The following is a 144,179-nucleotide window of genomic DNA, read 5'->3' as shown; positions in this document are numbered from 1 at the left end:
AAAGAGGAGGAAGGCGCACATCCGCATACCTCAAGTAAATCTCCAACGGAAGGTTATCAGGGCCGGGAGACTTACCCTTAGTCATGTTAGAGATAGCCTCCTGTATTTCCAATAGCGTGATTGGGGCATCTAAAAATTCACGGTCCTCCACCGACAGAGTGGGGAAGGAGACGGCATCCAAGTAGGACTGCAGCTGAGCATCATCGTACCGAACCTGGGAGGAATATAGATGTGCATAGAAAAAGAAGAAAAACGGAGAGCCAAATCTTCATTACCTATGAGAAGGGACCCATCTGAGGCCCAAAGCTTAAATGGGCACTGTCATGAAATCAAAAAATTGATATGTTGTAGTACTTAAGTACTACAACATATCTCTAATATACTTTAATTTAAAAAAGTGATTTTAAAACAGTTTAAAATCACTTTTAAATGCGGCCACTAGGGGTTGCCCTCCTAGTGGCCGGATGCATTCGGCAGTGACGTCACTAATGAATTTCGACTCGTTGAAGCCTGGCAACGAGTCGGAATTAATCCACTCAATCAGACAGGCGGGAGCGAGCGCTTTGAAGGAAGAGGACGCGCAGGCTCCCTGGCCTCGCACGCCGGCCCCGGCTCCCGGCGACAGGTAAAATTCTCAATGTGACTATTTTCAATGCTTATGCTTTTGCGGGAGGAGGGAAGGGGGTAGTGGGTTGAGCGGCGCAGCGGGGACAGGGGGGTTGCGGGCTATACAGTATGCCTCCAGTTGTTTCCCCACTACAACTCCCAGCATGCCCTGACAGTAGCAGCCCTGTAGTGGGGAAACCGCTGGAGGGACACTGAATAGGTGAACTAAGGGGGGGGGAGGGTGCGTAGGGAGTTAAGCGGCGCGACGGGGCCGGGGGGGGGGGGTTTGCTTTCTGTGCGGTGGGTAGCGGTATGTGCGGTGTTCATCTATACAGTATGCCTTCAGTTGTTTCCCCACTACAACTCCCAGCATGCCCTGACAGCCAATAGATGTCAGGGCAAGCTGGGAGTTGCATTGGGGAAACAGCTGGAGGCTCCCTGTATAGGTGAACTACGGGCAGAAGTGTCGGCCCCAGCAGGCATCAGTGACGTGGTGCCTGCTGGGGAAGTCTGCCTGGTAGTGAGCACGCTACCAGGCAGAAAAAAAGGCATTTTTAATATGTAAAAAAAATAAATAAATTAAGGCAGGGAGGGGGTGAGGGATAGATGGGTGATGGTGGGAGATACCCTTTAAGGATTGGTGAGGTCGACAAGTTCTGGTGCACTATGTGGGCCAACAGTTTACCAATTTATACATTTTTATTATAAAATTGCTATGGCTAGCCAGTGTTTTTCAATTCTTTTTCTTTCCTTTTATCCGTGCATCAGTTAGTGATTTGCGGCACAAACTTAGCACAACAAATAGTGTATTTTTTTTCAGCAAATTTAGCGTGCAATATTTCAGAAGCCAAAGCAGCACAGACGTTTATTTTTGTGGCACAAACCAGCACAAATGAATGGTGTATTTGTTTTGAAAATTTAACATGGGGTGGAAAATGGGCGGGGTTTCAGCAAATTTAGTGCGCGCACTCTCTCAGAAACCAAAGCAGCACAAACATAACCTCTTAAGGACTCAGGGCGTACCTTTACACCCTGAGCCCAGTCCCGGTGTTTAAAACGGGGACGGCATCGTTGTGCTGCGCGCTATTAACCCTTCAGACGCGGCAGTCAAAGTTGACCACCGCGTCTGAAAGTGAAAGTAAGCGCTTCCCGGCAGCTCAGTCGGGCTGATCGGGACATCGCGATGTTCTGATCAGCTGGGACTCAGGCGGAGGTCTCCTTACCTGTCTCCTCGGCGTCCGATTGGGGTTTGATTGCTCCAAGCCTGAGCTACAGGCTTGAGCAGTCGAGCCCCTATCTCACTGATCCGTGCAAAGCTATGGAGATCAGTGTGTGCAGTGTTATAGGTCCCTATGGGAGCTATAGCACTGCAAAAAAAAAAAAAAAGTGAAAAAAAAAAAGTTAACAAAAGGTCATTTAACCCCTTCCCTAATAAAAGTTTGAATCACCCCCCTTTTCCCATAAAAAAAAAAGTGTAAATAAAAATAAACATATGTTGTATCGCCACATGCGGAAATGTCCGAACTATAAAAATATATCGTTAATTAAATCGCACAGTCAATGGTGTATGCAAAAAATTCCAAAGTCCAAAATAGCGTATTTTTGGCCACTTTTTAGATCATGAAAAAATGAATAAAAAGCGATCAAAAAGTCTGATCAATACAAAAATTGTACCGATAAAAACTTCAGAACACAGCGCAAAAAATTAGCTCTCATACTGGCTTGTATGCGGAAAAATAAAAAAGTTATAGGGGTTAGAATATGAGAATTTTTAACATAGAAATTTTCCTGCATGTATTTATGATTTTTTTCCGAAGTACGACAATATCCATCCTATATAAGTAGGGTATCATTTTAACAGTATGGATCTACAGAATAAAGATAAGGTGTTATTTTCACCGAAAAATGCACTGCGTGGAAACGGAAGCCCCCAAAAGTTACAAAATTACATTTTTTCTTCAATTTTGTCGCACAATGATTTTTTTTTCCGTTTTGCCGTGGATTTTTGGGTAAAATGACTAATGTCACTGTAAAGTAGAATTGGTGGCGCAAAAAATAAGCCATAATATGGTATTTTATGCGCTAAAGTCCTTAAGGGGTAAAATTTTTGTAGCACAAACGAACGGTGTATTTGTTTTTAAAATGTAAGTAGATGGGGTGGAAAGTGGGCGGTGCTTCATAAAAAAATCTAACACGCAATATTTCAGGAACCAAACCAGCTCAAATGCTCATTTTTGCAGCACAACGCATGGTGTATTTATATTCATCTTTTGCGAACATGGGGAGCCAACTTCACACAGGTCATGGTTTGGGGAATGTTTTCTGCAGCAGGAGTTGGACCTCTCATGCAGCTTCATGGCAAGTGTGTATCAGAACCTTCAACAACACATGGTTCCTTCCTTGAGTTCTTCACTCATTCAGCCAGCAATTTTCATGCAGGACAATGCCCTCAGTCACACAGCAAAACAGGTAAAGCAGTTAAAACTGAAAACATTGAAACAATGAAATGGCCGCCCAGAGTCCTGTTCTAAACCCTCTGGATAATCCTTGGTGACAAAGTTATGGCCAAAAAACCCACAACAGTCACAGAACTGTGGAAGAGACTGGAAGAAGAGTGGAGCAAAATCCCACCAGAGCAGTGTGAGAGACTAGTGATGTCCTGTGGGGGGGCGCGGATATGCTGAATTCGTTAAAAGCAAAGGCCTGTACACTTCCTACTAACTGGTGACTGTTAGAACTAGAGATGAGCAAACTTACAGTAAATTCGATTCGTCACGAACTTCTCGGCTCGGCAGTTGATGACTTATCCTGCATAAATTAGTTCAGCTTTCAGGTGCTCCCGTGGGCTGGAAAAGGTGGATACAGTCCTACGAGACTCTTTCCTAGGAGTGTATCCACCTTTTCCAGCCCACCGGAGCACCCGAAGGCTGAACTAATTTACGCAGGATAAGTCATCAACTGCCGAGCCGAGAAGTTCGTGACGAATCGAATTTACTGTAAGTTCGCTCATCTCTAGTTAGAACCTTCAGAAAATGTACTTACAATCTTTCTCTGTGCTACAGTCATTGCTGTTCTCTATTTTTCAAAAAGAAGTGATGATAATTAAAGTCTTACGTTGATATACTTTGGTTATTTTGTAAAACACCATTCTAATGGCATGGTGTACCCCTTACAAAAAATAATTCTTGAAATGATGATCAATGTAGATATTATTTATGAAAATATCAAGTGTTCATAAACTGTTCTGATCTCCAGTGTACATTTGCCTTTCCTATTCAGTGTAAGGAGGGTGTGAAAGGTATTGATCTGGTCTAACATATGGGGGGAGATTTATCAAAGTTGTCTAGGTCCCGCGTCAATATAGACCAAACTACAGAGCGTTAGGCCGGTCTATTATGCGCCTAATTTATCAAAAGTCACACGGCTCTTGCTAAACTCTGCGCACAGACTTCGGGATCTATGGTTTAGACTGTATTTAAACCTGCTCCAACGTGGTCTGACATTTCAGCGTACTTTCAGCCGATGCGACTTGTCACTGAAAAATAGCTTTTGATAAATTCAGCACCAATGCATTTTTCTGTCTAAAATAAACTAGAATGTATCATGTTCTAAAAGTCCTCTAGAGCAAAAGTCGCAGAAATGTCGCACATATTTAGACTGCGACTTTCTGTGCGACAAATATAGACAGGAAAAACCAGTCTAAATCCTTTGATAAATATCCCCCACGGTGTGTCATCCCATGACAGCTATGGAGGCTAGCATTGTGTACTATTAGATACATATACAGTAAAGGGGAAGTCTGATTTAACAAGAATATTTTTTTATTGAATACACTGCTCAAAAAAATAAAGGGACCACTTACACAACACAATGTAACTCCAAGTCAATCACACTTCTGTGAAATCACACTGTCCACTCAGGAAGCAACACTGATTGACAATCAATTTCACATGCTGTTGTGCAAATGAAACAGACAACAAGTGGAAATTATAGGCAATTAGCAAGACACCCCAATAAAGGAGTGGTTCTGCAGGCGGTGACCACAGACCACTTCTCAGTTCTTATGCTTCCTGGCTGATGTTTTGGTCACTTTTGAATGCTGGCAGTACTTTCACTCTAGTGGCAGCATGAGACAGTCTACAACCCACACAAGTGGCTCAGGTAGTGCAGCTCATCCAGGATGACACATCAATGCAAGCTGTGTCATGAAGGCTTGCTGTGTTTGTCAGAGTAGTGTCCAGAGCATGGAGGCGCTACCAGGAGACAGGCCAGTACATCAGGAGACGTGGAGGAGGCCAACAACCCAGCAGCAGGACCGCTACCTCTGCCTTTGTGCAAGGAGCCCCAGACCCCTTGTGAGACCATATGCTGGTGCGTTTGGCCCCGGGTTCCTCCTAATGCCAGACCTCATGTGGCTGGAGTGTGTCTGCTGTTTCTGCAAGAGGAAGGTATTGATGCTATGGACTGGCCCGCCCGTTCCCCAGACCTGAATCAGACCACCACAGACTGTCCAGGAGTTGGCGGATGCTTTAGTCCAGATCTGGGAGGACATTCCTCAGGAGACCATCAACCACCTCAACCGGAAAAAACCCTAGGCATTGTAGGGAGGTCATACAGGCATGTGGAAGGCACACTACTAAGCCTCATTTTGACTTGTTTTAAGGACATTACATCAAAGTTGGATCAGCCTGTAGTGTGGTTTTCCACTTTGATTTTGAGTGTGACTCCATATCCAGACCTCCATGGGTTGATACATTTGATTTCCATTGATAATTTTTGTGTGATTTTGTTGTCAGCACATTCAACTATGTAAAGATGAAAGTATTTCATACAATTAGTTTATCCAATCAGATCTAGGATGTGTTATCTTAGTGTTCCCTTTATTTTTTGAGCAGTGTATAAAATAACACTTCCTTCTGATAGTCTAAAAAAGAATGCCAAGTTTCCTATGGGATGTGTCATTCTAGTGCAGTGTTTACCAACCAGGCTGCCTCAAGCTGTTGCAAAACTACAGTTCCCAGCATATACTAATGAGTATGGTCAAAATAGCAGCTGTATTGTATACTCCAGAGCCTTAAAAGTGTATTCCAGAAAAAAAAAAACTATTTTTTATATCAACTGGCTCCAGAATGTTAAAACAGATTTGTTAATTACTTCTATAAAAAAAAAAAAAAAAAATCTTAATCCTTCCAATAATCATCAACTGCTGGAGTTATTTTCTGTCTGGCAACAATGCTCTCTGCTGACATCTCTGCTTGTCTCGGGAACTGCACATAGTAAGGCTAGGTTCACACTACGTTTTTCAACTACGGTTCCCGCATAAGTTTTCTATCAAACCGTATGGGGAAAAAAACGGATGGAACAGTATGGGGAAAAAGTAAACCGTATGCGTTTTTAAACAGTATACTGTTTTTAAAAGTGCATACAGTTCCGTCAGTTTTTATAGAAAAAAAAACCCCATACATTTTTGAAAATTTTGTCCATTTTTATTGGGAGGGGTCTTGGGTGGGGACTTTAGGATTCAAATGCGCATGTGCAAAGTAAAAACATACGTTTTTCCCATATGAAACCGTATACATGTGCGTTTCCCATTGACGTCCATGTTAAAAAAAAAAAATGTATGCGGTTGCAGTACGGTTTTTAAACCGGAGTCAAAACCGTGGTTGACCACGATTTTATCTCCGGTTTAAAAACAGTACTGCAACTGCATTCGTTTTTTAACATGGACATCAATGGGAAACGCACATGTATACGGTTCCATACGGGAAAAACATATGTTTTTACTTTGCACATGCGCATTTGAATCCTAAAGTCCCCACCCAAGACCCCTCCCATTAAAAATGGACAAAATTTTCAAAAACGTATGGTTTTTTTTTTCTATAAAAACGGATGGAACACTTAAAAACAGTATACTGTTTAAAAACGCATACGGTTTACTTTTTCCCATACTGTTCCATCCGTCTTTTTCCCATACGGTTTTTGATAGAAAACTTATGCGGGAACCGTAGTTGAAAAACGTAGTGTGAACCCAGCCTAAAAGATTTGCTTCTTCTCTGGACAGTTCGAGACAGGTGTCAGAGCACTTAGACAGAAAAGAACAACTCAAATTCAGAAGCTCATAAGTACTGAAAGGATTAAGATTTTTTTTTAATCGAAGTAATTTACAAATCTGTTTAACTTTCTGAAACTAGTTGATATATAAAAAAGTTTTTTTTCCTGGATAACTCCTTTAAATACCCAAGCAGACAATTTCTACAGGCACAAGTAGGTCCAATTCAAGGGGTTTGCGAATAACAGTGTAGCTCTGTTTTATTTGCTTTAGTGTTGGATTTTCACAAAGGACAATCAATAGGTCAAGTATTTAATAAAACAATCTTTGGTATAGTTATATGTGGTAAGTGCAGGCCATTCACATCCTCTTCAGTGTGGAAGCTCATAGGGAACAAGCTTGTAGTGAGAGCCACATTGTGGGCAGCGGTTCACCTGCCCATCATGAACCCAGAACCAAATAACTTGAGAATTGTCTTCTTCACCTATAAAAAAAAATAAAAAATAAAATGTTGAGAGATTAGGCCTGAAACAAACAAAAAAAAAAAACACATCTGAACAGATCCTTAGGGCCTATTCACACTGCACAATGGGGGGTATTTATCAATTTTGCCTGCTGACAGTTTCTTTTTACCCTTTTTTCACTTTGGTTTTCATGGACATGCACCAAATTTATCATTTGGTGCAAGTTGTTAGTAATTTTGGCTCAAATGTTGAAATCAGCTGTTCACAGCGCCTTTTACACAGAACTTACCACCACAGAGGACGCGTATTTTACCCTGTAGAGCAGCCATTTCGGAGTCCCTCCTGCAGTATATCAGCAAGCGACATGAGTTATTTTCTTTTACAGCCACCATGTGAAATGGATTTTATTTTCAACTTGGGTAGTTTTTGTTTTGTTACTTTAGTGCAGTGGTCTTCAACCTGCGGACCTCTAGATGTTGCAAAACTACAATTCCCAGCATGCTGGGAGTTGTAGTTTTGCAACATCTGGAGGTCCGCAGGTGGGAGACCACTGCTTTAGTGCTTACCTTTCCTGAACCTGTGTGGCCATGTCCAATGCTGGCTCAACGGAGGGTGAAGGTTCCTCAGAGACAACTATGTCGCAGGATAGTATTGCGCGGCCCTGGAGGAGTCGCTGCTTTCACAAAAAAAAAAAAATGTTTCAATGTATTTTGATGCCTTTACATTTTCTGACATTGCTATGTGTGTTTTCCATGTGCAAAATTTCTTGGCGGGAATTTGCGCCAAAAAAAAACGGGATTTGCACCAAAATTGCGCCAAAGATTGATTGGCGCAAATGATGAATTACTGACTAAAGTTAAGAACACACAGAACTGTGTGATTTTGAGAAAGTTGTAAAAATGACAGTGGAGAAGATGTGCCAAACTTTGGCGCAAAAAGACACTGCGCCAAAGTATTGCACCAAAGTTACATAAAAAAAAAAACACAAATCCTTTGATAAATACCCCCCCAATGTCCAGTCTTTCCATGGGGAATAGGCACTGAAATTCTTTTATGTTTTTCTAAGCAGATTCCATAGAAAGAATAAGGGAAATTCTGCAGTGTGAATGGTGCAGCAGAATCCCATTTAAAACAATCTGAGGCTGCAGTGGAATTTCAGAGCATCGCACTGGATGTTCTAGTTTCAAGTAAAATTATTGGGCCAGTAACATGGCCCACAGAGAAGTGTAGGAGCAATGCGTTCCATTCAAATCAAAGGGGACTGCATGGGACCCCATTGTTATGATCAATGGATAGTGAATAAATGCCTTATGTGGGAATACCCCTTTAAGTTGCATCTGACAACTTCTCTTTATAGGATAATTCATGTCGCTAACAGTCTCTGCTGGAAGGAAAAGATGGACTTTGGCTCATAATAAACATTATGGCATTTAATTAGGAACTGTAGACTTTTATAGGCTATAAGCTACTCTAGTGGCAGGTGCAGACATTAACCCCTTAAGGACAAAGCCAAGTTTTATTTTGGCGTTTGTTTTTTTCCTCCTCTCCTATTAAGAGACCACTCATTTTTCCCCATCCACAGACCTGCATTGGGCTTGTTTTGAGCAGGTCAAGTTGTACTTTGCCGTACATTTTATTGTAAAATGAAAGATCTCATTGCAAAGCAAAACTTTTATTTTAACCTGTTAAAGGACACAGGACGTAAATTTAGACCCTTGACGTCCGGGACTTCATGTACCAGGGCGTAAATGTGTTCCATGCCACTTTAAGTGACTTTGAAGAGAGCATTTTTACGTAGTGCACTTTATGATACAACTGACATGTGATTTTTATTCTGTAGGTCAATATGATTAAAAAGACACCCATGTTTTCATAGATTATTGTTCAACTTTTAACCTGTTCAGAACGCAGGGCGCCCTGCATCCTGAGTCCTTAAGGACGTATGGATACGCCCATGGGAATTCCGGTCCCTGCCGCTAGCCGGGATGCCTCATTCAGTAGGCATCCCGGCATATCACCGAGGGGGGATCCTGAGACCCTCCCCATGTCAGCGATCGCAGGAAATCGCATGTCAATTCAGACATGCAATTTTCTGCTATTCCGGCTGATCAGGTCTCTGGTGACCTGATTGCCCGAAAAATAGGGATGATCGGAGCTGTCAGTGACCGCCTGGATCATCCTAAGGGATAGGAGCGAGGTTTCAGTGGTGCCACCCCCTCCTATCCCCTGCCATTAGTCAGCAATGAGTACTGACCAATGGCAGTTGAAGACAGGGGGGTTGCCATGGAAACCCCCTCCCCCCGCTCTGCCCACCCCTGGATGTTGGGCAGAACGGGGGGAGAAGATGGTGGCCGGTACCTGTGAAGAAGATGCGGTGGTGACCGGCAATCATCGGTGGCATCAGCGGCGCAGGTAGGGAGGCGACGGAGTGGAGCATCAGGGAAGGTGGCAGTAAAGCGATCGTAACTGCTGCCTTCCTAGTGGTTGCCAAACTGCAACTCCCAGCATGCCCAGCCAAAGGCTGTCTGGGCATGCTGGGAGTTGTAGTTTTGCAACATCTGGAGGGTCATAGTTTGGAGACCACTATTACAGTGGTGCCCAAACAGTAGCCCTCCAGATGTTGCCAAACTACAACCCTCAGCATGCCTAGACTGCCCAGGCATGCTGGGAGTTGTAGTTCTGTAACATCTGTCCCTTCAGATTTAGCAATTTTCATGAAAATTTTGAAAATTGCTGCTCTACTTTGAAGCCCTCTAATGGTTTCAAAAAGTAAAAATATGTCCATTTTATGATGCCAACATAAAGTAAAATATCGGCAAGTCCCCAGCTACTGATAGCAGCCAGAGCAAACCTGCTATGTAGCAAGGACAGCATAGCTACACCGTAAACGTATGGCTGTATGCAAAGTACTCGCTGCATCCGTGCAGATAAGTTTTGTATGCTAAATTGAAAACAAGTAAGAGTTTGAAGCATTTTCTGAACCCTTTGAATTGTCTGCCTTCTAAGAATTTAAAGGTAGACATCAGCTAAGAGAATGTAATACTGGGCAAGTGCAGCACTAGAAGAAATGCCTTATTGTTTCTCACTTAATTCCTTACTATAGTACGTGCTGATATGTAAATTGACATCTCAGAAACTGATGAAAGTTGTGTTACTAGCTACAAAGATCTGTATGGTTTCAGCAACAGCGTTTGTTCTAGACAACCAGACAGTCATCTAATATGTTGGACAGCGTCTAAAGGGGTGTTTGACATGATAAATATTTTTCCTGCATGTTAAAAAGAAAAAAGTATAATTCCTTAGTTACTAACCCAGGTCAAATAAATGATATCCAACCCCACCCCTCTCTGCAAACTAATCAAATCTAGTCTATATCTTGGCATTGCTGTCTTGTCAATCATCAACAAAGGCAACTAGTAAACCGTCTATACAACTAAGTAAGCTATAATATAGTTTAAACTTTTTTAGGCTAGGGCTACGCACAGCCTTTATGCGGCAGGACAAACTTCGTTTTACGTCTACAGTGAAAGAAATACAGACTGAGGGATAAAAAAGTTACTGCAAGTTGCAGAAAAGTATGTGGGGATGATTAAACATGTACACCTGCTTTTTAGCTGTAAAAAATATATATCTGCTCAGCACGGGGTTGGTGTAAGTGTCACTGTACTGGCAAAGCAACACCTGTTAAATTATTAAAAGGCCGTAGCCTCTTCGTAAAATCCCAGTGGAAATGGCATTCGGCCGATACATTAAAGGAAAACTCTCAGCAAGTTCACCCACACTAAACCCAATACAGTGTTGTGTAGGTTTCTTTGTGGGTATTAATTCCCTACATTTTCTACAGTATTTACTAAGGTTTCCCTACATTTAGCTTTTTTTTACACATGCTCTGATCTGTAGGGTTTTCCTCAGCTGAAATCCACTACATTTTCTGTGGAAACCTTAGTAAATATGTTGGGTTTTTGTGAAAATGTCGGGAACACTCCCTTTTTGTTGACCACACCCCCTTTTCAGGTTTTCTTAGTAAAATGTTTAGTCAGGTTTTTTCAAAGTCTGGCGCAAATTCTGGCACCACTGGATTATAGTGTGGGTGAACAGGAGTCTAACGGGTTTTGTTTTTGCCGAGTTAGCGTCCTCTAAAGTGTCTGACAACCTCCTGTGTTGTGCTCTTGCAGGTGGGTCCCCGGCAGTCTTACTTTGGATTCCCCTTGTTTCATATTCATCTTGTGCTAATCGTCGCCCTAGTGACGTGGAGTCAAACGCCCCCTGAGCGCAGCGCTCTGTCTTCAGGGCGCATGCGCTGAATTGTTTACCCAGCTCCCGCATCATCAGGACGTCATGTCCTGATGACGTGGGAGCTGGGTAAAAACTTCACCTCCTATATCTCTAGCTCTAAATGGTCTTCCTTATGAGATGTGTTAACTTCTCCTGTGAATAGGTGATAAATGTAAGATCCCTGGTGTCCCCTTGGCTTAGGACCAGCCAATATCTATTGAACAGATGGAAATCACCAATATGCGGAAGCAACACAGTATCTGAACCTCCATTTTTGTGTTCCCAGCAAATATTGTTCACTTATGTAATTAAGCTTAATAAAAAGGAGTGTGTAGAACAGAAACTTACATATGCAGCCCACAATTCTCTGTTTGTTGACTGATGGTACAATGTGTGGATTATCTTTGGTTCCAGCATAGGACTTTGGCTTGCGAATGTTGTAAGGATCCTAAAATGACAAAGCACAGATTAAGTGGGAGTCATAGCTTAAAAGGGGAATACATTAATAATGTAAAAAAAAAATATATATATATCTCAACGTGTGTATGTATATGTGTATGTTCCACAAAAACTTTCAAACGGCTAAAGATTAACATGAAACTTGGCACACATGTTACTTATATGTCAACAACAAACATATTTGCCAGGGGTGGGGTTTATGTTTAAAGTCCCATACAAGTCTATGGGAAATATATGTTACTGCATAACTTCCCAATGGCTTGAGATATTTCGATAATACTTTGTCACATGTTACTTATATGTCCACTTAAAAATCAAGGATAGTTAATTTAACCCTTAACTACCCCCATTTGTGAGGGTCAGGGTTTTTGTTTAAAGTTCCAAGCAAATCAATGAGAAATGTATGTTCTCACATAACTTCCGTATGGCTGGAGATATTTCAATACCTGGTACGCCCGGGACAGGGCGCTAATATATGAGCTTGTGATAAAATAGAAAAAAAAAGGGTGCCTCGTGTATTACCCAGTGGAAACAAAGGTAGGTATGAGTTATAGCAGCTGGGGCAATATAAAGCTCCCTTCCGATGGCCACTCACCTTGATATAAAAGAAAAAAGGCGTATCACCCAACACACAGAATGGGAGATCAGCTGCTGTGCTGCAGGTCGCTGGAGATGCGAGGATTAGGAGAAAAAGACCATTAAACCGGCGCTGCTGACTCACCACATCAGAGACTGGGATAGGGGTTCAGGAACCACTTGAGATCCACTTTTATTGAGATTACGCGTTTTGAGGGGAGCCCCCTCTTCCCCTGATCTGAAGAAGAGGGGCTGCCCTCGAAACACGTAATCTCAATAAAAGTGGATCCCAAGTGGTTCCTGAACCCCTATCCCTGTCTCTGATGTAGTGAATCTTTTTCTTCTAATCCTCGCAATAATATGAGGACAGGTTATGAAGTCAAAAGCTTCCTCCTTTGTTTATTTTCCTACCCAACATGGATTAGGAAGGAAAAACCGGGCAACGCCGGGTACTCCGCTAGTATTATACAAAAGTAAAATTTAGTCAGCTTATTGTGCAAGTTCTCCCACTTAAGATGAGAGGCCTATAATTTTCATCATACCTAAACAGAGATGAGAAAAAAATTCTATAAAATCACATGGTCTTATTTTTAAAGAATTTATTAGCAAATTATGATGGAAAATAAGTATTTGGTCACCTACAAACAAGCAAGATTTCTGACCTTTGTAATACCGGGTCGGTCCCGGCGTCCATCAACAGGCGGGACCCGCGGCTAATAAAGGACATCACCGATCGCGGTGATGCCCTGTATTAACCAGACACAGCGTTCAATGTTGACCGATGCGTCTGACGTAAAACTGAAAGTATCCTTGGCAGCTTAGTCGGGCTGTTCAAGACCGCTGTGATGAAATCACCGTGTCCCAAACAGCTTACAGGACACTAAGAGGATCCCTACCTGCCTCCTCTTTGTCCGATCGGCGAATGACTGCTCAGTGCCTGAGATCCAGGCAGGAGCAGTCAAGTGCTGATAACCCTGATCAATGGCGTGTTAATACATGCCAGTGATCAGTGTAAGATCAGTGTGTGCAGTGTTATAGCCCCCGATGGGAGCTATAACATTGCATAAAAAAAAAAAAAAAAGTGAAAAAAATAAAATAAAGTGTTAATAAATGTGATTTAACCCCTTCCCTAATAAAAGTTTGAACCCCCCCCCTTTTCCCATAAAAAAAAAAAAAGTTAACAAAAACGTGGTATCGCCACATGTGTAAAATGTCTGAACTATAAAAATATATTGTTAATTAAACCGCATGGTCAATGGCGTACAAGTAAAAATATTCCAAAGTCCAAAATTCTGTATTTTTGGTCACTTTTTATACCATTAAAAAAAATGAATAAAAACCAATCAAAAAGTCAGATCAAAACAAAAATGGTACCGATAAAAACTTCAGATCACGGCGCAAAAATGAGCCCTGAAACTGCCCTGTAAGTGGAAAAATAGAAAAGTTATAGGGGTCAGAAGAGGACATTTTTAAACTTATAAATTTTCCTGCATGTAGTTATGATTTTTTCCAGAAGTGCGACATAATCAAACCTATATAAGTAGGGTATTATTTTAACAGTATGGACCTACAGAATAATTATAAGGTGTCCTTTTTATCAAAAAATGCACTGCATAGAATCGTAAGCCCGATTTTTTTTCCCATTTCGCCGTGGATTTTTTGGTAAAATGACTAATGTCACTGCAAAGTAAAATTGGTGCGCAAAAAATAAGCGATTATATGGATTTTTGGTAGAAAACTGAAAGGGTTATGATTCTTGAACGGCAAGGAAGAAAAAACGAAAACGCAAAAGCTGAAAAACGCTGTCCACTCGTAATCCATACGGTTAAAATTGCACCCCCCTACTTATATAGGTTGGATATTGTCGTACTTCGGAAAAAAAATCATAACTACATGCAGAAAAATGTATATATGTTAAAAATTATCTTCTAACCCCTATAACTTATTTTTCTGCGTACGGGCCGGTTTTTATCGGTACCATTTTTGTACTGATCTGACTTTTTGATCGCTTTCTATTCATTTTTTCATGATATAAAAAGTGACCAAAAATATGCTATTTTGGACTTTGGAATTTTTTTGCGCGTACGCCATTGACAGTGCGATTTAACGATATATTTTTATAGTTCGGACATTTCCGCACGCGGCGATACCACATGTTTATTTACACAGTTTTTTTTATGGGAAAAGGGGGGTGATTCAAATTTTTATTAGGGAAGGGGTTAAATGATCTTTGTTAACTTTTTTTTCACTTTTTTTGCAGTACTATAGCTCCCATAGGGACCTATAACACTGCACACACTTATGCCGATCCCTGCAAAGCCATAGCTTTGCATGGATCAGCGAGATAGGGGCTCGATTGCTCAAGCCTGTAGCTCAGGCTTGGAGCAATCAAACCCCGATCGGATGTGGCGGAGACAGGTAAGGGGGTCTCCACTCACGTCATAGCTGATCGCGACATCACAATGTCCTGATCAGCCCGACTGAGCTGCCGGGAAGCGTTTACTTTCACTTTCAGACACGGCGGTCAACTGGGTCCCTGGGTCTGAAGGGTTAATAGCGCGCGGCACAACGATCTGTGCTGCGTGCTGTTAGCCAAGGGTCCCGGTTATGAATAGCAGCCGGGACCGACCTGGTGTGACCCCGTTTTAAACACCAGGACCGGGCATAGGGGGTACAGGTACGCCCTACGCCCTTAAGAGGTTAAAGGGGTACTCCCGTGGAAAACTGTTTTTAAATGACTGGTGCCAGAAAGTTAAACAGATTTGTAAATTACTTCTATTTAAAAATCTTAAATTGGCACTGTCATGAAATAAAAAAATTGATATGTTGTAGTAGGGATCGACCGATATCGTTTTTTTTAGGGCCGATACCGATAATCGGTGGAGGTTAGGGCCGATAGCCGATAACATACCGATATTCCGCGGTGCGGCGGGTCGGGGGGCGGTCGCGGTGCGGTGGGGGCATTATCGGCTTATCGGCAAGGTAATTGCCGATACCGATAATGCCCAAAATCGTGATTATCGGCCGATAATATCGGCCATACCGATAATCGGTCGATCCCTATGTTGCAGTACTTAAGTAACATACTTTAATAAAAAAAAAAGTGATTTTAAATTCGGCAACTAGGGGTCGCCCTCCTAGTGGCCGAATGCATACGGCAGTGACGTCACTAGTAAATTTCGACTCATTGAAGCCTGGTAATGAGTCGGAATTCACTCACTGCAGTGCTCGCTCCCGCCTGTCAATCAAACAGGCGGGAGCAAGCGCTGAGAACAGAAGCAGTGCACATTGGCTCCCCTGCTCCCTGGCCTTGCACGCCGGCCCCACCCCCCGGCATCCCGTCGCTGCTGTCCTGGTATGTCTGGGGGGTGGGGGGGATTAGCGGGGTTCAGGGGAGGGGTAGCGGGGTACGGGTTGCGCCGCGGCCATGTATTGTTTTTAACACAGGGTGCCTCCAGTTTTTCCCCACTACAACTCCGAGCATGCCCTGACAGCCAATAGATGTCAGTGCAAGCTGGGAGTTGTAGTGGTGAAACAGCTGGAGGCACCCTGTGCAGATGAACTAAGGGCGGAAGTCCCCCCCAGCAGGCATCAGTGACGTGGTGCCTACTGGGGAAGTCTGCCTGGTAGAGAGCACGCTACCAGGCAGACAAAACTGCATTTTTTATATAGTAAAAAAAAAAAAAATTAGGCAGGGAGGAGGTTAGGGATAGATGGGAAATAGGCAGGGACAGAGGGAAAAAAAGGGATGGTGGGAGCTACCCTTTAATCCTTGTTTAGCTGCTGTTTGCTCCACAGGAAGTTGTGTAGTTCTTTCTAGTCTAGCCACAGTGCTCTCTGCTGACACCTCTGTCCAGGTCAGGAACTGTCCAGAGTACAAGCAAATCCCCATAGCAAACATCTCCTGCTCTGGACAGTTCCTCATACAGACAGAGGTGTCAGCAGAGAGCACTGTGGTCAGACTGAAAAGAACTCCAGAAAGAAATACAACTTCCAGTGGAGCATACAGCAGCTGATAAGTACTGGAAGGATTAAGATTTTTAAATATAAGTAATTTACAAATCTGTTTAACTTTCTGGCACCAGTTGATTTAAAAAAAAAAAAAATGTTTTTTCCACTAGAGTACCCCTTTAAAAAGTGTACCTGTCAATTTTTTCTTTATAATGTAGATAATATATGTATATTTATAATATACATTAAAAAATAAGTATACTTTTGGATGAAAAAAGGATGTTCCTGCAGCTATTGCCTGTGTGCCTCTGTGGAGACCAAATACAGAAGGTGAGGGCGGGACAAGCAGGGCTCTGTACAGGTTTCCAAATTGTCAGTCATCCTGCTGTGTGAGCCAGGGGCGTTTCATAGAGCCTTACTGCAGGGACAAAACTATACGCATTTTTTATCCAATATATATTACAAACATACATATAATGGTATTATCTACATTATATAAAAAGTTTGTTAATGACAGGTACACTAACAGAAAGACCCATCCATATCACACAGGCGTGAAAGCGATCCGATGCAGACAACAGCATGGCACTAGCATACCTCTCCCTTCTTTAAGGCACTCAGGATTTTTTTTTCCAGGCCCGTAGCTTGTTCCTCATCTGAGGGGATACCTGAAAACAAAAACAGTAGACATTTCAGCAAGAGAAATGCAACAGAAAAAAGATTGCAGTTTGCCTTTCCTACCCCTATTAGGGGGGTAACAGTGATCATGGAAAGTGCATCATTATGTATTACACTAGCATTTCTATAGACCAGTGTTTCCCAACCAGGTGCCTCCAGCTGTTGCAAATCTACAACTCCCAGCATGTGCTTTTACAACCACAATTGACCACAATTTTAAGTCCGGGGAAAAAGCGCATACGGCGCACAAATGAGCCGACCGGACCGAATGTTTCACTACAGCCAGCTCATTGAAATTAATTCCATAGAAAGGCATACGGGAGATCGAGGTTTCAGCTACCCCCTGCCGTATGCGCTCCCGTATGGGAGAAAACGTGATGTGAACCAGGTTTTGAGGAATCCGTTTTTATCAAAAACCTGATACCAGAACTGTATTGCAAAAACGTGGTGTGAACCACATGAATGGGATTTTTTTATGCCTGTTTTCAGGACTTTTTGCCGGGAGTAATAACAGAGGTTTTTACAGGATGAGGCTGGGTTCACATCACGTTTTTACCATACTGTTTTCAATCCGTTTTTCTAAAGAAAACCGTATGGCAAAAAAACGGATGGAACAGTATGGGAAAAAGTAAACCGTATGCGTTTTTAACTCCTTGGGAACGGAGGGCGTATCCATACGCCCTCTGCATTTCCGATCACCGCCGCTTGCTGGGCGGTGATCGAACCGGGATGACTGCTGATCTCCATCAGCAGGCATCCCGTGGCAATGCCTAGGTGGGTCCTGAGACCCCATTTCAGCGATCGCGGCAAATCATTTGTCAATTCAAACCAGCGATTGGCCCGCGATCTGGGCTAATCGGGTCACCCGGAAAATAAGAATGATCAGAGCTGTCAGACAGCTTCGATCATCCTAAAGGATAGGAGCAAGGTGGCAGTGTTGCCACCCCCTCCTAACCCCTGCCATTGGTCGGTCAGGCTGACCACCAATGGCAGGAGGGGGGTTAGAGTTCATTTCCCCCGCTCTGCCCACCGATCGGAAGTCTGGGCAGAGCGGCGAGGGGGGAGCATGGCCAGACTTACCCGGATCGGCGGAGTCGGCATCCCGGAGCATCGGCAGCCGGAAAGTGCGGCGGCGAAGGCTGCAATGAAGATCGCGGTAAGTGATCTTCTCTGTGGCCTTCTAAAAGCTGCAAAACTACAACTCCCAGCATGCCCACAAAGGCTGTCTGGGCATGCTGGGAGTTGTAGTTTTGCAAAATCTGGAGGGTCGCAGTTTGGAGACCACTGTGTAGTGGTCTCTAAACTATGGTCCTCCCGATGTTGCAAAAATACAACTTTCAGCATGCACTGACTGTCTGGGCATGCTGGAAGTTGTAGTTTTTCAACATCTGAAGTGGCACAGTTTGGAGACCACTATATGGTGGTCTCTAAACTGTAGCCCTCCAGATGTTGCAAAACTACAATTCCCAGCATGCCCAGAAAGTCAGGGATGCTGGGCATGTAGTATCAATATCTGGGCATGTAGTAGCAATATCTGGCCCTTCATATGTTGCAGAACTACAACTCCCAGCATGCCTGGACAGTCTGGGCATGCTTGGAGTTGTAGTTTTGCAACATCTGGAGGGCTACAGTTTGGAGACCACTACTTAGTGGTCTCCAAACTGTTCTTCCCCAGTTGTTGCATAACTACAACTCCTAGCATGCCCAGACTGTCCAGGCATGCTGGGAGTTGTAGTTCTGCAACATCTGAAGGGCCAGATATAGCAGAACTACACACCCAGCATCCCTGACTGTTTGGCCATGCTGGGAATTGTAGCTTTGCAACAGCTGTAGGCACACTGGTTGGGAAACACTGAGCTAGAGTCTGTTTCCTAACTCAGTGATTCCAACCCGTGTGCCTCCAGCTGTGGCACTACAACTCCGAGAATGCACTGACAGACCGTACATGCTGGGAGTGGTTTTGCAACAGCTGGAGACACATTGGTTGGAATCACTGAGCTAGAGTGTTTTCTAACTCAGTGGTTCCCCACCAGTGTGCCTACAGCTGTTGTAAAACTACAACTCCCAGCATGTATGGTCTGTCAGTGCATTCTGGGAGTTGTCATTTTGCCACAGCTGAAGGTTTGGGGCACCCCCCCATGTGAATGTACAGGGTACATTCACACGGGCGGGTTTACAGTGGGTTTCCTTCTACAAGTTGCAAAACCACAACTCCCAGTATTGCCGGACAGCCATAGACTGTTCTGGCAGGCTGGGAGTCTCTCAACAGTTGGAGGCACCCTGTTTGAGAAACACTGCTGTAGGGTTTAACTGTAGGTAAACGGGTCCGCCCCTATTACAAATTCCTTATTTAGGCCTCATATGCACATGGTGCTCTCACTTCAGAGCCCTGTCGTATTTCAAGGCAACAGTTTAGGGCCCCATATGGGGTATTTCCGTACTCTGTAGAAATTGCACTACAAATTTTAGGGCAATTTTTCTCCTTTTACCCCTAATGAAAAGGTAAAGTTGGGGGCTACACCAGCATGTTAGTGTAAAAAAAATAAAAAATGTTTACACTAACATGGTGGTGTTGCCCTGCACTTTTCAATTTCAGAAGAGGTAAAAGAAGAAAATGACCCCCAAAATTTTTAACAATTTCTCCTGAGTACGGAAATAGTCCATATGTGTACGTAAAATGCTCTGCGGATGAACTACATGGAGAGTAGTGAGAGAAGCGCCATGTACATTTGAGGCCTAAATTGGTGATTTGCACAGGGGTGGCTGATCGGTTACAGCGGTTCTGACATGAACGAAAAAAAAACAAAAAAAAACACACCCAAATGTGACCCCATTTTGGAAACGTATAGTGAGTGAGGGGTATAGTGAGCCTTAACACCCTTCAGGTCTTTGACAAATTTTCATTAAAGTTAGACATGAAAATTTAAAATTTGTATTCTTTCTCTGAAATGCTGGAGTTACCCCAAATTTCTCATTTTCACAAGGGGTAATAGGAAAAAAGCCCCCCAAAATTTGTAACCCCATTTCTTCTGAGTATATAAATACCCCATATGTGGAAGTAAAGTGCTCTGCGGGTGAACTACAATGCTCAGAAGAGAAGTAGCGCCATTGGGCTTTTTGAGAGAGAATTAGACTGGAATTGAAGGCTATGTGTGTTTACAAAGCCCCCATGGTGCCAGAACAGTGGACCCCCTCCACATGTGACCCCATTTTGGAAACTAAGGGGTACAGTGTAATTTTTCATTTGCACAGCCCACTGTTCCAAAGATCTGTCAAATGCCAGTGGGGTATAAATGCTCACTGCACCCCTTAATAAATTCTGTGAGGGGTGTAGTTTCCAAAATAGTATGCCATGTGTTTGTTTTTTACTGTTTTACTAATGTTTTACTGGCATCATGGGGGCTTCCTAAATGCAACACGCCCCCAAAAACCATTTCAGCAAAATTCACTCTCCAAAAGCCCAATGTTGCTCCTTACCGTCTGAGCCCTCTAGTGCACCCACAGAGCACTTTACATACACATATGGGGTATTTCCTTACTCGAGAGAAATGGGGTTACAAATTTTGTGGGACATTTTCTCCTATTACTCCTTGTGAAAATGAAAAGTTTTGGGTAACACCAGCATTTCAGTGTTAAAAATCTAATTTTTCGTTTTCACGTCCCACTTTAACGAAAGTTCGTCAATCACCTGTGTGGTGTTAAGGCTCACTGGACCCCTTGTTACGTGCCTTGAGGGGTGTAGTTTCCAAAATAGTATGCCATGTGATTTATTTTTTGCTGTTCAGGCACCATAGAGGCTTCCTAAATGTGACATGTCCCCCAAAAACCATTTCAGAAAAACTCACTCTCCAAAATCCCATTGTCGCTCCTTCGCTTCTGAGCACTCTATTGCGCCCACCGAACACTTTACATACGCATATGAGGTATTTCCTTCCTCAAGAAAAATTGGGTTACAAATTTTGGGAGGCTTTTTCTCCCATTACCCCTTGTAAAAATTCGAAAACTGGGTCTACAAGAACATGCCAGTGTAAAAAATGAAGATTTTGAATTTTCTCCTTCACTTTGCTGCTATTCCTGTGAAACACCTAAAGGGTTAACACACTTACTGAATGTCATTTTGAATACTTTGAGGGGTGCAGTTTTTATAATGGGGTCATTTATCGGGTATTTCTAATATGAAGACCCTTCAAATCCACTTCAAAACTGAACTGGTTCCTGAAAAATTCTGATTTAGAAAATTTTGTGACAAATTGGAAAATTGCTGTTGAACTTTGAAGCCCTCTGATGTCTTCCAAAAGTAAAAACATGTCAACTGTATGATGCAAACAAAGTAGACATATTGTATATGTGAATCAATATATCATTTATTTGGAATGTCTAATTTCCTTACAAGCAGAGAGCTTCAAAGTTAGAAAAATGCTAAATTTAAAATTTTTTCATCAAATTTTGGAAATTTTCACCAAGAAATGATGCAAGTATCGACAAAAATTTACCACTACCATAAAGTAGAATATGTCACGAAAAAAACAATCTCGGAATCAGAATGAAAAGTAAAAGCATCCCAGAGTTATTAATGCTTAACCCCTTAACGACGCAGGACGTATATTTACGTCCTGCGCCGGCTCCCGCGATATGAAGCGGGATCGCGCCGCGATCCCGCATCATATCGCGTCGGTCCCGGCGCTAATCAACGGCCGGGACCCGCGGCTAATACCACACATCGCCGATCGCGGCGATGTGCGGTATTAACCCTTTAGAAGCGGCGGTCAAAGCTGACCGCCGCTTCTAAAGTGAAAGTGAAAGTGACCCGGCTGCTCAGTCGGGCTGTTCGGGACCGCCGCGGTGAAATCGCGGCGTCCCGAACAGCTGATCGGACACCGGGAGGGCTCTTACCTGCCTCCCCGGTGTCCGATCGACGAATGACTGCTCCGTGCCTGAGATCCAGGCAGGAGCAGTCAAGCGCCGATAATGCTGATCACAGGCGTGTTAATGCACGCCAGTGATCAGCATTAGAGATCAGTGTGTGCAGTGTTATAGGTCCCTATGGGACCTATAACACTGCAAAAAAAATGTAAAAAAAAAGTGTTAATAAAGGTCATTTAACCCCTTCCCTAATAAAAGTTTGAATCACCCCCCTTTTCCCATAAAAAAAATAAAACAGTGTAAAAAAAATAAAAAATAAACATATGTGGTATCGCCGCGTGCGTAAATGTCCGAACTATAAAAATATATCATTAATTAAGCCGTACGGTCAATGGCGTACGCGCAAAAAAATTCCAAAGTCCAAAAAAGCGTATTTTGGTCACTTTTTATATCATTAAAAAATGAATAAAAAGTGATCAAAAAGTCCGATCAAAACAAAAATCATACCGATAAAAACTTCAGATCACGGCGCAAAAAATGAGTCCTCATACCGCCCCGTACGTGGAAAAATAAAAAAGTTATAGGGGTCGGAAGATGACATTTTTAAACGTATAAATTTTCCTGCATGTAGTTATGATTTTTTCCAGAAGTGCGACAAAATCAAACCTATATAAGTAGGGTATCATTTTAACCGTATGGACCTACAGAATAAAGATAAGGTGTAATTTTTACCGAAATATGCACTGCGTAGAAACGAAAGCCCCCAAAAGTTACAAAATGGCGTTTTTTTTTCGATTTTGTCACACAATGATTTTTTTTTCCGTTTCGCCGTGCATTTTTGGGTAAAATGACTAATGTCACTGCAAAGTAGAATTGGCGACGCAAAAAATAAGCCATAATATGGATTTTTAGGTGGAAAATTGAAAGGGTTATGATTTTTAAAAGGTAAGGAGGAAAAAACGAAAGTGCAAAAACGGAAAAACCCTGAGTCCTTAAGGGGTTAAAGTGACAGTGGTCAGAATTGCAAAAAATGCTCCCGTCCCTAGGGTTATAATGGGCTCCCTCCTCAAGGAGTTAAACTGTATCCTGTTTTTAAAAGTGCATACAGTTCTGTCCGTTTTTATAAAAAAAAAAAAAAAAAAATCATACGTTTTTGATAATTTTGTCCATTTTTAATGGGAGGGGTGTTGGGTGGGGACTTTAGGATTCAAATGCGCATGTGCAAAGTAAAAACCGTAAACAGTTTCCAGTAAGGAACTGTATACATGTGCGTTTAAAACCGTACTGAAACCACATACTTTATTTAACATGGACGTCAATGGGAAACGCACATGTATACAGTTCAAAACAGGAAACCGTATACGTTTTTACTTTGCACATCTGCATCCTAAAGTCCCCACCCAAGACCCCTCCCATTAAAAAATGGACAAAATAAAAAAAAGTGTTTTATTTTTATACTAACGGATGGAAATGTATGCACTTTTAAAAACAGAATACAGTTTAAAAACGTGTACTGCTTACTTTTTCCCATAAGGTTCCATCCGTTTTTTTTGCCATACGTTTTTCTTTAGAAAACATGATGTGAACCCCGCTTGATACTGTAGTGTGAAAGGAGCCTAACATTGAACAAACTGTATATAACCATATACCTAGAGTCAGCAAACACAAACCCCAGTGATATCATGGGAAGAACTGTTCCCCCCCGGTATAACACGAGCGCGGATGCCAACCACTTGTGCACAAGGTCACTAGTCCTATAAGGCGCTGGGTGTCACCTGCTCAGAGCCGCACGGATTGGAGAGAGAAGACAGAGTACGTGCTGAGGGGAGGGGCGATCCTCCAGAGTCCAGCACAGAACTCCACTGCTACAAAGTCATGTCCACTACGCCGACAGGTGTCCTTCACCACACAGCGGCCACCACCGCACCTATATACTGGAAGAAAAGTTACCATACTCACGACCCAACAGTGTCAGCGTCCACTACTCCCGTCATACCCACCCCCAGCGCTCATTGCTCTAACGCATGGTCTGCTCAGGTACACGGTCCTGGGATAAGCCGCAGCCAGGGGAACAGAGCGACGGAAAAGCTGGAGAAACCTCCAAGAAGCCATTACTGCTGCGCGAGCTCCTCAAGCCTGACAGCTACCGCGTCCAGGGGGTGGGGCTGACTGTGGGCACGCTTATTTATAGATGGAGACCGTACCAAGCGCTCAGCGGAGGGGAGGACCGTTAGACGGAGCACCTGCACACGCTGAGTTCGGGAATGTAGTGTGATCATGGAGAATGCTGTGTTCACACGTTGCGGCTAACTAGCGGTATATTACCTAATTACCGCAAGCGTTTGTGCAGTGAATCACCGAAAACTATGCGTTTTACGATTATGCAAATTATACGTGCGGAAATTGGTGATGGTGCTGCTAATTAACTGTAACATGTGAACATTGCCTAGTCTAGGTCCACACTACATATCTGTTCCCGGTTATGTGTTCACACATAATTCCGTGTGCAGAACTTTAAGGATATGTTCACACTACGGACTGTGAACGGAATCTCCGCTTGCAGAATTCCACGAGCGAAGATTCCATTCTGGCGGCCGCTGCTGAGGACCGCATGGCGGCTATGCAGTGTTTGTGGACTTCCGCACAAAGAATAAACATGTTCTTTCTTTGCGCCGAACAATTTCAGCGGCTGAATTGTCCGTCGCTGAAATTCCGCAGTGTGAACGGGTCTCGCGGAAACCCATTCACACTGATGTCTATGTTCTCAGTGTGTAATTCTGTTTGCGGAATTCCGCGGGAATTACGTAGTGTGAACATACCCTTAGCCCCTTAAGGACGCAGAGTGTATCCATACGCCCCCGTTTCCGAGTCCTTAAGGACTCAGGGCGTATGGGGACGCCCTGCGTTCTTCCGGCCCCTGCCGCTTGCCGGGTAGGAACCAGACCGGGATGCCTGCTGATATCATTCAGCAGGCATTCCGGCATATCGCCCGGGGGGTCCTGAGGTCTCCCCATATTGGCAATTGCTGGTCAATTCAGACCGGCGATTTGTGGCTATTCCAGGTCAATCGAGTCTCTGGTGACCCGGAAAAAAAGGGTGAATGGGACTCACCCTTAGCCCAGCAGGAGTGAGGTGGCACGGGTGCTGCCTCACGATCACGTGATTGATCGGTCGGAACGACCGACCAATCATGACCCTGGCTGGGCGGCGATTGGGACGGTGATGATGGCGGCGAATGGTGCTGGCGGGGGTCTCCTACCTTGCCCTGGTCCGACGGGGGTCCCCTCAGGATCAGTTGCGGCGGCGGTCCCGGCGGCAGGATACAGCAGGAGGTAAGGCCTGTTCACCTCCTGCTCTTGCTTGGCAACAACTCGCAGCATGCACAGCCAAAGGGCATGCTGGGAGTTGTAGTTTTGCAACAGCTGGAGTTCCAACTACAACTCCCAGCATGCCCTTTGGTAGTGTGTGCATGCTGGAGGCACATCTTTTCTATGAAAAACTGTGCATCCAGCTGTTGCATAACTACAACTCCCAGCATTCACAGACTACCAAAAGGCATGCTGGGAGTTGAAGCAGTGTGCCTCCAGCTGTTGCATAACTACAACTCTCAGCATGTCCTTCGACTGTCAGTGCATGCGGATTGTTGCAGTTTTGCAACAGCTGGAGACACATTAGTTGTGAAACCGAGTTTGTTACCTAACTCAGTGTTTTGCAACCAGTGTGCCTCCAGCTGTTTCAAAAATACAACTCCCAGCATGCACTGAGAGACTGTACATGCTGAGAGTTGTAGCTTTGCAACAGCTGGAGGCACACTGGTTGCAAAACACTGAGTTAAGTAACAAACCAATAGCAACCAATGTGCCTCCAGCTGTTGCATAACTACAACTCCCAGCATGTATGGTCTGTCAGTGCATGCTGGGAGTTGTGGTTTTGCAACAGCTGGAGGTTCACCCCCCCCCCATGTGAATGTACAGGGTACATTCACACGGGCTGTTTAACCGAGTTCTGCTGCAAGTTTGAGATGCGGCAAATTTTCCGCCACAGCTCAAACTCCAAGTGAGAAACTCACTGTAAACCTCCGCCCGTGTGACTGTACCCTAAAAACACTATACTACAAAAAAAAAGTAAAACACTACATACCCCTACACAGTCCCCCCCCCCCCCACCCGATTAAAAAAAAAACATCTTGTACGGCACTGTTTCCAAAACGGAGCCTCCAGCTGTTGAAAAACAACAACAACTCACAGTATTGCCGGACAGCCACTAACTGTGAAGGCATGCTGGGAGTTTTGCAACAGCTGGAGACACCCTGTTTGGGAAACACTGCCGTAGGGTATTTTTGCGGCGGATTCAAATCCCTAATTTAGGCCTCAAATGCGCATGGTGCTCTTTTGCTTCGGAACCCTGTCATAGTCCAAGGAAACAGTTTAGGGCAACATATGGGGTATTTCCGTACTCGGGAGAAATTGCGTTACAGATTTTGGGGGGCTTTTTCTCCTTTTACCCCTTATGAAAAGGTAAAGTTGGGGTCTACACCAGCATGCTAGTGTAAAAAAAAAAATGCTTACACTAACATGCTGGTGTTGCCCCATACATTTAATTTTCACAAGCGGTAAAAGGAAAAAACAGACCCCCAAAATTTGTAACGCAATTTACTGAGTACAGAACTACCCCATATGTGGGCGTAAAGTGTTCTGCGGGCGCACAACATGGCTCAGAAGTGAGTGCGTGCCATGTACATTTGAGGTCTAAATTGGTGATTTGCACAGGGGTGGCTGATTTACAGCGGTTCTGACATAAACGCAAAATAATAAATACCCACATGTGACCCCATTTTGGAAACTAAACCCCTCACGGAATGTAACAAGGGGTATAGTGAGCCTTAACACTGCACAAGTGTTTGACAAATTTTCGTTAAAGTTGGATGTGAAAATGAAAAAAAAAATTTTTCACTAAAATGCTGGTGTTAGTCTACATTTTTCATTTTCACTAGGGAGAATAGGAAAAAAGCCCCCCAAAATTTGTAACCCCATTTTTTCTGAGTAAGAACATACCATATATGTGGATGTAAAGTGCTCTGCGGGTGAACTACAATGCTCAGATGAGAGGGAGCGCTTATTATATCGCGGGAGCCGGCCACGGACGTAAATATATGTCCGTGGTCGTTAATGTATGTACAGTTGCGTAGGCTTACGCTGCAGGCCGCGTGATGACGTGATTTCATCACATGGCTTGCCAGAGAAGTCCTGCACTGCTCCAGAGGATTCTGAGAACCCTGTCTCAGCACAGGATCGGCAGAAAGGTAAGTGGGGGCACTACCTACGTGGGGGCACTATCCACTGGGGAACTACCTACCTGGAGGCATTACCTACCTGGAGGCACTACTGGGGGCAGGACATACCTCCGGGAACTATCTACTGGGAGTATTACCAATATAGAGCACCAACTACTGGAGGCACTACCTACTGACTACCTACTGAGGGTGCTACCTACTAGGGGCTTTACCTACCTGGGGGGCACTATCAACTGGGGGCATTACCTACTATCTAGTGGTGGCATTAGCTACCTTGGGGCACTACTTACTGGGGGCATTGCCTACTACAGTAGAATATCCCAATAGCGGACACTCCGTTATTGTCCGCTATTGAGAGATGTCCCCTATTGAGAAAAAAGGCTCAAAAATCTTACTAAATGACTGAATACTGAAATGACCTAAAAAAAACACTATAAGAAGCAATATTAGAGTAGAATCTCTCAGTGCAGTTTAATCATCCCTTATCAACCCCCTGTACCATTTAATCCCCTCTTTATACCCTGTGCCACTTTATTCCCCCAGGCCTTGAGCTGTGTGAGGGGCCCCTAAAAATTCTCATGGCAGCCCTATTTTTTCTATGGGGCTGGTTAGTAAGCATAATCTGTGACTGATGCAGAGATCATTCCATAGAGAGGAGTAGTGTTATGTTATGCGCTCCGGCCGCACACATTCGCCGTGAGTGCTTGGTCCCGTTACCTGCTGCTGGCGGGGCTGAGATTCGCATTGCAAATCCCAGTCCGTCATTCACCGGGTATTTCTCCTGCCCCCCGCCTCTGCCTCTCTGCTCCGGCGTGCGTTTCTTCTCTGTCCCTGCACCGAAGCTTTAAGATTTAAAGGACCAGTGCACCCATTAGTGTAGTACACCTGTGGCTAATTGATACATTACTCCTCCTCCCACATGTAGTGTGTAGTGAGTAGTGACCTGGGTGCCGCTTGTCGCAGCAAGTCCATCCCGCTTTGCGGCGGGCTCTGGTGAAAACCAGCAGCACCTTAGACTCCGCTCCCTGCTAAGGTCCGAGTCATCTGCCACACAGGTCCAGCGGATCCACATCCACTGGTGTTCCTGTCTTCTGAAACGTGAGTGTTACAGTAAGATCCGGCCATGGATCCCGCTGAGGTACCCCTGCCTGAAGTTGCGGATCTTCCCTCCATTGTAGTACGTCAGTCAGCATTTGGTGTGACAGGCGCAGCAACTTACCCAACTGTCTGCTATGTTACAACAGCTATTGGCCTTGCAGCAACAACAGCAGCAAGTACCACAACCTGGCCCACTCCCACCACCAGTTCCTGCAGTGTCTTCTGGCTCCCAGCTACGTCTGCATTTACCTTCTAAGTATGATGGGGATACCAAGTCATGCAGAGGCTTCATTACACAGTGCTCCATGCACTTGGAGCTCATGTCAGAACAGTTTCCGGCAGAATGTGCAAAAGTGGCCTTTGTCATTAGTCTACTGTCCGGAAAACCCTGGTTTGGGCTACACCCCTTTGGGATCAAGGTGATTCGGTATCCTCCAATTTGTCGGCTTTTTTGGCAGAATTTCGCAGTGTCTTTGAGGAACCCGCACGTGCCTCTTCTGCCGAGACGGCTTTGCTGAACCTCTGTCAAGGGAATTCTTCCGTTGGTGACTAAGCAGTTAAATTCCGCACTCTTGCCTCTGAACTTGCATGGAATGATGAGGCCTTTTGTGCCACATTTAAAAAAGGACTGTCAAGCAGGATTAAAGATGCTCTCACAGCACGTGATCCTCCATCTTCTTTGACTGAACTTATCCACGCATTGATGTGCGTTTTGCTGAAAGACAGGCGGAACTGCGCTTAGAGAGGGAATCTGACTGAACACGGGGATATCCTCGTCTGGCACCCATGTTTCAACATCCACCTCTTCAGTTTAATGCGCCTCTTGCCAAAGAGGCTATGCAAGTGGATCGTTCTCCTCTTACGCAACAGGAGAGGTCACAACAATGCAGTGAGAATTTGTGCTTGTATTGTGCTAGCCCAGAGCACTTCCTCAAGGACTGTACAGCTTGCCTACAGCGTCTGGGAAAACGCTCACACCTAGGGCTTGTGGGAGAGGCATCCCTGGGTGTGAATACTACCTCTCCACGCTTCTGGATCAGCAGGTGACTTTATTGATGCTTCTTTGGTCCACAAGTATCATCTTCCTCTTACTCGGCTTGCCAAGCCCTTGTTCATCTCCTCTGTTAATGGACAAAATCTAGACTGTATGGTTCACTTCCGTACAGAATCTCTCGTCATGCAAGTGTGAGTTTTGCATAAAGAAATGATTGAATTCTATGTTCTGCCACACTGTACTTCAGAGATTCTTCTTGGCCTTCCATGGCTGCAACGCCATTCTCCGCAACTGGATTGGAGAACTGGAGAAATTATTTGCTAGGGACAATCCTGTCAAAATCTTTGCCCCCAACCAGTTCAGTTTAAAGTTGTTTCTCGTCCTCCTCCTTTACCTGGCCTGCCGCTACCTTACCAAGATTTCTCTGATGTATTCTGCAAGAAACCGGCAAGGCAAGTCTCTGCCTCCACATCGCCCTTATGACTTCCCTAGAGATCTTCTGCCTGGTACCACTCCTCCTCGTGGAAGGATATACCCTCTATCAGTTCCTGAGACCAAAGCCATGGCTGAGTATATCCAGGAGAATCTCCAAAATGGATTTATCCATAAGTCCTCTTCTCCTGCTGGAGATGGTTTCTTCTTTGTAGGGAAGAAGGATGGCTCACTCCGTCCTTGCATTGACTACAGGGGACTTAACAAAATCACGGTCAAAAACCGTAACCCTCTTCCTCTTATCTCAGAACTTTTTGACTGTCTACGTGGTGCCAAGGTTTTCTCCAAGTCAGACTTACGCGGTGCGTATAACCTCATTCGTATCAGCAGGGGAGATGAATGGAAAACGGCCTTCAATACACGTGGCGGACATTTTGAGTATCTTGTAATGCCTTTTGTTCTCTGCAATGCTCCAGCCGTTTTTCAAGAGTTTGTCAATTATATCTTCCGTGATCTTCTCTACACCTGTGTTGTCGTATACCTAGATGACATCTTCTCTTCTAACTTAGAGGAGCACCGTACTCATGTTCGTCTGGTTCTTCAGCGACTACGGAAGAATCATCTCTACGCCAAACTGGAGAAATGTCTGTTCGAGAAGTCTAGTCTTCTGTTTCTTGGCTACATTGTCTCTTATCAGGGCCTGCAGATGGATCCAGATAAAGTGTCTGCAGTGTTGGATTGGCCTCATCCTTTGGGCCTACATGCTATTCAACGCTTTCTGGGATTCGCTAACTATTATCGTCAATTTATCCCACATTTTTCGTCTTTGGTTGCTCCTATTGTGGCTCTCACTAAGAAGGCTTCTAAACCTAAGTCTTGGCCTCAAGAGACTTTTCCCGTTTAAAGTCTGCATTTGCCTCTGCTCCCGTGCTTACAAGACCTGATCCAGAGAGGCCCTTTGCTTTGGAGGTTGATGCCTCATCTATTGGAGCGGGTGCCGTTCTTACTCAGAAAAATGCCAAGGGCAAGACTGTAACTTGTGGGTTCTTCTCCATGACCTTCTCTCCTGCTGAGAGGAATTACTCATGAACTCCTCGTTATCAAGTTAACATTGGAGGAATGGCAACATTTATTGGAAGGTTCTTCTCATCCGGTCAGCATCTACTCCGACCATAAGAATCTTCTATACCTTCAGTCTGCTCAGCATTTGAACCCCCGCCAGGCAAGGTGGTCACTGTTCTTTTCTAGGTTCAACTTCTTCATCCACTTCCGTCCAGCAGACAAGAACATCAGAGCAGATGCTCTCTCCATGTCCTCTGATGTCATTGGTTTGGACTCCACGCCTAGGCATATTATTCCTCTTGACCGTTTGATTCCTGCCGCTTCTGACGTAATTCAGCAAGTTCCTCACGGAAAATCCTTTGTGCCCGCCAGATTGAGATGCAATGTACTAAAATGGGGTCATCTTCCTTGACAGCAGGACATCCTGGAATATGCAAGACTCTACTTCTAATCTCCTGGCACTACTGGTGGCCCCATCTTGAACATAATGTTTCTGATTTTGTTCGTTCCTGTGAAACTTGTGCCCGTGACAAAACTCCTCGACAGAGACCTGCAGGACTCTTACAGCCTTTACCCATTCCGGAGACTCCCTGGTCCCATATCGCCATGGATTTCATCATCGATTTTCCACCATCTCATAATAACACTGTCATTTGGGTCGTTGTAGATCGGTTTTCCAAGATGGCTCATTTCATTCCTCTACCAGGTCTTCTTTCTGCTCCACAGCTAGCGAAGTACTTCTTGATGCATGTCTTTCGTTTACATGGTTTTCCTCAGCATATCGTTTTGGATCATGGTGTGTAGTTTGTCTCTAAGTTCTTGCGAGCCCTTTGTAACCGACTGGACATCAATCTGGACTTCTCCTCAGCCTACCACCCTCAGTCCAATGGTCAGGTGGAGAGGGTTAATTAAATCCTTGAGACTTTTCTTCAGCATTTTATTTCAGCTCGCCAAGATGACCTTCTCCCTTGGGCTGAATTCTCATATAAACATAAGGATTCCGAATCCACAAGGTCGTCTCCCTTTTTTGTTGTCTACGGACTCCCTCTCCGTTCTCCTCTTCCTCTCCCAGTTTCCTCCAGTGTGCCTGCTGTTTATGAGCTGGTCTGTGACTTCTCCACCATCTGGCAACAGACCCGACAGTCGTTATCCCAGGCTTCTTCACGCATGAAGGCGCAAGCTAATAAAAGTTGAAGACCTCCTCCGTCCTTCTCTCCTGGTGACATGGGTTGGCTTTCATCCAAGTACATCCACTTTAAGATACCCTGTTACAAGCTCGGTCCTTGCTACCTTGGTCCCTTCCAGATTCTACAAAAAAATTAATCCTGTCTCCTACAAACTCTGTCTACCTGCTACGTTGCGTATTCCCAATTCCTTCCACGTCTCTCTCCTCTTGTCATAAACCGGTTTTCTCAAAAGAATCTTGTCCCCGCACCTGTCTCCAGCTCTTCTGATGTCTACAACATTAAAGAGATTCTTGCCACTAAAACTGTGAAAGGTAAACAATTTTTTCTGGTCTGGGAGGGTTACGGTCTTGAGGAGAGATCTTGGGAGCCTAAGGAGAATATCCTGGACCGTGACCTTCTCAGGAGTTTTCTGAGTCGTAAAAGGAGGGCGAGAGCAAAGGAGAGGGAGCGCATGGTCCTGTTACCAGCTGCTGCTGGCGGGGCTGAGATTTGCATTGCGGGATGCGCCTGCATGTGAATCCCAGTCTGTCATTCACTGGGTGCTTCTCCTGCCCCCCCGCCTCTTCCTCTCTGCTCTGGCATGCGTTTCCCTGTCCCCTAGGGCGCGTGCGGCAGAGCTTTAAGATTTAAAGGGCCAGTGTGCCCATTAGTGTAGTACAGCTGAGGCTCATTGATAAATTCCTCCTCCTTCCACACTTCCCTGCCGGATTTTTGTTGCCTTGAACCTGAGAGAAAGCATTTCTGAGAGTTGCCTTGCCGTGTATCTGATCCTTTGCTCCCTGACCTGACCTTGCTCCGCTGCCGCCTGCCTACTGATGTCCTGCTACATCCTGACTACGCTACTGTGCCGCCTGCCTTGACTGTCTGCTATCCTGACTACAAGCTGCCTTATCCATACTGTGCCTTGCATCTCCTCAGCCGCCTGTGTGGTTGAGCCGTGCCATCCGGCTGTGCGGTGGGCTCAGGTGAAAACCAGCGGCACCTTAGACTCCGCTCCCTGGTACAGTCCGAGTCATCTGCCACACAGGTCCAGCGGATCCACATTCACCGATGTTCCGGTCTTCTGAAACGTGAGTGTTACAGGTAGACTGAACCCTAATTGTCTTCTCTATTCACTGGGGTCCCATTTTACTATAATTGTGTACAGATGACTTTCCAGCAGCCTATATAGCATCACAGAAAGAACCATACACCACAGATAGAAGTCTCAACTTAGGCCTCGTTCATATAATTTGTGCCACAGTGTGCTCTGCTGACACCTCTGTCCATTTTAGGAACTGTCCAGAGCAGAATAGGTTTGCTATGGGGATTTGCTCCTACTCTGGACAGTTCCTAAAATGGGCAGAGGTGTCAGCAGAGAGCACTGTGGTCAGACAGAAAGAAAATTTAAAAAAGAAAAGAACTTCCTGTGGAGCATACAGCAGCTGATAAGTACTGGAAGAATAACATTTTTTAAATAGAAGTAATTTACAAATCTGTTTAACTTTCTGACACCAGTTGATGTTAAAATGTTTTCCATTGGAGTACCCCTTTAATAGGGTGAGCAGGAGGAATGATGAGAGAGAAAATGGATCAGGTGGCAGAGGAGGACGGTACATCAGGGAGCAGTGAATGGTGCCAGAAACAAGCCTGGGGGACTATGTTGTGGAGTACTTCCTTTTTTTTTCTTCAGGTCCCCGGATAATCCCTTTAATATCATGTGTCCTACCATGCCTGAATGTCTACTGGTACATCTAAAAATGTGGGGAAAACAGCTTTTAGAAATGTCACACGCAGTATGTAAATAAGGCTCATGTAGTCAGTTGGGCATGCAGCTGCTGAAGTAGTCACAGCTCCCTTGGCTGTAATCACTCCTATTTAGGTTTAAATACCGCCTATCTAGGTATGATTGAGCAGCTCAGTCAAGGTCTGATGTCATTGCCCACAGCTGGGCTGTCATTCATGTCTGGATAGGCGTGATTACAGCCCAGGGAGTCGTGACTACTTCAGCAAGCTGCAAGCTTGGTGACTACTTAAAGGGGTACTCCGGTGGGAAAAAAAAGTTTTTAAATCAACTGGTGCCAGAAAGATAAACAGATTTGTCATTACTTCTATTTAACCTCTTAAGGACGCAGAGCGTACCTGTACGCCCTGTGCCCGGTCCAGGGTGTTTAAAACGGGGTCACGCCGTGACCCCACATCACAGCCGGGACCATGGGTTAACAGCACGCGGCAATCAAAGTTGATCGCCACGCTGAAAATGAAAGTAAATGCTTCCCGGCAGCTCAGTCGGGACGATCGCGATAAAATCGCAATGTCCCGATCAGTTAGGACGCGAGCGGAGACCCCCTTACCTTGCTTCGTTGCGTCCGATCGGTGTTTGATTGCTCCAAGCCTGAGCTACAGGCTTGAGCAATCGAGCCCCTATCTCGCTGATCCATGCAAAGCTATGGCTTTCTAGGGATCAGGGTAAAAGATCACAGTGTGTGCAGTGTTATAGCCCCCTATGGGAGCTATAGCACGACAAAAAAAAAGTGAAAAAAAAAAAGTTAACAAAGGTCATTAAACCCCTTCCCTAATAAAAGTTTGAATCACCCCCCTTTTCCTATATAAAAAAAAAAATCGCCGTGTGCGGAAATGTCCGAAATATAAAAATATATTGTTAATTAAACTGCATGGTCAATGGCGTACGCGCAAGAAAAAATTCCAAAGTCCAAAATTGCGTATTTTTGGTCACTTTTTATATCATAACATTTTTTTATAAAAAGCGATCAAAGTCAGATCAATGGTACTGATAAAAACTTCAGAACATGGCGCAAAAAATGAGCCCTCATACCGCCCCAATAGCGGAAAAATAAAAAAGTTATAGGCTTCGGAAGATGACAATTTTAAACGTATACATTTTCCTTCATGTAGTTATGATTTTTTTCAGAAGTACGACTAAATCAAACCTATATAAGTAGGGTATCATTTTAATTGTATGGACCTACAGAATAAAGATCAGGTGTAATTTTTACCAAAAAATGTACTGCGTAGAAACGGAAGCCCCCAAAAGTTACAAAATTATATTTTTTCTTCAATTTTGTCGCACAATGAATTTTTTTCTGTTTCGCCGTGGATTTTTAGATAAAATGACTAATGTCACTGCAAAGTAGAATTGGTGGCGCAAAAAATAAGCCATCATATGGAATTTTATGTGCAAAATTTAAAGCGTTATGATTTTTAGAAGGTGATGAGGAAAAAATGAAAATGCAAAAACGGAAAAACGCTGAGTCCTTAAGGGGTTAAAAATATTAACCCTTCCAGTACTTATCAGCTGCTGTATACTACAGAGGAATTTATTTTCTGTCTGACCACAGTGCTCTCTGCTGACACCTCTGTCCGTGTAAGTTCTTAAAATGTGTCAGCAGAGAGCACTGTGGTCAGACAGAAAAGAAATTAAAAAACAAAAGAACTTCCTCTGTAGTTTACAGCAGCTAAGTACTGGAAGGGTTAATTTACAAATCTGTTTAACTTTCTGGCACCAGATGATTTACATTTTTTTCCCCCAGTGGAGTACCCCTTTAAGCCTCATTTACTTACTGCATGTGACATTATTATACTTATAAAAGTTGTGCCAGCAGACATCCAGGCATGGTAGGACACATGATATTAAAAAGGAAGCCCAGTGTCAAAAAACTGTATCCTTTATCCGCAGGGTATGGTCATCAGTGTTAGATCTTGGGGGGTCCGACCAGGGGGGATCCCCGCCATCTCCCGCCCAGCACCCTCTCTGCATGAATGCGGTGTGATAACCACGGCACAAATTTGTGTCTGACATGCCCCCTCCATGCATCTCCCCACCCCTTCAATTGAGGAACACTCAGACATGCATACTGCCTCTTATTTTAACTTCATGAGCCTGACAGAAATGGTCAAGCAGGAGTAAAGCTACTTATTTTCACATCAGATCCTGTCTAGTTTGAAACATTTCCAGGCTCTGGCAAGCCACGAAGGAATATACTCACAATAGTCTAACTGCAGGTTCCAATTAAATGTCCCAGTAAGTATTTTTCGTCCTATAGGACGCACCCAATTTTTAGGGGCAAAATCTAAAAAAATAAAGATTTTGAACCCAATAGTGGTCTTCAACCTGCGGACCTCCAGATGTTGCAAAACTACAACTCCCAGCATGCCCGGACAGCCGTTGGCTGTCCGGGCATGCTGGGAGATGTAGTTTTGCAACATCTGGAGGTCCGCAGATTGAAGACCACTGCAGGAGGAGGTAATACTCACGTGTCCCCGCCGCTCCGGACCCGTCACCGCTGCCCTGGATGTCGCTCCATCGCTGTCGCCGTGTCCCCGTCGCTCTGGAATGTTTCTGCTGCCGGCCGGGTATCCTCGCTCTCCGTCGCCATCATCACGTCGTTACGCACGTACGCGACGACGTGATGACGAGGAAGGAAAGCGCCGGCATACAGGGGATCCCTGAACGGAGAAGACACCGAGGAGGCAGATAAGGTCCCCCCCGGTGCCCTGTAAGCACTAACCCGGCTATTCAGTCGGGCTGTTCGGGACCGCCACGGTGAAATCGCGGCGGTCCCGAACAGCCGGGTTAGTGTCACTTTCCCTTCAGACGCGGCGGTCAGCTTTGATCGCCGCGTCTGAAGGGTTAATACAGGGCATCACCGCGATCGGTGATGTCCTGTATTAGCCGCGGGTCCCGGCCGTTGATGGCCGCAGGGACCACCGTGATAGGGGTGTATTCGCCGTATAAGACGCACCGACTTTTCCCCCCCCGTTTTGGGGAAGAAAAAGTGCGTCTTATACGGCGAAAAATACGGTATATATATCCATGTGTCCGAAAAAGCAGCACATCCATAGTTCTAAGAGAGAAAAAGTGGGTAGGTGCCTGCAGCTATGGAGGCCTCGGTTCCGGACTCCCAACTTCAATATAAAAAAGGAAAAGGCCGCAGCACACAGGTACCAGAGCAGAAATTAAGTTAGTTTATTCCATGCTCAGCAGGACACTAAGGTCCGTAGCCTTTTTCTTCCCCCTGCGTGTTTTTTCATCCTCTACTCCGCCTGTACATGCTGATTCACTTTATGTTTGAATAAAGATGATACATGCTGCTGTAATTTGTAATGACATCAATAATTTCATTACAAAATCTACGGCCAAAAAAATATATATATATTTGTGAGGTGAAATAAAAAAAAAAACACCATTCTTTACATTTTGGGGGCTCCCTTTTCTATGCAGTGCACTTTTCAGTAAACATGAGACCTTATCTTTAGTCTGTAGGCCCATATGATTACAACAATATCCAATTTATATAGATTTTATTTTACTAGTTTAAAAAAATTATAACTACATGCAACAAAATTAGTATCCTTAAAATTGTCATCTTCTGTTCCATATAAGTTTATTGTTCACCATTCGGGGATGTATGGGGCAAATTTTTTCGCCATGTAGTAGTTTTTATCAGTACCATTTTTGTTGTGATGGGAATTTTTGATCACTTTTCATTCATTTTTTAATGGTTTACGAAGTGACCCAATATGCACAATTTTGGACTTTGGTATTACGCCATCAATTGCATGCAATGTGTACGCAATGCAATTTAATTGACATCATATTTTAATAGTCTGGACATTTACGCACACAACAGTACCACGTTTACTTTTGTTTACATTATTTTATTTACAGAATGGGAAAAGGGGGTGATATAAACTTTAACCCGATAACGACCATGGACGTCTATACTCGTCCAATGGCCGTTACCGGGGTATGACGCGGGCTCCCGACTCGAGCCCGCGTCATACCGGCCAGCCCCCAGCTGATTCCTGTAGCTGGGGGCCGGTGTTAACAGCCGACATGCGGCGATCGCCGCGGCCGGCTATTAACCCTTTAGATCGCCGCTGTCAAAGTTGACAGCGGCGTCTAAAGGTGCCTGTATTAAGTCCCTGGTGGTCCAGTGGGGTGTATCCCCCCCCCCCCCCTGCAGCGCAATCGCAGGGGAGCGATCCACTGCTGAGGTAGCCTGATGGCTTACCTCTCCTGCTGCGGCGGCGGCGGTGGCTCCGGCTCTCTGAATGATAAAGCCTGGCAGGGCCAGGCTTTATCAATCGAGCGCAGAGCACGAAGATCATTGTGGTTTTCTGAAACCACAATGATCTGTATGAGGAATCTAATGATTCCTCCTAAAAGTCCCCTAAGGGGACTAAAAGTGTAAAAAAAAAAAAAAAAAAAAAGTTAAAAAACACACATTAACCCCTTCCTTATTAAAAGTTTAAATCACCCCCCTTTTCCCAAATTCCATATTAAAAATATGTAACCATAATAAAAATAAACATATGTGGTATCGCCGCGTGCGTAAATGTCTGAACTATATAAATATATCTCATTAATTAAACCGCACGGTCAATGGCATACACACAAAAAAATTCCAAAGTCCAAAATAGCGTATTTTTGGTCACTTTTCATACCATAAAAAAAAGGAATAAAAAGCGATCAAGAAGTCCAATCAAAATAAAAATGGTACCGATTAAAACTTCAGATCACGGCGCAAAAAATTAGCCCTCAAACCACCCTGTACGTGGAAAAATAAAAAAGTTATAGGGGTCAGAAAAGGACAATTTTAAATGTATACATTTTCCTGCATGTAGTTATGATTTTTCTAGAAGTACGACGAAATCAAACCTATATAAATAGGGTATCATTTTAATCGTATGGACCTACAGAATAAAGATAAAGTGTCATTTTTACCGAAAAATGAACTGCCTAGAAACAGAAGCCCCCAAAATTTACAAAATGGTGTTTTTTCTTCAATTTTGTCGCACAATGATTTTTTTTTTCCGTTTCACCATAAATGTTTGTGTAAAATGACTGATGTCATTCCAAAGTAGAATTGGTGGCGCAAAAAATAAGCCCTCATATGGATTTTTAGGTGCAAAATTGAAAGGGTTATGATTTTTAAAAGGTAAGGAGGAAAAAACGAAAGTATAAAAACAGAAAAATGCTTGGTCCTTAACCCCTTAAGGACTCAGCCCATTTTGGCCTTAAGGACTCAGACAATTTAATTTTTACGTTTTCATTTTTTCCTCCTCGCCTTCTAAAAATCATAACTCTTTTATATTTTCATCCACAGACTAGTATGAGGGCTTGTTTTTTGCGCGACCAGTTGTCCTTTGTAATGACATCACTCATTATATCATAAAATGTATGGCGCAACCAAAAAACACTATTTTTGTGGGGAAATTAAAACGAAAAACGCAATTTTGCTAATTTTGGAAGGTTTTGTTTTCACGCCGTACAATTTCTGGTAAAAATGACATGTGTTCTTTATTCTGAGGGTCAATACGATTAAAATGATACCCATTATTACATACTTTTATATTATTGTTGCGCTTAAAAAAAATCACAAACATTTTAACCAAATTAGTACGTTTATAATCCCTTTATTTTGATGACCTATAACTTTTTTATTTTTCCGTATAAGCGGCGGTATGGGGGCTCATTTTTTGCGCCATGATCTGTACTTTTTTTTGATACCACATTTGTATATAAAAAACTTTTAATACATTTTTTATAATTTTTTTTTTAATAAAATGTATTAAAAAAGTAGGAATTTTGGACTTTTTAAATTTTTTTTCGTTCACGCCGTTCACCGTACGGGATCATTAACATTTTATTTTAATAGTTCGGACATTTACGCACGCGGCGATACCAAATATGTCTATAAAAAATGTTTTTTACGCTTTTTGGGGGTAAAATAGGAAAAAACGGACGTTTTACTTTTTTATTGGGGGAGGGGATTTTTCACTTTTTTTTTACTTTTACTTTTACATTTTTTTACATTTTTTTTTACACTTGAATAGTCCCCATAGGGGACTATTCATAGCAATACCATGATTGCTAATACTGATCTGTTCTATGTATAGGACATAGAACAGATCAGTGTTATCGGTCATCTCCTGCTCTGGTCTGCTCGATCACAGACCAGAGCAGGAGACGCCGGGAGCCGCACGGAGGAAGGAGAGGGGACCTCCGTGCGGCGTTATGAATGATCGGATCCCCGCAGCAGCGCTGCGGGCGATCCGATCGTTCATTTTAATCGCGAACTGCCGCAGATGCCGGGATCTGTATTGATCCCGGCACCTGAGGGGTTAATTGCCGGCGGGTCCCTGGCTGCGATCAGCAGCCGGGATCAGCCGCGCATGACACGGGCATCGCTCCGATGCCCGCGGTTATGCTTAGGACGTAAATGTACGTCCTGGTGCGTTAAGTACCACCTCACCAGGACGTACATTTACGTCCTGCGTCCTTAAGGGGTTAATTAGGGAAGGGGTATTCACTTTTTTTTAGTCTTTTTTGTCCCCATAGGGGGCAGTAACATGCAATCTTGCGATTGCATACACTGTTCAATACTGAGCTTTGGCGCAGCATTCATCAGTGTTATCGCTCTGCTGCTCTAGCCTGCTGAGGCTTCTTGGAGCATCAGAGGACCAATTGGACGGCGGGAAGGCAAGGGCCCTCCTGCCATCCACACAGCTGATCAGGATTTTGCCACGGATGTCCCGATCAAAACGGCAACGTCAAATCCTGACAATCCAACTTTGATTGCGGCATCTAAAAAGGTTAATGCCAGGCATTGGCCCGATCGGCGATGTCCGGCATTAATCGTGGATCCTGGCTGCCGATAGCAACCGGGACCCAACGGGTATGAAGCGTGCTCAGCTTGTGTGCACGCTTTAAACTGCAGGAGCGGGACAAGGGTGTACAGGTATGCCCTTGGTCCTTAACCACTTAAGGACCCAGGGCGTACAGGTACACCTTGACGCCCTGGTACCTAAGGACCAAGGGCGTACCTGTACGCCCGTGGGAATTCCGGTCCCCACTGCCCACCGGGCAGGGACCGGACTGGGATGCCTGACGAAATAGTTCAGCGCGATTAGCGACAATTTCGGGTCTCTGGGGACCTGAGAAAAAAAAAAGGGTCTTTACCAGCAGGAGTGAGGTAGCACGGGTGCCACCTCACGATTGTGTGAATTATCGATCCAGACAATCGATCAATCACTGAGCCTGCTGGGAAGTGATCGGGCAAGTAGGGGGGTCCCTTACCTGTCCATCGGGGCAGGCGGGGGTCCCTGACATCGACATGGAGGGTCCCTTGAGTCAGTTGCATAGGAGGAGGTCCCCCGGGCGGCGGCAGTGTCGTCCTCAGTGGCGGCGGCAGGATAGAGCAAGTGGCGAGTTGTACACTAAGCAACAACTCCAAGCATGCACAGCCAAAGGGCATGCTGGGAGTTGTAGTTTTGCAACAGCTGGTGGCAAAACTACAACTCCCAGCATGATCTTTGGCTGTTTGTGCATGATGGGGCTTGTAGTTATGCAAAAGCTGGAAGCATTTATATATATATTTTTTTTTAAGTGTGCTTCCAGCTTTTGCATAACTACAGCTCCCAGCATGTCCTTCGGCTGTCAATGCATGCTGAGAGTTGTAGTTTTGCAACAGCTGAAGGCACACTGGTTACGAAACACAGTTTGTTACCTTACTCAGTGTTTCGCAACCAGTGTGCCTCAGGCTGTTGCTAACTACAACTCCCAGCATGCAATGACAAACCGTACATGATGGGAGTTGTAGTTTTGCAACAGCTATAGGCACACTGGTTGCGAAACACTGAGTTAAAAAAATATATAGTTTTTGACTAAAATGCTGGTGTTACCCTACATTTTTCATTTTCACATGGGAAAAAAAGCCCCTCAAAATTTGAAGTCCCATTTTTTCTGAGTATGGAAATACCCCATATGGGGATGTAAAATGCTCTGCGGGCAAATTCCAATGCTTAGAAGAGAAGGTGCTCAATTGGGCTTTTGGAGGGAGAGAATGTGTCGAAATTGAAGGCCATGTGTGTTTACAAAGCCCCCATAGTGCCAGAACAATGGACCCCCCCCCACATGTGACCCCATTTTAATAAGGGGTGCAGTGAGCATTTACACCCCACTGGTGTCTGCCAGATCTTTGGAACAAAGCTTTTTTGTTGTCTTTTTTGCCCCCACCCCTGCAACATACTTCATTTTACATGTTACCCTGATCAGCAGATGCAGTCACTCTTAGTTCAGCTATCAAGATCAATAATAGCACTGTCACTCAGCTTCGGCCTCGTAAGAGCAATCTGTGAAAATGTCCACTAATTTATTCACCATGCAGGGGTATAAAAACCTGGGACAATGACCCAGTGTTGGGACAATGACCCAGCTTCCATGGATGATTTTCTAGATACAACCTCATTTAGTTGCCCTAAGCTGCAGCACTATAAGGCAATAGGGAGAGGGAACATATATATTGTAAGTACTGTAGATACATACTGTATTTATCGGGGTATACCACGCACCGGCCTATAACACACACCCTCATTTTACCAAAGATATTTGGGTAAAAAAAGTTTTTTACCCAAATATCCTTGATAAAATGAGGGTGCGTGTGTGTGCATGTGTATACCCCGATACACTGTTTCTGACCCCGGAGAAGCTCCCAGGAAAGACAGGGGGAGAGAGGCAGTCGCTGCCCGCTTCTCTCCCCCTGCCTTTCCTGGGGTCCAGAGCCCTGCTGCCGCCGCTTCTCTCCCCCTGGCTATCGGCACCGCTGCCCCATTGCCTCCCCCATCCCCAGTTTTATAATTACCTGTTGCCGGGGTCGGGTCCACGCTGCTTCTGGCTCCGGTGTGGCGTCTCCTGCGTTGTTGCTATGCGCTGGGTTGCAGACGTCACTCATCATTGCGTAGCGCAGCGCATAGCAACAACGCAGGAGACGCCACACCGGAGCCAGAAGCAGCGTGGACCCGACCCAGGCAACAAGTAATTATAAAACTGGGGATGGGGAGGCAATGGGGCAGCGGTGCCGATAGCCAGGGGGAGAGAAGCGGCGGCAGCAGGGCTCTGGACCCCAGGAAAGGGGAGAGAAGCAGGCAGCGACGGCCTCTCTCCCCCTGCCTTTCCTGGGGGCTTCTGTGGGGTCAGAAAAACCGGGGATGGGGGAGGCAATGAGGCAGCGGTGTCGGCAGTCTCTGGACCCCAGGATAGGCAGGGGCAGAGAATCGGGCAGCGACGGCAGGTCTCTGGACCTGCAAAAGCCGCTGCAGTTCATTGATTTAAAGCGCAGATAGACTTTAAGCTAATAATTTTAGCCTAAAAAATGCGTGTTATACGCCGATAAATACGGTAGATACATGACCTCAAGAGTTATTTAAGAGTGAAGGGTGACCACAGCAAATACCATGTAAATTAAGTACAAGTAACACACACTTTAATATGGAAGGAGAAACATACTTTCACTTGTCAAGAAGGGATCACGTGATTCAAATGCATAAAAAGTTACATTTTCTTCAAAAAACTGTACAGATACATTCCAAAGTATAAATATCGAAATATCAATATGTATCAAGATCACATACTACAGGAAAATTGCATAATAAGATGATAGACTTTTTATTGAAAGAACTCTGATACAAACTCTACCAGAGGGAAAAAGCTCTCCCCATACAGACAACAAAAACTTGGGGAAAATAAATTAGGCACAGTTTCGACACAAAACAGGGGAAAATAAATTCTGATATTTTTCAGTGAACAGAAAAAGCTGCAGAACATGAATATCGCGGGAACAGTTGCATTTACTCAGAGAGCCAAGCATCCATTTGTATAGCGTTATGGAGAACTGTACTTACACATTCATATAGATTTTTAAAAAAAGTTAAGAAAAGAAAATGTTCTCATTTACATTGGCTCATTGTTAACCCAAATAAGTCAATAAGTCCAAATTACAAAAACTAAAATGCTGAAAAATAACTAATTTAGTTAAGGAATAATAATAATAATAATAATAGACTAGAAAACATGAAGTTGTCAGATAAAAAAAGTACAGAAAAAAGTAAAAGTGATGTGTTTTCTTTTGTTAGCATTGGTCAATGTACTGCTACTCAAAAAAGTAATGACAAAACCTTGTCTTTGGCCTATTTTAGCTGCTCCTTTAACTTAAACCTTACATTTAAATATCTTCAATAGTAGTTTTGTCATAAAAGAAAAACAAAAAACAAAAAACCTTGTATCTAAAAGGATACATCAATTTTTAACCACAATACTGCATAAGAAGTTCCACCACTACGCAGACAGGAAAAAGTCAGTTACAAAAATAATTACAGAATGGTTTAGAGTGAATATAAAGTTATTTAAAAATTCTTACGACCATTTATTTGTGTTTTACTATACTTTTTGACATTTGTGTTTTGCATGCTCTCGAGTCCACGTATTCCCATGCTTTTTAATGTCCAGTTTCAATCCTTAATGCTGGTGTTCAGAAGATGTAAGGCAATGTCTATACTATAATTTTGTTGATGTATCGTCATTTGCTAAAACCTCATTATTTTCACGTATTACAATTACTTCAGACTCTTCCTCAAGCCCAACTCTGTGTTCTATGTCAGAGTCATTGTCAAATTTGACACGGTAGAAATCTTCATTCTCGCTGTCCTCATCAACTGGTTCTTGTAAACTTGGGCTTTGTAGTGATTCACTGTCACTGTTTGTTCCACATGAGCTGGATGACAGGTCATCTTCAGAATCCGAAAACACCTCTGCGCCATGAAAGATATAGCGATTTGGGGCCAAAAATAGATACTGTGTACCTAAAAAGACAGAAGGGGGGAAAAAAAAGTAAGCCACTCCATTCCAACAAGAAAAGCTTTTAGCGTAATGTTTTTAAAAGGGAACCTGTCATCACTTTCATGCTACCTGAACCAAAAGTTACCAGATGGCTTCAGCTTGCCATGCCGGCCATAGAAAGATAGATCTCTTCCTGTTAGGAAAAGATCAATCAAAGCTTGTAGGACAGGAAAAAGCAGCTGGGGACCCACTAATAACTCGTGGTTCAGGCAGCATAAATTATATATTCCCATTGATTCTGAAATTAAAGGGACCACAGTGCTAGCTTTGGGCATTTAGATTTTTTTTTTTAAAAAGCTTCTTTACATGCATGGTACTGTAGATTGCTGTAGACTTTGCATCTGAGGCAAAGCTATCCCATGTTTACCTTTACACAAGAAAAAATGCATTGACTAAGAGGGTCATGGTAAATGAAGAGAAGACAAAAACTCAGAACATGTGCTCATTTTTTCAGGTGCAGCAATATTAACCCCTTAAGGACCAGGCCATTTTACACCTTAAGGACCAGAGCGTTTTTTGCAATTCTGACCACTGTCACTTTAAACATTAATAACTCTGGAATGCTTTTAGTTATCATTCTGATTCTGAGATTGTTTTTTCGTGACATATTCTACTTTAACTTAGTGGTAAAATTTTATGGTAACTTGCATCCTTTCTTGGTGAAAAATCCCAAAATTTGATGAAAAAAAATGAAAATTTTGCATTTTTCTAACTTTGAAGCTCTCTGCTTGTAAGGAAAATGGATATTCAAAATAAAACATTTTTGGGTTCACATATACAATATGTCTACTTTATGTTTGCATCATAAAATTTATGAGTTTTTACTTTTGGAAGACACCAGAGGGCTTCAAAGTTCAGCAGCAATTTGGAAATTTTTCACAAAATTTTCAAACTCGCTATTTTTCATGGACCAGTTCAGGTTTGAAGTGGATTTGAAGGGTCTTCATATTAGAAATACCCCATAAATGACCCCATTATAAAAACTACACCCCCCAAAGTATTCAAAATGACATTCAATAAGTGTATTAACCCTTTACGTGTTTCACAGGAATAGCAGAAAAGTGAAGGAGAAAATTCACAATCTTCATTTTTTACACTCGCATATTCTTGTAGACCCAATTTTTGAATTTTTGCAAGGGGTAAAAAGGAGAAAATTTTTACTTGTATTTGAAACCCAATTTCTCTCGAGTAAGGACGTACCTCATATGTCTATGTTAATTGTTCGGCGGGCGCAGTAGAGGGCACAGAAGGGAAGGAGCGTCAAATGGTTTTTGGGGGGCATGTCACCTTTAGGAAGCCCCTATGGTGCCAGGACAGCAAAAAAAAAAAAAAACACATGGCATACCATTTTGGAAACTAGACCCCTCAGGGAATGTAACAAAGGGTAAAGTGAACCTTAATACCTCACAGGTGATTCACGACTTTTGCAAATGTAAAAAAAAAAAAAAAAAAAAAAAAAAAAAAAAATGTTTTACCTAAAATGCTTGGTTTCCCAAAAATGTTACATTTTTAAAAAGGATAATAGCAGAAAATACCCCCCAAAATTTGAAGCCCAATTTCTCCCGATTCAGAAAACACCCCATATGGGGGTGAAAAGTGCTCTGCTGGCGCACTACAGGTCTCAGAAGAGAAGGAGTCACATTTGGCTTTTTGAAAGCAAATTTTGCTCTGGGGGCATGTCGCATTTAGGAAGCCCCTATGGTGCCAGGACAGCAAAAAAAAAAAAACACATGGCATACTATTTTGGAAACTAGACCCCTCAGGGAACGTAACAAGGGGTAATGTGAACCCCAATACCCCACAGGTGATTCACAACTTTTGCATATGTAAAAAAAAAAATAATAATTTTTTACCTAAAATGTTGGTTTCCCAAAAATTTTAGCTTTTTAAAAAGGGTAATAGCAGAAAATACCCCCCATAATTTGTAACACAATTTCTCCCGAGTACGGTGATACCCCATATGTGACCCTAAACTGTTGCCTTGAAATACGACAGGGCTCCAAAGTGAGAGCGCTATGCGCATTTGAGGCCTGAATTAGGGACTTGCATAGGGGTGGACATAGGGGTATTCTACGCCAGTGATTCCCAAATAGGGTGCCTCCAGCTGTTGTAAAAGTCCCAGCATGCCTGGACAGTCAGTGGCTGTCTGGTAATACTGGGAGTAGTTGTTTTGCAACAGCTGGAGGCTCCGTTTTGGAAACAGTGGCGTACCAGACGTTTTTCATTTTTATTGGGGAGGGGAGGGGGGCTGTGTAGGGGTATGTGCATATGTAGTGTTTTTTACTTTTTATTTTATTTTGTGTTAGTGTAGTGTAGTGTTTTTAGGGTACAGTCGCACGGGCGGGGGATTCACAGTAGTTTCTCGCTGGCAGTTTGAGCAGCGGCAGAAAATTTGCCGCAGCTCAAACTTGCAGCCGGATACTTACTGTAATCCTCCGCCCATGTGAGTGTACCCTGTACGTTCACATTGTGGAACATCCAGCTGTTGCAAAACTACAACTCCCAGCATGTAGAGTCTATAAGTGCATGCTGGGAGTTGAAGTTTTGCAACAGCTGGAGGCTCCGTTTTGGAAACTGTGGCGTACCAGACGTTTTTCATTTTTATTGGGGAGGGGGGCTGTGTAGGGGTATGTGTATATGTAGTGTTTTTTTACTTTTTATTTTATTTTGTGTTAGTGTAGTGTTTTTAGGGTACAGTCACACGGGCGGGGGGTTCACAGTAGTTTCTCGCTGGCAGCTTGAGCTGCAGCAGAAAATTTGCTGCAGCTCAAACTTGCAGCCGGATACTTGCTGTAATCCTCCGCCCATGTGAGTGTACCCTGTACATTCACATTGTGGGGGGGGGGGGCACCCAGTTTGTAATCAGTCCCCGAAGCGTGTTCGCTCCGGGACCGATTACCGGCGACTACAGGGCGGGCGGCGTGTGACGTCACGCCTGCGCCGGTGTGTGACGTCACGCTCCGCCCCACAATGCAAGCCTACGGGAGGGGGTGTGATAGCTATCACGCCCCCTCCCGTAGGCTTGCATTGAAGGCCGGAGCGTTAAGTCACACGCGGGCGCGACGTCACACGCCGCCCGCCCTGTAGTCGCCCGTAATCAGACCCGGAGCGAACACGCTCCGGGGACTAATAACAAACGGGGTGCCGCGTGCATGATCCCGGGGGGTCCCCAGCGGCGGGACTCCCGCGATCAGGCATCTTATCCCCTATCCTTTGGATAGGGGATAAGATGTTTAAGCACCGGAGAACCCCTTTAAGCTGGAAGCTCCTCCGGGCTGGAGGGGTCACAGAAGTGTGTGTTGGGTAGGGAAATATCAAAGCAGGCGGGTAAGACTCTTTTTTGGTTTCATGCCAACCTAAGCCAATTCACATTTTTTTTTTCCTCTGGAACTGGAGAAGCTATTAAAAAAAGGCCAATTTGGTCACTAATGGGTTAAAATGACAATTTTTGGCTGTTTTACTCAAATTGAACATGAACAAGGTGTGTAAGTCACTGTACAAAATATGAACCACAAGTCTATTTCAACACTATACAAAACAGGGTAGCAGGTAATATCACATTAATAAGGATATGAAGTCTGTTGATTCAGCCAGTCAGTCGTGAGAGACACAAGATATGCGCACTTACCGTCCAGACGTTTGCTGATCTGTTCCTTTGTAGCTTTACTTGTCAGACTCGTCCTGGATGGATCAATACTGCTCTCTGTAACAATCTTTTCAGAATCCTCATCATTGCTGACTGGAGCCTCACTTACAGACTCTGGCAACTCCAGCTGCGTTATACTGGCTCTTCCATCAGCAGATCCTAGACCCAATTTTCCTGTTTCACTCTGAGGTGGTTCAGATTCACTTTCTGAAGACTGACATTCTTCAAGGGGTGGAGTGAGTGGTAGTTCTGGGTGAGCTAACCCATCTTGTGAAAATATATTTTGACCAGTACCAAATGGCCTGGGTAGTACTGTATCTGGCACAACTAGATTTACTTTGCTTGGTCGGGGAGGCTTTTCTACGATTTGTGAAAGTTTCATACAACTGGTACATAGTTCTGTATACTTTCCACGTAGCATCTGACACAATTCATTTATAATAACATCGCAGTCACCAAGTAGTTCAATATCAAAATGCAGATGAGGCAATGGTTCTCTGTTGATCAATATCTGAGGCACTTCATGAGGGATTGAACCTTAAAAAGAAAGAAAGAAAGAAAGAAAGAAAGAAAAAAAAAAAAAAAAAAAGGTATTATCCAATTAAATGGCCACTTTCTGAATAGCCAGTTATTTGGTGTGGAATTTGTCCGTACATCTGCATTAAAGGGGAACTATATTGCTTTTCTTATCTCCTATCCACAGCTGTACTCGTGTACCCCCTATAGGCAGTGCATGGAGGAGATGTGTCCATCACCGCCGCTCCATGCATGAGGATAGCCAGTGTTCTGAACACAAATCTTTAGAACACAGGAGCACCAGGCAGTAGATTGCGGGGGTCCCAGCGGTTGGACTCCCTGAAATCGGAGACCTTTCTTTCCACAGGATACAAAATGTGTCTGAGTTCCTCTTTAAAGGGGTACTCTAGTATACTGATCGCAAGGGGTCAAACCTCTGGAACCCCCACGATCTTCAGAAAAGTGGACCGATTCTCCCAGCTGTATGGAGAGCATTCTCTATCGGAACAACAGATACACCCAAGTACAGATCTGTCTAGTTGGCATCTTTGATACTCCCCTAGAGAATGCATGGAGCAAGTGCCAACCCACACTCCATGCAGCAGGTTTAGGACTCTATTCTGGAGATCCCAGGGGGTTTCAATAGCCAGACTCAAACTCATCCAACCTTTCCCCTGAGACGCAATTAGAAACTTAAAAATTGTAGGGAAGGCACAGTGGTTGGCACAAGGATACACACAGTTCCTTTAGAAACCGCCGGTGAGATACTGTTAAAACGGGTGCTGAACCAACCAGAGTGTACAGTCAATACAAAATTCCATAGAAGAAAAGAGGTGGCAGCACTCACCAATACAGTACAAAAATTATTCTTTAATTCAACGTGCAGAAGTAAACATTCAGTGCGGCCGGACACGGACGCCAAACATTGATCAGCAGAATGGATGACAGCTGTTGCACGTGTGCAAAGCACTCTTCATTAGACCCTGCCTCCTTCATGCATGACGCGCACCTATAAACTCCTCAGGTGTGATGTCAGCAAAGGTAAGCTTAAAGATTAAAAAGAAAGTGTAGTGAAACATTAAAAACAATGGGGGGAGATTTATCATTGCTTTTAATCCCTTAAGGACCGGGGGTTTTTCCGTTTTTGCATTTTCGTTTTTTGCTCCTTGCCTTTAAAAAATCATAACTCTTTCAATTTTGCACCTAAAAATCCATATGATTGCTTATTTTTTGCGCCACCAATTCTACTTTGTAATGACATCAGTCATTTTGCCCAAAAATCTACTGTGAAACGGAAAAAAAAATAATTGTGCGACAAAATTAAAGAAAAAAAACGCAGTTTTGTAACTTTTGGGGGCTTCCGTTTCTACGCAGTGCATATGACACCTTATTATTCTGTAGATCCATACGGTTAAAATGATATCCTACTTATATAGGTTTGATTTTGTCGGACTTCTGGAAAAAATCATAACTACATGCAGGAAAATTAATACGTTTAAAATTGTCATCTTCTGACCCCTATAACTTTTTTATTTTTCCGTGTATGGGGCGGTATGAGGGCTCATTTTTTGCGCCGTGATCTGCAGTTTTTAACTGTACCATTTTTGCATTGATAGGACTTATTGATCGCTTTTTATTCATTTTTAAATGATATAAAAAGTGACCAAAAATGCACCATTTTGGACTTTGGAATTTTTTTGCGCATACGCCATTGACCGAGCGGTTTAATTAACGATATATTTTTATAATTCGGACATTTCCGCACGCGGTGATACCATATATGTTTATTTTTATTTACACTTTTTTTTTTATGGGAAAAGGGGGGTGATTCAAACTTTTAATAGGGGAGGGGTTAAATGATATTCATTCACTTTTTTTTGCAGTGTTCTAGCTCCCATAGGGACCTATAACACTGCATACACTGATCTTTATCATTGATCACTGGTTTCTCATAGGAAACCAGTGATCGATGATTCTGCCGCTTGACTGCTCATGCCTGGATCTCAGGCACTGAGCAGTCACATGGCGATCGGACAGCGAGGAGGCAGGTAGGGGCCCTCCCGCTGTCCTATAAGCTGTTCAGGATGCCGCAATTTCGCCGCGACTATCCCGAACAGCCCACTGAGTTAACCGGCACTTTTTACTTTCGCTTTTAGCTCTGAGCGCGGTTAAAGGGTTAATAGCGCGCAGTGCCGCGATCGGCGCTGCGTACTATTAGCGGCGGGTCCCGGCTTCACTATGACGCCGGGCCCGCCGTGATATGATGCGGGGTTACTGTGTAACCCCGCGTTATATCACGGGAGCAGAACCAAGGACGTACCGGTACGTCCTTGGTCCTTAAGGGGTTAAAGCAATTTTTTTGTCTATGTTTAGGCGCAGTTCAGACCCAAGCAGCATATTTTGAGACTTATGCGCCTTTTGATTTAGACAGTAACTCTTTTTGTCTACCTGTAGAACTTTTTCTTTTTGACCATGCAGTGCTCACGTATTTATCATTTGCTATTTTGTGCGCAATGGTACTTTTTTTTTTTTTTTTTTTTTAGGCGCAAAGCTACACCACCTACCAGTAGGCGTGAGAATAATTTCTACCTTCCAGAATTCAACCTTCAACCCCTTGTGGACGACAGTGTCCCACTCCTCTTCTATGATATGTGCTCAGAAGCTGAGAGCGGGTCACAGCTGGTTGGTCCTGGTGGCATAAAAATGTCCAGGCAGCTCTGTGAAAGTAAGTAAAAACACCTATCCTGCCAAATTCAGTATGCAGGAAAGTGTCTACTTCCCTCCCTCACAAGTGTCTAGAAAGAGTATGTGGTAGAGCTTTTTCCACCCACAGCAGAGCTGTGCAAAATTCATCATCCTGCTGCACCTTCTTGATAAATAAGATGCACGCTAGTCAAACCACCACTCAAATAAATGTCGGAAAATAGCTCTACCGTAGACATTCTTTGATAAATCTGGGCCAATAATCTGCAGAAATAGATACTTCACAGGAATACACTATAGTCTAGTCTATCATTAAGACCTAAATTTCCTTGCGCATTTTTGGATTGGCTCCACAGGCCCCTTCTGCAGGAGATACAATCGCTGGTAAAAGACACCAATCAATTCTTGGTGTTTAGAAGACTTATATTTGCCAGAAAAGGGAATCCTAGCATCGATAGATATCGAATCTTTATATACCAGTATTCCGCAAGAACTTGTAGTAGATATGGTCAGAGACATACTTATATAGACAGGCCGCAGTGAAAACCTCATTGATTTTATTTGCAATGAATTATTGCTGGTACTGCCAAACGCCGCTTTCCAATTTGACAATGAATGGTTCAAACAAATCAGGGGTGTGGCCATGGGCACCCTCGTGGCATGTACTTTTGCCAATCTCTACGTGGAAGCTTTTGAAAAATGTTTTGTTTTTAGTGACAGCAATCCATTTTTGAGGTCAATGAGGAGCTCTCTCAGGTTTGTGTACAATGTGTTCATAGCCTGGGATGGCACCTAATAGTCCTTTTCTGATTTTGTTTTTCATCTTAATACATCCAACAACATGAATCTAAAGTTTACGTCCAATACAGATGAAGAAAAATTTGAATTCTTGGACGTGCTGGTGCAAAAGAAGAATAGGCAGCTCGTGACATCACGTCAGGGTTTAGAAAGCCCACAGCTTGCAATTTTCTCCTTCATTTCGCCAGCTACCATCCAGAAAACGTAAAGCGAGCAGTACCTTATGGTCAATTTTTGCGTCTGCGTCGCATAAACAATTCTATAGATGGTTTTAGGAAACAAGCTGGCGATTTGAAGGTGAGCTTGCCAGTTAGAAATTACCCAGAACAGATTTTGGATAAAGCATGGACAAGAGCATTGAATCAAGATAGAAGTACCCTACTCCATCATAATAATAAGAAGCCTAAAACAAGTATAACAGTCAACAATAAAGAGAAAGAGAATATATTTTTATTTTCGTTCAAATTTAGTCCCCTTGCCGATGTAGTCAAGAATGCTATTTTGAAGAACTGGTTTTTGATAAAAAAAAAAAAGATCCTGATCTAAACAAGATAGTCCCCACCAGACCAATGATAGCCTTTAGGAGGTGTAAAAATTTTAAAGATACACTTACATGTAGTTCCTTCGATTCTAAAAAGAAAAAAGGTATGGACTGGCTTACTAATACAGGTCCGAGAGGTAGCTATAGATGTGGTAGGTGTTCCTGGTGTTCACACTTAATGCCTGGTAAGGTTTTTTGCATCGGGGGATGTAGCATAACATTACATGATTTGATAACTTGCCGCACCCCATGGGTAGTATATGCGATTTCTTGCTAATGCGGGCACTTCTATTTAGGAAGTACTAAAAGACCCATGAATATCGGATTTCGCGAACATATCTTCTCCATCCGTTCCAAAAAAAGGTGCTCCTCGCTTTATTAGTCACCTGAATGAAGTACATAATGGTGATCCTAATAGTCTAGTCTTTCATGGCTTAGAAAGGGTTAATAATAAAGAAGGTTAAGATAGACATAGAGCCCTTCTGCAAGCTGAAGCATGTTGGATACTAAGAAATAACGTTCAAGGGAATTTAGGTCTTAATGAGACTAGACTATAGTGTATTCCTGTGAAGCATCTATTTCTACAGATTGTTCTTAATGTTTCAGTACACTTTCTTTTTAATCTGTAAGCTTACCTTTGCTGACATCACACCTGAGAAGTTTATAGGTGCACGTCATGCATGAAGGAGGCAGGGTCTGATGAAGCGTGCTTTGCGCATGCGCAACAGCTGTCATCCATTCTGCTGATCGATGTTTGGCGTCAGTGTCCAGCCGCACTGAATGTTTACTTCTGCACGTTGAATTAAAGGGGTAGTCCAGTGGTGAAAAACTTATCCCCTATCCTAAGGATAGGGGATAAGTTTGAGATCGCGAGGGGTCCGACCGCTGGGGCCCCCTGCGATCTCTCTGTACGGGGCCCCGGCTCTCGGCCCAGATAGCGGGTGTCGACCCCCGCACGAAGCGGCGGCCGACACGCCCCCTCAATACATCTCTATGGTAGAGCCGGAGATTGCCGAAGGCAGCGCTTCGGCTCTGCCATAGAGTTGTATTGAGGGGGCGTGTCGGCCGCCGCCTCGTGCGGAGGTCGACACGCCCCCTTCCCCCGGGCTGTCGGGGCTCCGTACAGGAGATCGCAGGGGGCCCCAGCGGTCGGACCCCCCGCGATCTGCAACTTATCCCCTATCCTTAGGATAGGGGATAAGTTGCTCACCACTGAGTCACCACTGGACTACTCCTTTAAAGAAGAATTTTTGTACTGTATTGGTGAGTGCTGCCACCTTCTTCTTCTATGCAATTAGAAACGTATCCCCTATCTTGTGAGCAGGGCATAGGTTGTTTAATGCTGGATAACCCCTTTATATCTTAAGTAAATATGGCATTATTAAAATTCAGTGCAAAAGGTAACAGCTAGGCAAATGACATGCTAGACATTCAGTGCATTTAAATATTTGCAGCTAAAACCTGCAGCAATTTGTTCTTTGTCAATGCAGATTTATTGCAGAACTGCTGCTGCAGTATTTGAACACCACAAAACTTAATTATTGCAGATCTTGACTAAAGTCAGTAGGAAAACACCACAACAGAACTGCAGTGCAAGTCAATGGTTCTGCAACATGATCATAAAATCCAGATGTGATGTTTAATAATAAACATGTGGGAGAGTTTCTAAATGATTGTGCAACTGCTTATTTCCACAAAGACTGATATTTTAAGTTTCTTGTTGTCAAACATTGATGATTCTCTCCCCCCCCCCCAATAGTTCTCGGGACGGTAAAGGCTCTACCAAATGGGGAGATTATAAGTCAAACAGGCCAATATTGCCCTGCGTAATAGCGCCAGTGATCAGCAGACCAAGGAGCAAATATTGGTTTGTTGGCCAATTGCATCCAGCGATTGTTTGCGCAGCCTTCCCTGCACAGTGCTTCAGATGTGTACAGGTTCTGTAAACTAGCACCAACCTACAAGATCAGCATTCAGTTTACAGCGTAGGGTTGGGCTGGCTCATAGGACCCTAAGATTTGAAACTGCACCCAGTATAGGGCCTTGCTTTATGTCTAAGCATGCATATACAAATAATATATAAAAGGACAATAATAAGCTTCAGACAAGACAAAACATACAAAAGCTGCAAACCAAATACCTTTTACTGGCATATCTACTAAACACTTACTTGGTATTAGAGCAACTGGCCTCACTTTCAATGACGAACCAATGACAATAAGAAGGTCGACCTCATCCTTGTCATATTTCATCGCCCTGTGAAATTCCTCTGGTAAATTCTCCCCAAAGAAGACAATATCCGGTTTCATGATTGCAAGTGGCTCGTCTGGTGGACACCTTGGACAGTGTGGCACAATCTACAACACAGAACATCGATGGAATGTTTTTATTCTGAACTGTAAACATGTTACTACAAACATATACTGCACAGGACATGTAAAGAGGAAATCCAGTCGAACGGCGCTTCTGATATGTAATAGAGGCTTGTGAGGAGATCACATGGGTAATCTGCTCAGTTAGTGAAAATTCTTACTGCTCTCAGTCAGAAAAAAAATAGTCTTGCAGTTATGATATCTTTAGCTGTGGAAAAAGAAAAAAGGGGAGAGGGCTGCGCCTCGTGTATTACCCAGGGTATTTGTGTCCCAATCAGGGACTAGGGGAGTGCGAATCTACAAAATGGCTGCTCACCAGATATATGTAGAAATAGGCATATCACCCCTTAGGGTTACTCGCCATGTGGAAGTGAAATGCACGGCCCAGGGTCCAACGGGAGAGGATGAAATCTTCTCCCATAAGATCAAGAAGAAGAGACAAAAATACCTTGTCTAGGTGCTGTTCGCAGATCCAGGTTAATGAAACACAAATATGTATGGAAAGTAAAGTGCCCGGATGCACTATGTTCATTAATAGAGCTTCCAATGACGCGTTTCGGAGGGAATTTCCTCCTTCCTCAGATTGGCAACAGATGCCAATCTGAGGAAGGAGAAAATACCCTCTGAAACGAGTCATTGGAAGCTTTATTAATAAACATAGTGCATCCGGGCACTTTACTTTCCATACATATTTGTGTTTCATTAACCTGGATCTGCGAACAGCGCCTAGACTAGGTTCCGTTTTTTTCTCTTCATTTCGTCATGATACCTTTAGGGTAGGATCATACGTGCCGTATTTTCCTACTCATTGAAGTCAATGCATAGCAAACGCAACAGTGTATTTTGCTACTCATCAACTTTAACAAGTAGGAAAATAAGTAGAAGCACACGCTATACGATTTCCCATACTATCCACTGCAATAAGCTGGAAACAATTTCAGCTCATCCGGCTGCGTCACAGCCTCATGTGTCCATATGAGCCGTATAAGTCTAGCTAGTCTGCTATAAGCTTCTGTGCATACACTTGTCCCAACTCTAAGGGTATGTTCACTTTAAGGAATTGAGGCAGAATCATTTTGGTCAGGAAACTCAGCAAAAAGTCCATCTTATATTTGGAATTTCATGTGAAATTGGTGAGTGAAATCAGAAGGATGAAGAAATGCTGTGGAGGAAGCTCAGCCATTTTGGGGTTTGACCCACACCAAAATCCTGCAACAATTCCAAATTCCAACCAAATTCATTTTGTAAGGGAAAATAAAGTTCAATTGACTTCAATGGGATTTTTCCGACAGATTCCACAAGAAGAATTAACGTGTTCAATCTTCTGGGAGGATACGATTCCGCATTGGAATTCCTGGGTATGAACAGAATGGCGAAATTACCATTAAAAAGTCAATAGACTTTTATTCAAGAAGGAATTTCCCAGTGTGAACAAACCCTGAAACTACAAATTTGGAAGGGGAAGAAAGCAATTGTAGGGGGCAGGAGGAAGGGGTCATCTCTGAACCCGCCAAAGAAAGCCAAACCCTTGTCCTCTTCCTCTGGATTATTACCAAAAGACAGAGGGAAAGCAGTGAGCAGTGTGTGATTGCAAAATAAATGAAAAACTGCCTGGTCTATAGTAGCTGTGAAACCCCCAAAGCAGGCTATTTATTTTGAATGAATGTAATTGGCTGATATTTACCTGATTTAAACAAAGTTTATTTCTCTTGAAACCAATTTTTTATTCCAAGAAGGAACAAGGGAACATCATGGAGAGTAAATCTGAATAGATGCAAAGGCATGTAATAACTGCAGCCAATGTAAACTGTACAATAGAGTCACTGGGGGACTACTGCCTTATGGACCGGCAGTGAATGAGGGGGGAGTGGAAGGAGGAATAGGTTTTTCTTCTTCCCCCTTAGATCTAAAAAGTATCCAATTTTTGGCATCTAGTGGGACATATTTGATGTCCATTTGTTTCTGTTTACAGACTATGAATTATTTGGTCTTAAAAGTATATCTAGCAAAGGTGATAATGAGACTTGGGGCTCTGTGGTTTGTATTTTTCTTATGTAGGTCTGCATACTAATTTCTTAATGATATTTGTCAAAAGTTTATGGAAATGACAGTAACGCTTTAAAGGCATGTCTCAAAGCTTTGACAATAAGGTGAGATCCCTGGGTTTGGGGATCATAACCAAACATTACCAAAACATTTCCAGGAAACAGTTGCAGGAAAAAAAGGATGTTAAACAGCAAGCTATCCAGACTACTTTGGTGTCTTCATCAGGCGTGGTATAACAAAGTATCTAAAGAAGGACAAACCAGTAGAAAAAAAAGGAGTTTTTTTTGTACTCACCGTAAAATCTCTTTCTCGTAGCCTTCATTGGGGACACCTTACTGATTGGTATATGCTCTTGCCACTAGGAGGCGCTAACACTAGAAAAAAAAAAAATTGGCTTCTTTCTAGCAGGATATCCCCGCCCAATGGAAGTGAGGTTACCAGTTTTGTCACAAAGCAGGAGAAGCCAACCAAGGACATATCCGAAAGACCCTAGAAAAGAATCTCGGATAAAAAAAAAAAAACACAACAACAACCGGATAGGATCATCCGGACGAAAAGAGAAGAAAAGGGTGGGTGCGGTGTCCCCCAATGAAGGCTAAGATTTTTTTTTTTCTTTTTTCAATTATAATTTTTATTGAGCAAAAAGTCAAACAGATAATGAAATCCACTCGCAGGTGAAACAAGTGCAAGAAGCTCAGTTTTTCAATAGATATCAGAACTCAGTGACAAATACACATCTGAAAACTTAAAAGCAAAAAGCAGGTTTGATACACACATTTAGATCTAAATTTGCTATCCTGACACAGATGAGTGCAGGGACTGGGTGGTGAGGGGAACGGGTAAAGGAAGATGAAAGGTGAAAGGGTGGATATCAAGCGTTGCGCTGTCAAGGTTAGGAATCAGAAGGAACAGGGGGGGGGGGAGGAAGATAGTGGGAACAATAGGTGGAGTAAAGAAGAGAAATATGGAAGAATAAAAGAAAGACGGAAAGAAAGATAGAGAGAAAGAAAGAAATAAAGAAAGGAAGACGCTAGTAGCAGTAAAGCTCAGAGCATACTCAAGAGGGCATGGGAAATCAGCAAATGAGCAAAGGGCAAGAGGGCAAGAGAGCAAGAGAGCGAGAGGGCAAGAGAGCGAGAGGGCAAGAGAGCGAAAGGGCAGCCGCAGCCAGGGACTCTCACCTTGAATAAGGGGAATCCAACCAGGGTTGCCATGTCTTAAGGAAGGTATCATGGGATCTGCTCACTCGACTAGACATTTCCTCAAACCTACAGATTTGGGATATTTTCGCATACCAGTCTGCATGGAGGGGAGTGAAGACTGTAACCAGTGTAAGGGAATTAGGGACTTGGCAGCCGCAAGAAGCTGGGAGATGAGAGTGTCGGACGCAGGGACATAGGATACAGAGGGGCATCCCAATAGGACCGCCTCCGGAGTAAGTTGGATAGCATTCCCTGTAATGGTAGCAGGCTTAGTCTCCACTTCCCTCCAAAACAAAGCTATGCTGGAGCAGTGCCACAAGATGTGTGAATGTGTTCCTACTTGGGATTTGCATCTCCAGCATACATTGGAGGGCGCGAGACCATGGGCACGGAGAAATTCAGGTACCTTGTACCAGCGGGAGAGGACCTTAAAATGATTTTCTTGTAGATGTACACATCTAGAAGGGCCCTGTGAAAAGGAAAGGATTCGCTCCACCTCCATATCGCTCAGGGGACGTTTCAATTTACATTCCCATGAAGCTAAATAACCAGGCCTCCCCCGCGGCATCGCCCTCCGGCATGCTGTCTTGGAGTCAGAAAGTCTCCAGGGCCTATCCTACTGGGAGAGCAGGGAGCTCTAGAAATCTGTGAGCGCTCTGAGGGGTAGGTGCTCTTTTGCAAAGGCGGCACAACATGAGATAAAATGGTTTAGATGCAGGAAGGACAGATGTACCTCAGGTAGTAGTTGGCGTATGTCAGCTTCAGTCGGGACCCCACCGTCAGAGAACAACTGCGAAACCGGGACGGTAGAAAGCTTACTCCACATTGAGGTGAAGGTAGGCGAGTCCATCCCCACGACTGCAGGTATAAGATGCGAGGGAAGAAGAGGGGAAACACCAGGAGAAAGAAAGGGGGAGAGGCAAGACCAGGTAGAGATGACACCATCAATGAATAATTGTGTACTTTTTGCATTGTAACTGGTGCGGGTTGTAGGGGGCAGCCAGACGCCCGCAAGAGGGCCATCTCCATTAAACACAGGAGACAAGAAGAAACTACATTGCGCCAGTGACGACTGAGTAAGTTGCACCCAATGCCGAAGCTGAATTTCCCTATAAAGGTTGCGGACATCTGGCAACCCGATACCCCCCTCTGACTTCAAACGAGAAAGAAGAGTGTGTGACATACGGGGCCTTCTCTGCTTCCATACATAACCGGAGAACAATTTCCTAATTGTGGTGAAAAATCTATCGGAGTGAGATGGGCACCATTGAAAGTTTGTAAGTTACTTTGGGGAGAACATAGCACTGGATGACGTTACGTCGACCGAGCCATGAGATCAGAGGCATATCATATTCATCTAATATGGTCTTTATGTCTTTCAGCAACGGCTCAAAGTTAGCATTGTATAGAGAATCAATTTTCAGAGATAATTACCCACAGATAATTGAGATGTGTGTCTGACCATTTGAAACTAGTCTGGGAGCGAAGCTGCAGGGAATCTTTAGAGGGGAGGGTAATGTTTAGAAGTTCTGACTTTGACACATTCACCTTAAAGTTGGAGACCGCACCAAAGTCATCGAATAATTGCACCAGGGGAGACAAACTGCCCAGGGGTCCGCCAGGAGAAACAAGAGATCATCGGCGAATGCCAGTACTTTCAATTCGCAGAAATCGAAACTTCCTTAGTGTTGCCACCATGAACTGCCAATCGACTGTCAAAGGCCTTCTCGGCGTCTACGCCGAGAAGAATTGTGCCCGCGAGATAGTCCGCAGGAGCCTCTCCGTGTTGGTACATCCCTCCCTGCCTGGTATAAAACAAGCCTGTTCCTCACCTATCAGGTGCGGCAGCAACTTTTTGATATACAGGGAGAGGAGTTTAGCCCACAGCTTGAGATCCAGGTTCAAAAGAGAGATAGGGCGAAAACTACCACACTCTCTAGGGTCCTTACCTTCCTTGGTCAGAAGAGTGATGTGCGCTTCTAGTGATTGTTCGGGCAACTGGGAGCCCTCAAACAGAGAAGTGCACCAGTCAAGTGGGGAAGCAACACATCCTGAAACTTCTTATAGTACAGGAGAGGAAGGCCATCAGGGCCTGGACTCTTACCTGGGGGAAAAGAAGCAAGCACTCGCTTCACCTCTTCCTCTGTAATGGGAGCTAACAGGCCAGTGACCATCTCCTCCTCCACACAGGGCAGGGAGAGGTGCTCCAGGAATTTCTCGATGAGCGAAACTTTCGCCATGAGTGTTGGAGGGCTTTCTGAGCTATCCAAGTTGTATGGCTACGAGAAAGATTTTACAGTGAGTAAAAAAGAAAAAAAAAAATTTGCTCTTCATTTGGGCACCTTACTGATGGGACGTACAAAAGCAGTCCCCAAGGGTGGGAAAAAACAACCAGAAGAGAAAAGGAATCAGTCCCGAGACTGAAACCATGTGTCCACAAGGCCTGCGGAAGAGTCCCCAGGCCAGAGAAAAACCAGGACCAGAAATTGGGCTCCCAGAAGATCCCCCGTCAATGGGCCATAAAGAGAGACATGAAAGGTCTGGTGCATGAGAACAAAGACCTAAACAGATGCAGACTCAAAAAACCCTGTCCCAGGGGCCCACCATGAGTACCTGGAAGGAGACAGTAGCTGGGCTGGTGTAATTTGGATGACTGGTACGCCCTCTAACTCTGGAGGAAAGAACCCCAAACAAAGAAGGAACGAATCGCCCAGAAAAGGGGCATCCTGGGCACCGGAGAGACCAACATGGAAACTAGAGAGGTCTGACTCACCCGGAAAACGAACCCGTAAAGTAAATGGTCAAGGAACAAGCGGAACACTTCGAAAGGGAACATACCAGAACACTGGAGTGGCCCATATGGGAAATGGAGGATCCTGAGCCACCCGGAAGACTCATAAGTGAAAAATAAGGAAAACAGACATCCGCGAAAACTCTCCGGACAACAAACTTCCATGTGGAAAATGAAGAAGTGAAGTACCGAACGATCACACAGGGATCGAGGAGGAGCCCGGGCTGGAACACTACACATGCCCGAGACCTCAACCATAAACAAGGTCCAATGACCGGAAGAGCCGCCAGAAAGGAAGGCACGCCACAGCATCCTGGGACAGAGACCAAGCCAAGGACTAACCGGTCTTGGATCCAAGTGGTCCGAGCGGACCAGAGCACTCCGAAGAAATGTCCTGCTGGAGCGGGAACGGAGGGGGAAATAAAGGAGGACCCAGCCGGGACCCTCAGGTTCTGGGCACAGGAAAGTTAATCCAGAAGACTATGGTGACAGTGCAGTACAAATGACACAGGCAAACGGGAAGAACACACCCTTCCACGGAGATTGTGCGAAGGGAGGAGAAGAGCAATGGCAGGACCCGAACAACAGACGGTGGCGAGACCAGCTGTCACCGGCCATACAAGATAACAAACTCCTCCAACAGGAGAGTCAAGGCTGCGTCAGCAGCAATAGGTAACCAAGAATCAGGAAGAGAGCCAGGCTGCAAAAGGTGGACAGGAAGCACACAAGCCCAGACAGTAAACTCTGGCAATTGTTCCCATAAAAAAACAAGGGACTAGTCAGATACCCCACCTATATAGTGGGAACAAAGATGGAATCGCCTTAACAGCAGAAAAAGATCCACAAAAACAGTCCCCCTAGAGGAGGGAAACCAAGGGTGACCGAGATGAAACTCCGGCACTGACCATGCCAAGCACCCCAATACCCATACCCCCTGTGGAAAGGGAAGTGGCAAGTGCGCCAGGAACAGTAGGAGCAAGAAAATGCTGATCCACAGCCATGGACCAGGACTGGGAGAATGTAGCCCCCAGGCCCCAGCGACAACCCATCGCTGCATGGAAGAGCCACCTCGTGTCACCAGGGGGATAGGAATCCTGCACACTGGAGCTAGGCAAACATACAAGCCGTATGGAGAGCCAGTCCGTACGATGACTAAGGCAGCAGAGTAGGTGCCGAAGCCACCCAGGACAGAAAACTCAGAGGTACCTGGAGGTATAGGGAGGGGTAGAATTGACTGTCTCCCCAGCAGGCACCATGCCAGAACCGAAGTGCTCAACGGAACTGCAGAAACAAATCCCAGGAAGCACACCCCACTGAACAGAAGGAAAGGTGGGCTCTACCTGACAGAGCGGCCTTATCATATGGAGGGAAACAGGACATTGTACCTCACGAGTAGTGTGGTACCAAGACAACCGACAAAAGAAACCGCAGACATCCAAGGGACCAGCAGGAAGGGAGGTATGCAACTCCAGGAAGGGGAACAGAGTGATGCTGCTGTGACTGAGAAAGTCCCTGGAGCAGATTCTGCAGAAAAAAAAAACCATACCTAATTTACTGATGGTACCACACACCAAGACTGCAGGCACAGAATCAAGAGAAAAATAATGTATGTGGAGCAGGAAAAATGCAGACACCGTTGGACCTTACAGGTAGAAAAAGGTCCCATGAACCCACAAAGATACACTTTGCAGAAGGTCACCCGGAAGAGAGACACCAGACTGCAGCCGCGGCATCGGCAGAAACGGAGGTGGTGACCTGGTAGACCAGAAAAGCATACAGACAGTGTCTGGTTATGTGGCATAGGGACCATGGCCACGCCAGTCCCACATACTGAAACACACAGTGAAGCAAGATCCCAGCCTTAGACAGAGTAACAGGCATTCAGAGAGGAATCTAGAAATCAGCATGTGGTGCATTGTAGAAAGGCCATGGAGCCACCCGAGGAGACTTACTCTGATCTACCCCTTTGCAGTGGGTTATACCAGAACCACAGACCACGGTGTGAAAAGGGTATGGCAGGTGACCTGAAGTAATAGTAGGTCATGCGGAAAACAGTCTGGTCGACTGGAATAGGATCCCTGAGCGCACAGGGTCACTCCATTCAACCTCCCACAGAAAGCGGGGAACTGGGGTGCGGCCCATCCAACGGGCAACCTGGCGGTGTAGATGACCCAACAGACGAAGGACTGTCTGACTGGCATGAATCCCGTGAATCTATAGGGACTCTGTGGAATGCATCCCTGTCATCCGACGGGGTCCGCAGGAAACGCTTGGTCAGTTCTATGTATAACATGCATGGCAGTAGTGCACCAGAACACCAGCTGCCGAAACATCCGCTGATGAAAGGCGGTGTAGGAACCATGCCGACCACCTGTCAGGCGTACTGGTACGGGTCCAACGTAGACAACAAGTCATTCCGACGGGCACCACACAGGGTAGTGAGGTACCGGAAGTCCAGCCGTAGCTACATCAGCCATGTGAGGTGTGACAGGAGGTGTAGGAAACCATGCAGACCACTGTCCGGTTTACCGGTATGGGACCAGAGAGGACAACGGGTAACTCCAACGGACCTGTCGCACCGTAGTGAGTTACCAGAACTCCAGCCGAATGATGTGTGACAGGCGGCAGAGGAACCATGCAGACCACTGACTTACTGGTGTGGGTACATAGTGGACAACAAGTCATGCCGTCGGGCACCTTGCAGTAGTGATGTACCGGAACTCCAGCCGCAGCTACATCAGCCGTGTGATAGGCGGTGTAGGAAACCATGCAGACCATAGTCTGGCTTACTGGTATGAGTCCATAGTAGACAATGGTTCACTCCATCAGACACCTTGCTCAGTAGTGAGGTACAGGAACTCCAGCTGCAGATACATCAGCCGTGTGATGTTTGACAAGCGGCAGAGGAAACCATGCAGACCATTGTCTGGCTTACCGGTATGGGTGCATAGTGGACAACAAGTCATGCAGTCGGGCACCTCGCAGTAAAGAGATACCGAACTCCAGCCGCAGCTATATCAATTGTGTGATAGGCAATGTAGAAGACCATGTAGACTACTGTCCGGCTTACTCGTATCGGTCAATAGTACACAACGGGTCACTCCATCGGACACCTCGCTCAGTAGTGGAGGTACCGGAACGGTTGTGTTGGAGGGGGTTTGTATACTCACCTCAGCCGCCACATACTCCCCCTCGAAGACTTCGACCAGCTAGGGCCACCTGCCTTAAGCCAGCTCACCAGGCAAACGGGGGCAAATGGGGGACCCGGACCCAGGGTACACGGCCAGGCGCTGGTTGTAGGCGAGGAAGGGTTAACGGCCCATCCAGCAATGCACTGAGTCCCTAGCTCGCAGGTGGGGGTGGGGGGGGGGCGAGATCAGTCGGCACCATGCTCATGTCGCAACACGCTAGAGAAAACAACAAAAGGAGAGAAAAACTAATCTTCAGACAAACTAGGAAAAAAAAATAAAAAAAATAAACACATGGTCTGGGGAGCACCCAGACCTGTGTCTTGCCTCCTTGCTGACACTAGCTAAAACTGGTTACCTAACTTCCATTGGGCGGGTATATCCTGCCAGGAAGGAGCAGACTTTTTTCCTAGCGTCAGCGCCTCTTAGTGGCAAGAGCATATACCCATCAGTAAGGTGTCCCCAATGAAGAGCAATTTTAAGCAGTTTTGCTTAGACTGCTTAGTTTTTCAATCAGAGCAAAAAATTGCATATACTTAATAGCTGACTAAATGCAGGTGGATGGCGCCCATGTCTCTCCAAGCATGGATATGTGTGTACTCCATTTTATTTTTTTTCCCCTAGGTATTTGTGCCAAGGAGGCACAAAATCGAAGTGTTACTGCACATCCAGTCAGCTTTATTGCAGTCAGAATGCTTCTTGCATACATTATTCACATCCATCTACACCAGGGATTTCCAAACTGTTCCTACTTGGGCCTCACCTTCCAATCTAGGTTGATGCTGGAGCCTCAAACACATACTACAGTATAGTGCCAAATACTACCATGCATGACCTGTGTTACTCCCAATAGTCACAACTATATACCACCATGAAGTAGAAAAAGAATACAGAGCAGCAACCATACTTCTCTACCAGCAGTAAACCAATACCAAGGTGCAGCAGTAACATGGCATTTCCACGCACCACCCTTCCCCACTGCAACTTTTGTCCACTCCCAGGCTGACAGCAGTATTTAGTTCAGTCTGCCCAGTAGATGTCGGAGGTGGAGTATCAGTATTCTTCTGTGGTCTTGACTCAGTTACACTGCCCCCTGGACACAGGACCCGTTAGCTCATTGGTCATGTAACTAAGATGTCATTGCATGTCCATTATCCTTTCAAATCATCAGGAACAGCACAGGTAACGCAAAGCTGCTATCATCAGTGCAGATTCTGCTTTGTGCTCTCTGCTGTATGGCAATTCTTGACATGTGCCTTGTCTGTGCCTCAGCAGACAGCGAGCCGGTCCGTACAGTGTGGAACAGCACTGATGTACACTCACGTATGTGCGGATATTTGTCAGCATATTTGCTATATAGGGTTTTTACCAGATAAAATGACTGGATAAACTGCAGTTTCTCTTCTGTCATTTCTTGAGCATGATGATCCAGAAGACAAATTGCATTCCATCCATAACACTCAGAGCCAATAATATCAAGACAAAAGTCTGTATAATATATAAACTCCTGTGTGGGCTACAGACCCGGCAGTACAGCCCGGGCAACACAGCAGTGCTGGTTGAGAGTGTCACACCCATTGGAAGAGGTGGTAATGAACTCAGACAGCTGGGAAACAACATAACTGCACAAATATATGGCTCTTTGGAAACAAAAACCATCAATCAAGTGAGACCAAGGCATTTTCGCAATAATTGTTAAGAATGCTTTAAACATTCTTGTAGGAGAGGACAACACAAAACATGCAAGTTATATCACTTTCAGATCCCAAAGAGACAAAAGGTCTGGAAATAAAAAGAATGTCATAAATTTGTAAGCAGTCTGTTTAACATAATTTCTATATTGGCCATTAAAGGGAATCTGTCACCCGCTGGTCTTACGCCTCTTGCATGTAGCAGATGCAGAGCAGGTTCTGGTATGGCAGTCACTGCTGTTGTGTGTAGAGATCTCTGCTCCTCAGTGACTACCTGACCAGGACCAGCACTATGGCTAGAATTCCACTGAGGTTTTTGTCCTGCGTTTTTTTTGGCTTAAAAAATGCCACTGTATTTCCATGCGTTTTTTCTGGCATTTTTTCTTGTGTTTTTACCTTTGTGTGGAATTTGCCTTTTTTGGCCCCTTTGGCGTTTTTTGTACAAAATTAGTTGGGTACCAAAAAAAATTAATAAATGGGATTTAAAAATAAAAAATAATTAAATTACTTAATTTTTTTTATAACAACATTTTTATAATTTTTTTTTTATAAAGTGTGTGTGTGTGTGTGTGTAACTTTTTTTTCTCTCTTTTTATACATATTTTAATGATGGGAGTAGTAGTACCTGTACTATCGCCCCAGGTATCAGTCTGACACCCGATGCGATCGTCCATAATATAGCAGAGATGCGGAGCTGCTATATACAGCGCTTGCATCTCTGCACTATACTCCGGCCAGTGATGTGAATAGAACATCACTCATTCATATTTCCCTCCCAGAGTGGTGATTGGCCGGATTGTTGCAGCCAATCACAGCTCTCATCGGGAAATATGAATAAGTGAGTGGCCAGAGTATAGTGCAGAGATGCGAGCACTGTATACAGCCGCTCCATCTCTGCAATAGACAGGACGATCGCAGCGGGTGTCAGTAGTGATACCCGCTGTGATCTGTTCTTACCTGCAGGTACTACTGCTCCCAACATGGAGCACACACTGCTCCATGCTGGGAGCTGTAGTACCTGCATTAATAGACAGATTGCAGCGAGTGTAATTTCTGACACCCGCTGTGGTCTATCAATGCAGGTACTACAGCTCCCATCATGGAGCAGAGTGTGCTCCATGTTGGGAGTAGTAGTACCTACAGTTAAGAACAGATCACAGAAGGTATCACTACTGACATCCGCTGCGATCCTCCTGTATAATGTATAGATGGTCCCCTGCACTGACGTATATATACACACATATTCCTATTTCCCACAGAGAGCTGTGATTGTCTGGAACCATCTGGCCAATCACAGCTCTCTGCGGGAAATATGAATAGGTGTATATATATACAGCAGTGCAGGGGACCATAGAAGAGAAGCTGGCCGCATCTATACATCATACAGAAGGATCGCAACAGACCCCCAACAGTGTGTTCCATGCTGGGAGTAGTAGTACTACCTAAGAGATTTTGAAAAAAATAAAATAAAAAAAAACACACACACACACACACACACACTTTTATTATTGTCGGCTACATTTTTAGTGCTTTACTCGCCCACATAAATTGATCCCCGTTTAAAAATTAAATAAAAATTTCGTAATAAGAAATTTCTTTAAATAAAATTTTCCCCATCACTACTGTATCTTTTTAATAATTGTTTTTAATGGTACCCTACGAAATTTTTATAAAAAAGTTCTCTCTCACTTTTTTAGATCGCTAAAGTCTAAAAAAAAGATTAAAAACCGCCAGAATAAAACACCAAACTAGGTTTTGTTGGGCGTTTTGAAAAACCAGCCTCTGAGCCCAAAATTGCTGAAAGACGCCAAAAGGATAAAAAAAAAAAAAAAAAAACGCCAAACTGAAAAACGCCAAGTGGATCTGGCCTTTTTGCAATTTACTATTGACTTGCAGCCAACATCTGGATGCTGGAAAATTGGCGTTTATTACGGCGTTTTTGCAAAAAGAAAACCTCAGTGGAATTCCAACCTAATGAGGGCAGAAATCAGCAGTGCAAAGAATATAGCTTAAAGGAGTAGTGCAGTGAAAAAGAACTCATCCCCTATCCAAAGGACAGGGGATAAGTTATAGATCGCGGGGGTCCAACTCCTGCAATCTCCTGAACGGGGCCCTGGCTGTCTGCCAAAAGCGGCCGTTCACACCCCCGCAGGAAGCCGTGGCCGACACACCCCCTCCATGTATCTCTATGCTGGGTTTGGCATGCCCCCTTCCAGCAGATCGTGGGTGTACCAGCACAGAATGGAGCTCAAGTCCATATATATTTATAAAGCGGGCATTGCAAAGGGCCAAGTTGGATGGGCAGAAAAGCGCACCAAGGAGCTGAGAATGCCCCCAGTGCACCAAAGCACTTCATTTGCATATTTGGATTTTCAGGCATTACTCTGAATTAGGGCCTTGGGAAAAAGATAAAAGGTAAAACAGCATTGGATTCAGTGTCACCACTCTTCCTATACCAGCAGATTAGAGTGGGTGACACAGGTGACAGATTTCCTTTAAAAAAAACGTATAGTAACTTCAAGAATATTCTGTTGTTCCTTTTATTGAAAGCAATAAAGACTTGAGTGGATTAACTCAGTACCAGGCATTTTGCTAAGCAATTCTACTCAAGTAAAGAATCCATAACTTCAACTATCCTAACTCCTTCCCATACTTTCCTAACAATGTCAGATAAGTGTGTAGTCTGTATAGCCCTTTCATTCTGGAAACCAGTGTTGATCTGAAGTCACAGCCTTCAATCACATATACAAGACATATCAGAGGATCATTTAACGCTTATAAGATTTTAAGAAAAAGCAAGCCGCAACAGAGAATGCTAAAGCAATGAATTTACAATCAATTTAGTGCACAGTTGTTTGCAAATAAGTGCTATGAAACATTTTTTATTAATAATGTTTTTGACATGTCTATGGTATGGTAAGCAAGACAGGGAAAGAAGAAGTTCTTATCCAAGCACTTCTGTCTCATTGTAGAAATTGGTGGTGGGGTCTAAACATTAAGACCCTGAACCGTCAAAACTTTTGACCTCTCGTTTTTTTTAAAGTGACAGTGATTACCTATGAAAATCTGTTATCCTGGTTAAAAACAAACATTACCTGATTAAATATGTCCTCCCTTACAGCTTCACAGTCTACTTTATTTTTGCATATCAAACAGGAAGCCATGGCAAATGATCCTAAAGGGGGAGAAAAAAAAAAACACAACTGTAAACCAAGTTCACTATATAAACAAAGAAACCAGGATCTTGCTGCCTATGCTCAGCATTACATGTACATGTTTAAGTCTAGTTAGATACACAAATAAAGCAGCTAACAAAAAGAGCGAGTGCTGGGATACTTTCTTCCGTACTGTGCCTTGGAGACATGGCTCTCTTTTGAGCACCACTCAAGCCTCAGTGTCGTCCACTTATATTTTAAATAGATAGATAGGCCTCTGGTATAAATAGATAAAAATACTTCTTATAATCTGCAAGAGGCAGGTTTAACCCCAGTCTGTGTCTTTAAAAAAAGGTGCCCCGCAGACCCGTCTGGTCCCACGATCTTCTGTCTTCCTCCTGTTTCGGAGACTAGGGCTCAGTAGAGGACCTACACATTCAGCCAATCACTAACCTAGATGGGGCGTAGCTGTGGCCATTTACTGGCAAAGCAGGCAGGTCCTGCACTGAGCACTTGTTTCGGAAGAAGGAACAAGTCATAAGATCCAGGGACCGGAGTGAGTGGAAAAGGAGCTGCAGGACACCAGCAGTTGACATGGACTAAGTTTTTTTTTTTTTTATCCCCTTAAGGAAGCAGCTCATTTTCACCTTAAAGGACAAGTCTCACAGTAAATAATTGTTCAGCTTTTAGTGCAGAAGGTAAAGTTATATAGATTTGTAAATCACTTCCATTACCAATGCTGCTTAGAAACAAGCTTTTTCTGCATTCTTCTGTCTGACAGGAAATTCAGCTGTTCCAGGTTTTCATGACTTTCGACCCCCTATTCAGGCTGTTATCAGCAGCATCCCGGGGGCCGTGACGTGACAATTACCCAGAAAACCCCTGTGCTGCAGATAGCTCCCTGTGCTCGGCCTTAGCCCCTCCCATCTGATGAATATTCACACTGTCCTCCCTCTGTTCTGCAGTGATTGGCTGAGCAGCACTGCCTATATGCCGGCTGATTCAGATCATAGCAGAGTCAGCAAACAGGCTGATTCTCTCCCCTCTCCTTGCTAATGTTTTTACACTGAGAACGGAGGAGAGGGGGGAGGGAGCTGCCAGCGTAGACCTGTCACACTGAGCACTGGGGAGAGAGGAGTGCAGGGCAGAGAAGGGGGGGGAGGTGATTGTGCCACTGTAAAGCAGGAGGGGGAGGGAGTGATTTTACAGTGTAAAACTGCAGCTTCAACTCCAGGGTCCCTCTCTCTGAGCACTGAGATTAGTTTGTTTCCTCGTGGCCACCCTGCTGTATAGGGCTATGATTGGAGCTCAGTGTTATGTGGGAGTGAGCTAGCAGAGCTGTGGGAGTGACTAACATAAGTTAGGGGTGGTAACAAGCTCTCTGCTCAGGTAGCTGAGAGCAGGAAATGTGAGCAGTGCATGCAGGGAAATGTAGTCTTTGAGATCACAGGCATAGCCACCATAACCAGGAAGTAACTGGAATTTATGAGCTGAATAGCCGGTGAATGGGGGCCGGACAAAAAAAATCACAAACATATCAGAGAGCTGGTAGGTGAATATACTATGGAATGGCTAGGTATTTTTTTTTTCTTTGCTGCATGGGATATCTTCTTTAAGGACGCAGCCTTTTTTTTTTTTTTTTGAAAATCTGACCACTGTCACTTTAAGCATTAATAACTCTGGGATGCTTTTACTTTTCATTCTGATTCAGAGATTGTTTTTTTGTAACATATTCTACTTTACGTTTGTTGTAAAATTTTGTCGATACTTGCATCATTTCTTGGTGAAACACTATGAAAAATTTGCATTTTTTTAACTTTGAAACTTTCTGCTTATAAGGAAAATGGTTATTCCAAATAAATGATATATTGATTCACATATACAATATGTCTACTTTATTTTCATCATAAAGTTGACATGTTTTTACTTTTGGAAGACATCAGAGGGCTTCAAAGTATAGCAGCAATTTTCCAATTTTTCACAAAATTTGCAAAATCAGAATTTTTCAGGGACCTTCGTATTAGAAATACCCCATAAATGACCCCAGTATAAAAACTGCACCCCTCAAAGTATTCAAAATGACATTCACAAAGTGTGTTAACCCTTTAGGTGTTTAACAGGAATAGAAAATTTAAAGTCTTCATTTTTTTACACTCGCATGTTCTTGTAGACCCAATTTTTGAATTTTTGCAAGGGGTAAAAGGAGAGAAATCACCCTAAAATTTGTAACCCAATTTCTCTCGAGTAAGGAAATATGTGGATGTCAAGTGCTCTGTGGGTGCACTAGAGGGCTCAGAAATAAAGGAGCGAAAATTGCATTTTGGAGAGTGAGTTTTTCTGTAATGGGGGGCATGTTGCATTTAGGAAGCCCCTATGGTGCCAGAACAGCAGAAAAAAGAAAAAAATAACTAAAAAATAAAAAAAAATTTCTTTTAAGTTGGATGTGTAAATAAATTTTTTTCACTAAAATGGATTTTCCCCAGATTTAACATTTTTACAAGGGATAATAGGAGAAAATGTCCCCCAAAATTTGTAACCCCATCTCTTCTGAGTATGGAAATACCCCATGTGTGGACATAAAGTGCTCGGCTGGTGAACTACAATGCTCAAAAGAGAAGGAGTCACATTTGGCTTTTGGAAAGCAAATTTAGCTGAAATGGTTTTTGGGGGGCATGTCAGATTTAGGAAGCCCATATGGTGCCAGAACAGAAAGAAAAATAAAAAATAAATAAAAAAAAATTAAAAACACATGGATGGAAATGTAAAGTGTATGTTCACAAATGCCAGAAGCCTAGCAAATAAAATGGGGGAGCTTGAGGCCTTGATACTGGAGGAACATATTGATATAGTTGGGGGTCACTGAGACATGGCTGGACTCCTCGCATGACTGGGCCGTTGATCTGCAGGGATTTACATGGTTTCGCAAGGATAGAATGAACAGAAAAGGTGGTGGAGTCTGTCTGTATGTAAGAAGTGGTAGGAAAGTCAGTGTGAACGATGCCATAGTGTGTGATGATTCTGAGGAGGTGGAATCACTGTGGGTAGAATTACAAAAGGAGGGAAATACTGAAAAAAATAATACTTGGTGTAATCTACAGACCCCCTAATATCACTGAAGAGATAGAAGGTCGGCTTCATGAACAAATAGAGAGGGCCGCCCGGGCAGGTACAGTGGTAATAATGGGAGATTTTAACTATCCAGATATAGATTGGGGTCCGGGGTTGGCTAAAACTACAAAGGGGCGACAATTCCTAAATTTATTGCAGGATAATTTTATGGGCCAGTTTGTGGAGGACCCAACAAGAAGTGATGCCTTGTTGGATCTGATCATTTCCAACAACGCAGAGCTGGTTGGTAATGTAACTGTGCGGGAAAACCTTGGTAATAGCGACCACAATATAGTTACTTTTGACTTAAAATGTAGAAAACAAAGACAGGCGGGGAAGGCAAAAACATATAACTTTAAAAAGGCAAACTTCCCTGGGCTGAGGGTTGCACTACAGGACATAGACTGGGGGGAGGTGTTCTCAAATACAGATACAGAAGGTAAATGGGACATCTTTAAATCAACTCTAAATAACTATACAGCTAAATATATACCAAAGGGGGACAAATACAAACGATTAAAACTAAATCCTACATGGCTGACAAATGAGGTTGAGAGAGCAATAAACAACCAAAAAATAGCCTTCAAAAAATTCAAATCTGATGGGTCAGCAATAACATTTAAACAGTACAAAGAGCTTAATAAAATCTGTAAAAATGTAATAAAAACAGCAAAAATTCAAAACAAGAGACAGGTGGCCAAAGAAAGCAAAACTAATCCTAAATATTTTTTTAGATATATAAATGCAAAAAAATCAAGGGCAGAACATGTAGGACCCCTTAATGATAATGGGGAGGTTGTCACGGGCGATCAAGAGAAGACGGAGCTACTGAATGGGTTCTTTAGTTCTGTATACACTATGGAAAAAGGAGCTGACATTTGCCAGGTCAGTGCTGGTAACACATCATGTAATGTACTGAACTGGCTTAATGTAGAGATGGTACAAGGTAAGTTAAGTAATATAAATGTAAGCAAATCTCCAGGGCTAGATGGATTGCACCCAAGAGTTCTTAGAGAGGTAAGTTCAGTAATATCTGTACCCTTGTTCATGATATTTAGAGATTCACTGGTGTCTGGTATTGTGCCAAGGGACTGGCGCAAGGCGAATGTGGTGCCAATCTTCAAAAAGGGCTCTAGGTCTTCCCCAGGAAACTATAGACCGGTAAGTCTAACGTGCATTGTGGGTAAATTGTTTGAAGGACTTATAAGGGATTACATACAGGAATACATAGGGGATAATTGTATTATAAGTGATAGCCAGCATGGGTTTACTAAGGATAGAAGTTGTCAAACCAATCTAATTTGCTTTTATGAAGGTGAGTAGAAGCCTTGACAGAGGAATGGCTGTGGATATAGTGTTTCTGGATTTTGCTAAAGCATTTGATACTGTCCCTCATAGACGTCTGACAGGTAAGTTAAGGTCTTTGGGTTTGGAAATTTTAGTTTGTAACTGGATTGAACACTGGCTCATGGATCCTACCCAGAGAGTGGTGGTCAATGATTCGTACTCTGGTTGGTCCCCGGTTGTTAGTGGTGTACCCCATGGTTCTGTACTGGGCCCGCTGTTTAATTTATTTATCAATGATATAGAGGATGGTATTAACAGCTCTGTTTCTATCTTTGCAGATGACACCAAGCTTTGCATCCCCGGGGTCATTGCTATGCGCTGAACGGCGCGGCGCATGACGTCAGAGCGCCGCGCCGTGCATAGCAACGACGCTGGGGAAGCACAACGGAGGCCTGGAGCAGCGCGGACCCGACTCAGGTAATTATGCCACCGGGGATGGGGGAGGCAACGGGGCAGCGGCGCCGGCAATGGGTGCCGCTGCCCCTTCTCTCCCCCTGGCTGTCGGCGTCGCTTCTCTCCCCCTGGCTATCGGCGCCGGCACCGATAGTCAGGGGGACAGAACGGGCAGCGGCGCCGATAACCAGGGGGTGAAAAGGGCCGACAGCAGCGCTCTAGACCCCAGGAAAGGCAGGGGGAGAGAAGCGGGCAGCGACGGCCTCTCTCCCCCTGCCTTTCCTGGGGGTATATCGGGGTATACACGCGCACACACGCACCCTCATTTTATCATGGATATTTGGGTAAAAAACTTTTTTTTACCCAAATATCCTTGGTAAAATGAGGGTGCGTGTTATAGGCCGGTGCGTGGTATACCCCGATAAATACGGTATATAAGTATATTAATGGCCCATACAAAAAATATGGAGAAAAACTGTTCCAGGTTAAACCCCCCCAAAGGACGAGGGGGCACTCCCTCCGTCTGGAGAAGAAAAAGTTTAGTCTCAAGGGGCGACACGCCTTCTTTACCATGAGAACTGTGAACTTATGGAACAGTCTACCTCAGGAACTGGTTACAGCAGGAAAAATTAACAGCTTTAAAACAGGATTAGATACATTCCTGGAACAAAATAACATTAATGCTTATGAAGAAATATAAAATCCCATCCATTCCCCAATATCACGCCACACCCCTACCCCTTAATTCACTGGTTGAACTTGATGGACATATGTCTTTTTTCGACCGTACTTACTATGTAACATGGCATACTATTTTAGAAACTACACCCCTCAAGGAATGTAACAAGGGGTCCAGTGAGCCTTAACACCTCACAGGTGTTTGATGACTTTTTGTTAAAGTCGGATGTGTAAATTTTACAAGGGGTAATGCCCCCCAAAATTTGTAACCCCATTTCTTCTGAGTATGGAAATACCCCATGTGTGGACGTCAAGTGCTCTGCGGGCGAACTACAATGCTCAGAAGAAAAGGAGCGCCATTGAGCTTTTGGAGAGAGAATTTGATTGGAATAGAAGTCAGGGGCCATGTGCATTTACAAAGTCCCCCGTGCTGCCAGAAGAGTGAACATGTGACCCCATTTTGGAAACTACACCCCTCACAGAATTTAATAAAGGGTGCAGTGAGCATTTACACCCAATTGGCGTTTGACAGATCTTTGGAACAGTGGCATGTGCAAATGAAAAATTACATTTTTCATTTTCACATGCCACTGTTCCAAAAATCTCTCAGACACAAGTGGGGCGTAAATGCTCACAGTACCCCTTATTACATTACGCAAGGGGTGTAGTTTCCAAAATGGGGTCACATGTGGGGGGGGTCCATTGTTCTGGCACTATGGGGGCTTTGTAAACACGTGGCCTTCAATTCCGGCACTCCTCCTTCTCTGAGCATTGTAGTGCGCCCGCAGAGCACTTTACATCCACATATGGGGTATGTTCTTACTCAGAAGAAATGGGGTTAAAAATTTTGGGGGGCTTTTTTTCCCCTATTTTCCCTTGTGAAAATGTAAAATTTAGGGTAAAAAATAAAAATAAAAATCCTTTATTTTCCCATCCAACTTTAACGAAAATTCGTCAAACACCTGTGGGGTGTTAAGGCTCACTATACCCGTTATGTTGCGTGAGGGGTGTTTCCAAAATGGGGTCTCAAACTTTTTTTTTTGCGGTTATGTCAGAACCACTGTAAAATTAGCCACCCCTGTGCAAATCACCAATTTAGGCCTCAAAATGTACATAGTGCGCTATCACTCTTGAGCCTTGTTGTGCGTCCGCAGAGCATTTTATGCCCACATATGGGGTATTTCCGTATTTGCATTAGAAATTTTGGGGGTCTTTTTTTTCCTTTTACCTCTTGTGAAATTAAAAAGTATGGGACAACACCAGCATGTTAGTGTAAAAAAAAATTTTTTCTTTTTTTTTTACACTAACAGGCTGGTGTAGACCCCAACTTTTCTTTTTCATACGGGGTAAAAGGAGAAAAGCCCCCCAAAATTTGTAATGCAATTGCTCCAGAGTACGGAAATACCCCATATGTGGCCCTAAACTGTTTCCTTGAAATACGACAGGGCTCCGAAGTGAGAGGGCGCCATGCACATTTGAGAACTAAATTAGGGATCACATAGGGGTGGACATAGGGGTATTCTACTCCAGTGATTCCCAAACAGGGTGCATCCAGCTGTTGCTAAACTCCCAGCATACCCGGACAGTCAGTGGCTGTCTGGAAATGCTGGAAGTTGTTGTTTTGCAACAGCTGGAGGCTCCGTTTTGGAAACCCTGCCTCACGATATGATTTACATTTTTATTGGGGGGGGACAGTGTAAGGGGGTGTATATGTAGTGTTTTACCCTTAGTGTTTGTGTAGTGTAGTGTAGTGTTTTTAGGGTACATTCACGTGGGCGGGTTTACGTTAAGTTTCCCGCTAGGAGTTTGTACTGCAGCGGAAAATTTGCCGCAGCTCAAACTTGAAGCAGGAAACTCACTGTAAACGCCGCCCGTGTGAATGAACCTCCAGCTGTTGCAAAACTAAAACTCCCAGCATGTACTGATCGCCAAAGGGCATGCTGGGAGATGTAGTTATATAACAGCTGGAGGTATGCAACTAAAACTCCCAACATGGCAAGACAGCTGTTTGCTGTTCGTGCATGCTGGGAGTTGTAGTTTTATGAGAATTAGAGGGCCACTGTTTAGAAACCACCGCACAGATCTCCAAACTGTCGCCCTCCAGATGTTTCAAAACTACAAATCCCAGCATGCCCAAAAAGCAAACAGCTGTCTGGGCATGCTGGGAGTTGTAGTTTTGCAACAACTGGAGGGCTACAGTCTAGAGACCACTATATAGTGGTCTCCAAACTGTAGCCCTCCAGATGTTGCTAGGCAACTCACCATCTTCTGTAGTCTGCAGGATCGCTGCACGCCGCACCAGGGAGAGGATCGCCGCCGGTCACACTACAGTTCTCCCGTTCTGCCCTGACCAACGTGGGTGGGAAGAACGGGTGAACCGAACTTTTAACCCACCCCCAATCTGCTATTGGTCGGTTGCTTCTGACTGACCAATAGCAGGGATCTCTATCCCTTAAGGGGGATCGGGGGTGTCTTGGGTCCCCCTTATTTTCCGGGTCACCGGAGACCTGGAATCGCTGCAGATCGCCGGTCTGAATTGACCGTTGATCCCGGTCTGGGCATCCAGGTATGGTCCCCGACCACGGGCGTACCTGTACACCCTATGTCCTTAAAAGGAGAACTCAAGACCATAAAAATTGTCCCCCATAGTGCCGACAGTAAAAAAATAAAGATGTACATACCTTCCTCCGCTACCCCGGGGCCTCCGGTAACCAGCTCCGGTCTCCGCCGCAATCCACTTCCTGGTTGCCGATGGTCGGATGAATCAGCCAGTCACCAGCCGCAGCGCAGTCCGACTCAGCTGGCGATAGGCTGAGCGGCAGTGTGAAAACGCTTCAGGACACAAAATTCTTCAAAACACTGGAACTTGCGGCCAGGGACAAAAACGTCACACTGCCGCTCAGCCTATCGCCGGCCGAGTCGGACTGCGCTGCGGCTGGCGATTGACTGATTCATCCGACCACCGGCAACCAGGAAGTGGATTGCGGCGGAGACCGGAGCCGGTTACCGGAGGAAGATATGTACATCTTCATTTTTTTTTACTGCCGGCACTATGGGAGACAATTTTTATGGTCTGGAGTTCTCCTTTAAGGAATCAGGAAGAGGTTAAAGAGGGACCAGCACCATATTTTTACCCTAGTGAAATACCCGTTTAACCCCTTAAGGACCAAGCCCATTTTAAACTTAAGGACCAGGACAATTTTATTTTTGCGTTTTCATTTTTTTCCGCCTTTTAAAATCCATAACTTTTATATTTCCATCTACCCATATAAGGGCTTGTTTTTTTGCGTGACAAATTATACTTTGTAATGAAACCTCATTTTACCATAAAATGTACAGCGAACCCCAACATTTTTTTTATAGGGAGGAAATTTAAATGTAAACCACAATTTTGCACATTTTGGATGGTTTCATTTTCACACTGTACACTTTACGGTAAAAATGACATGTTCTTTATTCTGTGGGTCAATATGATTAAAATGATACCCATGGCTAAATACTTTTATATTTTTGTACTGCTTAAAAAAAAAAAAATCTAAAAACTTTTTGCACAAAATGAGTAATCTAAAAATCGCCCTACTTTGACCACCTTTAACTTTTTCATTTTTCCGTTTATAGGGTGGTATGAGGGCTCATTTTTTGATGCCATCATATGTACTATTTATCGATACCGCATATGCATATATAAAACTTTTGGATCCTTTATAATTTTTTTGGGAATAAAATGTGACAAAAAAGTTGCATTTTTGGACTTATTTTTTACGTTTTTTATGTCCCCATAGGGGACTATCATTTGATTGCTAAAACTGTTCAGTGCTACGCATAGGGCATAGCACTGAATTATCGGTGATCTTCTGCCTGGAACCAAGAATATATCATACAACATTTTAAACAAGCACACATACTTTTAGTACATTAAGTGCTGTAGGGATGCAGTAGGGATGGAAAAAAAATTTATTTAACGAAATTTTAGTTTTTTATAATCTGTTTCACTTTTTTTTCTCGCTATTTAACATTTTTTTGGGTAGTACTACCACTCCCACCATGGAACACACTGTTCCATGAAGGGAGTAGTAGTACCTGTATTAATAGAAAGATCACCCCTGTTGTCACTCCTAACACCCGATGCGATCGTCCTATCTATTGCAGAGATGCGGAGCGGCTCTATACAGCTCTCGCATCTCTGCTCTGTACTCAGGCCAGTGATGTGAATAGATATTCACCTCACTCATTCATATTTTCCGCCCAGAGTGGGGATTAGCCGGATGGTGGCAGCCAATCACAGCTCTCAGAGGGAAATATGACTGAATGATGTTCTATTCACATCACTGGCCGGCGTATAGTGCAGAGATGTGAGCGCTGTATAGAGACGCTCCGCTTCTCTGCAATAAATAGGACGATCGTATCAGGTGTCAGGAGTGACACCCACTGTGATCTGTCCTTAACTACAGGTACTACTACTCCCAACATGGAGCACACACTACAGGGAGCTGTAGTACCTGCATTAATAGACAGATCGCAGTGCGTGTCCCCTCTGACACCCGCTGTGATCCTCTTGTATTATGTATAGATCCGGCCGGCTGCTCTTTTCTGGTCTCCTGCACTGATGTATATACACACCTATTAATATTTCCCACAGAGAGTTGTTAATGGCTGGAACCATCTGGCCAATCACAACTCTCTGCGGGAAATATGAATAGGTGTATATATACGGCAGTGCAGGGGACCATAGAAGAGCGGCCGGCCGCATCTATACATTATACAGAAGGATCGCAACGGGGCGATCTGTCAATAAGTACAGGTGCTACTACTCCCATCATGGAACAGTGTGTTCCATGCTGGTAGTAGTAGTACTAACTAAAAAATGTTTAAAAAAAAAAAAAAAAAAAGTTACACACTACAATTTTATTATTGTCGACTACATTTTTTAGTGTCCTGCCTGCCCATATAAATTGATCCCTGTTTAAAAAGAAAAATTTTGATATAAAAAAGAAAAATTGTTAAATAAATTTTTCCATCACTACTGAAAATTTTATAAAAAAAAAAAAAAAAAAAAAAAAAAAAAAAAGGTATCACTTTTTTGAATCGCTAAAGTCAAAAAAAGAATAAAAACCGCTAGCAAAAGCGCAAACGTTAAACCCACATGGCGGTTTTCTACTCCCATAGACTTCTATGGGAGGAAAAAGCCAAGATTTTCCCAAAAAATAAAAAATAAAAACCAAACCAAACTAGGATTTTGATGACGTTTTTGAAAACCAGCCTCTGAACCCAAAATAGCTGAAAACCGCCCAAAGGATTAAAAAAAAATGCCAAAATGAAAAACGCCAAGTGGATCTGGCATTTTGCAGTTTACTATTGACTTGCAGCTAACATCTGGCCGCAGCGTTTTTTCACTGAAAAAATGCCGTGCGGCAAAATGGGCATTTTTACCTGCGTTTTGCCTGAAAAACCTCAGTGGAATTCTAGCCTCACAGCTTATTACTCAAGTCCCACAAGACCAGGTTAAAGTCTACAACAGGTATATGAACAACTGGCCTGTACATGCAGAACATAAATTACCAAGATCCTCACCGTGGCACTGTATAATCCGTTTTATTCCTGCGACTTGCTCCAGTGTATCTATATTCTGAGTATAATTTCTAAGCAACTTTCCCTCTTTATCCAGCATAGCAATAAATTTGTGGCAGAGAGATGGTTGGAATTGTCCAGGAAAGATTTCCTAAAATAATACAGGTAAAAAGGGTAAGGCATTAGAACAGGTTAAAAGGATCGTTGTCTAAAAATTATAATTTCTCCGCAAGTGCAAAAATAAGAGCTTAGACAATTTCCCATAGTTTGTGGGCCAGCTGTAGGATCCACCCACTTCTATATCTCCCATCTACTTTAATGGGCAGTAACAGTACACATCCTGCTCTATGTTGTAAATAGGGAGTAGACAACACCGTTCTTATGATCTATGATTAAATTTTTTTTCTTTTATATGACAGTCTTTCTGCACTTTCTATACACAGTGATTACTAAAAGTCTAAAAATGCAAAGTTTTTGTGATGTATAAGAATGAGACAAAAATAAGTCATGTCAGAACTTTTTCCACCTTTTACCCCTTAAGGACTCAGCCCATTTTGGCCTTAAGGACTCAGACAATTTAATTTTTACGTTTTCATTTTTTCCTCCTCGCCTTCTAAAAATCATAACTCTTTTATATTTTCATCCACAGACTAGTATGAGAGCTTGTTTTTTGCGCGACCAGTTGTCCTTTGTAATGACATCACTCATTATATCATAAAATGTATGGCGCAACCAAAAAACACTATTTTTGTGGGGAAATTTAAACGAAAAACGCAATTTTGCTAATTTTGGAAGGTTTCGTTTTCACGCCGTACAGTTTATGGTAAAAATGACATGTGTTCTTTATTCTGAGGGTCAATACGATTAAAATGATACCCATTATTACATACTTTTATATTATTGTTGCGCTTAAAAAAAAACTAAAAACTTTTTAACCAAATTAGTACGTTTATAATCCCTTTATTTTGATGACCTCTAACTTTTTTATTTTTCCGTATAAGCGGCGGTATGGGGGCTCATTTTTTGCGCCATGATCTGTGCTTTTTTTTGATACCACATTTGCATATAAAAAACTTAATACATTTTTTATAATTTTTTTTTAATAAAATGTATTAAAAAAGTAGGAATTTTGGACTTTTTTTTTTCTTTCACGCCGTTCACCGTACGGGATCATTAACATTTTATTTTAATAGGTCGGACATTTACGCACGCGGCGATACCAAATATGTCTATAAAAAAAAAAAATATATGCTTTTTGGGGGTAAAATAGGAAAAAACGGACGTTTTACTTTTTTATTGGGGGAGGGGATTTTTCACTTTTTTTTACTTTAACTTACATTTTTTTACATTTTTTTTTTTTTTACACTTGAATAGTCCCCATAGGGGACTATTCATAGCAATACCATGATTGCTAATACTGATCTGTTCTATGTATAGGACATAGAACAGATCAGTGTTTTCGATGATCTTCTGCTCTGGTCTGCTCGATCACAGACCAGAGCAGGAGATGCCGGGAGCCGGACGGAGGAAGGAGAGGGGACCTCCGTGCGGCGTAATGAATGATCGGATCCCCGCAGCAGCGCTGCGGGCGATCCGATCATTCATTCAAATCGCGCACTGCCGCAGATGCCGGGATCTGTATTGATCCCGGCACCTGAGGGGTTAATGGCGGACGCCCGCGAGATCGCGGGCGTCGGCCATTGCCGGCGGGTCCCTGGCTGCGATCAGCAGCCGGGATCAGCCGCGCATGACACGGGCATCGCTCCGATGCCCACGGTTATGCACAGGACGTAAATGTACGTCCTGGTGCGTTAAGTACCACCTCACCAGGACGTACATTTACGTCCTGCGTCCTTAAGGGGTTAATGTGACCTATAACATGAATAATTCAATTGCAAAACAAACTGATATTTTCGAGGGAGAAAGGAAAAAAAACACCAATATAAAAAGAGACACTATAACCTGGCTACAAAAGGTGTGCACACACTTTTTGGGTAGGAGTCGATTAGCATGGCACATTTTTTTTTCCCCCCAAATTTTTTTTTTAAAGAATATATAAAAGAGTACATTGCTTTGCCATGTTGTTCTGAAGCCCTTCTGACCCGCTGGGTAAGTCTAACAACCTTTTCTTACGAACCTAGTAGTCTTCCTCGTTCCCATGCCCTTCTGTCCCTTTGGAACCCTTTCCTGTCTCTTCTTCCTCCTTCTTTCTGTCCTCATCTCCTCTTCTTCCCATACATTGCTTACACCAACCACATTGTTGTTGATTGTACCTACCCTAATCACATAGAAGCTCGGACTATGTGCCTTGCGTTGACTAACTGATGTTTGAATGGTCGTCTTTAAATATTTACTTTTGTATTCAACATCCTGTCTTGTTACTGAATACCTGACTTTATATAGTGATGGTGCATCATATGTGTATACCCTATCGACAACCACGTTTCTTACGATGCCTGTATATTGATGGTGTTTTTGTACCTTACTTGAACTTTGTACAAAGGTAACAAATTGAGTACAAAAAGAGTACAAAGGTAACAGAGATAAGCACAAAAAAACTTAGAACAGAATGCAATGTCTGTACGGGTCTTAAGAACAATGGAGCTAGACATTAAAAAGCACAGATGTCAATTTGCAGAATTAACCAAGTTAGATCACATTGCAAGAAAAAACTTAACAGGCAAAATGCCATCACATGAATCTGCTTGCATAGTATAAGAATACAAAGCAAAAGTGGTGGAACAGCAAACATAATAGTGTGACAATAAATAAAAGTGCATTTTAATAGTACCAGCAGGGGAGACCAAATAAGACTTTCAAACCAGCTATCTACTCATGTTGGGATCAATGAGACACCTAAAAATATGATTGACCAAGCAAACCAATAACACGACTGGCAATGCGGGCTTCATATCCAGACCCGCCACTGATTGAGAGTATGTTTTTTCGTAGCTACAAGTCAGATTTATAACTTCCGTCAAGGTAGGGGAGGTTTCAGACCTCCATTTCCTGGTTATGAGGAGTTTGGTGGACACATGGCACATCTTGACGTGGTAATATTTGGCCATTCTTTCTTGCAAAAGTGCTCCAAAATCAGTCTCCTGTGCACAGTCCTCTTTAGGTTACCCCACCGATGTTCAATTGGATTAAAGGGGTACTCCGGTGAATTTTAATTGTTTTTTAAATCAACTCAAACAGATTTGTAAATTACTTCTATTTAAAAATCTTAACCCTTCCAGTACTTAGCTGCTGTATGCTCCAGAGGAAGTTTTTTTTTTTTTACATTTCTTTTCTGTTTGACCACGGTCCTCTCTGCTGACACCTGTGTGTCTCAGGAACTGTCCATAGCAGGAACAAATCCCGATAGCAAACTATCCTGCTCTTGACAGTTCCTGATACGGACAGAGGTGTCAGCAGAGAGCACAGTGGTCAGACAAAAGAATAAAAAAAGAAAGAAAAGAACTTCCTGTGGAGCATACAGCCACTAATAAGTACTGGAAGGGTTAAGATTTTTAAATAGAAATCAATTACAAATCTGGTAAAACTTTGACACGAGTTGATTTAAAAATAAATAGTTTTCACCAGAGTACCCCTTTAGGCTCGAAGAAGTGCTATCCACGCGAAACAATTTGTCCCGTTGTGCCCCTGCCTCCATTACAGATGCCTGTACTTTTGTGAATAAAACCCGTGGATGGTGAGTGCAATACCTCTCGGTTTTCTTTTCCTGTCATGCTTCCTACTTGCCTTGAGCTGCACCACCAAGATCCACTTCTATGCCACACCTGCACCGACATTAACCAGCATTCCTACAATGCATCCTAGTTCTGCAGTGCCGGCTCCACCACACTCCAGTTCTACTTTTGTATATCTGATGCATTGGAAATTTTGTACCCCTCTGCTGACTGATAGTTTTCAACAATGAGATCCCTCTGATGCCAAGGAAGCTCTCTGTGGACCATGGCTTTTGCTCTGAGATGTAACTAAGCAAGTGTCGGGAAAGTGATTGGTTAATTCTGAACACAGCCACATTCCCAGTTATAAGAGGGTGTGCACACTTATGCAACCAGGTTATAGTGCGTTTTACTTCTTTCTCCTCAAACATTTCAGTTCGTTTTGCAATTGAATTGTTTACATTACAGGTCACATTAAAAAGGTGGAAAAAGTTCTGAAGCGATTTAGCTTTGTCTCATTATTTAACATCACAAAAACTAAGACAAACAAGAAAAATACAACTATGCTGGATTTTTACAAACTGATATGGACATCTCTGAAAGCCTCCCATAGAATTTTTGTCTATAAATTTTCTTCTTCAATACAGCATACCAAACATAGACCCGATTTATCAATTAGCCCAAGAACAATAAATACGGTCTGGTTTTGCACATAGTAACCAATCACAGCTCAGCTTTCAGCAACCTTTGGTAAATTGAAAGCTGAGCTGCCATTGGTTGCTATGTGCAAAACCAGACAGTCTACATTTCAGGCAAATTGATAAATATGGGCCGATGAGTCAATTTACTCTAGATTACAATATATAACCTGAGCAAATTTAAATATGTATATTACACTTGAGGTAAAAACTTACCTTTGCAAATTTAAAGAATGGTCTTGGGTCCTTTCTAAAATATTCAATATCAAACATGGCTTGGGGATTTGGAAGGTCTGGAAAATCCACGGCAAGACGTGCATAGATGCCATCTCTTGATCTAAAGTCTGGTATCCCACATGAAACTGAAACCTACATAGAAAGAAAGACTGGCATTGTGTAATAAATGGAAAAACTTACAATGTTATCTATAAATGTGCAACAGGAGTTAAAAAGGCATTGAAGTCACCTGTCAAGAGCTTGGGATTAAAAAAAGGCAAAGCTAGAGTGACAAAAACAGCATATTGGTAAATTGTGGGAGGCAACAATATGTAAATGGAGTTTTCTGTTTGTGGTATTATTATAATGCTTTAAAACTGCACCTAAATGTTCACACGTGACATGTCCAAAGTTATGTGATCTCTGGGGTCTGGCTGCAAAGACCCCCACAGATTGCGTCTGCTCAGTTTTCACACGGAGTATGGATGTAACGAAGGTCTCAGACTGTCACTGCATCCGTACACTGTGTGCTTGGCTTTCCGAGGACAGGGTCTCAGCAGCCGAAACCCCACTGATCACAACTTCTGGTAGGTCTCAATGATATGTCAATGTTTAGGTACAATGAAAAGCAATACAAATTTCTGAGCTACTTTGTTTCAATTCCGCCTCAATTTCAGAGGAGAAATTGAAAACCCATACTTCCCTTGTCCTGTTCCAGGCTGAGAAGGGGATACAACTGTACATAGTGTCTAGGCAATGCTGTATCTGCAAGTCTCAGCAGTGCAAATCTCTAGTAGTTTACTATGATGTATTTAATTGATTTTTATTAAAGTCCTCTGACAAAAGAAGCGATTTGATTAGTTGCTATGGGCAACTGCACCACTTTTCTTCTGCACAGGTTTTGATTAGTCTCCCCAAAGTACTGTTTTTATCAGCGTATAACACGCATTTTTTAAGCAAAAATTTTAAGCTTAAAGTCTATCTACGTGTTATACGCTGATAAACACTTTCTGGCCGGGCAGGTGGCCGCTTTAAATCATGTAACTGCAGCGGCTTCTGTGAGGCCAGAATTGGGCGGCGGCGGGACTCTGGCCCAGCAAAAGCCGCTGCAGTTACATGATATTGGGTAAAATATTTGTTTTAAGTTGTAGAGCGCTACAAAATTATTTCAACCCTTAGGAGGTCAAACCAATGTTTCTTTTTTGAGTTTTCATTTTTTTCTCTTTGTTATTCAATAGCCATAAGTCTTAAAGTATTTGCAAGGCAAAATAAAAAAAAAATAAATAAAAACATCACATGCAATTTAGAAACTTTTGGGGGGGGGGTTATATTTCTATGCAGTGTGCTTTCCAGTTATTACTTTGGTACTACTCCTCCTCGTGCTTTACTGTGCACAGTCTTGCATCAATTTTTGCTAGATGTTACATAAAAAAAATACAAAAGTATATGAAGCCCTCCATATAAAGTTTTAAGAGTTTTAAGCCATATGGACATAATAGTCCCTTAGGCTATGTTCATATGTTAGAAGGTCTGCAAGAAAAAAAAAAAAAAAAAAGTCTCCATGCAGACATTCTGCAGATTGCAGACGCCGACATGACATGCCAGCACTAGGACCGCTCGGGAAAAGGCTGTCTAACAGACGGCAATGCATTCCGTGTGGAGTCTGCAGAAAGAATGGACATGTCTATTCTTTCTGCAGAATAGACCCATCCATTGTCGCGATTATTGTGGATTGCAATGTTTTGATTTGGCCCTTTTTAAAGGACATGTCCGGTGCTCACTTTTCTTATTGTATCCGTTCCGGGCTGCAAAAAAATAAAATAAAATAAAAAGAAGATAAAATAAGCTCTCTCGTACCTACCTACACTCCCCTGGTGCTCCGGTACAGGTGTTCGGTCCCCGGGCTGTATTCTTCTTACTTCCTGTTAGCCCGGCACGTCACACGGAGCTTCAGCCTATCACTGGCCGAGGCGGGACATCGCTGCGGCCGGTGATAGGCCGAAGCTCTGTGTGACGTGCCGGGCTAACAGGAAGTAAGAAGAATACAGCCCGGGGACCGAACACCTGTACCGGAGCACTGGGGGAGCGTAGGCAGGTACGTTTTTTTTTTTTTTTTGCAGCCCGGAACGGCTACAATAAGAAAAGTGAGCACCGGACACGTCCTTTAACCCCTAAAGGACCAAGGACGTACCGGTACGTCCTTGGTCCTGCTCTTCTGATATAACGCGGGGTTACACAGTAACCCCGCGTCATATCACGGCGGGCCCGGCGTCATAGTGAAGCCGGGACCCGCCTCTAATAGCGCGCAGCGCCGATCGCGGCGCCGCGCGCTATTAACCCTTTAGCCGCGCGCTCAGAGCTGAGCCGCGCGGCTAAAAGTGAAAGTTCCCGACTAGCTCAGTCGAGCTGTTCGGGATAGCCGCGGCTAATCGCGGCATCCCGAACAGCTGACAGGACAGCGGGAGGGCCCCTTCCTGCCTCCTCGCTGTCCGATCGCCGAATGACTGCTCAGTGCCTGAGATCCAGGCATGAGCAGTCATGCGGCAGAATCGTTGATCACTGGTTTCTTATGAGAAACCAGTGATCAACATAGAAGATCAGTGTGTGCAGTGTTATAGGTCCCTATGGGACCTATAACACTGCAAAAAAAAAGTGAAAAAAAAAAGTGAATAAAGATCATTTAACTCCTCCCCTATTAAAAGTTTGAATCACCCCCCTTTTCCAATAAAAAAAAAACACAGTGTAAATAAAAATAAACATATGTGGTATCACCGCGTGCGGAAATGTCCGAATTATAAAAATATATCATTAATTAAACCGCTCGGTCAATGGCGTGCGCGCAAAAAAATTCCAAAGTCCAAAATAGTGCATTTTTGGTCACTTTTTATATCATTTAAAAATGAATAAAAAGTGATCAATAAGTCCTATCAATGCAAAAATGGTACTGTTAAAAACTTCAGATCACGGCGCAAAAAATTAGCCCTCATACCGCCCCATACACGGAAAAATAAAAAAGTTATAGGGGTCAGAAGATGACAATTTTAAACGTATTAATTTTCCTGTATGTAGTTATGATTTTTTCCAGAAGTCCGACAAAATCAAACCTATATAAGTAGGGTATCATTTTAATCGTATGGACCTACAGAATACATATCAGGTGTCATTTTTACCGAAAAATGTACTACGTAGAAACGGAAGCCCCCAAAAGTTACAAAACAGCGTTTTTTTTCCAATTTTGTCGCACAATGATTTTTTTTCCCGCTTCACCATAGATTTTTGGGCAAAATGAATGACGTCATTACAAAGTAGAATTGGTGGCGCAAAAAATAAGCCATCATATGGATTTTTAGGTGTAAATTTGAAAGAGTTATGATTTTTTAAAGGCAAGGAGCAAAAAACGAAAATGCAAAAACGGAAAAACCCCCGTTCCTTAAGGGGTTAAAATTAGGCGATGACCTGCTTCTGTTGCGGCTCCGGTGGCTCAAGTTCCAGCGGCTCAGACAGCAGCGGAAGGAATAAAAACAGCACTCAGGGGGCTGCACGGCAAACGAGGGAGTGTACAGGTCAAGGAGTGGAGCAACCTAGGGCTAGGGGGCCAAGTCATCTAGGGTCAGGGGGTGGAGCCACCACTCCAGGCTGCTGCTCAGGACTGTTATAGGTGAGATGCAGCAGTGACAGTGCAGCAGACATTCTTTGCGCTCCTGCTTACACTGTAGTACTGTTCATTACTGTGAGCGGGGGAATGGCTTTATGAGGGGGAATGGCCATATGAAAGGGGGGGGGGGGCAGATTTCACTGAGGAAGCAAAAGCAAAACGGCGTAGGGGTTGGCACACTGTCTCAGGTATGTGAGTTATGCTGTCTGATGTTTAGATGGAACAGTGACTTCTGGTTTTTCTATGTGCGGTGGGCAACTTGGGAGTTTGTGGGCTGCTTGCCTTTATTATCAGCTCTTTACACTCCCTCGTTTGCCCTGTTTTTACATCTCACTACAGACACCATGTTGCTATACTTTACTCATGTATATTCCCTGTATCTCTTCCATATATTTTTTGATGAAGTATTTATAATATATACCTTATGTGAGCATAGATAAATGTGTGTATGGAAATGTTGTGACTTATCCCCAACAGTGCTTTGTGCCACTTTTTCTGTTTGCTGCTGATTCATTTAAGTGTACTTTAATATTAAGATTTGTATTTAATAAAGTTTTTCTCTTGAACTATGTGTGTTCGGTGACTTTATAGGTATTGTATATATTCATTGTGTCAATGAACTCCTTTTATTTGTATTTGGTGGATTCTCTGTATGCCCTTATATTGGTCAATTTATATTGGGGGGGGGGGGGGAAATAGGACTATATTAGGAGGGCAAATGGCCATATGAATTTCATATAGCCGCCGCCGCCCCCTCCCCCCATATAGTTGTCTCCCCCCTTATAGGCACCCCCTTAGCCATTCCCCCCCCCCTCTTATATAGCCGTTCCTCCCGCTTATATGGCTATATGAAATGAGGGAATTGGACATGAAATTGGGGGGGGGGGGGGATTTCACTATTTGTTTATAATATCGCAATCACATATGGATGTCACAATATTTACCTCCATAATAGCAATTGCGCTTCCCTACTGTGGAGGATATTTAGTGTGTAGATAGACTGAAGGCTCTCACATACAGTACAGAGTAGGGATGTAAGAAAAAAATCGATTCTCGCGATAATCGCGATTTTTCATTTGCCGATACAGAATCGATTCAAAATATTTTTGAATCGATTCTTTTAGGGATGTGGAATTTTTAATAAAACGCACTCTCTCTTACCTGCCAACGAGCCCGCGGAGCTCCGGTACAGGTGTTCGGTCCCCGGGCTGTATTCTTCTTACTTCCTGTTAGTCCGGCACGTCACATGGAGCTTCAGCCTATCACCAGCCGCAGCGATGTCCCGCCTCCGCTGGTGATAGGCTGAAGCTCCATGTGACGTGCCGGACTAACAGGAAGTAAGAAGAATACAGCCCGGGGACCGAACACCTGTACCGGACTGTACCGGAGCTCCGCGGGCTCGTTGGCAGGTAAGAGAAAGTGCGTTTTATTTTATTTTGCAGCCCGCACGGGATAACATGAGAAAAGTGAGCACCGGAGTACTAGATCGCCGCTGTCAAAGCTGACAGCGGCGTCTATTGGGATCTATGAATGCTCCCAGGTGGGCGATATATCGCGATGTATCGTCACCTAGACGGTATCGCGATATATCGAATCGCCACACTGGTATCGCGATTCGAATCGAATCGCCAAATTCTTGGCGATTCACACCCCTAGTACAGAGTATTCGTTTTAAACAGAACCGGTCACCTTGATGAAGTGAGAATTTTGTTAAATCTTAAAACAATCTGACCGTTTCCTTTGACAAACAAGTACCTGTCATGATCTTGTTAAATGTTATAATCCTCCCAGTTCACTGCCCCATCATGATAAACCACCCCCCGCCTTTATTTTATTTTTTTTCGTTTTCTACCTTTATATTGCTCTGTATTTTCTGCTCAGTCAGATTCAAAGACTGGGAAGGGGCTTCCCCAGCAGGCATGACATCATCTGACGCCATACAGGGGAGAACTTCCTCCCTCACTCTGCTACACACAGCCCAGAGCAGTTCAGTGTGAGATGAGCTATGATGGCTAAGGCTGCACACACTACCCCTCAGCACTTCAGACTGGCAAGCAGGAGTCCAAAGTCTGTGCAAGAGATGGGGGAAATGTGCTCTGCACAGGAAGTGGTATTTTTTTTTTTTTAAACAAAAGTACATTAGAAAGATTTTTTTATTTACCATAAGGAGTGCAAAAGCAAACATTTTTTTAATGACCGTGCCCATTTAAAGTAAGTCAACTTACCCCTGCTCCAGTTAAAACCATTATTTTCTTGCTTTCTTGCAGTAGTCTCACAGCATCCTCAATGGTATTAATGTCCTTGCGTTTTTTCCTTTTTGGAGGGTCTGAGAGTATATTGATCACAATCTGCCACAGAGTCATATCATCCAGATCTGGAGGTGCTACAGATTCTGGAAGCAGATCTTTCAGAATGGTCCTAGGATCTGTGCCCATCATAAGGTGCCGCTGAACAAACGTGTATGGTCCTGAAAATTATTTCCAAGATAGGATACTGTTATAACATATTCAAACCTTTGTAATATAAACCGAGTCAAACAAGCTTATTAGCATTAGGCAGATCCTAAAATAACTAGTTCAGATTATTGTGCATTTCTAGTGGTGGCACAAGGTGAAGGAAATTACGCTTAAAGCTATAGTAATCCAGAGTTCTATTAGCACATGAAAGCTCATTTGGAAACCTACCGTATTTATCGGCGTATAACAAGCACTTTTTAGGCTAAAATTTTTAGCCTAAAGTCTGTGTGCGTGTTATACGCCGATACACCCCCAGGAAAGGCAGGGGGAGAGAGGCCGTCGCTGCCCGCTTCTCTCCCCCTGCCTTTCCTGGGGTCTAGAGCGCTGCTGTCGGCCCTTTTCACCCCCTGGTTATCGGCGCCGCTGCCCGTTCTGTCCCCCTGACTATCTGTGCCGGCGCCGATAGCCAGGGGGAGAGAAGCGGCGCCGACAGCCAGGGGGAGAGAAGGGGCAGCGGCACCCATTGCCGGTGCCGCTGCCCCCCCCCCCCCCCCCCATCCCCGGTGGCATAATTACCTGAGACGGGTCCGCGCTGCTCCAGGCCTCCGTCGTGCGTCCCCGGCGTCATTGCTATGCGCTGAACGGCGCGGCGCATGACGTCAGAGCGCCACGCCGTGCATAGCAGGGGGTGAAAAGGGCCGACAGCAGCGCTCTAGACCCCAGGAAAGGCAGGGGGAGAGAAGCGGGCAGCGACGGCCTCTCTCCCCCTGCCTTTCCTGGGGGTATATCGGGGTATACACGCGCACACACGCACCCTCATTTTATCATGGATATTTGGGTAAAAAACTTTTTTTACCCAAATATCCTTGGTAAAATGAGGGTGCGTGTTATAGGCCGGTGCGTGGTATACCCCGATAAATACGGTATATATCTTCTTTGTTACAGATAAACCCTGTGTAGTCTGATCCCACAGCCATACTGTATTCTGTATGTCCAGTATGAGCACACTACACAGTAGTTAGAATTTAATATTGTGTGATTTCAAACCAGCTGTGCTTTTCCCTGTGAATTCAGTGTTAGTAAAATTGTGGCACAAAAGTGAAAAAGTGGCACAATATTTTGAAAAGAAGTGATATGAACCAACCACTGAGTTTTCTCACATTACCCAAAGACACTTGAGGTCACAAAAATCATCAAATGTTTCGACAATTTGCCATGTCACCCCTCTTGGTAATTTCAGTTATTCAGGTTTAGTTAGTGCCCCCTACTTGGTAACCACACACAGGTTTTTTTCCTGGCTTTTAAATTTTTTTTTACCTTAACCCCTTAAGGACGCAGGACGTAAATTTACGTCCTGGTAACGCATCAGGATGTACATTTACGTCCTATGCATAACTGCGAGCATCAGAGCAATGCTCGCATCATGCGCGGCAGGTCCCGGCTGTTGACAGCAGCCAGGGACCTGCCCGTAATGGCGGACATCCGCGATCGCACGGATGTCCGCCATTAACCCCTCAGATGCCGTGATCAATACAGATCACGACATCTGCAGCATCGCGGTCACCAAAATGGATGAGCGGATCGCTCGCAGTGCAGCGATCCGATCATCCAGCATGGCAGCCGGAGGTCCCCTCACCTGCCTCCGCTGCTCTGATCTGCCTTCTCGCAGACCAGAAGATTACCGATAGCACTGAACAGTATTAGCAATCGAATGATTGCTATAAATAGTCCCCTATGGGGACTATTAAAGTATAAAACATTTTAAATAAAAAAAGGTGAAAAACCCCCTCCCCCAATAAAAACGTAAGTTGTCCCATTTTCCCTATTTCACCCCCAAAAAGTGTAAAAAAAATATTTTGTATACATATTTGGAATCACCGCGTGCGTAAATCTACCAACTATTAAAATAAAATGTTGATGATATCGTACGGTGAACGGCTAAACGTAAAAAAAAAAAAAAAAAAAAAAGGCCAAAATGGCTGCTTTTTTATAACATTTTATTCCCCAAAAAATGTAAAAAGTATTAGAAGTTTTATATAAGAAAATATGGTATCAATAAAAAGTACAGATCACAGCACAAAAAATGAGCCCTCATACCACTGCTTAAGCGCAACAATAATAGAAAAGTATATTATCATGGGTATCATTTTAATGTCATTTTTACCGTAAATTTTACAGCGTGAAAACGAAACCTTCCAAAATTGTGGTTTTCTTTTTAATTTCCCCACGCAAATTGGATTTTTTCAAGTGATCTCTTCCCATAAAATGTATGGCACAACCAAAAAAATACTTAGTGAAAAACCTTGACAAAGGCTAACGAACCGCGTCAGTTTTTATCATATTTTCCACGGAGATTGAATAAATTTTATACTTTTTTTTATCCCCTCTGGAAGTGCTGGAGTTTTTCACTATGGATTTTTTCAAGAGATCACTTCCTGTATTGTTTGCCTCGTGGATGATGTGAGTGATGTGAGTGAGTGATGGCATTACAACGGACAACTGGTTGCGCAAAAAACAAGCCCTCATACTAGTCTGTGGATGAAAATATAATAGAGTTATGAGTTATGAAGGTGAGTCCTTAAAGGAGAACTCCAGACCATAAAAATTGTCCCCATACTGACGGCAGTAAAAAAATAAAGATGTACATACCATCCTCAGCTCCCCCGGGGCCTCCGGTAACCGTCTCCGGCGCAATCCACTTCCTGGTTGCCGGTGGTCGGATGAATCAGCCGGCGATAGGCTGAGCGGCAGTGTGACGTTTTTGGCCCCGGCCGCAGGTGCCGGTGTAGTGAATAATTTTATGTCCTGAAGCATTTTCACACTGCCGCTCAGCCTATCGCCGGCCGAGTCGGACTGCGCTGCGGCTGGTGATTGGCTGATTCATTCGACCACCAGCAACCATGAAGTGGATTGCGGCGGAGACCAGAGCCGGTTACCGGGGGAGCGGAGGAAGGTATGTACATCTTTATTTTTTTACTGCCGACACTATGGGGGACAATTTTTATGGTCTGGAGTTCTCCTTTAACGCCCAAATCGGCTGAGTCCTTAAAGGGGTAAAAAAAAAAAAAATTAAAATAAAAAAAAAAAAATACACCTGAAAAGGAGGAACCCCACTTTTTTTTTTTTCATAAAAAGTTCTAAAAAAATGAAAAAAAAAACATGTGGGGTTCCCCCTATTGCCAGGTGGCTGATGGGTAGGGTGCCCCGCTATCAGACAATTATCCCAAATCCACAGGCTAAAGATAAGTGTCTGATAAGTTTAGTTTCCCTGAAGCACCCATTTAAAGCCAGACATAAAACATGACATGAAAACTAGAAGACCAGAGTGAAGCGAGGGACCCCTCGCAAAACGCGTAGTCGTTTTACCAAATAAAGAAAAGGAAACCATTACCTCTTGCCTTTTACTGTCCCTTAGGACATGAGCGAGTCACTGAGGCGCCAATAGCTGCATCCACTTTTTTCAACCGCTGGATCTGAGACATCAACTCCCAGACCCTGCACCTGCCAGAGTGCTAAGTAATCATCTTTATCCCTTACTGCCTATATGTAGTGTTCGTTCTTTAGAACCTGCTTTTATCCACTCTTTTCTAATTAATATCTATGAGCAGCCAACAGCACAGTCCACCAATGGTCAAATCTATGATTAAAATACAGTGAAAGTAATGTATTAAAGAACATTCCTGTACTATAATAATATTTTTATTTTAAGTAGCAAGAAGCGTTGCATACTGTACTGTATGCATTGTAGCTCACTAGGGTACAGGAACAGGGAATGCTGTGATCAGCAGGAGTCCTTGCACCTATATTTAGCCCCAGTTGCGGTCTTCGCTGTAGATCCGCAGTAAAATCCTCAACACCTGCAGGATTATTGTGGATTTCAATTTCACTATTGTAGCCAATGGGGGGAAATCAGACAGCATTTTCTGACACAACAACCAACATTAAACTCAGCACCACAGATCATGGATAGCAAATGAATAAGATTTATTTTCAGTCACTTTACTGCTAGTGTAAATGCTGTAGACTTTCTGCACACAATCCACAGTATTTGCACCATATCTATACGTTCCCTAAAGTGCTTTTACACAGGACATTTAAATATGCAGATTTTTCTGGGGAACTTCTGTGGATTCACTTTACAATCTGCCTGTGGATTTTTAAATATTTATAAAATGTTATATCTTCTCTAAATTTTCCAATCCCCAGGGAATAACAGGCTTATATACTTGGTATCCACAAGTGAAAGCACAGACCCAGCTACTATGCCTGAACCAACACTGTCGTAATAGTACATAGGATTACAGGAACAACCTTCTCGACATGACTATTACTGTCCATAGCGAACAGTAGTTAAAGGGGTTATCCAAGAAAAACTCTCTCTTTATCTCTTTCTTTCTCTCTCTCTCTCTCTCTGATTTGTAAATTACTTCTATAAAAAAAAAATCTTAATCCTTTCAGTACTTATGAGCTACTAAAGTTGAGTTGTTCTTTTCTGTCTAAGGGTGCGTTCACACTGAGTAATTCAAGAGAAATTTACTAGAGTAATTCCTCCTGAATTCTCCGCTCCAAATTAATGCACATCTCCTCTGCCCATTGACTTTAATGTTCTTTCCGCTGACCTGCTCACACTGCGGAAATTCCACTAGCGGAATTCCGACGCTGAATTCCTTTCCGCTTGAAGAAAGAAGATGTTCATTCTTCAAGCAGAATCCGTGAGCAGAATCCAATAAAAGTCAAATGGTAAAAAAAAAAATTCTGTCCGACATAGTTTTCAAGCGGAATTCAGAAAAGTAGATTAAATAGCCTCCTCCTTTATTCCTCTTCATTTCCACATGGAAATTCCACTTGATGGATAAAATGACAGAAGGCAACAATTTCCTGACCAAAATTATTCCTTGTGAATTGATCAGTGTGAACGCACCCTAAGTGCTCTCTGTCCAGATTAGAAGCAAATCCCCATAGCAAATCTCTTCTACTCCGTGCAGTTCCCGAGACAGACAGAGGTGTCAGCAGAGAGCAGTGTTGTCAGACAGAGAACTCAACTTCAGCAGCTGATAATTATTGAAAGGATTAAGGTATTTAAATAGAAGTAATTTACAAATCTGTTTAACTTTCTGGAGCCAGTTGATATATATATATAAAAAAAAAAAATGTAAAAAGTTTTTTCCTGGAATACCCCTTGAAGGAGATCCCAATTGTCCTCATAGTGGGAGTCCTTGTGGTGGTGTATGTTAGTACATATTTGAACCTAGACAGAAATCTCTGTACCTATACATGGCTTAGGAGTCCAATCACTGGAGCTGGCATGGGAAGCTCTGTCATCTTCATCACTGTCACATGAATGGAATCCTCCAGCAAGTTCATCATCTAAGTGAATACTTTCTGTAAAAAATAAAAAATAAAGAAAAATAAAGACATGAATAACTGGAAGCTGCTATGAAGGTTTTTGTTTTATAATTTAAAAAACATATTTGGATTTTTTTTAACTTCTTAAATCCACCCACTCTGTGGGTTCAGAGTTTCTCTCACAATTCAGGGAATGGTCAGAAATGTGTGAATTTAATAATAATGGGAGTGAATATCAGGTGATGAGGGATTGTACATTGAGGGGTGTGCATGCCTAATAGACAGCCCCTGACTAACTATAAACCCTCATATCTCTGGGATGAAAGGGAGTTTGAAGTCACTGTAAAAAGGTGTAGAATAAGTGCACCCTAAATCAGGGCTCAACACATTTGTAAAAGATGGGATTTTTCTTTTTTATGACCAGAGCGAATTTAAAAATCTTTTAGCATCAGAAGCTGTAGTTTTCACTGGCATCAGTGATCAGATGCGTGCCCTTACCATCTCATTCTAGTGATAGGTTGGTATCTAAACACCCAGACCCACCAAAAATGTTCACAGGTCTATCTGACCTATCAATTTGCTTTAAATGGTAAAACTGCTTTAAATTGATGAGACTAAAGTAAGATGGTGACTATTAAACCCCTTAATGACGCAGGACGTAAATGTACGCCCTGGTGGGGTGGTACTTAACTGATAGCAGCCAGGGACTCACGGTAATGGCCGACATCCGCAATCAAGCGGATGTCCTCCAATAACCCCGCAGAAGCCGTGATCAATACAGATCACGGCATCTGCGGCAGTGCGGTCACTGCGGCGATCCGATCATCCAGAACGGCAGACGGAGGTCCTCTCACCTGCCTCCGCTGTCTACTACAGGTTTTCTGCTCTGGTCTGAGATCGAGCAGACCAGAGCAGAAGATGACCGATAATACTGATCAGTGCTATGTCCTATACATAGCACTGAACAGTATTAGCAATCAAATTATTGCTATAAATAGTCCCCTATGGGGACTACCGGTATTAAAGTGTAAAAAAAAAAGAAAAGAAAAAAAAAAAAAGAAGAAAAATCCCCTCCCCCAATAAAAATGTAATTTTTTTTACCCCCAAAAAGTGTAAAAACAAGTGTAATAAACATATTTGGTATCGCCACATGCGTAAATATCCCAGCTATTAAAATATAAAGTTAATTATCCCGTAAGGTGAAAGGCGCGAACATATAAAAAAAAAAAAAAGGCCAAAATTGCTGTTTTTTTTAATAACATTTTATTCCAAACAAAATTGATAAAAAATGTATTAAAAGTTTTAAATATGCAAATGTGATTAAATAAAAAATTACATATCACGGCACAAAAAATTAGCCCTCATACCGCCGCTTATACGGAAAAATGAAAAAGTTATAGGTCAGCAAAATAGGGGGATTTTAAACTTACTAATTTGGTTAAAAAGTTTGTGATTTTGTTTAAGCGGTATGATAATAGAGAAGTATGTAATCATGGGTATCATTTTAATCGTATTGACCCACAGAAGAAAACCTGTCTATTTTACCATAATTGTACAGCATGAAAACGAAACCTTCCAAAATCGCTTTTTTTCTTATCAATTTCCCCACACAAATAGTATTTTTTTGGTTGCGCTATACATTTTATGGTAAAATGAGTGAATTCATTACAAAGGACAACTGGTCGCGCAAAAAACAAGCCCTCATACTAGTCTGTAGATGAAAATATAAAAGAGCTATGAAAACGAAAACTTAAAAATAAAATTGTCTGAGTCCTTAAAGGGGTACTACCGTGCTGACAACTTATCCCCTTTCTAAAGGATAGGGGTTAAGTTGCGTGATCGCACGGGGACCCCCGTGATTTCGCACACAGCACCCCGCTCTCATGAGGCTCCGGAGCGAACATCGCTCTGGGTCTCATGACTGTCGATCATGGGGCCGGAGTATCGTGACTAGGGATCGACCGATTATCGGTTTGGCCAATATAATCGGCCGATAATCACGTTTTTGGCATTATCGGTATCGGCAATTACCTTGCCGATAATGCCCCGCCCCCACCGCGGCCGCCTCCCCCCCGACCTGCTGCACCTCGTCGCACCCCCCACCGGGGTCCACGCTACTTCTGGCTCCTGCTGCGTCCTGCGCTATGCTGTTGCGCAAAGACGAGTGACGTGACGCAACGTGACGTCACCGTCAGTGCGCACAGTGACAGCTCAGGAGGATGCCACCGGAGCCAGATGTAGAGTGGACCCCGGGCACAGGTAATTATAAAACCGGGTTATGGGGGAGGCAATGGGGCCGGGGAGGTGCTGGGTGCGATGCGGTGGGGTGGTAGGGGGAGCGGTGCGGCGGTGGGGGGGAGCGGTGGCAGTGATAGGACTCAGGACCCCCGGACAGGCAGGGGGAGAGAAGCAGGTGGCGATCTATGGCCCCGCAAAAGCCACTGCAGTTCATTGATTTAAAGGGCCCGCTTTAAATCAATGATCTGCAGCGGTGTCACGGGGGGGGGGTTAAATAGCCGATAACTTATACCGGAATATTGGTATAAGTTATCGGCCCTAACCTCCACCGATTATCGGTACCAGCCCTAAAAAAAACTATATCGGTCAATCCCTAATCGTGACGTTGCCGCTCCGCCCTCTCAATGTAAGTCTATGGCAGGGGGTGAGACAGCTGTCTCGCCCCCTGCCATAGACTTGCATTGAGGGGAGGAGAGTGACGTCACACGGGGGTGAAGCTGTGACGTCACGATCACCGGCCCCGTCATCATACCGGGAGTGGATGTTCGCTCCAGGGCCTGATGAGAGCGGTGTGCTGCGTGCGAGATTGTGGGGGTCCCCAGCGGCGGGGCCCCCCGCGATCAGGCAACTTATCCCCTATCCTTTAGATAGGGGATAAGTTGTCAAGACAGTAGTACACCATTAAGGCCCGAATGGGCTGAGTCCTTATGGGGTTAAACATACCGAAGCTTGCATCATCATACAGCATCTAATGCGTTTCCCAACCAGTATGCCTCCAGCTGTTACAAAACTACAACTCCCAGCATGCCCAACAGCCAACAGCTGTCCAGGCATGCTGGGAGTTGTATTTATGCAACAGCTGGAGGCACCCTGGTTGGGAAACACTGATCCAACGATTGTTAATGTGGTTGGGATGTGACATGTCAGTTGCACAAAATCCTACTTGGATTTCTGGTTGCAATTCACACATGACATTGACAGCACTAACCTCAATGCAACTCACATGCAGCTACAACCTGCTGACAGCCACATTGCACAGATATTTTAGTTGTGAGGCTTAGATTCCATATACTGTCAGGCTCTAAGTCACAGGAGCATCGGAATTAGAACTCTGGAGGTGGTTTCCGAAATGTGGACCTCCAGCTGTTGCAAAAGTACAACTACTATTAAGCTATGTTCCCACTGTGCATTTCTGTTGCGTTTTTAATGAGCATCTTCTGCTGTGATTGGAAAAAAAAAACAGCTGCCTAAAAACGCACCAAGCACTAGCAGTGTAATCACACACAGCGGTCTGCGCTGTCACCCACCTTCATATCCAGCCGCCTGTCCGGCCAGGTCGCCTCCGGTGTGCCGCTCCTCCTCCTCGGGCAGGACCATTCCCTCTTGCCGCCTGTCCACAGGAAGAAGGCCCGGAAGCGCCGAGCTATTGTGCGCCCTGAGCCCAGCCGCTCTCTCCGCAGAGGCCTCTCCCTCCTGCAGGCTGCCAGGCGCGGACGACACTTCTGACATCCCTTCGCACTCGCCCGGTAACGGCTGCCCGCCATTGGTTACCTCCGTCCGCAGCTTTTTGGCGGCCGGCTCGCCGTTTTCTTTGGACAGGGTGAAGAGAGCCCCGGAGTGGTGACAGCCCAGCCGAGCCGCGTCCGCCATCTTCCCACAGCCTCAAGTAGGAGGCGCGCCGCGAGTGAGGTGCGCGAGATTGCCGCCCCACCACGTGACGCGTCTTCCACCAATAGCGTGCCATCCTCGTGACGTAAACAATAACAAACCTCATCACGTGGAATGTGCAGCGGAGAAAGCGACTGGGAGCGGAGGGTGTGGGGTGGCCGCAGCAGTATCTGGATAATGACTCAGGGACCCCCAGCTCTTCAGCTGTTGCAAAACTACAACTCCCATCATGCACGGCATGATAGAAAATAGTATTGTAATAGCTCGAGGGGAAGGAACTCTGGGCTAAGCTATTATTTGTATCACGTGATTGCAGCAGGATAAGTGCAAAAAAATCCAAACGGGACATAAATCTCTACGGTAATCCCAAGTAACCTATGATAGTGTATCAAGCAGGGGGCCTCCAGCTGTCGCAAAACTAAAACTCCCAACATCGGGCATGCTGGGAGTTGTAGCTTTGCAACAGCTGGAGGCACCCTGGTTGGGAAACACTGACTTATGGAATGGTAGAAATGGGAAACATATTTGGAAAATTGTCCTCTTCTGACCCCTATAATATTTTCCTTATACGGGGCGGTAGGAGGACTCATTTATTTAATTTTTTTGCTCCATGCTTTTTTTACATTTTTTTTATTTTTACTAATACCACGCAGAATCATTAACCCCTTAAGGACCGGGGTTTTTTCCGTTTTTTGCACTTTCGTTTTTTGCTCCTTGCCTTTAAAAAATCATAACTCTTTCAATTTTGCACCTAAAAATCCATATGATGGCTTATTTTTTGCTCCACCAATTCTACTTTGTAATGACGTCAGTCATTTTGCCCAAAAATCTACAGTAAAACGGAAAAAAAAATCATTGTGAGACAAAATTGGAAAAAAAACCACAGTTTTGTAACTTTTGGGGGCTTCTGTTTCTACGTAGTACATTTTTTGGTAAAAATGACACCTTCTCTTTATTCTGTAGGTCCATACGATTAAAATGATACCCTACTTATGTAGGTTTGATTTTGTCGTACTTCTGGAAAAAATCATAACTTCATGCAGGAAAATTAATACGTTTAAAATTGTCATCTTCTGACCCCTATAACTTTTTTATTTTTCCGCGTATGGGGCAGTATGAGGGCAAATTTTTTGCGCCGTGATCTGAAGTTTTTATCGGTACCATTTTTGCATTGATAGGACTTATTGATTGCTTTTTATTCATTTTTTCATGATATAAAAAGTGACCAAAAATGCACTATTTTGGACTTTGGAATTTTTTTTGCACGTACGCCATTGACCGAGCGGTTTAATTAACCATATTTTTTTATAATTCGGACATTTCCGCACGCGGCGATACCATATATGTTTATTTTTATTTACACAGTTTTTTTTTTATGGGAAAAGGGGGGTGATTCAAACTTTTAATAGGGGAGGTGTTAAATGATCTTTATTCACTTTTTTTTTCACTTTTTTTTGCAGTGTTATAGGTCCCATAGGGGGTCTATAACACTGCACACATTGATCTTTTACATTGATTAGTGGTTTCTCATAGGAAACCAGTGATCAACGATTCTTCCGCTTGACTGCTCATGCCTGGATCTCAGGCACTGAGCAGTCATTCGGCAATCGGACAGCGAGGAGGCAGGTAGGGACCCTCCGGCTGTCCTATAAGCTGTTCGGGATGCCGCGATTTTGCCGCGGCTATCCCAAACAGCCCACTGAGCTAACCGGCACATTTTACTTTCACTTTTAGCCGCGTGGATCAGCTTTGAGCGCGTGGCTAAAGGGTTAATAGCGTCGCCGGGCCCGCCGTGATATGATGCGGGGTCACCGTGGGACCCCGCGTTATATCACGGGAGCGGGACCAAGGACATACTCATACGTCATTGGTCCTTAAGAGGTTAATACAGAGGTCCCTCAAATTACAATTTTAATTGGTTCCAGAACGACCATTGAATGTTGAGACCATAACTCTATGGAAACCTGGTAATTGGTTCTGAAGCTCCCAAAATGTAATCCAAAAAAATGAGGATTAAAGAAAAATAAGTAGATAACTAATATAGAGAAAGCAAATCCTTACATATGAAAGTAACAAAGTTCGGCTGGGAGCTGTAATCACTGTCTATGTAGAGGACAGGAGCTTCTTCCGGGTCCTGTACAGTACATGCAATGTCCTAAATAGTGAAATGGTGCCTCTAGTGTCCATAGGAGCAGCTAACCCTGGCACAGGAAAAGAGTAGAACAGAACATGTAGTACCTCTCTGTACTGTAGGGGGCGCAACCAGACACCAGTCAGTGCATGTATTTCAGTAATACAGGTGTTTTACCAGTGAATGCCCATTCTGATTGGTCGGTTCTTCCAGCTATTGACACATTTCACAGATCTGGGCTGTCCGTACATTGTATGTTGAGTCTGGTTTCAAGTTACAATGGTCCAGAAAAGACCATTGTATGTTGAAACTATTGTATGTTGAGGCCATTGTAAGTTGAGGGATCACTGTATAATATTTTAATAGTTCGGACATTTACACATATTTATATAATTTTTATTATTTATTTAGCATTTTTTAACCATCTAAGGATGCAAAAAGGGGTGTATCCCCTCTGGAAAACCTGACAACTCAGAGCAGATGTAAAAAAAGCAAAATGTAGGAACCATTGCAAAATGTAGGGAAAAATGAGTAAATACCGTGGAAAAATACCTGTCGGGAAAAAAAAAACACAAAGAAAACTACACTCCATTCTTAGTAAATCAGGGCCATTGATTATATATATCCTGAGCCTCCGCTACTTGGGAACTGGGGTACATATTAGCAGCACTGCTTCCACCCAACAGAGCATCCAGTGTATGGATGTGGGGTCCCTTTGGGACCACCATACCTTCCAAAAGGGAAAAGCCATGCCCCAAACCATGCCCTCAGCCACTCTCATAACTACACCCCTAACGAAGCCGTCACCATGTCTGCAGATGCATAAAGTGACAGCGGTCGCGCCCCCTTCCCATAGACTTTCGTTGAGTGGGCGGGCGAGACGTCACGAGGGGGCGGGCGAGACGTAACGAAGGGGCCGGGCGTGACGTCACGCCTGGCAGCCGCGAACACGGAAGCCCGCACACAGTGTTCGGAGTAATGAACTTCCGGACGCTGTGAGCGGAGCTCCGAACTGCAGGGCAGCGCACAACCCCTTTAACAGTAGTGTTGAGCGAGGATATTCACAATTTGAATATTTATTGCGAATTATGTATATTGGCAAATATAGCGCTATATATTCGTAATTTTTTTCACACAGAACACATCACAGTGATCTTACAGTGATCTGCATTTACGCAAAGCGAAAATAACGGCAAATATGTGGAATATGCGAATTTCGTGAATATAGGATGAATATTCGTCCATATATTTGCAAAAATATAGTGAATTCCAATATGGCATATGCTGCTCATCACTATTTAACAGCGTTAATGTCAGTCTGTCATTTAGGCTTAGGGGGACTTCTGATACACAGGGGACAGACAACAATATTTACCACTACAGACTATATAAGTTATCACATACAGTTAAATCGTTCACTTTCCTTTTTCTTCTACATCCAGCACAGACTGTCATGATCATTTCTTCAGCCACAAACATTTCAAGCTTCACACTTGTCCAGCACCTAAAATGCCCCAAACTGTAATTATGCTGGTAGGTCCCCCACAGGTATCTTCTGGTAGTTTTCCCCACCACAAAGGTGCCCCAAGTAGGCAGAGACCCCCCTCCCCCCCCCCCCCCCCGAGAAAGTTGCCCCTGTAGATAAATCCCTCAGATAGCTGTCCCCTGTATGAAAATCCTCAAATAAGATATGTATCCAGTAGGTACCCCCCCCCCCATTAGCTTGGTAGTAAGTCCCCATATTAGCTAGGCAGGGAGGTAGTAGATAGTCCACCCACATTAGCTAGGCAGCAGAAGTCCCCCCACATAAAGTAGGCAGCAGAAGTCCCCCACATTAGCTAGGCAGCAGAAGTCCCCCACATAAAGTAGGCAGCAGAAGTCCCCCACATTAGCTAGGCAGCAGTCCCCCACATTAGGTAGGCAGCAAGATATCTGGCTCCCAGGTGTCTTTTATACAGGTAACAAACTGAGAGGAGAAGCACTCTCTTAAAGGGAATCTGTAATTAGCAGGATCTGGTTCTGACTTAAGGGTTAATTTTCCTGTGTTTGGCTGAAGTAGTATGTGTTGCTGTGACGATGCTTAGGCCTATCAGCGGGCTTGGACATAGAGCCAATTACATCTTGTCTCAACCCAATATGTAATTCACCCCCACAGTAGGTAGGAAGAAAGTAGATAAGAAGTCTAATATGTAATCCATATAGGAGTTAGTTGGCTGTAAGGCCCCTTTAAGTGCAAAGCCTTAGGGCTCTGAGAAAATGCCAAACCACTTACGCTTAATTAATTAGAAATTTATGACAGGTTGTGGCAAGTCTATGTGTTGGCAGAGTTTTAAGCTTTAAAGGGGTACTCCGGTGCTTAGACATCTTATCCCCTATCCAAAGGATAGGGGATAAGATGCCTGATCGCAGGGGGGCCCCCGCTGGGGACCCCTGTGATCTTGCACGCCGCACCCCGTTTATAATCAGTCCCTGACGTCATGCGCCGCGCCGTGCAGCGCATAGCAACGACGCAGGGGACGCACACCGGAGGCCTGAAGCAGCGCGGACCCGACCCCGGCAAAAGGTAATTATGCAACCGGGGATGGGGGGAGGCAACGGGCAGCGGCGCCGGCAATGGGTGCCGCTGCCCCTTCTCTCCCCCTGGCTGTCGGCGCCGGCAATGGGGCGCCGGCACCAATAGCCAGGGGGAGAGAAGGGCCGGCAGCAGGGCTCTAGACCCCAGGAAAGGCAAGGGGAGAGAAGCGGGCAGCGACGGCCTCTCTCCCCCTGCCTTTCCTGGGGGTGTATCGGCGTATAACACGCACATAGACTTTATGCTAAACATTTTTGCCTAAAAAGTGCGTGTTCTAAGCCGATAAATACGGTATATAAAAAAGTTTTTTTCCTGTATAACCCCTTTAATTTTCGTGCAAATAAGTAAAACAAAATCAAACCTATATAGGTTGGGTATCATTTTAATCATATGGAACTACAGAATATAGTTAAGGTGTAATTTTTACCGAAAAGTACACTGTGTAGAATCAAAATCCCCCAAAAGTTGAAAAATTGCTTTTTTTTTTTTCAATTTTGCCCCACAATTTTTTTTTTTTTGTTTCACCGTAGATTGTGTGGTGTAATTACAAAGTACAATTAGTGGCACAAAAAAAAACCCTCATATGGGTTATGATTTTTAGAAGGTGAGGTGGAAAATACGAAAGTGCAAAAAAGAAAAAACCTGTGGTCCCTAAAGGGGTACTCCGCCCCTAGACATCTTATCCCCTATCCAAAGGATAGGGGATAAGATGTCAGATCGCCGGGGTACCGCTGCTGGGGACCCCGGGGATTGCTGCTGCAGCACTCCGCTATCATTACTGCGCAGAGCGAGATCGCTCTGCACGTAATGACTGGCAATACAGGGGTCGGAGCATCGTTACAAGTCAATACAAGTCTATGGGAAGGGGGCGTGGCAGTCGTCACGCCCCCTGCCATAGACTTGCATTAAGGGGACGGGCCGTGATGTCATGAGGGGCGGAGCCATGATGTCACGCTGCTTCGCCCCTGTATCGCCCGTCATTACGCACAGAGCAAACTCGCTCTGTGCAGTAATGATGGCGGGGTGCCGCAGCGGCGATCCCCGGGGTCCCCAGCAGCGGGACCGCGGCGATCTAACATCTTATCCCCTATCCAAAAGCGACGACCAATAACAGATCGGGGGCGGGGGGGTTAACCCCGTCCTGCCCACCCACAATAGGCGGGGCAGAACGGGGAAACGACAGAGGACAGAAGTCCACTTAACCATCGGCGATGGCAGCAGGCGGAAGAAGAGGACGGCTATGCGGCTCCCTGGATCGTACGGAAGCCGGTGAGTTGCCTAGCAACAATTGGAGGGCTACAGTCTGAGACCACTATACGGTGGTCTCTAACCTGTAGCCCTCCAGATGTTTCAAAACTACAACTCCCAGCATGCCCACATAGCAGTTTGCTGTCTGGGCATACTGGGATTTGTAGTTTTGCAACATCTGGAGGACCACAAGTTTGGAGATCACTGTGCAGTGGTCTCTAAACTGTAGCCCTCCAGATGTTGTAAAACTGCAAATCCCAGCATGCCTAAATAGCAAACAGCTGTCTCGGCATGCTGGGATTGTAGTTGCACACCTCCAGCTGTTGCATAACTACATCTCCCAGCATGCCCTTCAGTGATCAGTACATGCTGGGAGTTGTAGTTTTGCAACAGCTGGAGGCACACTGGTTGGAAAATACTGAGTTAGGTAACAGAACCTAACTGAAGGTTTTCCAACCAGTGTGCCTCCAGCTGTTGCAAAAGTACAACTCCCAGCATGCACGGTCTGTCAGTACATGCTGGGAGCTGTAGTTTTGAAACAGCTGGAGGTTTGCCCCCCCCATGTGAATATACAGGGTACATTCACACGGGCAGGTTTACTGTAAGTTTCCTGCTTCAAGTTTGGGCTGCGGCAAATTTTTCGTTGCAGCGCAAACTCCTAGCGGGATACTCACCGTAACCCACAACTGCGAATGTACCCTAAAAACACTACACTAACACATAATAAAGGGTAAAACACTACATATTCACCCCCTTACACTGTCCCCACCAATAAAAATGAAAGATGTTTTCTACGGCAGTGTTTCCAAAACGGAGCCTCCAGCTGTTGCAAAACAACAACTCCCAGCATTTCCGGACAGCCACTGACTGTCCAGGCATGCTGGGAGTTTAGCAACAGCTGGAGGCACCCTGTTTGGGATTCACTGGCATAGAATACCCCTATGTCCACCCCTATGCAATCCCTAATTTAGTCCTCAAATGCGCATGGCGCTCTCTCACTTCAGAGCCCTGTCGTATTTCAAGGAAACAGTTTACGCCCACATATGAAGTATTTTCGTACTCGGGAGAAATTGCACTACAAATTTAGGGGGGCTTTTTCTCCTTTTACCCCTTATGAAAAGGAAAAGTTGGGGTCTACACCAGCCTGTTAGTGTAAAAAAATTTACATTTTTACACTAACATACTAATGTTGCCCCATACTTTATATTTTCACAAGCGGTAAAAGGAAAAAAAGACCCCCAAAATTTGTAACGCAATTTCTCCTGAATACGGAAATACCCCATATGTGGGCGTAAAATGCTCTGGGGACGCACAACAAGGCTCAGGAATGAGAGCGCTCTATGTACATTTGAGGCCTAAATTGGTGATTTGCACAGGGGTGGCTGATTTTACAGCGGTTCTGACCAGGGCCGGTGCAAGGATTTTTTCCACCCTAGGCGAAAGCTTATTTTGCTGCCCTCTTGACCCCACCCACTGGCTCCACCCTCTGGTCCGCCCCTTTTTTTCGACGATCTACCTGTTGAAGGATTTTTGCATGCAACATTTTACTTGACCAGCTTATTTTGCATATTCTACAGTAGTCTAATTACAATCCCTCCTCCCCAGGCCCCCAATCAGCTTTCTGGCCAAAAAATAAAAATAATAAAATAGAATGTTGAAATAAAACATTTTAATTGTAAACAGTTTTTCATATGAAAACCATAAAATAGCAGCATTGCACATGTTTCAGGTGACAAGAGCTAAAAAGCGCTAAAGAGGTTTTCCCCATTTAAAACTACAACTCCCAGAATTACTTAAAGTGGTACTCCACTTGAAATTATTTTCCTTTGATTCAACTGGTGCCAGGATGTTAAATTTGAATCCTTCAAGTAAGTAATTTACAAACCTGTTTAACTTTCTGGCACCAGTTGATTCAAAAGAAAAGGTTTTGCAGCAGAGTACCCCTTTAAGCAGTGGTGAGGTTATGCTGGGAGTTAAGTTTCACTCATCTTAATTGCAGAACTTACAAGTGACTACAGCTCTTATAGGACATAATGACGAGAACATACAATAATATCAGTGACTACAGGTGACGTCTTCTCTATAGTAAGGAGAATACACAATGATATCAGTGATTACAGGTGACGTCTTCTCTATAGCGAGGAGAATACACAATGATATCAGTGACTACAGGTGACGTCTTCTCTATAGTGAGGAGAATACACAATGATATCAGTGATTACAGGTGACAGCTTCTCTATAGTGAGGACAATACACAATAATATCAGTGACTACAGGTGACAGCTTCTCTATAGTGAGGAGAATGTACAATGATATCAGTGACTACAGGTGACGTCTCCTCTATAGTGAGGAGAATACACAATGATATCAGTGATTACAGGTGACGTCTTCTCTATAGCGAGGAGAATACACAATGATATCAGTGACTACAGGTGACGTCTTCTCTATAGTGAGGAGAATACACAATGATATCAGTGACTACAGGTGATGTCTTCTCTATAGTGAGGAGAAAAAACAATGATATCAGTGATTACAGGTGACGTCTTCTCTATAGTGAGGAGAATACACAATGATATCAGTGATTACAGGTGACGTCTTCTCTATAGTGAGGAGAATACAAAATGATATCAGTGATTACAGGTGACGTCTTCTCTATAGTGAGGAGAATACATAATGATATCAGTGATTACAGGTGACGTCTTCTCTATAGTGAGGAGAATAGACAATAATATCAGTGACTACAGGTGAAGTCTCCTCTATAGTGAGGAGAATACACAATGATATCAGTGATTACAGGTGATGTCTCCTCTATAGTGAGGAGAATACAGAATATCAGTGACTACAGGTGACGTCTTCTCTATAGTGAGGAGAATACACAATGATATCAGTGATTACAGGTGACGTCTTCTCTATAGTGAGGAGAATACACAATGATATCAGTGATTACAGGTGACATCTTCTCTATAGTGAGGAGAATACACAATGATATCAGTGATTACAGGTGACGTCTTCTCTATAGTGAGGAGAATACACAATGATATCAGTGATTACAGGTGACGTCTTCTCTATAGTGAGGAGAATACACAATAATATCAGTGACTACAGGTCACGTCTTCTCTATAGTGAGGAGAATACACAATTATATCAGTGATTCCAGGTGACGTCTTCTCTATAGTAAGAAACATACACAATGATATCAGTAACTACAGGTGACGTCTTCTCTATAGTGAGGAGAATACACAATGATATCAGTGACTACAGGTGATGTCTTCTCTATAGTCTTTCCTTATCTAATTCAGATGGAACATACCACCGGGTCCAGCTAAATGTTCTCTCTGCAGAACGTGACGCCCAGACGGCTCCTCACTATGTCAGCGCATTCTGATCCTCCATATGAAAATAATAATTATTATTATAAACCTGCCAGACACTGTATCCTCTAAACTAGTATACACTAGTATACACTAGGGCTGCACGATATATTGCAAAAACAATCGAATAGCGAATGTTGCTTTTTGCCATAGTTATATAGTTACATAGTTAGTATGGTTGAAAAAAGACATACGTCCATCAAGTCCAACCAGGGAATTGAAGTGAAGGGTGTAAGGGGATAAGGGAATATCGATATGGCCCCTGGAATATGTAAGGGGATATCGATATGGCCCCCGGTAAAATTTGCGATTATCTGCCCGGGCGGATCCCATGTGTGGCTGCAACGCGGGCCGGCTAGGGCAGATAAAAACTAATTTAAATATTAAAAGTCTGTGTTTCCCAACCAGGGTGCCTCCAGCTGTTATGAAACTACAACTCCCAGGATGCCCGGACAGCCAAAAGATGTCTGGGCATGCTGGGAGTTGTAGTTTCACAACAGCTGGAGGCACCCTGGTAGAGAAACACTGATCTAAGTAAAGGGCGCAGGGATAAAAAATAATAAAAACATTATGCTCACCTCTTCCAGGTCCCTGCAGCTGTACACCTCCGTGCGGTCCCGGTGTCTCTATACAAGCTGTAGGACCTTTACCTTCAGCCAATCACTGGCCGCAGCGGTGTCACATGTCAAGCCAGTGATTGGCTGAAAGGTAAAAGTCGTCAAAGGTCTGCAAACACAGACAAACCTAGCGTGTGTGCTGCCGGGGAGGAGGAATGTGACGGGAATATGTGACAAGAGGTGGAGGGGGCAGAATGTTAAAGGGGGGCAGAATGTTAAAGGGGGAAAGGGGAAATGTGACTGGGGGGCAGATTGTGATGAGGGGGGGGGCAGAATATGACAAGGGGGGGCAAAATGGGAAAGGGGGGGCAGAATGTGACAAGGGGGGCAGAATGTGACAAGAGGGGGAATATGTGACGGGGGGCAGAATGTGACAAGAGGGGGGAATATGTGACAGGGGGAGCAGAATGTGACAAGGGGGGGGGAATATGTGACGGGGGGAGCAGAATGTGACAAGGGGGGGGAATATGTAACAAGGGGGGGATATGTAACAAGGGAGGGGATATGTAACAAGGGGGGGATATGTAACAAGGGGGGCAGAATGTGACAAAGGGGGGAATATGTAACAAGGGGGGCAGAAAGTGACAAGGGGAGGGGGAATATGTAACAAGGGGGGGCAGAATGTGACATGGGGAGGGGAAATGTGACAAGGGGGGAGGGGGAATATGTAACAAGGGGGAGCAGAATGTGACAAGGGGGAATGTGACAAGAGGGGGAGGGGCAGAATGTGACAAGAGGGGGGAATATGACATGAGGGGGAGGGGCAGAATGTGACAAGAGGGAGGGAATGTGAGGGGGGAGATGTGAGATGTGAAATGGGCGGTGGACATAAAATGGGTGAATAGTTGTAAAATTGAGGAGATTGGACATGAAATAAGGGGATTTCACTATTTATTTATTACATTGCATCAAATATCGAAATCACAATATTTAGGCCCATAATCGCAATCGCACATTTTTCCCATATCTTGCAGCCCTAGTATACACTCCACCAACACCCCCCCATTCCCCCTACGGTAATAGAATCAGCTGCTGGATTATGGGGGTGCTACTGCTGGGGGAGGGTGCTGGTGGATGATGGGGATGTTACTGCTGGGGGGTGCTACTGCTGGGGGGGGTGCTGGTTGATGATAGGGGTGCTACTGCTGAGGGGGCGGGTGCTGGTGCATGATGGGGTGCAGCCTCATCATCCACCAGCAACACCTCCCCCCAGAAATAGCACCCCCATCATCCACCGTGACCAGCAACACCTCCCCCCAGAAATAGCACCCCCATCATCCACCGTGACCAGCAACACCTCCCCCCAGAAATAGCACCCCCTTCATCCACCAGCACCCCCCCCCCCCTGCTGGATGATGGTAGTGCTACTCCTGGGGGGGGGGGGGGTGCTGGTGGATGATGGGGTGCAGCCTCATCATCCACCAGCAACACCTCCCCCCCCCCAGAAATAGCACTCCCATCATCCACCAGCACCCCCCCCCCCCCTGCTGGATGATGGTGGTGCTACTACTGGGGGGTGCTGGTGGATGATGGGGTGCAGCCTCATCATCCACCAGAAACACCTCCTCCTGAAATAGCACCCCCCTCATCCACTGTGACCAGCAGCACCTCCCCCCCAGAAATAGCACACCCATTATCCACCAGCACCCCCCCCCCCTCTGGATGATGGTGGTGCTACTGCTGCTGGGGGGTGCTGGTGGATGATGGGGTGCAGTCTCATCATCCACCAGCAACACCTCCCCGAGAAATAGCACCACCTTTATCCACCAGCACCCCCCCCCCCCCTTCTGGATGATGGTAGTGCTACTGCTGGGGGGGGGGGTGCTGGTGGATGATGGGGTGCTATTTCTCGGGGAGGTGTTGCTGGTGGATGATGAGGCTGCACCCCAGGGCTGTTGAAGCTAACTGAGGACCGGGGGGGGGGGGGGGTGCTGGCAGAGTGGTGTCACCCCATCAGCCTGGTGTCACCCGGTACGGTCCGCACCCCCCGCACCCCGGTCACAACGTCACTGCCGCCCAGGGACACGCACAGACATTTTGAAGGGCAGGGGCTCAAGTAAAAAAGAGGGCACTTTTCATAATTTAAAAAAACGTCTGCCAGACTTAATGGGCAGATGTGCTGCGGCCCAGGGACACAGTGGACTCCCGCCGAGCCTCCTCTACATTCCTATCCCCCATAAAAGTTGGTGTTTTTGTAAAATCGAGTCAAGAACAGTTTCTCTGAGTTCTGCCATGTGTATATACACTTTGGCTGTGCTGTCAGTCTTATTTACAGAAAACATGTGACAGCTGCCCTATAATATACTGTATTATAGAGGAGATTTATACAAAACCTGTGCAGAGAAAGAGCGGTGCAGTCGCCCATAGCAACCAATCAGATCGTTTTGCAGAAGGATTTTCCTCTGCAAAGGTTTTAATAAATCTCCCCCTATATGCCCCCACCTGAGCTCTATATGACAGAACCCATCACCAATCACCCAGCACCCATCCCCAATCACACAGAACCCATCACCCATCCCCAATCACCCAGCACCAATCACCCAGCACCCAGCACCAATCACCCACCATATGCAGGAATCTCCACACACTGGTTCTTACACTGAAGAGATGGACACCACACAAATATATGCTTATATTCTACAATATACAAGAGTTGGCAAAAAAAAGAATTATAAATATTCAAAGACGGCCAGGCATAGCACAGCATACAGGATGGAGGCAGGGAAGCTCCACCTCCATTGCGCACAAGACTGACTTCGCATACTAGCAATGTGGGGCAATACCTAGAAAATGGAAAGACCAATTTTTGTATACATGCACTGTAACCTAGTGCATTGGGTTTAGTGCAAGTAAACAGCCTGTCAGTTTCCCTTTAATTATATACCGTACCCCCCTTAATTCCCTATATACTGTGCCACCATTAATGAACTATATACTGTGCCACCATTAATGAACTATATACTGTGCCACCATTAATGAACTATATACTGTGCCACTATTAATGAACTATATACTGTGCCACTATTAATGAACTATACTGTGCCACCACTAAGGGTGCGTTCACACGTGCGTATTTTCTGCTGCAGATCTGCTGCAGATTTGCTTTAGCAGATTTCTCTTCCCATCGTCAATGGGAAGCAAAATCTGCAGCAGCAAAATCTGCAGCAGATCTGCAGCAAAAATAGGCACATGTCAACGCACCCTAAGGGTACGTTCCCACACGGCGTATTTTGCTGCGTATTTGCTGCGTATTTGGTGCTGCGTATTTTCCTACCCATTGACTTCAACAGAGAAAATAAAATATGCAGCAGTAAATACGCAGCAAATACGCCGTGTGGGAATGTACCCTAAGGTGCATTCCCACAGGGCGTATACGCATCGTATTTGACGCTGCGCAAAATTTATGGCAGCAGCGGTAAATACGCTGCGTATTCCTCGCTCTCTATACACACAGGGCTTTCCGGCGGCAGCCCTATGCGTGTAGTGAGTTTTGGAGGCGGAGCCGCGCGTCACAGACACGCCGGCACACGGCCCCGCCTCCAAAACTCACTACACGCATAGGGCTGCCGCCGGAAAGCCCTGTGTGTATAGAGAGCGAGGAATACGCAGCGTATTTCCCGCTGCTGCCAAAAATTTTGCGCAGCGTCAAATACGCTGCGTATACGCCCTGTGGGAACGCGCCCTAAGGGTGCGTTCACACGGGCGTATTTGTCAGCGGATCCGCAGCTGCGGATCCGCGGCTGCGGATCCGCTGACAAAGGTCCCTAAAGTGCTGCCCTCTTTGTGCCTGCTAATAGCGGCAATCCGCCACTACCAGCAGACACACTGCGATGTGCGAGTTACCCTGCAGTGTACTCGCACACATCGCGGCCGCTCTCTGTGTAGCTCAGGGAGCCGGGGGAGCGGCCGCGATGTGTGGGATGTGCGGATACACTGCGACTCGCACTTAACAGTGTGTCTGCTGGTAGCGGCGGATAGTCGCTATTAGCAGGCACAAAGAGGGCAGCACTTTAGGGGCCTTTGTCAGCGGATCCGCAGCTGCGGATCCGCTGACAAATACGCCCGTGTGAACGCACCCTAAGGATCTATACACATTGCCAGCATACATAAAAATATAATGTTCCAATATAATGAAATATATACTGTGCTTCCATAAATTCCCTATATACTGTGCCTACATTCCTCCAATAATTCCCTAATAATGTGCTTCATACAATAAATACAAGCACATAACATAAAGGCACATACAGTACAAAGGTAATATACACACATACATAGAGACACCTTGACACATACATACAGGTACAAATATACATTAAGAAACATAAAATACACAGACACACATTTAACATGGAATATATACTAAAATATGTAGCCAATAAGCACATCATACATACAGGTACACACATACATACAATCACTCACAGATATATACACACACATACATAGATTCACTTGCTCATATATATATATATATATATGTATATATATATATATATATATATATATATATAGAATCAAGTAGAAGCGGCACACCAGTATACCAATGAAAGCGTGGATTTATGAGAAAGGCTCTATTGTTGAGCCGAAACGTAGCTTTTCTGCACAGATGTGTGAATAAATCCACACTTTCATTGGTATACTGGTGTGCCGCTTCTACTTGATTCTACATATTATCTGGCAGTTGGTCGGTTCCCGAAGCTTGGCACCCGGGCGGATCTGGAATCCTGGTGCACGGTACTCCCCTTGATCTATTATTCCTATATATATATATATATATATATATATATATATACACACACACATACATACATACACACACACACACACACACATACCGTAGATTCACTTGCTCATATATATATATATATATATACACACACACACATACATACATATGCACACACACATACATACATACACACACATACATAGATTCACTTGCTCATATATATATATATATATATATATATATATATATACACACACATATACATACATACATACACACATACATAGATTCACTTGCTTACATATATAGACACATACATAGAGATAGACACACACACAATCACACATATACACACCTCACACTGACATACAGTCACTCAATATATACACAGTCACTTACACTAAGGCCCTAGCCATCCCTCTCTGCACAGGCACATACATAGAGATACACACACACACATATATACATATACACACACTGACATACAATCACTCACATATATTTACAGTTACTTACAGTAAGGGCTGCACAGACTGAAGTTTGTGGCCGGACATGCTGTGGGCGGGGCTTCTCTCTGCCTCCTCTGCTCCTGTCTCATCAGTGTGGAGAGAAGCAGAGAAATGGCAGATAATGACAGGGTAAGTGGCGCCCCCTTGCTGCAGGGAGGGCACAGCACCCTCCATTAAACCACATACAAATCTCCCCAGCAATGGATCCTTTTTACTTCACCTGTCACCCTGAGTCTGCAGCTCCTTTTGTGAGGGTACTAGAGGGGCAGGTGAGGAAAAGGGCAGGGGCTCCAGCCCCCTTTCACTTCTATGTGTGCACATCCCTGCTGCCGCCAACCCGTTAAAGTGGTGCTCTAGGCGGTCGCCTATTTTGGATATAGGACAAACCGGCCCTGGTTCTGACATAAACGCAAAAAAAAAAAATACCCACATGTGACCCCATTTTGGAAACTACACCCCTCACGGAACGTGACAAGGGGTATAGTGAGCCTGCACACCCCACAGGTGTTTGAAGAATTTTCATTAAAGTTGGATGGGAAAATGAAAAAAAAACCAACATTTTTCATTTTCTCAAGGGAAAATAGGAAAAAAGCCCCCCAAAATTTGTAACCCCATTTCTTCTGAGTAAGAACATACCCCATATGTGGATGTAAAGTGCTCTGCGGGTGAACTACAATGCTCAGAAGAGAAGGAGCGTCATTGGGATTTTGGAGAGAAAATGTGTCTGAAATTGAAGGCCATGTGTGTTTAAAAAGCCCCCATAGTGCCAGAACAATGGACCCCCCCACATATGACCCCATTTTGGAAACTACACCCCTCACGTAATGTAATAAGGGGTACAGTGAGCATTTACGCCCCACAGGTGTCTGACAGATTTTTGGAACAGTCATTTTTCATTTGCACAGCCCACTGTTCCAAAGATCTGTCAAACGCCAGGGCTTATCTCCCTGATAAAGCATAGGGAGGAAATTCAACATGCCGGAACTATCTCTTCCCCAGCACCATCTGCTACCATACACATTAGATGGTTGGCCGGTGCCAACAACATAGACAGGGTCAATCCACATATGTCTTTTGTGTATGGGACAATTTTTAACATGGTTAGCCATTCATTTGAATGGCTGGCATAAAATACTACATTGCTAATGTACATAATTTATGGCCAGCCAGAACTTACCAAAGTCGGACTGGCAATGAACGGCAGATTGTACAGAGGGATTGTCTTGAAGGGATTGTCTTGAGAAGGCAAATTGAAAATATATGGGATATTAGGCCTTGATTTGAAGTTGATTTGCCTTCAGCACATAACCGATAAAGTAAAGAGAGCTGTGGGAACAGTGTGAAACCTAAAATTGAAATGACAAAGAGCCATATTTGTAAAAAGCCAGAGGTGGTAAAATTCCTTTTTCATTAAAGGTAAAAAAAAAGATATCTGACTTTATATCTTTAGACTATTATTTCTCTAAATCAGAAAAATGTAATTGAAACAATTTTTGGGAAGAAAAGGTAACAAAGGACTCAGTAGAAAGCACTTCACTGCTTTTTCTACGAAATATAATTTTATGAAAATTGTAAATGTGTTATTAGCAGAAGTGCTAGTACAGTAGATTCAAGCATGCGTACACTGTAGAATATTGTGTTTAGATGGCGCCTTAGATACTCCACTACAAAGGAGTTCAAGGGTATTAATGACAGTAGATATATATTATTATGTTCTGTATTCAGTGGATACAACTATTATGTGTGCATGATCATTTATAATGTATGTGCTTGTACTGATTCAACATAGCAATTGTGCTCTTGATACCTTTTTATAAGTATGTTTTCAAACTACTAAAGCAGTTTTTCCGAAAGTGGACATTAATGCCCCCTGGTGGATGCTGGAATGATCTGGCAGCAGTAGCATTGGGTGTAATTGGGGGCAATGAGTACAAATAATGGGATGGTAGAAGCATAAAGAAAGAAGGGAAGGACATTTTGAAAAGAAAAAATAATAATATATATATATATATATATATATATATATATATATATTTGTGGTCGGTGCTCATTAGAATAGCGAGCCTACCTAACTAAACCTCATACTAAACTCCTATTCCTTCTAATCCTGTAACCTATCTAGGCAGTTAGATATGTGCCATATACTGCCGTGCACAAGTACACCTGAAAAAATAGAGGGCATACCCTGATGTGTAATGATAGTCATGGAGTGAAATGATATTGAGGGAGGGTTGGGTGGGACGTGAAGAACCCGCGGCGTCACGCACAGGAGCTGCCGCGGGTTCTTACAGCGAAATCCCCGCCCCTCCCACAAATACAGGCTAATAATTAGCCTTCACACTTGTGGTAGGTGCTCATTAGAATAGCGAGCCTACCTAACTAAACCTCATACTAAACTCCTATTCCTACTAATCCTGTAACCTATCTAGGCAGTTAGATATGTGCCATATAGTGCCGTGTACGAGTACACCTGAAAAAATAGAGGGCAAAACTCATAATCAGAACAAAACGCTATTGACTCACATAGTAATCACCACACCAATGACTGAAATGCATCATCCATTTCTGACTATGGACTGGGGGTACAGTGCACGTAATACTGGATAATACTATTTCTTAATCACGTGTGCTGGCACACCATGACGTGGCATTGATACAGCTGCCTCAATGCCTAGTGAGTGGCTGAATACAACGGATGGATCACTACCAGAGGGCTTAACAAGAATACGTACATGTTTGACAAACAACGTAGTGGTGATTGCCGCCCCCCCCTAAAACAACAACAGCGGTGGCGGCTCCCCATCGGATCCTTGACGTGGCGAAAGCAAAGCTGGCAACACTCGAGCTGAGCCCCACTTGTGTAATTTGAAAATACCGTATGATGATAACCTGACCGAGCAATGACGTTTCGCTGCTCTACAATTTCAATGCGTAATAATCTGCATCCCAACAAAGTGCATGTAACTTCTGCCATGCACCTATATGTAAATTCCTCAAGGCTTAGGAAACCACAACAACTCAAGAACAGGCGACCTTAACTTTAGCCATCCGATATCCAAATGGGGAATTACCTAAAACAGCAGCTAACCAATCAGCCAACAAGGGCTGATGGCTAGAGGCTTGCGAACCTCCCTCTTTGCTTACTCATGAAGGCAGATTGATGCATGGGACACAAACAATGACGTCCTGTCAGGGCAAGACAATGTGGTATTATGCTGGATACCTTGAAGAGTGGCAAAAGCCGATGAATACAAATAGGAATGATGAAATGGCATGTGAGACATCCTCTCGGTATCTATTGCAAAGTGTTGTGTAAGTATTCCAGACTGCGTGAAGGAGGCTCTCTGTGAGCTTTAGACGTGACAAGCCTCAGAGAACAAACCCTATGACCATATGCACCACGCCAAGTGCCAACTTTTTTTTTTTTTTTTTAAATAACTACCTAGTCGCTAACCTAGACCTGTGACAGGTTGTCACTGCAACCAACCTGTGGATGTGACCGGCAATGAGACCACTTACGCAGAAAACATGACGATGAGACTCAACCAACGTGTAATTACTATCATCGTCAACCTAAGCCAAGACAAACAAAACCTCTACTGAACCAAACTATGTCCCTATATGCATGACCCGAATGCTAATTAAACAAATGAAAACATGTAATGATGTTGTCGCCCATCTGAAGTCGTATCAGGTAGAAACTGAACCGACAAGCCAAAAATGAAAGACTCAACCAAATATGTAACTAATAGTACGACCGTTAACCTGAAGCCAAGACAAGTTGTAACTATGATTAACTATAGACGTGGCAACTCACAATGAAAAATAAAACTATATCCCTTGTAGCATCACTCAACTACTGAATAACACAACATATAACATGACATTGCCGATAACCTGAAGTCGTGTCAGGTTGTAGCTGAACCGACCTGTAAATGTGACAGGCCGAAAAACGAAAGACTCAGCTAGTATGACCGTCAATCTGAAACCAATACAGGTTAAAAACACGATTGCCAATAAACGTGGTAATTCACAATGGAAAATATTGCTGTATTCCTGTAGCATCACCCAACTGCTGAATAGCCACAATGTATAAAATGACATTGTCACCAACCTGAAGTCGTGTCAGGTTGTATCCGGACTGACCTGTAGACTTGACTGGTCAATCCGAAGCAGAGCCTCAACCAAAGTAAAGTATGTACCGAATGAACATGTACCGAGTATGGACGCTATAAGCATATGCGTAGCATAACTCGTAGACACATATGCTGAACATGACAATATGAACGTGGGTCCAGCATAGCTAGCCAGACCATGTGTACATCAAGAACACCAAGACCACATAGAACCACCAAATTCACAGGCTAAGCCTGAACTGAACTAGCCATTGGGAAACATGCCATAGGAAACGAGATGTGCATAGGGAATTGGAAAGGACGTGATGTTCAACTAGCATAAGTTAACAGCTGGACTGTGAGAACAACGCTGAGTGACCTAAGCAACCCCAGAAGTAAACGGATTCTAACCTAGCATGCGTGCTTTACCCAAGTGAGGTGCTGATCCAAGCTGAGTGGGTCGTATGTATGCAACGCAGTCAAATGCCATGACAATGTAAATGACGTATGAGATGCGAAACTGCTCTAAAGATGTGTCAGTAACAGCCGCAGGCCAAGGTCACCCCTGAAAACGTGTCAGGATAACAGCAAACCAAGGCCTAGTCCAAACCAGACACCATGACCTTATACACCGACAAAAATTAATATGAGAGCCTGTACCGCACAAACTATGAACGTGAGGCTAAAATGAACATTTATTTATTTATTAACTTTTGTATTTCTGAAGAAGTGTCAGTAACAACAATTGCACAGTGCATCCCCCTGCAGACGTAGCCGGTATAAGGTTATACAACCGCCTATATGTGATATGTTGTTGCTCTGAAGATGTGTTGCTAATGACAATTGCACAGTGCATCCTCCTACAGATGTGGCAGGTATAAGAGTATGCAACAGCCTATATGACGTGATGTTGTTGTTCTGAAGACGTGTCAGAAACAAAAGTTGCGCAGTGCATCCCCCTGCAGGGGTGGCAGTCAGAACAGGTATACGACCGCCTGTGTAATGCCATTTTTGAACAGTATAACACTACGAGCGTAGATTAAAGAATACATTTTTAGGAGCGTGTGCATAGAACAACTATATGATTGTATGCGTGGAATAATTTATGGGAACATGTGCACAGAACGACCTCATGACTATATTCGACTATATGACCATCTGCATAGCACAGATTATAGGAGCGTGTGCACAGAACAACTATAACTATTTTATATATTTATTTATTGAATATTTTTTGCGTACAATATAAATGCTACGAGTGTGTGTACATACAATGAGCGTGTGTACAGTATGAATGCTGCAAGCGTGTGTGCAGTATAAAAGTTACGAGCGTGAGTAGTAAATAGGCTATGAGTGTGTGTACAGTGTGAATGCTACAAGAGTATGTACAGTATAAATGCTGCGAGCGTGTGTACAATATGAATGCTAAGAGCTTACGTACATGCTATGAACGTGTGTACAGTATGAATGCCACAAGCGTATGTACAGTATAAATACTACAAGCGTGTGTACAGTATAAATGCTACAAGCGTGAGTACAGTATAAACGCTACAAGCGTGAGTATAGTATAAATGCTACAAGCGTGAGTATAGTATAAAAGCTACAAGCGTGAGTACAGTATAAATGCTACAAGCATGTGTACAGTATAAATGCTACGAGCGTGTGTACAGTATAAATGCTGTGAGGGTGTGTACAGAATAAATGCTACGAGCGTGTGTACAGTATAAGTGCTGTGAGGGTGTGTACAGAATAAATGCTACGAGCGTGTGAACAGTATAAATGCTTCGAGCGTGTGTACAATGTATAAGCTACGAGCGTGTGTACGGATATGGATGCTAGGAGTGTGTATACAGTGTAAATGCTACAAGCGTGTGTACAATATATAGCTACGAGCGTGTGTACCATATAAATGCTACGAGCGTGAGTATAGTGGAAATGCTATGAGCGTGTGTACATGCTGCGAGTGTGTGTACTGTAAGAATGCTAGGAGTGTGTACAGTATGAATGCTACGAGTGTGCACAGTATAACTGCTACAAGCGTGTGTACAGTATGAATACTACGAGCATGTGTACAGTATGAATGCTACGAGCGTGTGTACAGTATAATGCTACAAGGGTGTGAACAGTATAAATACTCCAGGCTACGAGCATGTTTACAGAATAAATGCTACAAGCTTGTTGTACCGTATGAAAGCTACCAACATATGTACAGTATAGATGCTACGAGCTTGTGTACAGTATAAATGCTACAAATGTGTGTACATTCTGCGAGCGTGTGTACAGTATAAATGCTGCGAGCGTGTGTACAGTATGAATGCTGTGAGGGTGTGTACGGTATAAATGCTACAAGCGTGTGTACAGTGTAGATACTATGAGCGTGAGTACATGCCGAGAGCGTGTGCAGTGTAAATGCTCCAAGCGTGTGTACAAGCTGCAAGCGTGTGTACAGTATGAGAGCTACAAGCGTGTGTATAGTATAGATACTACGAGCGTGTGTACGTGCTGTGAGTGTGTACAGTGTGAATGCTACAAGCGAGTACAGTATAGATACTACGAGCATGTGTGCATGCTGCGAGTGTGTACAGTGTAAATACTACAAGCGTGTGTACAATAAAAATGCTACCAGCGTGTGTACAGTGAGCGTTTGTACATACTGCGGGCGAGTACAATGTAAAAGCTACAAACGTGTGTACATGCTGCGAGCGTGTGTACAGTATAAATGCTACAAGCTTGTGTACGGTATAGATACTACAAGCATGTGTACAGTATAGATACTAAGCGTGCGCACATGCTGCGAGCATGACCAGTGTAGATGCTACAATCGTGTGTACATGCTGCGAGCGTGAGTACAATATAAATGCTACAAGCGTGTGTACAGTATTGATGCTACGAGCATGTGTACCTGCTGCGAAAGTGTACAGTGTAGATGCTACAAGCGTGTGTACAACATAAAAGCTACCAGCGTGTACACAGCACAGATACTACAAGCGTGTAAACACGCTGCGAGCGTGTGCGCAAAACGCTACCAGCGCGTACACAATATAGATACTACGAGCGTGTGCACACACTGTGAGCGCGTGTACAGCATGAACGCTACCAGCGTGTGCACAGCATAGATACTATGAGCGTGTGTACACGCTGCGAGCGTGTGCACAGTATAAATGCTACCAGCATGTGCACAGTATAGATACTACGAGCATGTGTACATGCTGCGAGCATGTATAGTGTAGATGCTACAAGCGTGTGTACAAGCTGCGAGCGTTTGTACAGTATAAATGCTACCAGCGTGTGAACAGTATAGATACTACAAGCGTGTGTACAAGCTGCGAGCGTGTGTACAGTATAAAGGCTACCAGCTTGTGTATAGTATAGATACTAGGAGCGTGTGTACATGCTGCGAGCGTGTGTACAGTATAAATGCTACCAGCGTGTGAACAGTATAGATACTACCAGCATGTACATGCTGCGAGCGTGTACAGTGTAGATGCTACAAGCGTGTGTACAAGCTGCGAGCGTGTGTACAGTATAAATGCTACCAGCATGTGAACAGTATAGATACTACAAGCGTGTGTACAAGCTGCGAGCGTGTGTACAGTATAAATGCTACCAGCGTGTGTATAGTATAGATACTACGAGCGTGTGTACATGCTGCGAGCGTGTGTACAGTATAAAAGCTACCAGCGTGTGGACAGTATAGATACTACGAGCGTGTGTACATGCTGCAAGCGTGTACAGTGTAGATACTACAAGCGTGTGTACAAGCTGCGAGCGTGTGTACAGTATAAATGCTACCAGCATGTGAACAGTATAGATTCTACAAGCGTGTGCACAAGCTGCGAGTGTGTATACATTATAAATGCTATCAGCGTGTGTATAGTATAGATACTACGAGCGTGTGTACATGCTGCGAGCGTGTGTACAATATAAATGCTACAAGCGTAAGTACAGTATAGATACTACGAGCGTGTGTACATGCTGCAAGCGTGAACAGTATAGATACTACAAGCGTGTGTACAAGCTGCGAGCGTGTGTACAGTATAAATGCTACTAGTGTGTGTATAGTATAGATACTACGAGCGTGTGTACAATATAAATGCTACAAGCTTAAGTACAGTATAGATACTACGAGCGTGTGTACATGCTGCGAGCGTGTGTACAATATAAATGCTACAAGCGTAGGTACAGTATAGATACTACGAGCGTGTACACGCTGCAAGCGAGGACAGCGCAGATGCTACAAGCGTGCGTACATGCCGCAAGCATGTGCACAACATAAACGCTACCAGCTTGTGCACAATAAAGATACTATGAACATATGTACACGCTGTGAGTGTGCACACAGGACAAATGCCACCAGTGCGCACACAGTATAGACACTACGGGCGTGCGTACACGCTGCAAGCGTGTGTAACGTAAAAACCTACGAGCGTGTGTACATGCTGCGAACGTGTGTACAGTATTGATGCTACGGCGTGGAAATAACTGGCAACAATAACATGAACATATCTCCACAGCGAAATCATCAGAATTCACCTGTCTTGGATTAAACTCATTTTTTTTTTATTAGCATGAGGCACGGCAAGCCCGAAGGGAGGAGCGTATTGAACAGAAACCGCAGCCTCACATGTACTAAGATGTGGCCACATACAGTTAATACAGTTTAATACTGGCCACACGCAGTATATACATCATATGGCCCGGGTCAGTGCTCGCCCAGCAAGTGAGCGCTGACATGAAACCCCCCCCCACCCCCAGACACCACCGGCTCGTGGGGGAGCGAAGTCTCCCCATGGGACTGCCAGCGTGTCCCTGTCAGAAGTCAGGCTGCCGGCGCTGACTCACTGTGCCCTGCCGGGGCAGGCTTGCTAAGCCCGGGAGCGCACACCGAGCACGGGGGCGCCTGGAGAATGGGGGCGCCTGGAGAACGGGGGCGCCTGGAGAACACAACGTGGGATGCATGTCCCAGTAGGCAAGCACATCAGTACTATTCGCACAGAGGCAGATACCCCAATTGCACAACACATGAATTCGGTCCATAGAAGCGAGAGATTTGCCATAAAGTTTTGGGGACTTAGGAAAATGCAAATGGGTGAAAGGAAAGGTGATATAGATAAAGTACTACTGAAAGAATAAACAAGGTTGATATACCGCCTTAAAAGTAGGAGCCCAAATGGGCTAAAGGAGGACTTCACATATTCAGCATTCATGGAATAGGAATAGGGATTGATTGTAATAAATCATTAGGGGATGGTGTACACACTGAGAATGGCAGTGAGTAATATAGCCCACACATACAACTAACATCAATTATTAAAATGGGTATACTTCTTACAGTGGCAATGTTATACATTTGACTTGTTCTTATACTTCTAAGAGGCCATACACAGAAAGTAGTAAAAGTGGATAGGATATTAAGAACATAAAATTATGATCAACCGATAATGAAAAAGAGCTAATTTAAATGTACTTACCTGGAGTTGGAAGGCCGGGAGTTGGTGCAGCGGTGTTGCATGTGGTTCGGGCGTGCGTACGCGTCGGGAGACCTGGTGATCTGGCTGTCAACCTGTCTGATCATATGTCGTGGCGGTTGTTGGTACATCTGGCTTGGAGATAATAGTTGCCCATTCTTCACACTAGACTAAATATACAGAAATAATAAAAAATGGCATCAAGTCCTTGATAAAAATGTATAAGCACAAAAATCATTAATATATACATCAGATAAGGATAAAGATAGCTATGCTATAATATACACATGAAAAGATAAACTGAACAATTTTCATAGATATAATGGGACCACCAAACTTCTATATGCATACTGTTATTAATACAGAGATGCATATTTCAGATAGTGACCATATGTGTCACATCAAACAAATCATGCAGCACTTTCTGGGATAAAGAATAATTAAAAATAGATATAATGACTATCAAACGAGCTCAATAAGAAAGTATATGCGCATAAAAAACGAAAGCAATAATTCATAGTTAATACATCAAGACAGATGGAACGCTACCTTATAATGGGGACACTTATAATGCGAAGCAATGATACAACTGTATTTATGGATCGTTAGACCCAAAAGAATAAGAAGCCAGAGAGTGCTAACCATAGGGTGTAAGGAATAAACATAAACAGTGAATATATTCACATTAAGAATACAGAAGACACCCAAGCTGATTGACTAAAGTCACAAGTCTAGTAAGCAATACTAGTACTCACTTTGTCTTGAACAATACTAAGTCCAAAAACATGCGCAGTACCGGTCATGGACACCGAGATAAACTAAGTCCAAAGACATGCGCGGTAAAGTACTGCCACACTTACAAATACGAAGTCCAAAGACATGCGCAGAATCCACACAAGCGCAGTCAGTCAGAATTAGAAGCTGATATTTTTAAGTCCGATAACATGCGCAAAGCAGCAACCCCCATTGGCCCGATACTGAAGTCACATCCACCAATAAAAGCTCAATACGTGTATGACCAGAATGATGTAAGAAGATGCCCGAAGTGTGATTGGACAATAAGAACGCCAAACAATTAGCGCCATTAGCAGTGAGGGCATAAATAATGAGAGGAGCCATTACTCAGTGTACCTCATACTCTTGAAAAAGCTAGGTCCAACTAGCAAAACTTTGAGCCAGAGGAGGAGATTTTAGCTCAGTCCCCGTGTTATAACATGGATGGATCACTGTGCGCTGTGACACTATGTCTGTAGACTGTGTCAGAGCAGAGCGCTGCAAACAGAGCTCCGTGATTAGGTTCATCCTTGCATAGAATGCGACAAAAACTATTACAAATAGGGACTGTAATTTTAAGCACACACTGCCACCTAGTGGAAATTTTGAGCAAAAAAATTATTATTTTGGAATTTATTAAAAGCTAAGTTTTAGACCGCAGAGGGTCTCTATTCAGGGTTTCCCTGAGGGGATATATATCCCCAAGGTTGTTGTTCAATCAATCTGTGTGGCAGATGACTCAGACTGTACCAGGGAGCGGAGTCTAAGGTGCCGCTGGTTTTCACCAGAGCCCACCGCAATGGGATGGACTTGCTGCGGCAGGCGGCACCCAGGTCGCAACCCCTGGCACAGCTCGACCACACAGGTGGCTGAGGAGATGCGAGGCACAGCAGGGATAAGACAGCTCGTAGTCAGGATAGCAGAAGGTCAGGGCAGACGGCACAGTAGCGTATTCAGGAACATAGCAAATGGTCAGTAGGCAAGCGGCAAGGAGCAAGGTCAGGTCACAAAGCAAAGGATCAGATACATGGCAAGGCAATAACAGGATAACAGGCTCAAGGCAACAAAGATCTGGAAGGGAATTGGGAGGGTGGAGAAATTTATCAATGAGCCACAGGTGAATTACACTAATGAGCGCACTTTCCCTTTAAATCTTAAAGCTCCGGTGCGCGCGCCATTGGGGACTGGGACAAGTGCGCCGGAGCAGAGAGGCAGAGGCTGAGGCAGGAGAAGCACAAGGTGAGTGACAGACTGGGGCTCGCATGCGGGCGTGTCCCACTATGTGGGTCCCAGCCCCGCCGGCAGCAGCAGGTAACGGGACCATGTGCTCACGGCCAGCGTGTGCGGCCGGAGCGCATAACGTAACAGTAATTATTTCATCTATATGCTCGTATAGTGGTCATTCTATATATACACTCCCATAGTGGTTATTTTATGTATACACTCGTATAGTGGTCATTCTATGTATACGCTCCCATAGTGGTTATTTCATGTATACGCTCCCATAGTAGTAATTTCATGTATAAACTTGTATAGTGGTAATTTCATGTATACGCTCCCATAGTAGTAATTTCATGTATAAACTTGTATAGTCGTAATTTCATGTATACGTTCGCATAGTGGCATTTCACGTATACGTTCGCATGATGGTCATTTCATGTATACGTTCACATAGTGGTCATTCACATATATGTTCGTGTAGTGGTTATTTCATGTATACGCTCGCAAACTGGTCATTCATTCATGTACACGCTTGTATAGTGTTCATTCATGTACACGCTCGTATAGTGGCCATTTCATGTATACGCTCGCATAGTGGTCATTTCGTGTATATGCTCACATTATGGTCATTTTGATATACACTCGCATAGTGGTCATTTCATGTATAAGTTTGCATAGTGGTCATTTCATGTATGCGTTCGCATAGGGGTAATTTCATGTATGCGTTCACTTAGTGGTCATTTCATGTATGCGTTCGCATAGTGGTCATTCATGTATAAGTATGCAAAGTGGTCATTTCATGTATACGTTCGCATAGTGGTCATTTCATCTATACATTCACATAGTGGTCATTTCATGTACACGTTCACATAGTGGTCACTTCATGTATACATTCGCATAGTGGTTGTTACGCCGAGCGCTCCGGGTCCCCGCTCCTCCCCGGAGCGCTCGCTTCTCTCTCCCCGCTGCAGCGCTCCGGTCACGTCCTCTGACCCGGGGCGCTGCGATTCCGCTGCCAGCCGGGATGCGATTCGCGATGCGGGTAGCGCCCGCTCGCGATGCGCACCCCGGCTCCCCTACCTGACTCGCTCTCCGTCTGTTCTGTCCCGGCGCGCGCGGCCCCGCTCCCTAGGGCGCGCGCGCGCCGGGTCTCTGCGATTTAAAGGGCCACTGCGCCGCTGATTGGCGCAGTGGTTCCAATTAGTGTGTTCACCTGTGCACTTCCCTATATCACCTCACTTCCCCTGCACTCCCTTGCCGGATCTTGTTGCCATTGTGCCAGTGAAAGCGTTCCTTGTGTGTTCCTAGCCTGTGTTCCAGACCTTCTGCCGTTGCCCCTGACTACGATCCTTGCTGCCTGCCCCGACCTTCTGCTACGTCCGACCTTGCTTCTGCCTACTCCCTTGTACCGCGCCTATCTTCAGCAGCCAGAGAGGTGAGCCGTTGCTAGTGGATACGACCTGGTCACTACCGCCGCAGCAAGACCATCCCGCTTTGCGGCGGGCTCTGGTGAAAACCAGTAGTGGCTTAGAACCGGTCCACTAGCACGGTCCACGCCTATCCCTCTCTGGCACAGAGGATCCACTACCTGCCAGCCGGCATCGTGACAGTAGATCCGGCCATGGATCCCGCTGAAGTTCCTCTGCCAGTTGTCGCTGACCTCACCACGGTGGTCGCCCAGCAGTCACAACAGATAGCGCAACAAGGCCAACAGCTGTCTCAACTCACCGTTATGCTACAACAGTTACTACCACAGCTTCAGCAGTCATCTCCTCCGCCAGCTCCTGCACCTCCTCCGCAGCGAGTGGCCGCTCCTGGGATACGCTTATCCTTGCCGGATAAATTTGATGGGGACTCTAAGTTTTGCCGTGGCTTTCTTTCCCAATGTTCCCTGCATCTGGAGATGATGTCGGACCTGTTTCCCACTGAAAGGTCTAAGGTGGCTTTCGTAGTCAGCCTTCTGTCCGGAAAAGCCCTGTCATGGGCCACACCGCTCTGGGACCGCAATGACCCCGTCACTGCCTCTGTACACTCCTTCTTCTCGGAAATCCGAAGTGTCTTTGAGGAACCTGCCCGAGCCTCTTCTGCTGAGACTGCCCTGTTGAACCTGGTCCAGGGTAATTCTTCCGTTGGCGAGTATGCCGTACAATTCCGTACTCTTGCTTCAGAATTGTCCTGGAATAATGAGGCCCTCTGCGCGACCTTCAAAAAAGGCCTATCCAGCAACATTAAAGATGTTCTGGCCGCACGAGAAATTCCTGCTAATCTACATGAACTTATTCACCTAGCCACTCGCATTGACATGCGTTTTTCCGAAAGGCGTCAGGAACTCCGCCAAGATATGGACTCTGTTCGCACGAGGCGTTTCTTCTCCTCGGCTCCTCTCTCCTCTGGTCCCCTGCAATCTGTTCCTGTGCCTCCCGCCGTGGAGGCTATGCAGGTCGACCGGTCTCGCCTGACACCTCAAGAGAGGACACGACGCCGTATGGAGAACCTCTGCCTGTACTGTGCTAGTACCGAACACTTCCTGAGGGATTGTCCTATCCGTCCTCCCCGCCTGGAAAGATGTACGCTGACTCCGCACAAAGGTGAGACAGTCCTTGATGTCTACTCTGCTTCTCCACGTCTTACTGTGCCTGTGCGGATGTCTGCCTCTGCCTTCTCCTTCTCTACAGTGGCCTTCTTGGACTCTGGATCTGCAGGAAATTTTATTTTGGCCTCTCTCGTCAACAGGTTCAACATTCCCGTGACCAGTCTCGCCAGACCCCTCTACATCAATTGTATAAATAATGAAAGATTGGACTGTACCATACGTTTCCGCACGGAGCCCCTTCTTATGAGCATCGGATCTCATCATGAGAGGATTGAACTTTTGGTCCTCCCCAATTGCACCTCGGAAATTCTCCTTGGACTTCCCTGGCTTCAACTTCATTCCCCAACCCTGGATTGGTCCACTGGGGAGATCAAGAGTTGGGGGTCCTCTTGTTCCAAGAACTGTCTAAAACCGGTTCCCAGTAACCCTTGCCGTAACTCTGTGGTTCCTCCAGTAACCGGTCTCCCTAAGGCCTATATGGACTTCGCGGATGTTTTCTGCAAAAAACAAGCTGAGACTCTACCTCCTCACAGGCCTTATGATTGCCCTATCGACCTCCTCCCGGGTACTACTCCACCCCGGGGCAGAATTTATCCTCTCTCTGCCCCAGAGACTCTTGCCATGTCCGAATACGTCCAGGAGAATCTAAAAAAGGGCTTTATCCGTAAATCCTCCTCTCCTGCCGGAGCCGGATTTTTTTTTGTGTCCAAAAAAGATGGCTCCCTACGCCCTTGCATTGACTACCGCGGTCTTAATAAAATCACGGTTAAGAACCGCTACCCCTTACCCCTCATCTCTGAACTCTTTGATCGCCTCCAAGGTGCCCACATCTTTACTAAATTGGACTTAAGAGGCGCCTATAACCTCATCCGCATCAGAGAGGGGGACGAGTGGAAAACGGCATTTAACACCAGAGATGGACACTTTGAGTATCTGGTCATGCCCTTTGGCCTGTGCAACGCCCCTGCCGTCTTCCAAGACTTTGTCAATGAAATTTTTCGTGATCTGTTATACTCTTGTGTTGTTGTATATCTGGACGATATCCTAATTTTTTCTGCCAATCTAGAAGAACACCGCCAGCATGTCCGTATGGTTCTTCAGAGGCTTCGTGACAACCAACTCTATGCCAAAATTGAGAAATGTCTGTTTGAATGCCAATCTCTTCCTTTTCTAGGATATTTGGTCTCTGGCCAGGGACTACAGATGGATCCAGACAAACTCTCTGCCGTCTTAGATTGGCCACGCCCCTCCGGACTCCGTGCTATCCAACGCTTTTTGGGGTTCGCCAATTATTACAGGCAATTTATTCCACATTTTTCTACCATTGTGGCTCCTATCGTGGCTTTAACCAAAAAAAATGCTGATCCCAAGTCCTGGTCTCCTCAAGCAGAAGACGCCTTTAAACGACTCAAGTCTGCCTTTTCTTCGGCTCCCGTCCTCTCCAGACCTGACCCTTCCAAACCCTTCCTATTGGAGGTTGATGCCTCCTCAGTGGGAGCTGGAGCTGTTCTTCTACAAAAAAATTCTTCCGGGCATGCTGTCACTTGTGGTTTTTTCTCTAGGACCTTCTCTCCAGCGGAGAGGAACTACTCCATCGGGGATCGAGAGCTTCTAGCCATTAAATTAGCACTTGAGGAATGGAGGCATCTGCTGGAGGGATCAAGTTCTCCTGTTATTATCTACACCGACCACAAGAACCTCTCCTACCTCCAGTCTGCCCAACGGCTGAATCCTCGCCAGGCCCGGTGGTCTCTGTTCTTTGCCCGATTTAATTTTGAGATTCACTTTCGTCCTGCCGATAAGAACATTAGGGCCGATGCTCTCTCTCGTTCCTCGGATGCCTCAGAAGTTGAACTCTCTCCGCAACACATCATTCCACCTGACTGCCTGATTTCCACTTCTCCTGCCTCCATCAGGCAGACTCCTCCAGGAAAGACCTTTGTTTCTCCTCGCCAACGCCTCGGAATCCTCAAATGGGGTCACTCCTCCCATCTCGCAGGTCATCCGGGTATCAAGAAATCTGTGCAACTCATCTCCCGCTTCTATTGGTGGCCGACTCTGGAGACGGATGTTGTGGACTTTGTGCGAGCCTGCACTATCTGTGCCCGGGATAAGACTCCTCGCCAGAAGCCCGCTGGTTTTCTTCATCCTCTGCCTGTCCCCGAACAGCCTTGGTCTCTGATTGGTATGGATTTTATTACTGATTTACCCCCTTCCCGTGGCAACACTGTTATTTGGGTGGTCGTTGATCGATTCTCCAAAATGGCACATTTCATCCCTCTTCCTGGTCTTCCTTCTGCGCCTCAGTTGGCTAAACAATTTTTTGTACACATTTTTCGTCTTCACGGGTTGCCTACGCAGATTGTCTCGGATAGAGGCGTCCAATTCGTGTCTAAATTCTGGAGGGCTCTCTGTAAACAACTCAAGATTAAATTAAATTTTTCTTCTGCATATCATCCCCAGTCCAATGGACAAGTAGAAAGAATTAACCAGATCTTGGGTGATTATTTGCGACATTTTGTTTCCTCCCGCCAGGATGACTGGGCAGATCTCCTCCCATGGGCCGAATTCTCGTATAACTTCAGGGTCTCTGAGTCTTCCTCCAAATCCCCATTTTTCGTGGTGTACGGCCGTCACCCTCTTCCCCCCCTCCCTACTTCCTTGCCCTCTGGTCTGCCCGCTGTGGATGAAATTTCTCGTGACCTTTCCATCATATGGAGAGAGACCCAAAATTCTCTCTTACAGGCTTCATCTCGCATGAAGAAGTTCGCGGATAAGAAAAGAAGAGCTCCTCCCGTTTTTTCCCCTGGAGACAAGGTATGGCTCTCCGCTAAATATGTCCGCTTCCGTGTCCCTAGCTACAAGTTGGGACCACGCTATCTTGGTCCTTTCAAAATTTTGTGTCAAATTAATCCTGTCTCTTATAAACTTCTTCTTCCTCCTTCTCTTCGTATCCCTAATGCCTTTCACGTCTCTCTTCTCAAACCACTCATCCTCAACCGTTTTTCTCCCAAATCTGTTCCTCCCACTCCTGTTTCCGGCTCCTCGGACATCTTCTCGGTCAAGGAAATCTTAGCTGCCAAAAAGGTCAGAGGGAAAAATTTTTTTTTAGTGGACTGGGAGGGTTGTGGTCCTGAAGAGAGATCCTGGGAACCTGAGGACAACATCCTAGACAAAAGTCTGCTCCTCAGGTTCTCAGGCTCTAAGAAGAGGGGGAGACCCAAGGGGGGGGGTACTGTTACGCCGAGCGCTCCGGGTCCCCACTCCTCCCCGGAGCGCTCGCTTCTCTCTCCCCGCTGCAGCGCTCCGGTCACGTCCTCTGACCCGGGGCGCTGCGATTCCGCTGCCAGCCGGGATGCGATTCGCGATGCGGGTAGCGCCCGCTCGCGATGCGCACCCCGGCTCCCCTACCTGACTCGCTCTCCGTCTGTTCTGTCCCGGCGCGCGCGGCCCCGCTCCCTAGGGCGCGCGCGCGCCGGGTCTCTGCGATTTAAAGGGCCACTGCGCCGCTGATTGGCGCAGTGGTTCCAATTAGTGTGTTCACCTGTGCACTTCCCTATATCACCTCACTTCCCCTGCACTCCCTTGCCGGATCTTGTTGCCATTGTGCCAGTGAAAGCGTTCCTTGTGTGTTCCTAGCCTGTGTTCCAGACCTTCTGCCGTTGCCCCTGACTACGATCCTTGCTGCCTGCCCCGACCTTCTGCTACGTCCGACCTTGCTTCTGCCTACTCCCTTGTACCGCGCCTATCTTCAGCAGCCAGAGAGGTGAGCCGTTGCTAGTGGATACGACCTGGTCACTACCGCCGCAGCAAGACCATCCCGCTTTGCGGCGGGCTCTGGTGAAAACCAGTAGTGGCTTAGAACCGGTCCACTAGCACGGTCCACGCCTATCCCTCTCTGGCACAGAGGATCCACTACCTGCCAGCCGGCATCGTGACAGTGGTCATTCCATGTATATGTTCGCATAGTGGTCATTTCATGTATACATTCGCATAGTGGTCATTTCATGTATACATTTGCATAGTGGTCCTTTCATGTATACGTTCGTATAGTGGTCATTTCATGTATACATTCACATAGTGGTCATTTCATGGATATGTTCGCATAGGGGTAATTTCATGTATGCATTCGCATAGGGGTAATTTCATGTATGCGTTCACTTAGTGGTCATTTCATGTATGCGTTCGCATAGTGGTCATTCATGTATAAGTTTGCATAGTAGTCATTTCATGTATACATTCGCATAGTGGTCATTTCATCTATACGTTCACATAGTGGTCATTTCATGTACAAGTTCACATAGTGGCCATTTCATGTATATATTCGCATAGTGGTCATTCCATGTATATGTTCGCATAGTGGTCATTTCATGTACAAGTTAACATAGTGGTCATTTCATGTATATATTCGCATAGTGGTCATTCCATGTATATGTTCGCATAGTGGTCATTTCATGTATACATTCGCATAGTGGTCATTTCATGTATAAATTTGCATAGTGTTCATTTCATGTATACGTTCGTATAGTGGTCATTTCATGTATACATTCACATAGTGGTCATTTCATGTATACGTTCGTATAGCGGTCATTTCATGTATTCATTCACATAGTGGTCATTTCATGTATACATTCGCATAGTGGTAATTTCATGCATACATTCACATAGTGGTCATTTCATATATACATTCGCATAGTGGTCATTTCATGCATACATTCACATAGTGGTCATTTCATGTATACATTCACATAGTGGTCATTTCATGTATACATTCGCATAGTGGTCATTTCATGTATACATTCACATAGTGGTCATTTCATGCATACATTCACATAGTGGTCATTTCATGTATACATTCGCATAGTGGTCATTTCATGTATATGTTTGCATAGTGGTCATTCATGTATACGCTTGCATACCGGTCAGTCATGTCATGGGTGTCTTTATGGCATTTCATATTCATTTCATGTAATATAGTCATTACATATACGGCTTCATAGCAGTCATCTCACGTGTCTTCATAGTTGTTAAAGTTATCAGTTGCATTGCTGTTAGATCAGCATTCCGAATTATGTTATACTTAAGGTCACTTCATGCAACTATTAAGATTAGTGGCAAGGTTTGCTGTGATTAATTTCTTGGTCAATCAAGTGTTACCGACATTTGCTGAGCGTATATATATATATATATATATATTTAATTGACTACTTACCTACAGTAACTGACACGTTTTCAGGGGCACGAACTACTGGTAGTTGTCAGGTCAGCTACAAGGAGATCATAACAGTAGTTCATATATGGTAAGGTTTTATGTTATATATATATATATATATATATATATATATATAATGCAGGTGGAGGAGCACCGTATATCAGGATTTGAAATCCGTGTGGGTGCCAAACTTCGGGAACAGACCACTTCCCAGAAATACAGAAGAAAGGTAGAAGCGGCACTCCAACTTGTAGGTGAAATAATCACAAAATGTATTCACACATCTGTGCAGGCAACGTTTCGGCTCGACAATAGAGCCTTTCTCAAGCAAAGTTAACAGTATATCACAGGGATATATCTCAGCCCCCTAATTACACATGTAAATGAGGAGGGGTGTGTCATACAAAACGTAAACAATAGTGTACATAATACTCAATGGACCGCAATCGGTCAGAAATACAGTGTAAGGGAGAACATTCATATGTTCTCCTATATGGTGACAACATTCTCGTGGTGACAACATACTTAAACATGTAAGCAAAGAGTGAACTCGGCACTGCTGTATCTGCACATGGGCTACAAAAAGGACAAGGGGATCACGGTTTCTGCTAGACGAACTCGGGTGGTCCTCAGACTATATGCAAAGTTCAATGAAACTTGATAGTAGAAAGAAGAAAACAGTCGGCAACTCACCACGCTGGTTCACGTGAGATCCTTCTTTATTGCGGCATACTCACAAATAAATGCAGGGGAGAGACAGACATGACGGGGGTGCAACAGGTAGGCAACTGAACCGTTTCACACTGTGGACGTACTTCTTCGGGCCTCAGTTGCAAAATGTGACACGAGATCATTAAATACAGGTAACCAAACAGTTCGACCTATCCAAGATGACTACGTGCGTGATGATGACATAGGGGGGTGGCAACCAAAAAATGGTACTGACCTACCTAGATCATGTGAGTTAAAAAACGAGTAAGTGCAAAAATTAAAAACAAGGGGCCAAATCAACCTTATCGTTAAGGCCCAAAGGGCCACATGCATCTGTTTTTAATATCCAATAAGTTTCTCTTTGTAAGAGAAACTTATCTAGGAGATACCTGGTTTCGGCTCCACCTTCTCCAGCCCAGCAAATGTCAGTACGTCAGGATTTGCACCGTGGGATTCGACAACATGGTTAATAAGGCAAGGAGCTCCCTTATGTAACGAATACATATGTTCTCTGATGTGAATAAATAGTTGTCTAATCGTTTTACCAATATAAAAATATCCACACGGACAAAAAATGACGTACACGACAAACTTAGATCTACAAGTGATCAATGAATTCACCGTATGCAAATGGCCGCCCAACTGCATACTTTTTTGTCTTGTATTATATTTGCAAAAATTGCAACTATTACAGGGATAATTTCCTATTGGGGTTCCACTTTTAAACCAAGATTCTTCCTTTTTCTTTTTTTGCTTCTTTTTTAGAATGTCATCTAATGTTATATTTTTCTTAAACATGTGTAAAAGAGTGTAAAAACATAAAAGTCCATAGTGAGTGTTACGCCTAGCGCTCCGGGTCCCCGCTCCTCCCCGGAGCGCTCACGGCGTCTTTCTCCCTGCAGCGCCCCGGTCAGTCCCGCTGACCGGGAGCGCCGCACTGTCATGGCCGTTGGGGATGCGATTCGCACAGCGGGACGCGCCCGCTCGCGAATCGCATCCCAGGTCACTTACCCGTCCCGGTCCCCTGCTGTCATGTGCTGGCGCGCGCGGCTCCGCTCTCTAGGGCGCGCGCGCGCCAGCTCTCTGAGACTTAAAGGGCCAGTGCACCAATGATTGGTGCCTGGCCCAATTAGCTTAATTGGTTCCCACCTGTTCCCTGGATATATCTAGTCTCCTCCCTTGCACTCCCTTGCCGGATCTTGTTGCCTTGTGCCAGTGAAAGCGTTTAGTGTGTCCAAAGCCTGTGTACCTGAACTTCTGCTACCCATCCTGACTACGAACCTTGCCGCCTGCCCCCGACCTTCTGCTACGTCTGACCTTGCTTCTGCCTACTCCCTTGTACCGCGCCTATCTTCAGCAGCCAGAGAGGTGAGCCGTTGCTAGTGGATACGACCTGGTCACTACCGCCGCAGCAAGACCATCCCGCTTTGCGGCGGGCTCTGGTGAAAACCAGTAGTGGCTTAGAACCGGTCCACTAGCACGGTCCACGCCAATCCCTCTCTGGCACAGAGGATCCACTACCTGGAAGCCGAATCGTGACAGTAGATCCGGCCATGGATCCCGCTGAGGTGCCGCTGCCAAGTCTCGCTGACCTTACCACGGTGGTCGCTCAGCAATCGCAGCAGATTGCCCAACAAGGACAGCAGCTGTCGCAGTTGACCGCCACGTTACAGCAACTTCTGCCTCTGCTACAGCAGCAACCATCTCCTCCGCCAGCTCCTGCACCTCCTCCGCAGCGAGTGGCCGCTCCTAGCCTCCGCTTGTCCCTGCCGGACAAATTTGATGGGGACTCCAGACTCTGCCGTGGATTTTTGTCTCAGTGTTCCCTGCATATGGAGATGATGTCGGACTTGTTTCCTTCAGAACGGTCTAAGGTGGCGTTCGTAGTAAGCCTTCTCTCAGGAAAGGCCTTGTCTTGGGCCACACCGCTCTGGGACCGCAATGATCCTGCCACAGCCACAGTCCAGGCCTTCTTCACTGAACTCCGGAGTGTCTTCGAGGAGCCAGCCCGAGCTTCTTCTGCCGAGACTGCCCTGCTGAACCTGGTCCAGGGTAATTCTTCCGTTGGCGAGTATGCCGTACAATTCCGTACTCTTGCTTCAGAATTATCCTGGAATAACGAGGCTCTCTGCGCGACCTTTAAAAAAGGCCTATCCAGTCGCATCAAGGATGTGCTGGCCGCACGAGAGATTCCTGCCAATCTGCAAGAACTCATCCATCTAGCTACCCGCATTGACATGCGTTTTTCTGAGCGACACCAAGAGCTCCGCCAGGAAAAAGACTTAGATCTCTGGGCACCTCTCCCACAGTATCCGTTGCAATCTACGCCTGGGCCTCCCGCCGAGGAGGCCATGCAAGTGGATAAGTCTCGCCTGACCCAGGAAGAGAGGAATCGCCGCAGGGAAGAAAATCTCTGTCTTTACTGTGCCAGTACCGAGCATTTCTTGGTGGATTGCCCTATCCGTCCTCCACGCCTGGGAAACGCACGCACGCACCCAGCTCACGTGGGTGTGGCGTCTCTTGGTTCCAAGTCTGCTCCTCCACGTCTCACGGTACCCGTGCGGATTTCTGCTTCAGCCAGCTCTTCTCTCTCAGCCGTGGCCTGCCTGGACTCTGGAGCTTCTGGAAATTTTATTCGAGAGTCCCTAGTGAATAAATTCCGCATTCCGGTGACCCGTCTTGTCAAGCCACTCCACGTTTCCGCGGTCAACGGAGCCAAGTTGGATTGCACCATACGTTTCCGCACGGAGCCCCTTCTTATGAGCATCGGATCTCATCATGAGAGGATTGAACTTTTGGTCCTCCCCAATTGCACCTCGGAAATTCTCCTTGGACTTCCCTGGCTTCAACTTCATTCCCCTACCCTGGATTGGTCCACTGGGGAGATCAGGAGTTGGGGGTCCTCTTGTTCCAAGAACTGTCTAAAACCGGTTCCCAGTACTCCCTGCCGTGACCCTGTGGTTCCTCCTGTATCCGGTCCCCCTAAGGTCATTAAGGACTCTGCCTGCCACAGGAAATGCCCCTCCCCCCCTCCCAGTCCCGTCAGGCAAGCCTCTGTGCCACCCCATGGCCCCCGTCCTGGTGTCACACTGCCCCATGCCAGGCCTCGCCCTCTGCCCTCCCTCCCCATTCCCACTCCTGCTGTACTGCCTGCCGTTGAGGAAACCCTCCATTCTTTCCAGGTGTCCTCATCCCAGGGGAGGCAGTTACCGGGCAAAGAGAAGGGGAGACCTAAGGGGGGGGGTACTGTTACGCCTAGCGCTCCGGGTCCCCGCTCCTCCCCGGAGCGCTCACGGCGTCTTTCTCCCTGCAGCGCCCCGGTCAGTCCCGCTGACCGGGAGCGCCGCACTGTCATGGCCGTTGGGGATGCGATTCGCACAGCGGGACGCGCCCGCTCGCGAATCGCATCCCAGGTCACTTACCCGTCCCGGTCCCCTGCTGTCATGTGCTGGCGCGCGCGGCTCCGCTCTCTAGGGCGCGCGCGCGCCAGCTCTCTGAGACTTAAAGGGCCAGTGCACCAATGATTGGTGCCTGGCCCAATTAGCTTAATTGGTTCCCACCTGTTCCCTGGATATATCTAGTCTCCTCCCTTGCACTCCCTTGCCGGATCTTGTTGCCTTGTGCCAGTGAAAGCGTTTAGTGTGTCCAAAGCCTGTGTACCTGAACTTCTGCTACCCATCCTGACTACGAACCTTGCCGCCTGCCCCCGACCTTCTGCTACGTCTGACCTTGCTTCTGCCTACTCCCTTGTACCGCGCCTATCTTCAGCAGCCAGAGAGGTGAGCCGTTGCTAGTGGATACGACCTGGTCACTACCGCCGCAGCAAGACCATCCCGCTTTGCGGCGGGCTCTGGTGAAAACCAGTAGTGGCTTAGAACCGGTCCACTAGCACGGTCCACGCCAATCCCTCTCTGGCACAGAGGATCCACTACCTGGAAGCCGAATCGTGACAGTGAGTCAGGTTCCGAGGGCGGAGCTCACCTGATGACAGAGATCCCGCGGTCCAATGATCTTCCACCTTCATGTGTCACGTTGTGTTTGTAAACAACAGCACTGCGCAGGTGTCGGATCGCTGTATCCGGTGCTTGCCGGAAGTCGTCAGCGGTCACGGGTTCATGCGTATGGTCGTTGGATCTGTACGTGTCCCGAAAAGATGCGCATGCGCCGTAGCTTCTTGGACATGCACTACGCCATCTTGAGTGATGGCATAATTCAGGGAAAACGGACAGCATGGAAAGCACACAGGATAACCATACTACTGTATTATTATAAGGGCAAGCATCAGACTTTTTAAATTATTAAAGCAAAGGGATGTTATATGGAAAGAGAGGTTGGGCTCATTACATCAAGCCGGCCTCAATATGGATTGTACGGTTAGAGTCTTTCTTTAGTTGATCTTGCATATTATTCTTTAAAGAAGACTTTAAATTACACATTTTGGTAAAGTATAAGTGACTGCATAGGACTCATACTGATACCATGAGATACCCAGTAGGCAAGCACATCAGTACTATTCGCACAGAGGCAGATACCCCAATTGCACAACACATGAATTCGGTCCATAGAAGCGAGAGATTTGCCATAAAGTTTTGGGGACTTAGGAAAATGCAAATGGGTGAAAGGAAAGGTGATATAGATAAAGTACTACTGAAAGAATAAACAAGGTTGATATACCGCCTTAAAAGTAGGAGCCCAAATGGGCTAAAGGAGGACTTCACATATTCAGCATTCATGGAATAGGAATAGGGATTGATTGTAATAAATCATTAGGGGATGGTGTACACACTGAGAATGGCAGTGAGTAATATAGCCCACACATACAACTAACATCAATTATTAAAATGGGTATACTTCTTACAGTGGCAATGTTATACATTTGACTTGTTCTTATACTTCTAAGAGGCCATACACAGAAAGTAGTAAAAGTGGATAGGATATTAAGAACATAAAATTATGAACAACCGATAATGAAAAAGAGCTAATTTAAATGTACTTACCTGGAGTTGGAAGGCCGGGAGTTGGTGCAGCGGTGTTGCATGTGGTTCGGGCGTGCGTACGCGTCGGGAGACCTGGTGATCTGGCTGTCAACCTGTCTGATCACATGTCGTGGCGGTTGTTGGTACATCTGGCTTGGAGATAATAGTTGCCCATTCTTCACACTAGACTAAATAAACAGAAATAATAAAAAATGGCATCAAGTCCTTGATAAAAATGTATAAGCACAAAAATCATTAATATATACATCAGATAAGGATAAAGATAGCTATGCTATAATATACACATGAAAAGATAAACTGAACAATTTTCATAGATATAATGGGACCACCAAACTTCTATATGCATACTGTTATTAATACAGAGATGCATATTTCAGATAGTGACCATATGTGTCACATCAAACAAATCATGCAGCACTTTCTGGGATAAAGAATAATTAAAAATAGATATAATGACTATCAAACGAGCTCAATAAGAAAGTATATGCGCATAAAAAACGAAAGCAATAATTCATAGTTAATACATCAAGACAGATGGAACGCTACCTTATAATGGGGACACTTATAATGCGAAGCAATGATACAACTGTATTTATGGATCGTTAGACCCAAAAGAATAAGAAGCCAGAGAGTGCTAACCATAGGGTGTAAGGAATAAACATAAACAGTGAATATATTCACATTAAGAATACAGAAGACACCCAAGCTGATTGACTAAAGTCACAAGTCTAGTAAGCAATACTAGTACTCACTTTGTCTTGAACAATACTAAGTCCAAAAACATGCGCAGTACCGGTCATGGACACCGAGATAAACTAAGTCCAAAGACATGCGCGGTAAAGTACTGCCACACTTACAAATACGAAGTCCAAAGACATGCGCAGAATCCACACAAGCGCAGTCAGTCAGAATTAGAAGCTGATATTTTTAAGTCCGATAACATGCGCAAAGCAGCAACCCCCATTGGCCCGATACTGAAGTCACATCCACCAATAAAAGCTCAATACGTGTATGACCAGAATGATGTAAGAAGATGCCCGAAGTGTGATTGGACAATAAGAACGCCAAACAATTAGCGCCATTAGCAGTGAGGGCATAAATAATGAGAGGAGCCATTACTCAGTGTACCTCATACTCTTGAAAAAGCTAGGTCCAACTAGCAAAACTTTGAGCCAGAGGAGGAGATTTTAGCTCAGTCCCCGTGTTATAACATGGATGGATCACTGTGCGCTGTGACACTATGTCTGTAGACTGTGTCAGAGCAGAGCGCTGCAAACAGAGCTCCGTGATTAGGTTCATCCTTGCATAGAATGCGACAAAAACTATTACAAATAGGGACTGTAATTTTAAGCACACACTGCCACCTAGTGGAAATTTTGAGCAAAAAAATTATTATTTTGGAATTTATTAAAAGCTAAGTTTTAGACCGCAGAGGGTCTCTATTCAGGGTTTCCCTGAGGGGATATATATCCCCAAGGTTGTTGTTCAATCAATCTGTGTGGCAGATGACTCAGACTGTACCAGGGAGCGGAGTCTAAGGTGCCGCTGGTTTTCACCAGAGCCCACCGCAATGGGATGGACTTGCTGCGGCAGGCGGCACCCAGGTCGCAACCCCTGGCACAGCTCGACCACACAGGTGGCTGAGGAGATGCGAGGCACAGCAGGGATAAGACAGCTCGTAGTCAGGATAGCAGAAGGTCAGGGCAGACGGCACAGTAGCGTATTCAGGAACATAGCAAATGGTCAGTAGGCAAGCGGCAAGGAGCAAGGTCAGGTCACAAAGCAAAGGATCAGATACATGGCAAGGCAATAACAGGATAACAGGCTCAAGGCAACAAAGATCTGGAAGGGAATTGGGAGGGTGGAGAAATTTATCAATGAGCCACAGGTGAATTACACTAATGAGCGCACTTTCCCTTTAAATCTTAAAGCTCCGGTGCGCGCGCCATTGGGGACTGGGACAAGTGCGCCGGAGCAGAGAGGCAGAGGCTGAGGCAGGAGAAGCACAAGGTGAGTGACAGACTGGGGCTCGCATGCGGGCGTGTCCCACTATGTGGGTCCCAGCCCCGCCGGCAGCAGCAGGTAACGGGACCATGTGCTCACGGCCAGCGTGTGCGGCCGGAGCGCATAACGTAACAGTAATTATTTCATCTATATGCTCGTATAGTGGTCATTCTATATATACACTCCCATAGTGGTTATTTTATGTATACACTCGTATAGTGGTCATTCTATGTATACGCTCCCATAGTGGTTATTTCATGTATACGCTCCCATAGTAGTAATTTCATGTATAAACTTGTATAGTGGTAATTTCATGTATACGCTCCCATAGTAGTAATTTCATGTATAAACTTGTATAGTCGTAATTTCATGTGTACGTTCGCATAGTGGCATTTCACGTATACGTTCGCATGATGGTCATTTCATGTATACGTTCACATAGTGGTCATTCACATATATGTTCGTGTAGTGGTTATTTCATGTATACGCTCGCAAACTGGTCATTCATTCATGTACACGCTTGTATAGTGTTCATTCATGTACACGCTCGTATAGTGGCCATTTCATGTATACGCTCGCATAGTGGTCATTTCGTGTATATGCTCACATTATGGTCATTTTGATATACACTCGCATAGTGGTCATTTCATGTATAAGTTTGCATAGTGGTCATTTCATGTATGCGTTCGCATAGGGGTAATTTCATGTATGCGTTCACTTAGTGGTCATTTCATGTATGCGTTCGCATAGTGGTCATTCATGTATAAGTATGCAAAGTGGTCATTTCATGTATACGTTCGCATAGTGGTCATTTCATCTATACATTCACATAGTGGTCATTTCATGTACACGTTCACATAGTGGTCATTTCATGTATACATTCGCATAGTGGTCATTCCATGTATATGTTCGCATAGTGGTCATTTCATGTATACATTCGCATAGTGGTCATTTCATGTATACATTTGCATAGTGGTCCTTTCATGTATACGTTCGTATAGTGGTCATTTCATGTATACATTCACATAGTGGTCATTTCATGGATATGTTCGCATAGGGGTAATTTCATGTATGCATTCGCATAGGGGTAATTTCATGTATGCGTTCACTTAGTGGTCATTTCATGTATGCGTTCGCATAGTGGTCATTCATGTATAAGTTTGCATAGTAGTCATTTCATGTATACATTCGCATAGTGGTCATTTCATCTATACGTTCACATAGTGGTCATTTCATGTACAAGTTCACATAGTGGCCATTTCATGTATATATTCGCATAGTGGTCATTCCATGTATATGTTCGCATAGTGGTCATTTCATGTACAAGTTAACATAGTGGTCATTTCATGTATATATTCGCATAGTGGTCATTCCATGTATATGTTCGCATAGTGGTCATTTCATGTATACATTCGCATAGTGGTCATTTCATGTATAAATTTGCATAGTGTTCATTTCATGTATACGTTCGTATAGTGGTCATTTCATGTATACATTCACATAGTGGTCATTTCATGTATACGTTCGTATAGCGGTCATTTCATGTA

The 144,179-nt window shown here is 44.4% G+C and overlaps 2 protein-coding genes across 2 annotated transcripts; both read right to left on the bottom strand.

The window, feature by feature from the left end:
- Positions 1 to 6,889: 6,889 nt before the first annotated feature.
- LOC130282235 (cytochrome c oxidase subunit 5B, mitochondrial-like) lies at positions 6,890 to 24,090 on the bottom strand. Its single transcript, XM_056530255.1, has 4 exons — positions 23,922 to 24,090; positions 16,978 to 17,048; positions 11,743 to 11,842; positions 6,890 to 7,139 (listed from the first exon to the last, which is right to left on the bottom strand). The coding sequence occupies exons 1-4, from the start codon at positions 24,031 to 24,033 to the stop codon at positions 7,027 to 7,029; spliced, it is 396 nt and encodes a 131-aa protein (XP_056386230.1). The 5' UTR covers positions 24,034 to 24,090; the 3' UTR covers positions 6,890 to 7,026.
- A 19,148-nt stretch (positions 24,091 to 43,238) lies between these two features.
- Positions 43,239 to 100,400, bottom strand: SIRT1 (sirtuin 1). The gene is made up of 9 exons (XM_056530249.1): positions 99,997 to 100,400; positions 96,374 to 96,487; positions 90,875 to 91,116; positions 84,995 to 85,147; positions 80,413 to 80,560; positions 69,256 to 69,335; positions 55,041 to 55,227; positions 48,295 to 48,849; positions 43,239 to 44,629 (listed from the first exon to the last, which is right to left on the bottom strand). The coding sequence occupies exons 1-9, from the start codon at positions 100,337 to 100,339 to the stop codon at positions 44,325 to 44,327; spliced, it is 2,127 nt and encodes a 708-aa protein (XP_056386224.1). The 5' UTR covers positions 100,340 to 100,400; the 3' UTR covers positions 43,239 to 44,324.
- Between the last annotated feature and the right edge of the window lie 43,779 nt (positions 100,401 to 144,179).

The sequence above is a fragment of the Hyla sarda genome, chromosome 7, assembly GCF_029499605.1.
Source record: "Hyla sarda isolate aHylSar1 chromosome 7, aHylSar1.hap1, whole genome shotgun sequence".
NCBI classification, from domain to species: domain Eukaryota; kingdom Metazoa; phylum Chordata; class Amphibia; order Anura; family Hylidae; genus Hyla; species Hyla sarda.
The sequence above is the reverse complement of the archived record's forward strand: the minus strand, read 5'-3'. Positions and strand labels throughout refer to the sequence as shown.

Coding starts and splice junctions, on each gene's coding strand:
- LOC130282235 (XM_056530255.1), bottom strand. CDS start 24,033: ATGGCTTCTTGGAGGTTTCTCCAGCTTTTCCGTCGCTCTGTTCCCCTG. Junction 17,049..23,921: donor TAGAGCAATGAGCGCTGGGG/GTGGGTATGACG, acceptor TTTTGTTTTCAG/GTATCCCCTCAGATGAGGAA. Junction 11,843..16,977: donor GTGCCTTAAAGAAGGGAGAG/GTATGCTAGTGC, acceptor TTGTCATTTTAG/GATCCTTACAACATTCGCAA.
- SIRT1 (XM_056530249.1), bottom strand. CDS start 100,339: ATGGCGGACGCGGCTCGGCTGGGCTGTCACCACTCCGGGGCTCTCTTC. Junction 96,488..99,996: donor ACAGGCGGCTGGATATGAAG/GTGGGTGACAGC, acceptor TATTTTTTACAG/AAAGTATTCACTTAGATGAT. Junction 80,561..84,994: donor CATTCTTTAAATTTGCAAAG/GTAAGTTTTTAC, acceptor GTATTATTTTAG/GAAATCTTTCCTGGACAATT.